Below are 114,167 nucleotides of genomic sequence, written 5' to 3'. Positions count from 1 at the left end.
AAGGTATTTGAAATTCCATCGCTTGAATATGGCAGCCATCTTTGTCAATACAGAACATTGCTGATGCACATGACGTCAGAAGTCTTCTGGACGGTTAATTAAAATATGAGTACAGGTACAGTATTCAGATTAACAGAGTTAGGAAGGAATGCCTGTATCTTTGTAGTGTGTGGGTGTATTGATACACCATCCAAAGTGTAGTTAATAACTTCACCATGCTCGAAGGGATATTAAATGTCTGCTTTTTCACCCATCTCCAATACAAGTCATTCTTTGCGAGGCATTGGAAAACCTCCCTGGTCTGTGGTTAAATCTGTGTTTGAGCGGGCCTCCCGGGTGGTTCAGTGGCCTAAGGCATCACAGTGCCACCAGAGATTCTGGGTTCGAGACTAGGCTCCGTCGCAACCGGGAGGCCCATGGGGCGGCGCACAAGTGGCCCAGCGTCGCCCCATGGGCATTCAAAAATCAGCGTCACCCCATAGTCATTCAAAAATCATGTTAAACCCGATTATTGCACACAGAGAGTCAATGCAATTTATTACGTGACTTGTTAAGTAAAGTTTTGCTCCTGAACTTATTTAGGCTTGCCATAAGAAAGGGGTTGAATAATAAAAATGTTTGTAGGGCAGTAATCCATTTTAAACTCAGGCTGTAAAACAAAAGAATGTGGAAAAAGTCGAGGGGTGTGAATACTTTCTGGAGGCACTTCATCCACTTTATTCAACATCCAAATTAACGTGAAAACATGCCTGTCATTTTTTCAATCAACGATAGAACCTACTCTTTATATCGCCGTTTGAACTTCTAACATGGAAGGGATAATAAGAAAGGGAGTGGTTGGTGACACAAGAGTAGCCACTCCTGTGTGTCAGTTACACCTCCAACACCGGCAAAACAACCACTATGCGGATGTCGGCCAGCGCATGTTAACGCTCGATCTGATTGAATCAGATGCACTAGGGTGCCATGTGGGACGGAGCCTCAGAGGGACAAGACACAGGGAGAGACATTCATTAATCTTCTCTGTCGTATATGTTTACTATGCATGTCACTATAGGGACAAGCTAAGGTCTTGTTAGTCAGCGAAACATCCACTACGCATGCAGTCGCTAGCACAAAAAAATCTATGCGTTGTCTACTACCAGTGGCAGAGGTTGCTTCCAATTATGATGTTGTGTCCTGTTGTGCTGATGCATTCTAAGAGCTTGCCCCAGTAGACATGGAGCATATGGAGTGGACACAGTTCTTGATTCTATGATAGTTGGCGAGAATTATTTTAGCTTCTCTATCTAATCTGATTCATCAAAAATGTTCATTTGAATCTTAAACTATCAATCAATTCACCTCAATGGTCAATTCTATGATGTATACGTATTATCACAGACCCATAACAATGTGAACAGAAGGAATTACGGTAAAAACCATAGAAACGTAATTCCTAGAATGGACAAAACCCCTTCAGACCACAGCAATTTGACTGGATCACTCATGGGTATACACTCAACGTTTTAGTAATTATATTTCTATGGTGAAAACACCCAAAGGAAAAACCAAGGTGCTCTGACCCAAGGCATCTGTCTGAATTAAACTGGAGTAACAGGCAGACATACTCTGTGTACAGTATCCGTTCTGGATTGCACTCTGCATTCACATTAACTCAATAGTGGGCTTTTTCAGTAGTTGTCCCACGTTTTCCATTCAGGTTCTCTGTTACCGCTCTAGTATTTGTGTGTCCTGCATTTCAGCGAATGTCCCTTTATCTGCAGCTCCACAGCCTACAATAATAGGATCAGGGAGTTTAACTTGTCAGACATGCTAAACCCCAGGCCTATGTGCCTTCTAATGCCATTGGGATTTAACTGGTCGTCATATTGGCAAGTGGAAAACTAAAAGTAGCCCACTCATCTCAATGTCTTCTGACATAGTGACCCCTGACCCTTGATACCGTCTTACATAAGATGTGCTCGATAAGGCCATTAACTACTGTAGCTAGCCAATTTTACCTCAGAAGAACAGTTAGCTAACTTAACCTCAGAAGAACAGAAAGTTGAGTGAACGTCTTTCGTCAGTACCTGAGAATTGAGGAGTCCAAACGACCTTCGTGCAAATGAGGATCATCAGTGACAAAATCTATGAATCATGAGAATAGAATCCATGTGTAATAACAACGTAAAAAATTCATGAACGTGTTAAATTATTATGTATAGTCATATTAAGGTCCTGATTGGGCAACAAGATGATTTGACATGTCAAATAGTGTTATTTGATGGGTATCTTTATGGACACGCAAAGACCCAAACGGCGTTCTATACAAAGGCTGACGCGAATACCAGATTAGTGACCAGAAAGAACTTGTTTCATTTCCTCCAGTTTTGCCTGACAAAAACAGATTATCATTGTCAACTACGTTTATCGTCCATATAAAATACAATTTAGCGATCTACTACTGACTCAATAGGCTACCTGACGATTTCATTGATAATTTTTGTATTTCAGGTAGGCCTAGTTTGGGTGGCTACCTGCTATATGTTTAAAGATAAGTAGCTGTAACATTGCACTGTCTTCAATATTATGGGATGAATAATTTATTAAGATATTTGTGAGGAAGTAAAGGGCTACCAGGCTGGCAACGAGCACTCGGTAGGCAGGCTGCCCTCCAACGTGATGGCACGTTTCAGACATGACATGCTTTCCATCCGATCCTGCAAGTAGGTCATATGGTTGTATGATTCATCTTTCTCTGGACTCCAGATATCGGCTGCTAACATGGATGACTTTTAGCTCCAAATGCAGCTGTAAAACGCAGTTTATTTCTGTAGCCAAACTTGAGTTTTGAAAATGCATCACCTTTATGGCTGTAATGACAGGCAACATTTGTAAATTGGGTTGGATATAGTAATGGTAGGTATTTCATACAATCTTACATTTTTACTGGAATTGCGTTGGTTATTGCTAATAAGTGCAGAATTTATTCCATTTCAAAATAGCTTTGCAAAATACTTTACTCATCAGATTGTAAGAGAGTTTCTCAGCGTCTGTGACCACAGTTTTCGGGGTGGCATTTTTTTGGGGAAAACATGCACCCCAAAAGATCTGTGCATGGCCATGAATCTTCTCATCATGCTTCTAAACTGAAAAATCTGGAACAATCGTGCATTTTGTGATAAAAGCACCAAATTTGGCACAGATATAGATTCATGTATATCTTTACATTTTAGTCATTTAGCACATGGTCTTCCAAACTCAGTCCTGGGGCCCCCCATTGGTTCAGGTTTTGGCTTTTGCACTAGCACTACACGGCTGATTCAAATAATCAAAGCTTGATAATGAGTTGGTTATTTGATGTAAAATGTTATTTGAATCAGCTGTGTAGTGCTAGGGGAAAAACCAAAACCTGCACCTGGTTTTCAGTTACTGGCCCAACACTCTTAACCACAAGGCTACCTACCCACCAACAGTTGGCCTACCATCATTTTACAGTTCAGAAGAGAGGTACAATTTGAAACAGAAGTAATGGGTTGATTAGTAGCCTAAATTGACTATCCAATGAGCTCGTAGTGGCATAGGCCTATAGGATATCAGAGACGTTTCTTTTCTTTACACGGGAAAAAAATATGGCCTTTTGACAAACATTTTATTCAATTCTACTACACTTTATATGTGTGGAGACATTAGCATACTTTTTATATGATGGTAACCTAGGCCTTCTCTGCTGACAATGACAATAGATCAATAAAAACAAACTTGTCTTGAATGCAACCATGTAACAAAGACCTATGTAAAGGGTTCATGGCTATAAGGAATCCAGCTTTTGTCCAATTAACCTCAAAAGTTATTTTTTGAATTTCAGCTAACCCTAACCCTTTTCCTAACCTTAACCTAATTATCCTAACCGGCTACTTTAATTATGCTAATCTGCTATGACAAAACCTTCTAGACATGACCATGAAAAAAGGGGAGAACCAAATTGTACAATATGAAGTCCATATAGCCTGGAGGAGGACATTATTGTCCAAAAAAAGTTCAGTGGCACTGACCCAATGATAATTTGTTGAGAACTTTATTTATAAGAGGGAAAAGGTATGGACATTACAGCAAAGGCCTCAATGGGATAAGACAACCGGCTGTTTTGAATATTGGTTGTTCCAGCCCAACAATATATTTACTCTTTATTTGACACCAAAACAGCTGAATGAATTAAACACAACCAAACAATTAAGAGCCCTGATGGTATAGGTGACCTGAATAAGTGATAATCTAACATCAGATGGCTTTTAATTTGTTATGTACTGTAGGTTCACCAGCAGACCTCTATCAAGACACCCATGTCGACTGGATTCCCCCTGTGAAAATGAGCAATGGTGCAGCAGCATCAGTTTCTACAACTTCTACAAGATGGTTGTCATGTGCTGTGGCCAATCTGAATGATTCTGTTGTGCCATTTGAGTCGAGAGCACCTTCACCTTGTCGACATGACACATGTGCCCCCTTAAACCGTATGAATATATAACATGTAAAATACTATTGTTTATGTAAACATAGTGTACTTTAATAATAGGCTATATTGTTGTATGGGCGACATTCAAAATATTTTGTGTCTGCTTTTCCTTGCGCCATTGAATAAAATGTATTTCTTATAGCCTAACTTTTCTTTATTTTACAATTCAGACACATTTAACATAGACTATCACAACAGTGACATGTTCTAAGGCAAACCATCTTCATTATCACAGTGGCACTCAGACCTTCTGGGAGAAAAGTGTCGAGCATTGAACTTGGTAGTAGTTGTGTGTATGTTTTAAGATAAAGATTCCATCATCTCCTGCTTCCAGACATCTCACCACCTAGATTGCAAAGGTTGGATTTGCACTAAAAAATGTCAGCACAAGGCATGTACAAACTCTACTATAATGATTAGCCTCATACTTTGTCTTGTGGTATCATTTTTAAATTGAGAACATCTAGCTCAACAATATGTAAACCATGTGGGAGTTAATCTATTCTCAGGTCAGATGCAGAATGTCAATTGGGTGCTTTGCAAACACCCATAAGACTAATGCCATCCTACTGTAGGGCAATGGTTCCTAACTCCGGTCCTCCGGTCAGTCTTATTGAAGCCCCGGGCAAACAAACCTGATTCAACTTGTGAACTAATCATCAGGCCCTGAATGAGTTGAAGTATTGTGTGTACTGTTTTTTTTACCCCTTTTTCTCCCCAATTTCGTGGTATCCAATTGTTGTAGTAGCTACTATCTTGTCTCATCGCTACAACTCCCGTACGGGCTCGGGAGAGACGAAGGTTGAAAGTCATGCGTCCTCCGATACACAACCCAACCAGCCGCATTGCTTCTTAACACAGCGCACATCCAACCCAGAAGCCAGCCGCACCAATGTGCCGGAGGAAACACTGTACCTGGCAACCTTGGTTAGCGCGCACTGCGCCCGTCCCAGGAGTCGCTGGTGCGCGATGAGACAAGGACATCCCTACCGACCAAGCCCTTCCTAACCCGGACGACGCTAGGCCAATTGTGCGTCGCCCCACGGACCTCCCCGTCCCGGCCGGTTACGACTGAACAAAGAGGTACCGTTAGTTCATTTGAGAATACACCACAGAAACAGACAAATTAGAGACATTCTCTTCCCCTCTTTCTAACACAATTGTGATCTGTGATTAATTAACATTGACAGTACTTCATCACAAAAAACGAGTTCAAGCACTTCACTTCAAAGAATGATCACTTTCATATTTCAAAGTATAAAAGTAAGCTAACTCATATGTAAAAGGTTGGACATCTTAGTAACAAGTAGGCTATTATTACTAAAGCATAATTTCAGGTGAACAAAAGAAAGTCAATACCAGAGGTGGCGAACCTCCTTCCACTGATCCCTGATCTACTGGGTGAGCAGACTTCTGTTCCAGGCAAGCGATAGCACACTTGATTATCAACTACTTAGTTCTGATAAATTGAATTAGGTGTGTTAGTGCTGGGCTGGAACAGAAGCCTGCACACCCAGCAAGGTTGGCCTGCTCCAGTTGTAATAGCTTTATACATATTGATTTTTAAACTGTATTTTTGTTTTAAATTCGCTAACATACAGTAGGTCCAAATAATCCTCTTCATCCGCAGACAGTGTTTCACAAGTCTCTGTATCTGAGGACAGATAACATTACAAAGAATCAGGCTGCATTATAATCAAATTAGACTATGTTGTAATACACAGTGCACTCGGAAAGTATTCAGACCCCTTTTTCCAATTTGTTTGCATTAGAGCCATATTCTAAAATTGATTAAATTATTTTTTCCCCTCAATCTACACACAATACTCCATAATGACTAAACGAAAACAGGTTTAGAAATGTTTGCAAATTGTTTCCATTGATCATCCTTGAGATGTTTCTTCAACTTGATTCGAGTCCACCTGTGGTAAATTCAATTGATTGGATATTACTTTGAAAAGGCACACACCTGTCTATATAAGGTCCCACAGTTGACAGTGCATGTCAGAGCAACAACCAAGCCATGAGGTCGAAGGAATTGTCCGCAGAGCTCAGAGACAGGATTCTGTTGAGGCATAGATCTGGGGAATTGTACCAAAACATTTCTTTAGCATTGAAGGTCCCCAAGAACACAGTGGCCTCCATCATTCTTAAAATGATGGAGGTCAAGACTCTTCCTAGAGCTGTCCGCCCCGCCAAACTGAGCAATAGGGGGAGAAAGGCCTTGGTCAGATAGGTGACTTGGTCACTGACAGAGCTCTGTGGAGATGGCAGAACATTCCAGTACGACAACCATCTTGGCAGCACTCCACCAATCAGGCCTTTATGGCACTGGCCGCTCCTTAGTAAAATGCACATGACAGCCCGCTTGAAGCTTGCCAAAAGGAACCTCTCACAGCAGAAACAAGACACTGGTCTGAAACCAAGATTGAACTCTCTGGCTGGAGGAAACCTGGCACCATCCATACAGTGAAAGATGGTAGAGGCAACATCATACTGTGGGGATGTTATTCAGTGGCAGTGACTGGGAGACTAGTCAGGATCGAGGGAAATATGAACGGAGCAAAGAGAGATCCTTGATCTCAGACTGGGACAAAGGTTCACCTTCCAACAGGACAACGACCCTAAGCACACAGCCAAGACAGGAATGGCTTCGGGACTAGTCTCTGAATGTCCTTGAGTGGCCCAGCCAGAGCCCAGACTTGAACCATATCTAACATCTCTGGAGAGACCTGAAAATAGCTGTGGAGCGAGGCTCCCCATCCAACCAGACAGAGCTTGAGAGGATTTGCAGAGAAGAAATGGGAGAAACCCCCAAAATACAGGTGTGCCAAACTTGTAGCGTCCAACACAAGAAGACTTAAGGCTGTAATCGCTGCCAAAGGTACTTCAACAAAGTACGGAGTAAAAAGATTGAATACGTGATATTTCAGCTTTTTTATTTATTGCAAAAATTTTATATTTTTGCTTTGTGAATATGGGGTATTGTGAATACATTGATGAGTGAAAAGAAAAAAGGCTTTAACGTAACATAATGTGGAAAAGGTCACAAGGGGTCTGAAAACTTTCCGAATGCACTACATACAGTTGAAGTCGGAAGTTTACATACACCTTAGCCAAATACATTTAAACTCAGTTTCACAATTCCTGACATTTAATCCAAGTAAAAATTCCCTGTCTTAGGTCAGTTAGGACCACCAATTTATTTTAAGAATGTGAAATGTCAGAATGGCAGTAGAGCGAATGATTTCAGCTTTTATATTTTTCATCACATTCCCAGTGGGACAGAAGTTTACATACACTCAATTAGTATGGGGTAGAATTGCCTTTAAATTGTTTAATTTAGGTCAAACATTTTGGGTAGCCTTCCACAAGCTTCCCACAATAAGTTGGGTGAATTTTGGCCCATTCCTCCTGACAGAGCTGGTGTAACCGAGTCAGGTTTGTATGCCTCCTTGCTCGAACACTCTTTTTCAGTTCTGCCCACATATTTTCTGTAGGATTGAGGTCAGGGCTTTGTGATGGCCACTCCAATACCTTGACTTTGTTGTCCTTAAGCCATTTTGCCACAACTTTGGAAGTATGCTTGGGGTCATTGTCCATTTGGAAGACCCATTTGCGACCAAGTGTTAACTTTCTGACTGATGTCTTGAGATGTTGCTTCAATATATAAAAAATATAAAAATCCTCTCTCATGAAGCCATCTATTTTGTGAAATGCACCAGTTCCTCCTGCAGCAAAGCACCCCCACAACATGATGCTGCTACCCCGTGCACGGGTAGCGGTTGGGATGGTGTTCTTCGGCTTGCAAGCCTCCCCTTTTTTCCTCCAAACATAACGATGGTCATTATGGACAAACAGTTCTATTTTTGTCTCATCAGACAAGAGGACATTTCTACAAAAAGTACAATCGTTGTCCACATGTGCAGTTCTAAACCGTAGTCTGGCATTTTTTATGGCGGTTTTGGAGCAGTGGCTTCTTCCTTGTTGAGCGGCCTTTCAGGATATGTTGATATAGGACTCTTTTTTCATTGGAAATAAACAATTTTGTACCGGTTTCCTAAAGCATCTTCACAGGGTCCTTTGCTGTTGTTCTGGGATTAATTTGCACTTTTCGCACCAAGATGCGTTCATCTCTAGGAGACAGAGACTATTGTTTGTACAGATGAACGTGGTACCTTCAGGCGTTTGGATATTGCTCCCAAGGATGAACCAGGCTTGTGGAGGTCTACAAAAATGTTTTATGAGGTCTTGGCTGATTTCTTTTGATTTTCCCATGATGTCAAGCAAGGCTCTGAGTTTGAAGGTAGGCCTTGAAATATATCCACAGGTACACATCCAATTGATTAAAACGATGTCAATTAGCCTATCAGAAGCCTCTAAAGCCATGACATTTTCTACACTGTTTAAAAGGCACAGTCAACTTAGTGCATGTAAACTTCTGACCCACTGGAATTGTAATACAGTGAATTTTAAGTGAAATAATCTGTCTGTAAACAATTACTTGTGTCATGCAAAGTAGATGTCCTAACCGACTTGCATAAACTACAGTTTGTTAACAAGAAATTTGTGGAGTGGAAAAAAAGTGTAATGACTCCAACCTAAGTGTATGTAAACTTCCGACTTCAACTGCACACACACACACACACACGCATGTTCAAAAGTTTGGGGTCACTTAGAAATGTCCTTGTTTTTGAAAGAAAAGCACATTTCTTGTCCTTAAATTAACATAAAATTGATCATAAATACAGGGTCGACATTGTTAATGTTCTAAATGACTATTGTAGCTGAAAATGGCAGATTTTTATGTAATATCTACATAGGCATACAGAGGGCCATTATCAGCAACTATCACTCCGGTGTTCCAATGCCACCTTGTGTTAGCTAGTCCAAGTTTAGACTGACGCGTTTCAGAAAGTTCTTTGTTTCTGTCCATTTTCAGCTGTGCTAATATAATTGCAAAAGGGTTTTCTATTGATCAATTGATCAATAGAGAACCCTTTTGCAATTATATTAGCACAGCTGAAAACTATTTTGCTGATTAAAGAAGCAATAAAACTGGTCTTCTTTAGACTAGTTGAGTATCTGGAGCATCAGCATTTGTGGGTACGATTATAGGCTCAAAATGGACAGAAACAAAGAACTTTCTTCTGAAACGCGTCAGTCTATTCTTTTTCTGAAAAATGAAGGCTATTCCATGCGAAAAGTTGCCAAGAAACTGAAGATCTCGTACAACGCTGTGTACTACTCCCTTCACAGAACAGCGCAAACTGGCTCTAACCAGAATAGAAAGAGGAGTGGGAGGCCCCGGTGCACAACTGAGCAAGAGGACAAGTACACTAGAGTGTCAAGTTTGAGAAACAGACGCTTCACAAGTCCTCAACTGTCAGCTTTATTAAATAGTACCCGCAAAACACCAGTCTCAACGTCAACAGCAAAGAGGCGACTCCGGGATGCTGGCCTTCTAGGCAGGATTTTGGCAGGATTTTGCCCATCTTGATCTTTTATTTTTATTGGCCAGTCTGAGATATGGCTTTTTCTTTGAAACTCTGCCTAGGAGGCCAGCATCCCGGAGTGACCTCTTCACTGTATCTAGAGTTAGACATTTCTAAGCGGAAATTACTCCGACTTGATTTGCCCTAACAAAAAATGGATATACCCCTATAAAAATATCCTTAAATTATAATCCACATAATGCACGTGTCCTGCTGCTGCAGAATTATTTTCCTGCTGTAGCAAACTGACTCAAATTAAGATCCTACATCTGTAATGGTATTCATGATGTAAGCAGATATGAATGCTCTTTGGCTGGACCCAAACATAAGATGAGCAATTCCTAATTCTACTACACTAAGGGCTAGATTGTAACAGATCCGTGCTAGCAACATCTGCATAGCGGTTATTTTGGCAGTGTCGGAGGTGGAACTGCATTAGAGCTGTCAAAATCACATGTGGCTCCTTGTGTTACCTTGCCACGGACACTGCTATTGGATTAAATGAAACCACACCAAACTTTATATCTGACAAATACCATGCAGCCCCATTAGAAGTTCATGCAACTGTGTTACAAGTTCAAACACTCGAATTCGTGATGTTCTATTGTCTACACCTCAGAAAGTAATCACACCCCTTGGCTACATTCCATTTCATTTTTATGTTTAAAAACTGCCAAGTCACTAACGATTAGAATCATACCCATAATATGACGCAGCCACCACTATCCTTGAAAATATGGAGAGTGGTACTAGGTAATGTGTTGTATTGGGTTTGCCTCAAACATAACACTTATAATTTTCAGGACAAAAGGCCACATTTTTTGCAGTATTACTTTAGTGCCTTGTTGCAAACAGAATGCATGTTTTGAAATATTTGAATTATGTGCAGCCTTCATTCTTTTCACTCTAAAATTAGGTTAGTGTTGTGGAATAACTACAATGTTGTTAATCCATCCTCAGATTTCTCCTTTCACAGCCATTAAACTATGTAACTGTTTTAAAGTCACCATTGGCCTCATGGTAAAATCCCTGAGCGTTTTTCCTCCTCTCAGGCAACGGAGTTAGGAAGGACGCCTGTATCTTTGTAGTGCCTGGGTGTATTGATACACCATCCATAGTGTAGTCAATAACTTAATTTGTAAAAATGTGTGTAGGCCAGTGACAAAAACAAAAATAATTTGGAATTTCATACATATTTAATTCAGGCTGGTAAACAACAATGTGGAAAAAGTCAAGGGGATGTGAATACTTTCCCCCACACACACAAAGATTAACGTGAATACATGGCTGTCATTATTTCTATCAAGGATAAAACCTACACTTTATAACGCCATTTGAACTTCTAACATGGAAGCGATAATAAGAAAGGGAGTGGTTGGTGACACACAGGAGTAGCCACTCACCGATTTGTCAGCTCATAGCACAGTTACACCTCCAACACCGGCAAGACAACCACTATGCAGATGTCGGCCAGCGCATGTTAACGCTCGATCTGATTGAATCAGATGCACTAGGGTGCCATGTGGGACGGAGCCTCAGAGGGACAAGACACAGGGAGAGACATTCATTAATCTTCTCTGTCGTATATGTTTACTATGCATGTCACTATAGGGACAAGCTAAGGTCTTGTTAGTCAGCTAAACATCCACTGCGCATGCAGTCGCTAGCACAAAAAAATCTATGCGGTCTACTACCAGTGGCAGAGGTTGTTTCCAATTATGATGTTGTGTCCTGTTGTGCTGATGCATTCTAAGAGCTTGCCCCAGTAGAAATGGAGCATATGGAGTGGACACAGTTCTTGATTCTATGATAGTTGGCGAGAATAGTTAGCTTCTCTATCTAATTCATAAAAAAATTTCATTTGAATCTAAATCTATCAATCAATTCACCTCAATGGTCAATTCTAGGGTTTATGTGTATTATCACAGACCCATAGCAATGTGAACAGAAGGAATTACAGTAAAAACCATAGAAATATAATTCCTAGAATGGACAAAACCCCTTTAGACCACAGCAATTTGACTGGATCACTCATGGGTATACACTCAACGTTTTAGTAATTATATTTCTATGGTGAAAACACCCAAAGGAAAACCTAGGGGATCTGACCCAAGGCATCTGTCTGAATTAAACTGGAGTAACAGGCAGACATACTCTGTGTACAGTATCCGTTCTGGATTGCACTCTGCATTCACATTAACTCAATAGTGGGCTTTTTCAGTAGTTGTCCCACGTTTTCCAATCAGGTTCTCTGTTACCGCTCTAGTATTTGTGTGTCCTGCATTTCAGCGAATGTCCCTTTATCTGCAGCTCCACAGCCTACAATAATAGGATCAGGGAGTTTAACTTGTCAGACATGCTAAACCCCAGGCCTATGTGCCTTCTAATGCCATTAGGATTTAACTGGTCATCATATTGGCAAGTGGAAAACTAAAAGTAGCCTATACCTGCCCACTCATCTCACTGTCTTCTGACATAGTGACCCCTGAACCTTGATACCGTCTTACATGAGATGTGCTCAATAAATTAATTAAAGGAATAGACCAGCCCTAAGTTGGGGTCGGTCAATTCCATTTCAAAATCAGTCAATGGAATTGACCCAAACCCCGAACTAGCCAGATGGTCACCATGGAAAATATGCACAAAATTTCCAAAGCGGCTCTCTACCAAAGTATGATGGCATGCATAATGGCACTGCAGCTACATTGAAAAATCAAGATATTCAAAAAGGATACAAGAAGTATTCAATACACTGTAGAAAAACCTACCCGTGTTCCACTGCCTTTATCAATCAGATAACCAATTCTATCACAGGACAGTCTTATTTAAATACACAGATGGTTCTGAATGTTTATATGATGCTGATAAGCAACAAAAACAGAGTCAACCACAGAGGAAAAATAAAGGACACAGGAGACGTAGAGTTGAGAGAGAAGAAACAAAAGTTTGTCACGTTGAAATTATTCTTAAATTGTTATGAGGCATTGGATTTTGAGTTATTGGATTTTGACATTATCTCACAAAATACATATGCAGTTTCAACAGCGTCCTTTTTGTTACTCTTGTACACATGCACTCGACTTTATCAAAATGTTGTTGCATTACAGGCTTATTCTAAAATTAATTAAATAAATACAAACTCTTCATCAACTTACACAAAATACCCCATAATGACAAAGCGAAAACAGGTTTTGGCAAATGTATAAAGAATAAAAAACAGAAATACCTTATTTACATAAATATTCAGACCCTTTGCTATTACACTCGTAATTGAGCTCAGGTGCATCCGGTTTCCATTGTTCATCCTTCATTCTTAAATGGAAGAAGTTTGGAACCACCAATACTTTTCCAAGAGCTGACTGCCTGGCCACACTGAGCAATCGGGGCAAAAGGCCCTTGGTCAGGGAGGTGACCAAGAACCCAATGGTCACTCTGACAGCGCTCCAGAGTTCCTCTGGAGATGAGAGAACCTTCCAGAAGGACAACCATCTCTGCAGCACTCCACCAATCAGGCCTTTATGGTAGAGTGGCCAGACGTAAGCCACTCCTCAGTAAAGGCACACGACAGCCTGCTTGGAGTTTGCCAAATGTCAACTAAAGCACTTTGACTCTGCATTGTGTCCCCCCACCCACCACCCCCTCTTTTACACTACTACTACTCTCCATGTATCATATCACTTTAACTATACCTACATGTACATACTACCTCAATTAGCCTGACTAAGCAGTGCCTGTATATAGCCTCGCTACTGTATATAGCCTCGCTGATTTTAAAAAAGAAAACATGAGAGCAAGAGCCCGAGAGAGAGAGAGGAATTCACACCTACACTTCCATTATTAACTTTAGATGACTGTTTTACCAAATGACTCTGATGTCTTTATAAAGATAAAGGCTATATTTGTCCAAACCACTGGGATGACTGTGCGGACATGCTCCCTTTAACACATTCTGATGTAAAAGTTGTTTCTAGTTTTCCAAATTTGCTATATATATATTTCTACATCATGAAATAAAATCATCGGTTTTCTTAAGTTAATCAAAAACCTGTCCAAAAGCCTCTAATGCAAATCTAAACATTTCACTTGCTTGGATTTTTGTTTGTTTGTGCTGCTGTATATTCTTACCAAGATCACGTTATAATAAAAATCCAATACATTAAGTGGTTCCAGTTAGTTGCTACATATTTACCTTGGCTAATTGGCTCACAGGAGCTTGGTATGTTTACAGTGACTACGTTTAAGGCATATTGTATCCTTACATGATAATAATGTCCCGTGTGGCTCAGTTGGTAGAGCATGGCACTTGCAATGCCAGGGTTGTGGGTTCGATTCCCACGGGGAACAAATACGAAAATGTCTGCACTCACTACTGTAAGTCACTCTGGATAAGAGTGTCTCCTAATGACTAAAATGTAATGTAAATAACATTTGTAGGCCTATACGTTTTGTTCATTAATGATATGATATCCAGACATACTGTATATTAAAGAGTCCGATGTTAAGGTAGCCTATCCTGCAACTTGCATGTCAAGTTAGCCTATCCTATTCATTCCTCAAGGGTGCCCATTGTGCTTTTCATAGCCTATCTATTTCAGTCTCTGACTTGATCCTACATCTAACAATACATGATGTGCATTTCCAAATGTGCTCTTACATAGTCTTAACCACAGTCGGCTTACCTTGCTGGCTTCACTTTTTTACAAAGCCCGTTAAGTAATGATTACAACCCTTGAAATAGGACTGTGGATAGAAACGTGCTCATATTGTGCTACTCCTGTTGGGTGCCACTGTGTACCTGTGTTCCATCTGTAGGGCTAGTGGCTAGAGCTGTGTTGCCAGTGTGACTAAGTTCACATTCAAACAGAGATTCTTCCCCCTCGCCCAACTGTCTCATCCGGAGGTGAATCGACCCGTATGTTTTCCTGGGTTGGAAAAATGTCCTCCGGTGGTACAGCTCACCTTTGCATATGGACACCATTAGCAAGATGGACAAGAGCATTCCCCCTAGAGTCAACAGTCCCAGGCCTGCTATGATACACTTGTCGAGGTGCGAGCCCAGTTGTGTGTAGTACATCTCCAGTTTCTCCATCTGACGAGCTGACACCAGGTCTGGGTTGACCTTAGCCTCTCGGGGAATGGTGTAGGCAATGACCACCAGTACAATTCCACTCACCAAGAACACCATGGCAAATAGGAACCCATAGTCGAGTGAATGGTTTTTAAAGTCAGTCTCATGTCCCGCCTCAGAGCGGTGTGACAGCTCATCTCGCTGGAAAGGCCTGGGTTGTGACTGATAGCCCCTGTCATTAGACGTGGACAGATGAACACTCGAGCTGTCTGCTCCCTGGGGACTGAACCTCGTCTCGTGCTCCTCGTCCTGATATGACGTGTTCTCGATTCCAGTGCTAGCTACTATCCGAGGTCTTGACTGGGTAGCTTTTCGCGGAGTTGTAGTGACCTCGCAGGCAGCGGGCTTGTCGCCATCCCCCAATTCACAGAGCTCTACGGCATTCAAAGACTCCATCGAAATTCAGTCGATCTGCTCAGGTCATGATTTGGCCACCCTTCCTTATTTTGCCAAATACCTGCAGGAATATTTTAAATTATGAAATAGCATTAACAGGCTGCATAGGTATCATGCATGTGGTGTCTGCCGCTCAAATTTGAATAGTCCGCAATATTTTGTGAAGTATAAATACAATTTAAATCTAATTTTAAGCCATATATATCTTTATTCAAAAGAGATAAAATAACATGTAGCCATAACAAAACAACAAAGCGTTGAAGTGTGTCAACCTTGGTCATGGAGTGAGACATCCCAACTAGTACATGACCTCCTGAGAACCTTAAGTGTGAATTTCAGCACAATGTTTCCACATGTTTAAAGTAATGATCTCAAAATGTTTAGAGAAAATTTAGAAACAACGTTCTTCTGTGGGAATTTCAGTACTTCGGCATAACATTTTCAGCAGGGTTCCTCGTGGTTCAATTTAAAGTCATGTTCTCAGAAAATTAAGAAAAGTTTCCATAAAAACCACAAGAAATAGCATTTATAAGAATGTTATTTAAAAACATATACATTCCATTCTCAGTGTCAACAAAACTCTCCATCCTCTACCCTGTTAAGTGTGTTCAGGTGTGCTGGCCACGCCCATTAATTAGCCACACCTGATTTTAATGAGCACTTTTTTTCCTTTGAAATGGAGTCTGTTTTAATAGACTAAAATTAACAGCTTATGTATGAGTTACAAAAATTTGGCATGCTAGCTCCAGCCTGGTGTCTCAGTGGATTAATTCCATGGATAGAGGACATAAAATAGCTTTGAATCTCACTGACTGTGCCACAAAGTGTTTGCACTTTTTGCACACAATTTGTAAGTCGCTCTGGATAAGAGCGTCTGCTAAATGACTTAAATGTAAATGTAAATGCATGATTAATTCTAAGCAAAATAATTTCTGTGCTTGGAGTTAAACTAGCAGTGTTATTAAAAGTCTTACCAAAATATGTTCTCAGATTCATATAGAGGCTATCCTTATACTGACATTATATAAAAACACTTCACTCAAGTCACTGATTGTAGGCTAACCTAGAAGGAAGATCATGTAGTGCGACTGGTAACACAGCTGCTCTGATTATCATTAAACTTGGTGGAGAGAGTCAAGGCTTAAAAAAACGTTTATGTTAACAAGAACAGACTTTTCATTATCAGTTTAGCCTACAATTAGCAGATTATCTAACAGTTTGATAAGGGTCTGTGACAATATATGCTACATATACCAAGAACAGTGGGTTACTGACACATTTTTATATGATTTACATTTCATGAAATACCTTCTATTTCTGCCCATGATAGGGGTTTAATCGTCTTTAAAAAAAAAAATCAACCCTGGCATGACCTTGATTCCCATCACAAAAACGTAGCCTATGTATTGGATTAAATTAGGTATGTTGACCGGTAGTATATCGCCTATCTATACGTATCAATCAATTAAAGAGGACTATTCAACAAGAACCGCAAACACTACAATAATATTATAAACATCCTATCCAAAAAAATACATCCTACTCTATTGATATATCAATATTAAACACAAAAATGGACCTACCCCCAAGCGTTGACGCTCCAGTGATAAAATGTTGTAGTGCAAAGATTCCGGTTGTTTCGAGGGGGACGGAAAGACCTAGAGAGCAACTGGCCATGCGCAAACAAACGGTGCCATGAAATTGGTGGTTGAAAGGGAGCGCATCGCTTCAGCTGGTTGTGGAGCTGACAGTAATGACATTAAAAACGTTTACCTGCACTATGGGGTGTGATATGTGCCAGAATTAAGCCTAGTCAACCATACTACCACGTGGCTGTCTGACTGACTTGACATGTGCAATGAGCATGCATAGTTTATATTAATAAAATCTCAACCATATATGTTAGAAACGTACCATTTTTCCAGTGCAAGCAGACAAAGATGAGAGAGGCCTGTAATTTTCATCATAGGTACACTTCAACTATGACAGACAAAATTAGAAAAAAAAATCCAGAAAATCACATTGTAGGATTTTTAATGAATTATTTGCAAATTATGGTGGAAAATAAGTATTTGGTCAATAACAAAAATGTATCTCAATACTTTGTTATATACCCTTTGTTGGCAATGAAAGAGGTCAAACGTTTTCTGTAAATCTTCACAAGGTTTTCACACACTGTTCTGGATTTTTTCCCTCATTTTGTCTGTCATAGTTGAAGTGTACCTATGATGAAAATTACAGGCCTCTCTCATCTTTTTAAGTGGGAGAACTTGCACAATTGGTGGCTGACTAAATACTTTTTTGCCCCACTGTATATGCATATCCTGGCTTCTGGGCCTGAGTAACAGGCAGTTTACTTTGGGCATGTGAGTCAGACAGGAAGTGGAGAAAAATAGGCCCTAGCTTGAAAAATATTAAAGAGATGGGTTGGGCTAAAGCTTAAACCTCTATGATCGGTGTCCCTATACAGGGACAGTTGTTGCTGACTAGAATGACGTTGTAAGTAACAGCCTATTTTCCAGGACAAAATCTCAGGACAGACATGTCTTAAATGTACAGAACGCTTAAATTCTTGTTGATCTAACTGCACTGTCCAATTTGCAGTAGCTGTTACAGTGAAAAAAGACTATGCTATTGTTTGAGGAGAGTGCACAACAACAAACTTTTATCACGCTAATTGGTTTGATACGTTCACCTCTAAAGGTAAATAATGTACTTACATTCAGTAGTCTTGCCCTGATTTGTCATCCTGAGGGTCTCCGAGATAAAAAGTGGCCTAGTTTTGTTTGATAAAATCCATTTTTGTATTCAAATGTAGGAACTGGGTTCTACAGTTTGAAGCCCCTTCTTTTATGGACCCACACCCTGGGAGTGTGTAAATGTACATTTTTATTACCATAAGATTTTTGTATGTTCTCTGTAGTTATGTTCTTGGAAATGTATCAATTGACCAATTCGGCACATTTGGGCAGACTTGATTCAAAATGTTGTGCAGTAATGTAATGCTTCACTGGATCAGTCTGAAACTTTGCACACACACTGCTGTTCTGGTGGCCAACATCTAAATTGCACATAATCTACTATGTGATGTTATGGCCTTTCTCTTGCATTTCAAAGACGATGGCATTTTTTTTTTTGTATTATCTTTTACCAGATCTAATGTGTTATATTCTCCTACATTGATTTCACATTTACAAACACTGCAAAGTGTTTCCTTTCAAATGGTATCAAGAATATGCATATCCTTGCTTCAGGTCCTAGCTACAGGCAGTTAGATTTGAGTATGTCATTTTAGGCGATTTAAATTTGTTAAAAGGGGTCCGATCCTTATGAGGTGTGAACAATGGATGGGTATAGACAAAGACGCTCTCTCCAGTAGCAGTACCAAAACATTCAAAGGCCATTTTCTCAAAAGTGAGATTAAGTTTATCAACTTTCAAAGCAAAATTATGTTCTCATTGTTCCTCAACTGTTCTGCATGATATACAATTTTATAGCTCTGAGTCTCTACTTTTATCTAATGTAAAAAACACAATTTCAAACTTTGCTACATAAGACATATACAGACGTGGTGCAATAGGATATTTACATATTTTACATTGTAATACACTACCCCTACAAGTCATTGTGTGCTGGAGCTATGGGTTTATTTTTCAATTGTCACTGGGCCTACACATTCACACTCAAACTATATTGAATGGGGGATGCATAACTACTTTTCACTGAAGGTGGGAACTAGGTACGATATACAACTTCAATCGAAGACCTTAAAATCATGCCTGACAAGACCAATGAAATCATAACAGTGTCCTAATATAGTGTGGAAAGAAGAGTAGCCTATTCTACAATAATGTAACTACAGTGCCTTGCGAAAGTATTCGGCCCCCTTGAACTTTGCGACCTTTTGCCACATTTCAGGCTTCAAACATAAAGATATAAAACTGTATTTTTTTGTGAAGAATCAACAAGTGGGACACAATCATGAAGTGGAACGACATTTATTGGATATTTCAAACTTTTTTAACAAATCAAAAACTGAAAAACTTGGGCGTGGCTAAGTGTTGGTTAGCTCTAGGCTAGTTGGTATCAGTGAATGTCAGCGGTTAATAATGTAATGGTTGTAGCATTGTTTTGCATAGGCCTTCAATAATTTAGCGTTTGTTTTTTAAATTGACACTTGAGTACAATATATCATGTGTAGCTGTATGGTGACTCCAAGTTTGGATGTACGGACCAACGGGACTGCCATGGGCAAGTTTGTGGTACCTGGAATGGTGGGAAGACAATCTGAAGGTAATTATCGTTGCACACAACGGTAGCGTCCAGGCCTCCAGAGTTCTCACCCTATCGCCTGATGTACGGACAGGAGCCACAGCTGTTTACTGAGGTAGACAATGCAATTGTATATACAATTATAGCATATACTGTAGTATAAAAATTGTGTGATTGACTTAGCGCTAGTGATTTTTTTCTATTGCTATTTTTGTACAACGTACTTTGAGGTCACTGAAACTCCACCTGATGTGATAGTTGTCAAACCAGATCAGAACACCTTCGAGGACCACCTTTCAGGCACGGGATGAGAAGGATGTGGAGATTTTTGACCAGGTAAAAATTATTGTCCGCAGTTATTTATTTTCTGGCCTTCCAAGAGATGTACTGTAATAATATGAAATATAATTGCATTTATTTCTATTATCAATCAAGGTGAGACTGTACATGGACAAGGCACAGGAGAAACAGATGGAAAGTCACCAGATGAGATTCAAGGGGACCAAGTGCTTCGAAATCCGGGCGAATGACTTGGCTTGGAAGAAGGACAAAAGGAAGGCGAGACCTGGGAAACCTTGCTGCTCTTTCGCTTCTAGCTGGGGTCCCCATCCGTTAAGGTAAATATAAAAATCTCAGATGATAACTATTTGCATTTGCCTTCTCGTATTGGGTGGCATCGCCATACTGTCAGAAGTACCAAAACTGGCCCAGGGGTTTCTCCAAATAGTCAATCTCAAGGCAAACCACTGGGTCACGTTAAGTAACCGCCACTTCCAGGTAGGTACTGTTAAGGTGTATGACTCCAGGGGTCATGACACCACCCTGGAGTTTCTCTCACAACTCATTGCTCTATCTTTTCCAGGGACCATCCCTTACCTCCCACATCAAGCCCACTGACATAAAAAATTACAGACAGGTATCCTTTCTTTTGTCTGCCTTTTAACATTATTGCATATTTAATCAAACATTTAAATTAAATCATTCAATAACTGTATTTTTACATACAGTACCTGATAAACCTGCAACCTGTGTGTTTGCTTGTTAACATCTGTCTCCTACCCTGTTCCCTTCACTCTGCTCCTATTCTCCAGGACCTAGGGGTTCTGCCTAAAACCCAGACATGGATCCACCTGATCCTCCTTTACCAACCACCCTCCAACTTTTCATTGCATCAGCTACTCTTATTGTCATGTTGTCATTATCTGCTAAGAAAGAGCAAGAAAATTATCTTACTGGGCACATAATGTGAGATGCACAGATAAGCTAAAAACACTAGCACTGCAACGCCTGGACTTTGCAGTTTCCCTCTTCGAGTCCCCCTTCCGAGACTGACTGCCTGTTGAAAACAAGTGACAGGCTGAATCTCCCATCCACACAGCACCCACCTCCTCTCCATTCCACACGCCAGAATTCAGTATTTCAGTCTGATTGCCATGTGAGTGTACAAAAAAATCTGTGAAAGTAAACGGACACACGTACAAAAAAATCTAAATCTTTTTTATTTAAATTTAAAATAAAAATATTGCCAGATTGGTATTCACAGGTGTTTCATGAGGTGTTTATTATTGTAAATTGTAATGTATCATTTGTTATTTGTTAGCTCAATATTATTCATTGTTGTAGCTATGATTTGTAAAAAAAGTAAAATAACAATTATTTGATTATTTATGTGTAGATAAGGGAAGGCCTGTTTAAAGTGAAAACATCCCAGACAGACAAGCCAGTATATGAATCAAATGTATTTGCATATGAATGGAGTGGAAATTGGATGACTTTGTGATCAGCAAGGTAAGTAACAATGTGTGGAGGGGGGTCATCAAAATATACATATTTTTTTACCCCAATGTCGATTTATTCATAAAAAGCAGAAGATGGCAAGTAACATTAATAGGAATACATTAGCCTGATCGGTAACAAATATGATGTGGGGAAAAGTCAGGGCCCTCGTTTATCAACGAATAGAAATGTTCGTAAACCATGTGTGCGATCATTTCTAAGCAAAGTGGGATATATCCATTTGTACTTATACTTGAGAATGTGTAAAATTTCAGCGCACCTCTGACCACGTTTACGCACAGCACCTTGTGGTAGAAAAGTCAAACTGCTAATGAAATACCATCCACCAAATGGAGAAAGGATTGACATACTGGACCCAAATCATAAACTATGATGAAAAAAGTTAATACATTAATAGTTTATTTTTCTTTTATAGACACTTAAGCTACTAATAGTTTTCTTAGGGTGCTATCGAATACATAAACATGAAACCATTTAAGCCTAATTGAGTAAAGTTAATTAGAAAGAGTGGAATGTAAGGTTGGAGGCAATTTAGTTAAACCAGTTAAATAATATAAAAGGCAACACTGAGGCATTGTGACTTGTCCAAAATGGAAAATCTTGCATTGCTGGAGGATCTGGCACAAGCGGCATTATACAGGGAGTGTATTTTGCTGAGTGCGACGCTTGACCTATTAGATTTAGTTTTCAATGCATATTTTATTGTGTCTCTGTAACCAACTCTAACCAGTATTATAAAGGGAGACGAAACGCCCCAGTGCATACCAACGTCTTCTCCACCCTGGGAGTTTTAGCCACTGGAACATTCTAACGGGAGAATGCGGATCGGTCTGGCATTTTAAAACCAACCATGAGCCGAATATTGCTTGCAGTCCTCATGGCATTGTTTAATTGACCCCACAATACATACAGTTTCCGTGCAACAGGCCAGAGTGAAAAGGGATTTCCCAATGTCATTGGAGAAATTGACTGCAACCACATCACAATAAAAGCACCATTGAAAAAATTCAACTTCGTCAAAACAAAAGGTTTCCATTCTGTCAATGTGCAGGTCATCTGTGATTCACATTTGGCTTTGTTGAATGTAGTGGCCAAACGGCCAGGTGGGGGACAATTAATTCACTGTGCAGAACAGTTCATTTGGACTTCACCTCCAGGAAGGAGCTGTTGAGGATGGATGGCTTATTGGTAAGCAACATATTTCATTTGCATGGTTTCATTTGCCATGTTAGAACTCTACTGGGAAACTAAATGTTGTGTTCATAACTGCAGGAGACCGGGGCTACCCATTAAAAACATGGCTGAAGACTCCCCTCACAAACCCCTCAAACCAACAAGAGACAACGTACAACCAAGCCCACGCACGCATAACTACAGTGGAGCACACCATAGGCCTGCTGAAATGGCGTTGGCTGTGCTTGTCTGGGACAGCAATACCAGCCTAGCAAGGCTTTCCTCAAATGACATTCTTTCAAATGCCATTATATGAATGTAATACAATGAACATTCCGTTTGCTACATTGTCAAGGCTTGCAGTGTGCTCCACAAGAGTCAATATCATACGTTTTTAGGTATCTGTTCTTCCAAATATAATCAAATCGACAAGGAAAAAGTGTACATTGCACCAGAATTTGTCTCACGTTTGACACAAACAAGTTCTTTCAATTATTGTTTCTCTCTCCAGCTGTTGCGAACATCCACCAGTTGCTGTTTGAATCTGAGAATTGATGTGTTGATCTCTTGTTGTTTCAGGACTGCGTCAGCCAAAGCAGCTGAAGCGCCCACCAACGAGGACACCCTTGTAGGCCTGGAGATGGCTGAGGGGTCAGGCAAATCAGCCACCTCTGTGAAGACTTCATGTTTTGTTATATTTATTTTGTTACATATAACAAATATGTAGATGTGGCCCATGTCTGAATATGGTTGCAAAAATAAAGCTTGACTTACCATCACTTGTTGTCTGGTATTCCTTCAGGGTCTGGGAGAGGGTCCTCAGTATCACCATCACAAATGATGCCAGACACTGAAGTCTCTCCAGTTATGCTGGTCCATAGCAGACAGAGAAGAGTCACTCTGCAATCTTCCTGTTGCACTTACGTCCCTTTTGTGGATCATATATATTTTTTTGCATATGTTTTCAAATCAAATCATTTCTTTTTAATTTCATTAACTGTTAAATTACCACAGCTCTAACCTGCTCCCAAGCAATATTTTTTTTAACTTATTTGTAAAGCCATTGCTGAGGACTGCAGAAAGTATGGCTTGTGTTTGCTTCCACTTCAGTGATCAAAAGTTCTATTTTTGCGTCCAATTTTTTTTTCTTTGATTTCTCCATGTTGGCGGATATAAATTAGTGACATTTCTTGCAGATTTAAAGGTAAGGTTTGTAAACATAAATAGTCATTTAGGGCAGTTCTTTATGTAAATGAGACTTCACGTGCACTAGCACAGTGTTTCAGAACGTGTCTGATTTATCAAGGCAAAATACTTACAGGTGTGTGTAAATCAAGCGTATGAGCAATTGATAAATACTAACTTTTTTGTACAAAATTTTCTTCGTAAGAGTTCATTTAGAAGCTTTTCTAAGCAACATTGATAAATGAGGGACCTGGATCGAAGTCAGGCTGTTGTTTGTCAAATCCAGATTAAATATAGGTCTTCATGTGTATCAAATCTGTAGGCGATTGTAGGTTAAATCGATGACAAACAGCTGAAGTGTTCAAGCTTCATCCTGACCTGTGATCAAAACAGGCTGGGGTGTTTTTGGTTCTGTTTAGGCTAAAGTTATGCGTAAGAATGCAACTGCACTGAAATTAATAGCCCGATTCAATGCAAAAAAAAGTATTTATCTGTTAAACTGTTTGGTCTATGCATAGACCCATACGATTCTATCTTTTTGGTATTTTGTGGTAGCCTACCACTAATATTCCTCAATTGCGGAGCATTTAATACACAAACCACATTTTCCTGTGATGTTGAGGCTGAGCAAGGTCAAATCATGACGAGGTCAAATCATGATATCAGTGATTTTCAGGTCAGAGAAAGATGCCAGAGTTTCTGGATTGTGATTCCTAGTTGGATGACCGTTCCAAAAAATGAAACCCCAGTCTGAGTTCGTTTTTTTCCGAGTTCCCTGTTGTCTTGAACGCACAGAAGTCGGAAGTCAGAGATTGGCGATTTCCGAGTTGTTTTGAATGTGCCACTAGAGACCTTGACTATCCCTTATTTCTGAATAGGGCTACCTCCAACAAAGAAGACCTTGTGTCTGTATTGATGTGAGAAATAGGCATATCTACAAAGTAATGGTGGCTGGCTGAAATATCAACTAGCCTAATAATTTTTGTATTGAGGTGATATGCCTATTTTAGCTAAATTGACAAATGAAATTGATTAGATTACTCTGGCAATTAAAAAAATGTTGTACATGTAGACGTTTTTAAGGTGTTCATGGTAAAGATCTTTCATAATAAACTTACAAGCAAACTGACACGTGACATTACACGACGTGAACACTACGTCGACATGACGTGTGCACTACGTATACATGACGCGTACGTCATGTTGACATCTAATGGAAGCCATAGGAACTGCAATCTGGGAGGAATTCCTTTGAATATCCCATAGACAAGCATTTAAATGGGTGGTGACCTCAAAAAAATAATTCTGGATGGATTCTCCTCGGGTTTTCGCCTGCCATATCAGTTCTGTTATACTCACATACATTATTGTAACAGTTTTAGAAACATCAGAGTGTTTTCTATCCAATGGTGCCAATTATATGCATCTCCTATCTTCTGGGCCTGAGTAACAGGCAGTTTTTACTTTGGGCACGTCAGTCATCCGAACTTCCAAATACCCTAACCCCCTAGCCTTAAGAAGTTTTAAAGAGAGGCTCCGTTGAATGTCCAGTTATTACACGTAAATACATACATTTCACATATGCACAACTGGAATACACTACAATACCTTTCCACTTAACCTGGGTACCAGTCTGTTTTTGCCATCATGCCACTCCTTGCCACTTTTTGTCATGCCAAAGATGACAAGGAGTTGACATGATAGCACAAACAGATCTGGGACCAGGTTACTTCTCACTCAAGGTTCATGAATGAAAGTAAATCAAAAGGTGAATGTGGGTGGCATCACAATAATGCTCACAGGATCATATTACGGTTAATGCAATATTGATATTTTGATGTTTGACAATTGAATGATCGTTAACATGATGTCAGCTTCACATTTTACACACAAAGACCACAAAAGAAGTCATGTTATCACAATCGCATCATCTTCAAGGTAATCGCCACACTGTATATTCCAAACATTCCTGTTTGTTTTGACTTGAAAGTGTCTATATGCCCTTAATCGAGGACACAAAACATTTATGAAGTTGATTCATCCTGATACCTTTGAAAACCGACCTGTGATAACTCAATCGTTTGTAAACCGATGACAATGATACAAATGATCAGCACAGCAAAATGAACTAGCATGATTGAGGCTTCTATGCATACCATTGACTGTTAGCCATTGTGTGCCTTGTTTTTAAGGAGCACAGTCATACAGTTACTTAGTGATGGAGTCTCACAGTGCGTGGCGGTACAAGAGTAACAGAGAGGAAGCTGTTGAAGATGCATGTCTGTTTTGAGAGATATTGTGAAAATCCAATTCCTAATTTTTGTTGCATTTATGATATATCTAAGAGCTGTATATGTGACCATTTTGAAGAATAATTTCAATGTGACAAACTGTTGTTGTTGTTTCTACTATCTTGACTACGTCTGTATTATGACCTCTAATTTTTGCTCTCAGTGGTTGACTCTGTTGTTTTTGATGCTTATCAGCCCAATATCAACGTTCCGAGCCATCTGTGGATTTAGAATTATGCGATGTCTGTACGAAGAACCATTTTTTCTAGCTAGTTTGTATTTGTAGCTAGTTAAAACTGCATCGCCTGTCAATGCATAATTGTCATCATAGGTCAAGGTCTCTGCAAGTTGGCACAGTTCAGACAAGAATGCACTTTAAGGGGTTGTTAGCTACATAAAAATAAAATGTCACTGGGCCAATCGGGTCTGCGCTCTATCAGGCTAGAGACCATGTTGCGGAGCCTTCGGTGGGCAAGCGGTAGCTTGATTGATGAAGAGATGGCCAGCAATCTAATTGCTGTTGCAGAGGAGTTCCTGCAAGAGGCAAAAGACATCAACAACAGGAACCTTACCAAGATGGCAAGTTGTTACATTTGTATCATTTTTTGTTTGTAAGGCATGCGTGGCAAAGGCTGAGATTGTATCATTGTACCCTTCCTGTGTTGTCTCCTGTGTCAAGTCTGGGATTTTGTGTGCACTTCTATCTTGCGAAGTCAGTCAATAAAAAAAAACATTCTAATGCTGTTCCTAAATTCTATATGGTGCTCTTGTAGTCTTTTAACCTAAAAAAGTTTGTAGGAGTGTATGTTTTAACAATTTATTGTATTTTATTTTTGTAGCCTATCAAGACCCTTTGGAGGGAAGGCGGTATCAGATCACCAAGGAGCAGTTTGAGTTCCTCATAGATTGCCTGAATATGCAGGCCATGGAAGATCTGGGACATTTTCAACTTACTACATGGAGCCGTGCATTATCATGCTGAAACATGAGGTAAGCTGAATTTTGTGCACAACATTTGAGAGAAATAAGCTTTTTGTGCGTATGGAACATTTCGGTGATCATTTATTTCAGCTCATGAAACATGGGACCAACACTTTACATGTTGCATTTATGTTTGTTCGGTGTATATTTGTAAGTACGGTGTCTAGTAGAGGTCGGTGTTTGAAGGCAGCTTGGAATCAAAGAAAGCTTCGGAACTGCGGCGAAATCAGTGGGAGCTCGCATTTTGTAACACGGTTTGAAAAAGCACATGATCAAACTAAGCTTTGGATGTCATTGATGACATACAATCGATATACTGATATAATCCATCCACCTGACAGGTGTGGCATATCAAGAAGCAGATTAAACAGCATGATCACTAAACAGGAACACCTGGGGACAATAAAAGGCCACTTTAAAATGTGCAGTTTTGTCACACAACACAATGCCACAGTTGTCTCAAGTTTTGAGGAAGCGTGCAATTGGCATGCTGACTGCAGGAATGTCCACCAGAACTGTTTCCAGAGAATCTAATGTTAATTTCTCTACCATATGCCGCCTCCGTCATTTTAGAGAATTTGGCAGTATGTCCAACCGGCCCCGACAACCGCAGACCACGTGTAAGCTTAACATCCTTATCATTTATCGCCCTCCAGGTTCCCTCGGAGAGTTCATCAATGAGCTTGATGCCTTGATAAGCTCCTTTCCTGAGGACGGCTCACCTCTCACAGTTCTGGGCGACTTTAACCTCCCCACGCCTACCTTTGACTCATTCCTCTCTGCCTCCTTCTTTCCACTCCTCTCCTCTTTTGACCTCACCCTCTCACCTTCCCCCCCTACTCACAAGGCAGGAAATACGCTCGACCTCATCTTTACTAGATGCTGTTCTTCCACTAACCTCGTTGCAACTCCCCTCCAAGTCTCCGACCACTACCTTGTATCCTTTTCCCTCTCGCTCTCATCCAACACTTCCCACACTGCCCCTACTCGGATGGTATCGCGCCGTCCCAACCTTCGCTCTCTCCCCCGCTACTCTCTCCTCTTCCATCCTATCATCTCTTCCCTCTGCTCAAACCTTCTCCAACCTATCTCCTGATTCTGCCTCCTCAACCCTCCTCTCCTCCCTTTCTGCATCCTTTGACTCTCTATGTCCCCTATCCTCCAGGCCGGCTCGGTCCTCCCCTCCCGCTCCGTGGCTCGACGACTCATTGCGAGCTCACAGAACAGGGCTCCGGGCAGCCGAGCGGAAATGGAGGAAAACTCGCCTCCCTGCGGACCTGACATCCTTTCACTCCCTCCTCTCTACATTTTCCTCTTCTCTCTCTGCTGCTAAAGCCACTTTCTACCACTCTAAATTCCAAGCATCTGCCTCTAACCCTAGGAAGCTCTTTGCAACCTTCTCCTCCCTCCTGAATCCTCCTCCCCCTCCCCCTCCTCCCTCTCTGCAGATGACTTCGTCAACCATTTTGAAAAGAAGGTCGACGACATCCGATCCTCGTTTGCTAAGTCAAACGACACCGCTGGTTCTGCTCACACTGCCCTACCCTGTGCTCTGACCTCTTTCTCCCCTCTCTCTCCAGATGAAATCTCGCGTCTTGTGACGGCCGGCCGCCCAACAACCTGCCCGCTTGACCCTATCCCCTCCTCTCTTCTCCAGACCATTTCCGGAGACCTTCTCCCTTACCTCACCTCGCTCATCAACTCATCCCTGACCGCTGGCTACGTCCCTTCCGTCTTCAAGAGAGCGAGAGTTGCACCCCTTCTGAAAAAACCTACACTCGATCCCTCCGATGTCAACAACTACAGACCAGTATCCCTTCTTTCTTTTCTCTCCAAAACTCTTGAACGTGCCGTCCTTGGCCAGCTCTCCCGCTATCTCTCTCAGAATGACCTTCTTGATCCAAATCAGTCAGGTTTCAAGACTAGTCATTCAACTGAGACTGCTCTTCTCTGTATCACGGAGGCGCTCCGCACTGCTAAAGCTAACTCTCTCTCCTCTGCTCTCATCCTTCTAGACCTATCGGCTGCCTTCGATACTGTGAACCATCAGATCCTCCTCTCCACCCTCTCCGAGTTGGGCATCTCCGGCGCGGCCCACGCTTGGATTGCGTCCTACCTGACAGGTCGCTCCTACCAGGTGGCGTGGCGAGAATCCGTCTCCACACCACGTGCTCTCACCACTGGTGTCCCCCAGGGCTCTGTTCTAGGCCCTCTCCTATTCTCGCTATACACCAAGTCACTTGGCTCTGTCATAACCTCACATGGTCTCTTCTATCATTGCTATGCAGACGACACACAATTAATCTTCTCCTTTCCCCCTTCTGATGACCAGGTGGCGAATCGCATCTCTGCATGTCTGGCAGACATATCCGTGTGGATGACGGATCACCACCTCAAGCTGAACCTCGGCAAGACGGAGCTGCTCTTCCTCCCGGGGAAGGACTGCCCGTTCCATGATCTCGCCATCACGGTTGACAACTCCATTGTGTCCTCCTCCCAGAGCGCTAAGAACCTTGGCGTGATCCTGGACAACACCCTGTCGTTCTCAACTAACATCAAGGCGGTGGCCCGTTCCTGTAGGTTCATGCTCTACAACATCCGCAGAGTACGACCCTGCCTCACACAGGAAGCGGCGCAGGTCCTAATCCAGGCACTTGTCATCTCCCGTCTGGATTACTGCAACTCGCTGTTGGCTGGGCTCCCTGCCTGTGCCATTAAACCCCTACAACTCATCCAGAACGCCGCAGCCCGTCTGGTGTTCAACCTTCCCAAGTTCTCTCACGTCACCCGCTCCTCCGCTCCCTCCACTGGCTTCCAGTTGAAGCTCGCATCCGCTACAAGACCATGGTGCTTGCCTACGGAGCTGTGAGGGGAACGGCACCTCAGTACCTCCAGGCTCTGATCAGGCCCTACACCCAAACAAGGGCACTGCGTTCATCCACCTCTGGCCTGCTCGCCTCCCTACCACTGAGGAAGTACAGTTCCCGCTCAGCCCAGTCAAAACTGTTCGCTGCTCTGGCCCCCCAATGGTGGAACAAACTCCCTCACGACGCCAGGACAGCGGAGTCAATCACCACCTTCCGGAGACACCTGAAACCCCACCTCTTTAAGGAATACCTAGGATAGGATAAAGTAATCCCTCTCACTCCCCCTCCCCCTGAAAAGATTTAGATGCACTACTGTTCCACTGGAGGTCATAAGGTGAATGCACCAATTTGTAAGTCGCTCTGGATAAGAGCGTCTGCTAAATGACTTAAATGTAAATGTTAAATGTGTAACTACACCAGCCCAGAACCTCCACATCAGGCTTCTTCAATTGTGGGATTGTCTGAGACCAGCCATACTGAAGCTACGCCAGCCAGACTGGGTCATCACTAGTCAACACAGCCACAAAGTCAGATTCCACAAGTACAAAGTCAAAATTGGCTTTACATTTTTTAAATTTTCGGTCTTAATTTAGGGTCAGGTTTAAAATCAAAATGTAAGAAGATAAATTGCAGAAATGTGCGGTGCTTCGCCATAATTATTCATTTGTGACTGTGTTATCTAGTGACAACCGCTGGTGGCTACGCAGTCGTCTAGGGGTCAGTGCTATCTGGTATCCTTGGGACGTCCCTATGTCCTAATGCTTCGAAAACACCGACAGTGTTTGGCATTTTGGTACACCAGAATTACATGAATTTCCACTGAAACGTTGCAGATGCATTGTGTTCGGTGTGAATGTTGAACTTTTGTTGCATACATATCCAGATGATGCCGCCTACTATTATGCGTAAAACACGTTCGGTGTGTTCGAAGCGTAACCATTTTAAACTGCAATGGGGGTGTGTATGGAAGTCCCAAGTATCCATCATAGTACGGACCGTCGTCTACTCTTAAGGCAGCAGCAATGGAGTCGAGTAGTGTGCTCGAGCAAGAATGAACCTGGAAATTGGCAGGTCTAGTTTTGTTCTTTAAAGCGTTTATGCAAATACTTAGCTAGCTATTAACACTAACTTGCATGTATGATTCAATGTGACATATTATTGACTCTTGCTATGCAAGCAAGTAGCTAGTGTCTCACTAGCCAGCCAGCTAATTATTAACAAGCAAACGTAACGTTGACTACATGTTTTATTGTTTTAGCCAACGTTAGCGTTACTGACTGTAGCTAGCTAGTCAACCAAATCAATCCCACCATAGTTAACCGGCCTTGAATGCAAAACAAATGACAATTTGTTGTCCTGAATCTTAGCTAACCAAATCCGCTTTAGCTAACTGCTAGTAGTAGCTATGTTAAGTCACTTCGACCCTACGTATTAGCAGACTAGCGTAGCTATTTTTGAATTTGCAGGGACATTTTACTAGCTAGCTATTTAAGACAATTGTGTGCATGTGATCCTTTGTTTATATTAACTAACAAGCAAATAGACTGATTCAGAGCTTGATTAGCCATGTTGCAACAAACTTGCTAAAGCAGCTGGGTGAAGGGGACCAAGTGAATATATGGTTTTGGTAGGCTGGACATTAACGATTTTTTTTTTCAGATTTAAAAACTCGTTAATTGCATCCGCCGTGGAGTCCAGTTAAATAATATTACTATGTCTCAGCTGCCTTATTTTAGGGCATTTTTCACCCTGCCAGCTCCTATTGGTTATATATCACCGTGGCACCAATCTTCCGAGTGTTCTATTCCTAGCCTATTGTTCTGCGTCACAAAGCCTGTTTTGCTATTGCTGGCAATGAGCCCACGTTAACTTCGTAGATTTACCTCAAGTAATCTCTTACTGCTACTTGGTGTGGTAACGTCAGCTCACTTTTCGCCTGGGTGAATTTTGTGGTGACAAACAGTGTAATGTATGATAACGTTTGGCTGGCGCACAGCTTTCTGGTCATGGTTAACGATATTTTTTTCCATAAAAGGGTGTAAACCTAAACAAAACATGTCGTGTCCTATTTTTCAAGATGTGGCCGATTTTAAACAGCTAGAAGACTAATTTTTAAATTATTTTTTTCTTTTCGATTTAATGTTATGGCAGGTAGCCTAGTGGTTAGAGCATTGGACTTGTAACTAACTATTCGATAATCGAATACCCGCGCTGACAAGGTAAAAAAAGTCGTTCTGCCCCTGAATAAGGCAGTTAACCCACTTCCTAGGCCGTCATTGAAAATAAGAATTTGTTCTTAACTGACTTGCCTAGTTAAAGGTCAAATAAAAAAATTAAAAATGGCTGCTGGGTAATTTGGTATGTGTCAATCTGTTCCTTCTAATTGAGCCAATGCTGCACAGCTTCAATGAGTTCAACCCCCCTTAAAAAGATTTAGATGCACTATTGTAAAGTGGCTGTTCCACTGGATGTCTTAAGGTGAACGCACCAATTTGTAAGTCGCTCTGGATAAGAGCGTCTGCTAAATGACTTAAATGTAATGTAATGAGTTGCAAACCAAATGGATAGGTTTATTTTATTAACAAATATCAACAAACGAGTCAACAAAATAGTCACATGCAAACAAGCATACATACAAACTATTTACATTGCCATTAATCCTAAACAAACTAATCATATTCATTAATAATACAAGTTTTAATTGCCTTTTTGTGTTTCATTTTAGATAAAGTAGTGCCATATTGTTTTAAATTCATTTATAAAGTGAAAAAGTTAGGTTTTGAATTAGACCATTTGCATTTGTGAATAGGACATTTACTTAGTATTATTAGTGGTTGAATTAAATATACTACATCTTTATCTGTCAGAATTTAAATAAATCATTTCAAAACCATTCAATAGTACAGTGGGCCCTATTTTTTTGTTACAATATTCTGTGTCAATCCCAAAAATTCTACTATAAATACAGGCAAAAAACAAATACAAAATGGTCTCCTTCTCCATTCCACAGAAATCACGTTTATAGTCTATATTCAGCTTGAATCTTTCCAAAACATGTTTCTCAGGATAAATTCTATGTAACTTTATAAATTAAACTTCCTTTACCCTGTTACTGATACAATATTTGTTAGCAATTTTCCATGCCCTCCCTCATTTGTATATCACCATAGATATTTGACCAAAATAATCTTACTGAGGGAATTGTAGTATCACAAATAATATTCCTTATCTGTTTATTACTACATTTATCTTCGATGTTAATATTGCCAATTAATATATTTTCATGTAAGTCTGTTACTTACATCAACCACAGAGGAATTTAAAAGATACAACCAAGCTATATTTTCATAGATAGTGAGGCTTGTTCCTCCAAATAAAATTATAAAGAATCTTATCTAAGTCCTTTACAATTTTAGGGGATAATTCAAGTGATAACGAGACATAAACTGATCTGGATAACCCTTCAGCTTTGGACAATAAAACCTGACCGTATAACAAAATATCTCTCAGCAAGTTGACATAGTTTAAATTCATTGCCAAGTGCTGAAACACCTTAAATTCCCTTTCTTGATATGAAGAGCCATAATTTGAGTAACCAATAAAAATGGACCAATTGGGCAGCCCTGCCTAATGCCACGGCCTATATCAAATCTTTGGGATGTCCTGTGAGCTAATTTTACAGAGCTAGTACAACCACTATATAAAGTTTGGACTGCTTTAAAAAAGAAAGTCACCAAACCCCAAAAAACGTATTGCTTTGAACATAAACTCAAGTTCTACAGTGTCAAAAGCGTTATAAAAATCAACAAACATAAGAAAACTATCATCAAGGATGAGCTCATTATAGTCAATCATATCTAAGATCAACCTGATGTCATTACTTATGTGTCGACCATGCATAAAACCAGATTGTTCTTCATCAATTATATGATGCAAGCCTTGTTTCAACCTCTTAGCAAATACAGGGGCAAATCATTTCCCATCATTATTAAACAGGCTAATGGGTCTCCAGTTGTCTACATAAAGAGTATCCTTAGGTTTGGGAATCAAAGTAATTACACCTTGCTTTAAGGAAGCCGGTAACTCCCCTTTTTCTATTGGTTCTTGGAACATAGCAAGAATGAAAGGAATCAATTGATCATTAAATGATTTATAAAACTCGCTTATTAAACCATCATTTCCAGGGGACCTATTGTCCTTAAGGCTTTTAATACAGTCATTTATCTCAATTTCAGATAACTCATCACAAAAATCCCTGAAAATATGATCTATCTACCTTAGCAATGTTTGCTACGTTGTCTAAAAAAAGATCCATAATTGGAAGTTGACTGGGCTGATGTATACATATTCTGATAAAACTGGGCAACATGCTGAGAGATTTCTTTTGGATTTTCATTGGAAATATTATTAATCATTACTTTAAATATTGGAAGTCTTTTCGCCTGCCCTTTTTTTTCTAAATAAATATTTTTCTCTCCCTCTTCCTTCCGTCTTCCTCTTGATCTTACAAACGCTCCCCGGGCCTTTTCCTCGTAGATACAGTACAGTCTAACTGCATTTGCAATGATGATAGCTCCAGTAATTCCTGATTAGTTAGTTCAGTTTTTTTAGTACAATCCATTATTCCCTTTATTATGTCATTTTCTTTCTCTCTCTTGGCACGAGCAATTTCTTTCCCCATTGAAATAGCCAAAAGCCTTATCAAATTTCATTAGCTCCCAAATGTATTCACGACACAGGCACAATTCCAGTGTTTAGCAATAATTCCTGCTATTTCCTTCTTAAATACTTAATTCTCGAGTAAAGTCTTGTTCATTTTCCAGTAACCATTAATAACTTTTTTTTTGTAGACAAACCATGCGTATTTATCTTTAAGATCCCTTTGTGGTCTGTTAAAATGGATTGTTCTATAGAGACTGTATCAACCTTGTCAGCCATATCTTCAGTTATCAGCCAGAAATAAATAAGGGATTGTATAGATAAATCTTTGGTACTCCGTGTAAACATAATGTTATCTGGGTTCTTATTATGTCTCCAAATATATACAACACCTAACCGTAGACATATATTCCTTATATCACAAAAATAATTGCTATCTTTAGGAGGCCATCTATCTAGATTATCATGTAATACTGTATTAATCTCCACCCCATATTATTTTGGCCAATGGAAATGTAGACATAATTTCACTTTATTTTCCTCTCAATGTCTCTAAATAAAATAGTTACTTGACTTTTTATTGGAAGCATAAGTATTTACAACAATGAATTGAATGTGGTTGACATCTATACCAATAGTATAACCCCTGTATTACCTGCTTCATGACTCAATATATGACCCTTACAGTTGCCTTTTAAAATAGCGACCCCTGCTGACCGATTAGTACCAAATATCATTCCGGCATTGACACTTCCAAAACGCATGTGGAACAGACATGATTCAAACTGTTTTAGAAACTTCAGTGTTTTCTATCCAAATCTACGAATAATATTGCATATCTTATATTCTTGGCATGAGAAGCAGGAAGTTGAAATTGGACATGCTATTTATCCAAAAGTGAAAATGCTGCCCCCTATTCCAAAGAGGTTTTAAGGATCAGACCCTTTTTTTCTTCAATTTTTGCCCAAAATTACATAACCGAATCTGTCTAGCTCAGGACCTGAAGCAAGGATATGCATATTCTTGATACCATTTGAAAGGCAACTCTGATGTTGAAGTTTTTGGAAATGTGAAATTGCTGTAGTAGAAGATAACACATTAGATCTGGTAAAATATAATACAAAGAAAAAAACGAAACACACAATGTGTATATTTAGAGTTTAAGTCAGACACCATTTTAGTCTACAAAATGGCTTCCAACACTCTACTCAGCAAACTGGATGCAGTCTATCATAGTGCCATCCGTTTTGTCACCAAAGCACCTTATACCACCCACCACTGCGACTTGTATGCTCTAGTCGGCTGGCCCTCGCTACATATTCGTCGCCAGACCCACTGGCTCCAGGTCATCTACAAGTCCATGCTAGGTAAAGCTCCGCCTTATCTCAGTTCACTGGTCACGATGGCAACACCCATCCGTAGCACACGCTCCAGCAGGTGTATCTCACTGATCATCCCTAAAGCCAACACCTCATTTGGCCGCCTTTCGTTCCAGTACTCTGCTGCCTGTGACTGGAACGAACTGCAAAAATCGCTGAAGTTGGAGACTTTTATCTCCCTCACCAACTTCAAACATCAGCTATCCGAGCAGCTAACCGATCGCTGCAGCTGTACATAGTCTATTGGTAAATAGCCCACCCATTTTCACCTACCTCATTCCCATACTGTTTTTATACTGTTTTTTTATTTATTTATTTACTTTTCTGCTCTTTTGCACACCAATATCTCTACCTGTACATGACCATCTGATCATTTATCACCCCAGTGTTAATCTGCAAAATTGTATTATTCGCCTACCTCCTCATGCCTTTTGCACACATTGTATATAGACTGCCCATTTTTTTTTTCTACTGTGTTATTGACTTGTTAATTGTTTACTCCATGTGTAACTCTGTGTTGTCTGTTCACACTGCTATGCTTTATCTTGGCCAGGTCGCAGTTGCAAATGAGAACTTGTTCTCAACTAGCCTACCTGGTTAAATAAAGGTGAAATAAAAAAAAATAGTCAGGACAATCTCCTCTTTGTAATAAAGTAAGTCTGGGCAGCGAGCTCGGTGCTCGTTCATCACTAGACCAGAAAGAGTCCCGCGTTTTCATTTTTTCCCTACTTCCTCATTACGCAGACAAGCTCAGTTGACACCATCAAGGTGCGGTTTGTTTACTTTCTACACAAGTTATTTTTTTCAGTTTCATCCTAAGAACAGATTGTAGTGGTAAAATAGAAAGGGATAAAAAAAATCTGCCATTTAGGGGAAATGTACTTCAGTCAGAGGCTCTGCGACGGTTTGTTTCAATTCAATTTCTATGGCCTCGCGCTAGTGTTCCATGCTCAGCCAACGTTCTTTGGCCATTTTTCAAGCCTTTGGTGAGTTTTGACTCGTTCTATTGTCCAGCCTAGTTCTGGTGTTGTAACGTTACTTCGTTGTAGAGAATCTTCTCAGGAACACAACACTTCATTTCGTGAGGGTAGGACTTTGCTTAGATCTTATTTTCAAGTTATCGGAAAATGTCGCAGACAGATCAATGTTAATCATGAGTCAATAATGGCATCAAATCACGTGTCTGGTTTCTTAAATTAAACACGTTTTGAGCAAGGCAAAGAGTTGCTACTTTGAAGCATCTCAAATATAAAATATATTTCAAGTTTTGTTACTAAATGATTGCATACGTGTTATTTCATAGTTTTGATGTCCAAACTTTTCACTTGTACAGTATATATCTAGCTATGGCTCTACAAAAAAAATACCGGTCTACAAGCAGCCTATCACTGACGAATTGGGGTCAGCCCTACTTCAAAGGTATGCCTACACATTAGCTGGGTTACATTGTAATGTTATTTTTGGTGTTGATGAGTTTGAAGGAAGGATAAACTGCAATGTTTCCAGCAAATAATTAGCCTAGGCTCAGAAGAAACAGTGCTAACCTGCTAGCCAGCTGCACAGAAAGAGAGATTTGACCTATTTTCAATTCATTATTTTCAAGCCACTGAATTCTGGTAGTTTTTACTTGAATGAATAAAACCTATCTAAAAATTTGCAGATGGCACAAAACAGTCAATGCTGTGCAGCACTGCCTCTCACCTGGCTCATTGCCTCAGTGAACGGCATGGACCAAAGTTCTACTTTGTACCTGCTATTTGTTTTGTGTCTGAAAACATGTGAAGCCGAAGGAAAAAACATTTCACCTTATATTTCAGTCAAAAGACGTCCGATGACCATGCAACACCCTGAGGACTTTCCCATACTTCAAATGTCACATCGATCTTAAGTTGAGGAATACCCATCACAAAGAGCAAATATGATGACACCGGTTTTGCAAAAAGGGCTGTCCCACAGATTTGAACGCTCCTTAGCACAGCACATGCTTTACATTTGGACTCATATCGCGTAAATATCGTAACGAACAGTATTGGAATTTTTAGACATGGGTGATAACTGCCACATTGTTTTCAAATGATCTATGTATTTTGACAACCACATTATTGACAATAAGTGAAAACAGATTTTACTGCATTTTTTTTGTAGAGTTGTGTCAATTTTTTGTAGCGTTTTAAGACTCTACCAATAGCTACACTAAGCTAAACGTTTCTCATTGTCATGTCAAAGAGAAACTGATGGCTTGTGTTGTTTCTGCACCTTTTTAATGAATTGTATGCTCTCCTTTTAGGCCCGACCTGAAGGTAACAGATTACAACCTGCTCCGACGTCACAACTGCGATGGTTAGGAAACCCCACTGTGTCATTCCACCCAGCCCTGTGGCCACCTGATTGAGCTTGGTGTGTGTTTGCCTTCCCCTCAAAGACAATGTACTGCCTTCAGTGGTTGCTCCCGGTTCTCCTCATCCCGAAACCTCTGAACCCGGCTTTATGGTTCAACCACTCAATGTTCATGGGCTTCTACCTGCTCAGCTTCCTGCTGGAGAGGAAGCCATGTACCATTTGTGCCTTAGTGTTCCTGGCAGCCCTGTTTTTCATCTGCTACAGCTGCTGGGGGAACTGTTTTCTGTACCACTGCCATGACTCCGCACTACCAGATTGTGCACACGATCCCAGCATTGTGGGCACCTAAGAGGATTCCCCCTGACATGATGCGCAGATGGATCCTGGACAATATGTATCTAGGCTGTGAATGAAATCTCCCACCTGACACTGTCCATGTGGATAAACATAGACTTCATCCTGATTCTCATCCCCTCTGCCCTTAGTGTGCACTTGTTCACGTCTCTTAATGGATTTAAAAGGAATTGACTGGTGTATAAAATATGGTTACTCCCCCATGCATACACCAGTCCAATGCTTTTAAATGTGTGGGCATGTGTACACTTCCCAGAGAATAGCCTACCCTACCCTCCTCACTACTGCCCTCCACCCCTGCCTTTTTTTTCACCCCTGACATTTTAGTGAATGTCGCCTACCCTGGCCTCATTGGATCTAAACGTTTGCATGGGTTGCCTTTTTTAGAGTTTTCAAAAGTCGTGTTAATACATATGTTTTAATTACAGAAATCTGAAAGTTTCCAAAGGGTAGAAATCAAATGTGTTGTTGGTGTGAAAATGCTCACTATCACTATCAGTATAAGTTACAGTTGCAGGAAGGTGAACATGAAAATTCTGCTTCCCTGTTGAGCTTTGGACGTCAAGAGGCGAGTGATGTGAATCTGTTATCTAGAGTGCCTTCAGAAAATATTCATACCGCTTCACTTACTCCACATTTTGTTGTATTACAGCCTGAATTCAAAATGGATTAAATAAATAAAACCTCACCCATCTATACACAATACCCCATAATGACAAAGTTAGAACATGTTTTTAGAAATTTTAGCTAATTAAATACAGAAATATCTAATTTACGTAAGTATTCACAGCCCTGAGTCAATACTTTGTAGAAGTGCGGTTGGCAGCAATTACAGCTGTGAGTCTTTCTGTGTCAGTCTAAGATCTTTCCACACCTGGATATTGTGCAATATTTGCCCATAATTATTTTCAAAATTCTTCAAGTGCTTTCAAGTTAGTAGTTGATCATTGCTAGACAACCATTTCCAAGTTTTGCCATAGATTTTCAAGTAGATTCAAGTCCGAACTGTAACTCTGCCACTCGGAAGCATTCACTGTCTTCTTGGTAGGCTATTCAAGTGTAGATTTGGCCTTGTGTTTTAGGTTATTGAATTAATCTCCCAGTGTGGTGGAAAGCAGACTGAACCAGGTCTTCCTCTAGAATTTTGCCTGTGCTTAGCTCCATTCCATTCATTTTTTTATCGGGAAAAACTCCCCAGTCCTTAACGATTACAAGCATACCCATAACATGATGCAGCCACCACTATGCTTGAAAATATAGAGAATGTTACTCATTAATGTGTTGTATTGGATTTGCCCCAAACGTTACACTTTGTATTCAGGACAAACAGTTAATTGCTTTTCCCACATTTTTTGCAGGCAAACTTTTAGTGCCTTGTTGCAAACATGACAGATGTTTTGGAATATTTGTATTCTGTACAGGCTTCCTTCCTTCAATTAGGTTAGTATTGTGGAGTAAACACAATTTTCTATCACAGCCATTAAACTCTTAACTCTTCAAGTCAATGGCTCATGGAGACATACCTGAGCGGTTTCCTTCCTCTCTGTTAACCTGACTTAGGAAGGCTGCCCCTATCTCTGTAGTGATTGGGCGTATTGATACACCATTCGACGTGTAATTAATAACGTCGCCATGCTGAAAGGGATCTACCAATAGGTGCCCTTTGCGAGGCATTGGAAAACCTCCCTGGTCTTTGTGGTTGATTTATGTTTTGAAATTCACTGCTCGACTGAAAGACCATACGCATACAGAATGCTCTGTATGTGTGGGGTACAGAGATGAGGTAGTCATTAAAAAATCATGTTAAACTATATTATTGCATACAGTCCATGCAACGTATATGACTTGTTAAGCACATTTTTACTATTGTGTGTAGGCCAGTGACACACTTAAAAAAATAAATTTTTAAAGTATTTTTTAAAATTTGTGCTGTAACAACAAAATGTGTAAAAAGTCAAGGGGTATGAATACTTTCTGAAGGTGCTGTATGTCACTTCTGCAGAGTTCAAATGCTACTACTGCTTTTCATTTAATAAAGTTCACCCTCTGAAGGTGTTATCACACTGAGCATGATGCTATGGCCTTGTTTTCTCAGTTCTTCTAGGCTTCATATCGACTTCCAAGTGTTATCAGTTGCCCACTATCTGCATTTTGAGAAGGCGAGAACCCCATGCCCAAGACCGAAAAATGAAAATACAAATTTGCTGAAAAGAACAATGATTTGATTTTTGAGATTTCACAGAATCATAATATTTGAAAAGACAAAAGTTTGCTTTTATAAAGTTTTGTAACTCTAGTCATTGAAACGTGAAGTACAGTATACTAATGCTGTCTGCTGCTGGAGGGATATTAACATTGATTATTTTCGGTTGGGCCATAAAGAAACTGCTGGACAAGATAATGAGTTCTTAATCAAAATGTTTTGGGATTATTTTTAACTCCAGCACGGTGTGATACCTATCAGGGAAAGTTCACCATTTTGCAGCTGGTTATCCAGTGAACCACAGACCACACGAAATGTTTATATTTTGCCCGGGTCTGGTTTTGAGATCTTTTGACAATGAAACTTAATTAATTATATTCGTTAATTATATTATGTTCTGTTGCTGTAGCAAATGACATTGTTTGCCATTAAGAGGTTAGGTCATCAGTCTCGATTTGCTCTTTCATGAAAATATTGCTGCCAATTTTATTTATAGGATATATTCAATATGTGGGAGGTTTGTAATGCAAATAGTTATTTTGGCTTTGTTAGTCATTCTGTTCTAATCTTTTTTGGCTTGTAATTAGCTCATTGTGCTTTTTAATACCTTTACACGCCTGTCAGTGTGGTATATCTAGAAATGACATCCAATGTCATTTCTACATATAGATGTAAATAAACAAAGATGGAGCTTTTCACTGTAATGCACAGGGAGTGAGTATTTTGTTCAAAAGGAGATTTTACAGCTAATTTTTCAATAAATCTTTGCTGGTCTTGTCTTGGCAAGGCGTTATTTGTAGAGTTACCTGTCCAATTAATGCTTCCCAACATGTTCCCGCCGGTTGAAACTTTGGTCACACCCCAGAAACATTTATCAACACAAAGATGCTTGGTACGAAACAAATATGTACATGTATCCACTTTATTTGTATTGTGTACATTTCATATTGATACTGCTAAAATATAGAATAAATATCTGAAGTGTTTTATATCATACAGAGCACCAAGTGGTTATACAGGTTTTGCCTGTACATGAAGCAGGGCGACTGTTTAAGGCCCCATAACCTGTCAGGACAACTGCTTTGTACAACATCTGTACAGTTTGAGTATGTACAGGGATTATGGCCCATTATGTTTTGCTGCTGGTCTATTCTAAATGTTCCTCTGGCTCAGATCCAGTCACTGCAGTTTGGCAGCCCAACCGGGAGAGGGGGGTACATTCATATGACTTTTCTCTCAACTTTAAAGGATTGTGATTTCAGTATCCAAGTTCTGATATGCTTCATCTTGCAACTCACAATAAATCTTGTCCATTCGCTGGAATGCAAGGTGACCTTTTTTACCTAAAAGAAGAAAAAAATGCATCAGGTCTACAAAAAAAAATCAAGGCTCACATTTGTAAAGCGTCTCAAGAGTACGATTGTTGACCTCAGATCAGTTTAGCCTTTTAAATCATAATGGAAAACTGTGGGGACCTGATCCTAGGTTGGCACTCTTACTTAGAGGATTTGTGATGTAGGCCCAGGTTTCTTATCCTTCACTCAAGAACACAATATAAGAATTCAGAAAATGATGCATCATAGGTAGAAATCTAGCCCAATTGAACTCAGGACAGTTATTAAAATGATTTATGTAATCAAGTAATTGCATGCAAATGAACATGTTAATGAAAACACCATCTGACTGATTACCAAATGATAGCACAGTCTCTCTAGCAGCGCTGCGTAGGTCCTCGTCAGCCGACCGCCACAACTCAGCCACCTGCTCCACGCTCTCAGTCGCCTGCCAAACACAGGAGTTCAAAGCGTGTTATATAAACCAAACCACTAGGGTGCCATCTCCTCAAAACATAACCACAACACATCTCAAGATGTGTCTTTATTTTCAAGCAGGGCCAAACGTCTACCACTTGAGTGGCTCCCTCAAATATGCCACCAAAAAATCCCAATGAAATTGGGTGATAGAGAGAACTGCCAGGCCAAAACAAACAGGATTATAGCATTGGCAGCCAACGGGCTGTTAATCTACAGCATTCATGTCCAGGATAAGATGGAGTGTGTTGACGCAGAGTGGCGGATGGCAACATGTGGGCAGACAGAGGAGAGATCATCTGTGTATTCTGGGATTTGGGTTTGGTCTCCTTGTGAAACCCTGTGGCTTCGGCACAAAAACATCACACACCAAGAGGACTCACTTTGAGACACTTGAGGGCCAGACAGGCAGCCTGCTGGAGCTGGACATTGCTGTCCCTCAGGGTTTCCGTGTAGTAGACGATAGCCTAGGAGGATAATACAATTACAAGGACATAAACTACTTTGTGACGTAAGATGTGACATTTGAAACCACTTGAAGCTGGGATGTCCCTCCCTTCGCTCTTCCGACTGTCCACCAACTCCTGGCTGAACCCTATGTCACGGCCACTGACAAAGCACATGCCTGCAATCCTTACATCGTAGCGCAGCAGGAGAGAGGGGTTTCATCACTATAGCACTTTCAGAGATCGATTTATAGCTATTAATCTAAAATGATTAATAGATTCTAAACAAAAAACACTTTGTCATAGATGGACAAGATTAATATGAGATGGAAGGCTAGTTCCTAATGAGTTCAGGAAGCCAATCTAGAAGTAAGGAAGAGAGAGCTCTGTGTGATATTCACAGCGGTGGGAGCAGACATTTTGATCAAAACAGACCTTTAGAAAATATGCACATTTTCTCTTTACATTAAACATACAAATATGTATTTTACAGTTATAAGGAAGGTGAAATATTATAGTTAGTGGTTTTATAATTTGATTATACTACATTTAGAAAGCATATAAGTTATTTCAGTGTTATTCATAGACTTTTGTTGAATAGTTTCATATTTTCATATTTTTATAATATTTGTTCTGTATACATGCAGCTTGTGTCCTCAAAAGTGACTACACCTCAGCAATTTATAACTATGTTTTACCAGAAAGGTGACAATTGAACCTTTCTTGGAATATTTAAATTTTACCTTTTTTTAAATTGAACCTTTATTTAACTAGGCAAGTCAGTTAAGAACTCATTGTTATTACAATGACGGCCTACCCCGGCCAAACCTGGACGAAGCTGGGCCAATTGCGCGCCTCCCTATGGGATTCCCAATCATGGCCGGATGTGATGCAGCCAGGATTCGAACCAGGGACGGTAGTGACGCCTCTTGCACTGAGATGCAGTGCCTTAGACCGCAGTACCACTCAGGAGCCCATTACTAGTTATTGTTTATGGTCCTCTCATGATAAATAATTACTTTTGGGGATGATGTAGATTACATTTTAGATTATATGCAGTTACATTTCAGAGGTTTTAAACAAAGAAGGATTTATAAACATTTATAAGCTTTTTGTAACTTGTACTTGACACCCAGGGCCATAAGACGTTATGACACGGTCATAATCCTGTCATAATTTGTCATAACAACTGATATAACTTGTCATAACCTGTCATAATTGGTCATAACACTGTCATGACCCATATATTTACAACTGTTGTGACATATATTGCTTTATGTTTTGGCTGGTTATGACATGGACATAAGAGTGTCAAAACCCACATTTATTCAACTTATTTTTTTCCCTGCCAAGAAGTTTCCTTCCATTTGAAAGTTTGTTTCTTAAATCCTTTGTTGTTGTAATGAATTATATACAGTTATGTTTTTTTGTCATCGTATTTGAAATAACTTGTAGAAAATACACTTTATGACTCTGTCATGAAGCATTATGACCATCCTGTGTCACTTTACTTGGACTAAGAAATTACACTTTTGACAATGACAAGAAGCATTATGACCATCATAATCATATAAGCCAGAAAGGCCTGTCACATACATGCCATTATATCAGTCATCAGTCGAAAGAACAATGTCTCGTCCTGCTCCTAAAATATGCTCCTCCATTCATCCCAGTCATCAGCAGCAAAGCATTGGGGTAGGTGCATGTCTGACATCAACGTGTGCGCAATTACAAAGATAATTTAATATGGTCAATCAATTATTTAAAAAAAAATCTAAAATAAACATACTGTTGACACGTAGGCTATGGTGTAATGGAATGTTTGCTGGTTTTGTGGGTTTTGACACTATTATGTAGGTGTCATAACCAGCCTTAAAATGACGCAATATATGTCACAGGTCTAAATATATGTGTCGTGACAGTGTTATAACCGTGTTATGATACTGGGTGTCATATAAAGTGTTACCAAGCAGGTAATGACTTAAAAGTTTCACCGAACTATCAAAACTATTGGCCTCATCCGTACCTTTGTCCTAAAGGCCTTGTAGCCCACGGCTCTGCAGAGACAGTTGCTGGCAGCCTGGGACACCTTGTGGTTGGCATCTGTCTGGAGGCTGGCTAGGCGCTGGAGGGTATAGCCCAGGGGCAGCAGTTCGACGATGCGCCTCCCTTTCAGCTTCCTCAAGGCCTTTCTCCTCTTAGGACTCTCCAGAGCAGACACCAGGTGCACTGACACATACACACACCAAAAGATTGTAAGTTATTTTCACCTTTCTATATAAAACATTAGGAACCACCTGCTCTTTCCATGACATAGACTGGCCAGGTGAATCCAGGTGAAAGCTATCCCTTACCTATGTCACCTGTTAAATCCACTTCAATCAATGTAGATGAAGGGGAGGAGACAGGTTCAAGAACGATTTTTAAGCCTTGAGACTTAAATGGGCAAGAAAATTGAGTGTGTCAAGAACTGCAACGGCTGGGTTTTTCACACAACAGTTTCTTGTTTGCATCAATAATAGCCCACCACCCAAAGGACATCCAGCCAACTTGACACAACTGTAGGAAGCATTGGAGTTAACATGGGCCAGCATCCCTGTGGAACACGTGCAACACCTTGTAGAGTCCGTGCCCCAACGAATTTAGGCTTTTCTGAGGGCAAAAGGGGGTGCAACACAATATTAGGAAGCCGTTCCTAATGTTTTGCACACTCAGTGTATAATTAAAAATCTGGGTGCCAGTTTGCTTTTGTCTGCTTAAAGACAACTTGTCATTAATTTGCAGAACAACTCGGTAGGTATTGTTGAATGCAGAAACAGTAAGGAAGGTATAGACAGGCTAAATATTTGTACAACAACAGTTGGAAAGGAAATAGATAGAGAGATAAAGGACACACGTGCTGAGGAGATGTTGAGCAGAAACCCAAAAGGGCTTATCAATAAAAACCACAAGACTGAACCATCCCCTATCAGTACAATAATAAAACAAATTATGCATGGCTTCCATCCAATACAGTACTCTAGGCTGTTCCCCAACTGCTGCTGTGGCAGCTCAGACTAGACCTGGGTTCAAATACTATTTGAAATACTTTGATCACTTTATTGAGCATGGCTGAAGTGCCAGGTGGATGGTTTTGCACTTTTGGGATTTTTCTGTTGGTTCCACATTGCAACGGGCACACTAAACCAAGCACATCTAATGCATTTCAAACAGTAGTTGACCCCAGGTCTGGCTAGACCATACATGCCCAATTATCTACGCTTTTCTGCAGCATTCTTCACAGGGTAACTCATCACGTTCTGCACATGCAGATTTACAGTAGTATGGATCTTTCAGTGTGTGGTGTGAGTTGTCCCCTGGGCTTTCTGAAGACACAGCTGTAGGGGCCACTAACAAAACCTGTCCTTTGTTTCACACGATGGGTCTTTTCATGTCCTAGAGCACCCACATGCTTCAGTTTATGACTTAATTTAGTTCTGGTGTACATGGAATACTATAGAATAGTGTGTCTTGGGAATGTTTTTGGGACTCTCACATTCTCCTGGATCTAAAATACAGTTGAAGTCGGAAGTTTACATACACTTAGGTTGGAGTCAGTAAACTTTTTTTCCACTCCACAAATTTCTTGTTAACAAACTATAGTTTATGCAAATCGGTTAGGACATCTATGTGCATGACACCAGTAATTTTTCCAACAATTGTTTACAAACAGATTATTTCACTTAAAATTCACTGTATCACAATTCCAGTGGGTCAGAAGTTTACATACACTAAGTTGACTGTGCCTTTAAACAGCTTGGAAAATTCCAGAAAAGTATGTCATGGCTTTAGAAGCTTCTGATAGGCTAATTGACATCATTTGAGTCAATTGGAGGTGTACCTGTGAATGTATTTCAAGGCCTACCTTTCAAACTCAGTGCCTCTTTGCTTGACATCATGGGAAAATCAAAAGAAATAAGCCAAGACCTCAGAAAATAAATTGTAGACCACAAGTCTGGTTCATCCTTGGGAGCAATTTCCAAACGCCTGGATATACCGCGTTCATCTGTACAAACAATAGTACGCAAGTATAAACACCATGGGACCACGCAGCTGTCATACCACTCAGGAAGGAGACCTTTTCTGTCTCCTAGAGATGAACGTACCTTGGTGCGAAAAGTGCAAATCATTCCCAGAACAACAGCAAAGGACCTTGTGAAGATGCTGGAGGAAACGGGTACAAAAGTATCTATATCCACAGTAAAACGAGTCCTATATCGACATAACCTGAAAGGCCGCTCAGCAAGGAAGAAGCCACTGCTCCAAAACCGCCATAAAAAAGTGAGACTAAGGTTTGCAACGGCACATGGGGACAAAGATTGAGAAATGTCCTCTGGTCTGATGAAACAAAAATAGAACTGCTTGGCCATAATGACCATCATTATATTTGGAGGAAAAAGGGAGTAGCTTGCAAGCCGAAGAACACCATCCCAACCGTGAAGCACGGGGGTGGCAGCATCATGTTGTGGGGGTGCTTTGCTGCAGGAGGGACTGGTGCATTTCACAAAATAGATGGCATTATGAAGGAGGAAAATCATGTGGATATACTGAAGCAACATCTCAAGACATCAGATGTTAAAGCTTGGTCGCAAATGGGTCTTCCAAATGGACAATGACCCCAAGCATACTTCCAAAGTTGTGGCAAAATGGCTTAAGGACAACAAAGTCAAGGTATTGGAGTGGCCATCACAAAGCCCTGACCTCAATCCTATAGAAAATTTGTGGGCAGAATTGAAAAAGTGTGTGCGAGCAAGGAGGCCTACAAACCTGACTCAGTTACACCAGCTCTGTCAGGAGGAATGGGCCAAAATTCACCCAACTTTATTGTGGAACGCTTGTGGAAGGCTACCCGACACTTTTGACCCAAGTTAAACCATTTAAAGGCAATGCTACCAAATACTAATTGAGTGTATGTAAACTTCTGACCCACTGGGAATGTGATGAAAGAAATAAAAGTTGAAATAAGTAATTCTCTCTACTATTATTTTGACATTTCACATTCTTAAAATAAAGTGGTGATCCTAACCTACCTAAGACAGGGAATTTTTACTGGGATTAAATGTCAGGAATTGTGAAAAAACAGAGTTTGAATGTATTCAGCTAAGGTGTATGTAAACTTCCGACTTCAACTGTATTTATGCTGTGGTCTACTACATTGTCTTTGCCTCTGCTTCCTGTACCTCTTCCATTATGGTCCTAAGATTAACATACTGTAGCTAACTTTTCTCAAATGCATGGAACTGAATGAGGTGAAACACTTCAATGTTGAAGGTTGTCGTCGGTTGTGTCTATGTCCCTCCTTTTTCTTTTTATCTTTGCTACTTTTTTGTACAGCCCCGGAGCTTTGCCTGGATTGCATGTAAAATGATCCTCTTGCCATGTAAACCAAGCCAGCACAGTTTGGTTCAGGTCAGGTCAGCCTGATAGTGTGAATGAGTCCTGTGACAGGATACCTTCTCTGGAGAGGCGGGAGATGTGTTCTCCCAGGTCTGTGAAGCTCCAGCGGCTCAGGTAGGTGGAGAGCTGGAAAACTGTGACCCTCTGTGGACTGTAGCGGGCCATAGGCACCATCCGACAGCTAGCTTGGATCTGCTGCAACAGCTGCGCAAACACTGCAGACGACACAATGTATCAGTGACCCACTACAGTCAAATACCAGCTAGCCTCTGGGTCATTCCACCAATTTAGAGAGAATTGTGTTGAATTTAATTTTAAAAAATCTGAATTCATGTAAACATTACAGTTTTGAAAACATAGCTTGTCCATAAAAAAAAGTGGTTAAGCTGCCTACAAATGTCTGTACTGATTGAAATATTACCACTACTTTTGTAAAAACCATGTCTATCTTTATTTCCAAAACACAATTCAACACAATCACAATCGCTTGTTTGTCTTTTAATAATGTTAAGCATCTTTTAACACAGGCTTAACACCTACTGTAACAAACACTTTGTACGTTTTCTTTTTACACGTTTAACATAGGCCAGGCCCTGTTGTTACCTCATATCCCAGTGATAATGCCTTGCTTCAATTGGCTCAGCTTACCCAATTTTGACTATATTAGTCCACACAGCTACAAGGATGCACATTCATGCTAGGGTTATGACCTCATATTGAAGCTTATAGAGAACCCAACGGATATAGAACAATTTAAAAATTATCTACTTTGGTTTAGATACAAGCACCATGAAACCTCTAACACAACACATTCATTTGACAGGCTCTGTTGGCACTCTTTTCATGGAACGACCCCTCTATCTACCTTAGCTGTTTATAGCTGTTTTAACGAAACCGAAAGGAGCAGTTGGAGGTAAAGGATGACAGCTGCCATTTGGGCCATTTTGCGTCAGTCAACAGATTTGATATTGTGACTAATACTGGAACATATCACTTTTAGCCTGATTACCTGCTTCTGCATTCAATGACACTATATACGCCTTGGCCTGCCAAGACAACAATTAGGTGGCCAAAGCAGTAAAAGACTAGCAACCAGGCTAGCAACTATACTGAAGCCATGCCCTTTTATTGTTTCCATTGAGTTAGCTGTTGTGCTACTGTGCTGACCTGCGTCTGGCTGGCCGGGCTGCTTGGCTTTGACCTTGTGGATGTAGCGTTTCCTTAGGGTCTGGACAAACATGTCAGTGGGGCAGCAGAGGGGCGACTCGGTGCTTGTACACTCCTCCCAAAACACCAGCAACTCCCTCTGTCTCTGGGCCTTTGGGAGAACTAGGGGAAGATCAGAGGAAGAGTTATACAGATGTACTATGTTAATTTGACCAGTTTCTCACAGCAAGAAAATAATCCTGCAGCAACAAGAAATGTGAATTATTATATGGATAATAATTAAATTGACCTTTTTTTAGGGGTTGGTCTATTTTTTGGGGTGGGCAAATCAAACTTTAGAAGCCTTTTTAAACCTTGCATTCACTACAAGTTTGCATTTCCTGTCTGCGACTACAGTCATCAAATTAAGAGCGTACACCTGTACATTTATTGATATGTTAAATCAGATCAGAGGCCTCACACTGACCACTATTGACAGAGTTGTGTAATTCTGTCTATGCAACCATGATAATTTATATCCAGTATCTAGGATAATAAGTTAATTAGTCATATGCAAAGCTTCTTTTTTAAAGGGAAATGGAGCTTCTCTTCCCTGTCATACATTTGATTTAAAACAATTACAGCGGGACAGGAGACAGAGAGACAGAAATCAAATCAAATCAAGCTTTATTTATACAGCACATTTCAGAGCCAGGAAAAAAATAATAAAAACAATGAAAATAAAAACGGAAATATTTACTACACAACAAACATAAGAGGATAAAAAAAAAAAAAAAAGCAACGCTAAAAAGTTGTGTTTTAAGAAAGAAGGGGATAGACAAATTCTTATTTACAATGACGGCCTACCGGGAAACAGTGGGGATAGGGATCCTTCTTTGGGATAGGGGGCAGCATTTTCACTTTTGGATGAAAAGCATGCCTAGAGTAAACAGCTTCCTACTCAGTCCCAGATGCTAATATATGCATACTATTATTAGCATTGGATATAAAACACTTTCTAAAACTGTTTGAATGATGCCTGTGAGTAAAACAGAACTCATATGGCAGGCAAAAACCTGAGAACAAATCCAAACCGGAAGTGGGAAATCTGAGGTTTGTAGTTTTTGAACTCAGCCCCTATCGATTACACAGTGGGATATGGGTCATTTTGCACTTCCTAAAGCTTCCACTAGATGTCAACCGTCTTTAGAATGTTGTTTCAGGCTTCTACTGCGAAGGGGGGCCGAATGAGAGCTGATTGAGTCAGTCATTCGCATTCACATGAGAGGTAGCTCTCGTTCCATTGCTTTTCTACAGACATTGCTTTTCTCCGGTTGGAACATTATTGAACATTTATGATAAAAACATCCTAAAGATTGATTCTATTCTAAGTTTCTACGACCTGTAATTTAACTTTTTGAACTTTTCGTCCAATGTTCGGCTTTACCTGAACGCGCGTTTGTATTTGTTTACCAAACGCCCTAACAAAAGAAGCTATTTGGACATAAATGATTAACGTTATCGAACAAATCAAACATTTATTGTGGAACTGGGATTCCTGGGAGTGCATTCTGATGAAGATGATCAAAGCTAAGTGAATATTTATAATGCTATTTCTGACTAATGTTGACAACACAATATGGCGGATATCGTTTTGGCTGCTTTGTTGTCTGAACGCTGTACTCAGATTATTGCATGGTTTGCTTTTTCAGTAAAGTTAGCAGAACCCCAGTCCTAGACAGGTTTTAACTGCCTTGTTCAGGGGCAGAATGACAGATTTTTACCTTGTCAGCTCAGGAATTCGATCCAGTAACCTTTTGGTATGGTCCTGAAGCAGCCCTGTTGGCTACGAACCCAAACTCTGACACATACATTTTTGTCATTTTCCTCCATTTTTTTAAATAGTTGAACCAGTCTCTAAAACAAAGCATTAAAGAGAGAAAAGATGGCTACTTACTGTTACTGACAGAGAGCATGTCTGCCGTCTCCAGCATCAACCTGCTCACTTTTTCAAGTACCTCTGCTTGGAGTGACATCTCTTCCAAAATGTCCCTGTGAACTACCGCTGACTCTGAACTCCTCATTGCCTGTAAATCAGGGCCACTGGTTACACACTTTCAATTTCAAGCTGCATAGTTACACAGTTATAACGACTTCTATTACGATTTACTTTGTTATTTTAATTAAAACTATTCACTGTGTCCCAATTCTCTGTCCTTTCCCCTGAAGAGTGCACTTGTTCACTTACCCATTGGATTTAAAAGAAAATGACTGCTGGACCATGCTTACACCAATCCAATGCTTGTACATTTGCGGTGAAAAGTACATGATCTCACACTTAAGGAGAAAGGATAAATACAGACTACTAAACACAGACTAACAACCAAAATGGCCGTCTTGTGTTTGACAGTATTGGACAGGCTCCATACCTCCAGCAGTAGAGTGCAGATGCCCAGGTGTGTTTCCAGAGCATGGTCCAGACTATAGTTCCCAGTGGTCAGCGTGGCAACATCTAGCTTGTCTCGTGATTGGCTTTCCTGATAGAAAAGCCCCAGGCTCCTCAGCGTGCTTTCCTGGAATGAGCTGATTCTATTGGATGAAAGAGACATGAAAATATTGGATGAAAGAGACATAGTGGAATACAGTAGGGACTACAGTAGGGACTACAGTAAGTCCAAATACTACAGTGTGGGCCTGCTGTACTTAATTATCTCAGGTTGGGTGGTCCACAGACTACACATTAATCCACGTTATTATAATGTGATAGTATTAAAATCACATTTCACAAATGTGTATGATTGAAATGGGAATTATGGATTTATGCTACTCTATGTCATGATATATTTCCGATATTTGCTTAGGTCTATCATATATTCAATAGCGCTACATATCCACAAGGGGGCGGGTTGGAGATTTCTCCATGTAGCTACTCTGCTGGTCTCATCTACAGTCAGTGCTGTGGTGGTGCCTAGAGAAGTGGGTATATTCTAATTTGCCAAAAATGCACCAAATGTCCCTCCCAGCGAAGGAAAGGCACCCTGTGTGAATAACCTACAAATATAAATCCCATATTGGTCGTTCACTGTCAGACCATCCCAATATGTACTGTAAAAGGATAAATGAGGCTGTCAACTGAGACAGAATTAACAGGTTTCAGAATTTTCCCTTTTTTTCAGGATTTTGTTCTTATACTCACACTTAAAAAAAAAATATATATATATATATATATATATATATATATATAAAGCATAACAATGCTTAAACCAAACCAGGAGACCACTTTTGAGGTCTGGGAACAATCTAAGATTTATTTTATTTTATTGTGTAGTTACCCTTTCATTCAAGTGCACCTAGCACGGTTGTTTGGTTAGCAGTGTTTCTGTAGCACATGAGATGGAGTTTGTGAAACAAATGGCCACTGGGTTTATGCAAAAATACAAAAAAGGTTGCTGGATCCAATCCTGAGCTGACAAGGTAAAAATCTGTCGCTCTGCCCCTGAGCAAGGCAATTAACCCGCTGTTCCCCGGGCGCCGAAGACATGGATGTCAATTAAGGCAGCCCCCCACACCTCTCTGATTCTGATTTCAAATGGATACTTCAATCTCTGTCCATGAAACCGTTTGCCTGTGCGTTGCACATTTTAGAACAGTGTTTTTCCCGCACATTGCATTTTGGAACATTTGCACGTATAGGCCAACACCTGTATGCACATTGCTGCACCTAAAATGTGAAGAAAAAGCTAAATATTCTGATCTGTTCCATCAGCCTTATTAATTGATACGTTGTATACCTCCACAACACGACTTTGATACACATCATGGGGATTAAGAAGTGAATATATGCATTGAAAAATAAGTGGGTATATGGTGTATACCTGCATATACCCTCCACTACACCACTGTCTACAGTCTCATCTATGGCTGAATGGGAGTATGTTCATGAAAACTCTTTCACAACCCACCCTGTGTCATTGAGGCGCACGCTGCCCATACAGGAGACGTCTTCATCAGCATTGAAGTCTGTGGAGAGGAAGTCAAAACTCTCCAGCACCTCCTTCTCTTCCACAGCAAGTGTTTTGGCAGAGGAGCTCTTCAGCAAGGAAAGGTCATTCTGAGAGGGTAACACGCACATGTGCAGACACACACACACACAGGCACGCATGAGCACACACACATGCACGCAAGCATGATTGCATGAGCACAGACACAAACACACACACCTTCATGTATTAAACAACTCCATCAGTTGCTGTGAACTCAGATTAGTTCCAACTTTAATTCATTCAGCACTTTGTTTTAGGAGGGGATAGTGTGTTACAGTAAATGGCTTCAACATTCTGTCCATACATTCTGTCCATACATTCTGACCATACATTCTGTCCATACATTCTGTCCATACATTCTGACCATACATTCTGTCCATACAATACATTCTGTCCATACATTCTGTCCATACATTCTGTCCATACATTCTGACCATACATTCTGACCATACATTCTGTCCATACATTCTGACCATACATTCTGACCATACATTCTGACCATACATTCTGTCCATACATTCTGTCCATACATTCTGTTGTAAGTGCTTTTTCACAGGGATTAGAATATCATAAACAATATTTGTTAGGGGAGTGAAAGTCAGGGGAAATGGGTTCCAAGGGTTAAAGGGGTACAAAAGGTTACAGCATGTGTCAATGCATTCCCTAAGCACTCACTTTTAAGATGGTGTTGAGGTGCAGGATCTGGTTGTCTAGTGTCCTCAGCTCTCTCTCTTTGCACTCCTGGCCCTGTAGAGCCGACTCCAGCTCCCCCAACAGAGCACCGATCCTCAGAGCCTGAGCCTTGTGCTGGTTACTGGTCACCACCGGCCTGGCTAGAGCCTCCTTCTCCTGCTCCTGAATGTCCTCGTACCCAAGCCTCACCTCCACCTCCACACCTGGCCCCCCTTTGCTGCTACTTATTGGAACAGTCTCAGTGTCTGTCTCTCTACCAGGACTTGGGCTAGATCTGGGGCTGGGGCCCCCTCCATTCTGCCTGAGGATGTCCGGAGTGCTGTACCGCTGCTGCTGGGCTAGCAGGGACCCCCGCTTCGTCTCCCCGGGTGTTGAGGGAGAGGAGAGGCCCGTGTCCGGGTCGGTCGGGGGCCACTCGTCCCCTGTTTCAGAAGTCCCTGGAAGTCCCCTCGACGTCCTCTCTTCTGGTGGGCTGCTCTCTGAGACTAGGTCCTCCGTCAGGCTGATTTGGGTCTGGCTGCCCCCTTGGCTGTACGTGGGGGTGGGGTTGAGGACCTGGGAGGTGTCAGCAAGGAAGCTGAGTAGAGACACCCCTCGAGACTCCCGTGACACCAGGGAGAAGGAGCCCTCTGGGTCGTGCTGGAGCTGTCGTACCATGGACTAGATAGAAGACCACAGATATTTTAGCCATGTTTCAAAATGGTTCTTTAGAGATCTATTTGAAGATTAGTTCTTGGAAAAACCCATAGAATTATTAGGATCTCTATGGAAAAGAGCACCAGAAAGCAGCCCCCTATATGTGTCGCCAATGTGAAATGGCTAGGTTGTTAGTGGTGCACGCTAGTAACTTTCAGTCGATGACGTCACCCTCTGAAACCTAGAAGCAGTTGTTTTCCTTGCTTTGCTAGAGCTGCGGCTTTTGTGAAATGACAGGTTGCGATGCTTCCTGGGTGACATTTGTCAGTGTGCTCAGAGGGTCCAGGATGGGGCAAGGAGATGGACGGAAGCTAACTGTTACATAAGGATAAGACAAATAACCCTCATGGTGCAAGGTAGCACCCTTTTTCAAGAGTATAAAGAGAGAGGGAGGATAAGGAGAGAGACAGCATGAAAAACATAAGTATTTTGGTGTGAAAAGCATTGCATCCATACGTCCAGGCCTGACATCTGGACTGGAGACACATTCCAGATTCCTGGATTGCACAGGTACATGGGAGACATGCTTGGAAAAACATCAAAGCCCAACAAATACAGAATAAAACACCAACCTACAAAAGCATTACAATACATTTCCTCTAATACAATGGCCTTTACAGCTTGTTGAGCAGAATCCATAATTGAATTAAAATATACAAAATACAGGGTTTTCTTTGGTAAGACTTAACAGATAGGGACCATGAGGTGTGCAGGCATACCATACAGAGTAGTGTGTGTGAGACTGCCTAATAGAGGTAGGTTAGAATAGTCCCATACTCTTGTGCTATAGCCAACATTCCTTTTGGGGTCAAAAATTCATATAGTTAATTTATACAGATGTCAGATCTTAATCCTTACTAGTCGATTGACGCACCCGAATTTACATATAAACGTGTTACAAATGACGGAGTCATCCACGATTCACTAAAATATATTTTGAAAGAGGAAGCAAAATACTTTAAGCATATGTTCTCTTTTCACTCTCCTCCATTTGCACTAACTGAAGTTGCCTGTAAGGAATTATTTCCTAATAATAATAGTGTAAAAAATAGTATATTGACGCAATCTAAGTAACACAATAAAAAAATCCCCATCAAAATCTGTCTGTTTAAGCTAGAGATAGCTGTTTTTTTTGTATCGTCTCAATGCACCACATCTGCCTATGTCCACCTTCCGCACCTACGGTGGGAAGTGGCAGAGCTACAGCGCTGTTTCTCAGATTAGGAGACATCCCCAAAAATCGGTCTTCTCACGAAAACATCTGAAAGGTTTGGCCTACAAACTAATTTGACCACTCCATGGAAAAACAAGACTCTCACTAACACGATGGGGACTCGTCTGAAGTCGGTACAGCCGATGTGTCAACTTCCGCATGAGGCTACAATACTTTACTTTCCTGGGGATGCTGTGAACCAAGCTCTACCCATTGTGTGATTGTGTTTATGAGTCTGCGACTAAAGAATGTGAAACAATGTGTATGTTGACTGCTTTTTATTAAATAAATGTTCATTTATAAATGTTTTATAGCCTATAAGCTTAGGAAAAGGGGAGACTCTCACAAACACGATGGTGTTCTCCGTTTTTCACAGGACTTGTCTGAAAGTAACCCAGTACAGGTTTAAAAACTGAATGGAAGTATGGAAGTAGTTTTGCATCAACAAAAAAAGGGGTTAAATGTGTCCCAAATGTTTTTATATATTACCTGAGCTTTCTTATATCTCATAGAAATAGAACAGACTCTTCAAAACCATATTCCTATTTTATGACGGTTTGTTTTGCTATTTATGAATGTGTTATTCAATGCGTTTCTATGGGCTATAGCAGTAAAGGACAAATTCAATATTTTCTCAAATCATTTTTGTACATATTGTTATACCTACAGGGGTCCTAAAATTCTAAATCAAATAGCTACATTACCACCCCCCTAGGTATCAACATTTTTTATTTTTTATTATTTGATCAAATATTGCTTTCTGAAAAATACCAGTTCCCTTTCTCTCCATGCGGGGGCATTTGAGTCATTGGGATCAGGGCTTGCTATCAAAATTATTTTCTCTCTCTCTCGCTCAAACGCTCGGCCTAGGTCCTATTACTGCAACATTCAAATGCAATTTAAAAAAAACTGAAATGCAGCCATACACATCAACAACCGTCATTTTCTATAGCCTTAATAAAACAAGTTAGATATTGGTCTTCACTAGGCTACGACATACAAGTGTCAAGTGTATAAGAGCGTCTGCTAAATGACTTAAATGTAATGATGTAAATGTAAGTGTATGATAAGGTCAAAATTGAGTTCAATTGTTATGGCTGCTGCCTCCAGAGTGCAATACTGTATAGGCCTACTGTGTCGGTGTTGGTTTGATTCCGGGCCATGCCCTTTCGGCACAAATAACTCGATTGACTTGATTTAGTTACACACATTTAAAATATGAACAGTCCAGGGATATTTTACCCCTTATCTAGATAAGAAATGACCGTGCTAGACACTATTGGATAACATAAGTAGGAAACAAATAAACAAATAAAATAATAACAGTAGACTACACCAACAGTTTCCATTCATACAAAGTGTTGGCTAAAATGCCACAGTACATTTGCCATGGTAAACGATGAAATACTTTATTTATATTTTAGAGAATGCTTGTCAAATAGATACAGTGGGGCAAAAAAGTATTTAGTCAGCCACCAATTGTGCATGTTCTCCCACTTAAAAAGATGAGAGAGGCCTGTAATTTTCATCATAGGTACACTTCAACTATGACAGACATTGTACATTGTAGGATTTTTAATGAATTTATTTGCAAATTATGGTGGAAAATAAGTATTTGGTCACCTACAAACAAGCAAGATTTCTGGCCCTCACAGACCTGTAACTTCTTCTTTAAGAGGCTCCTCTGTCCTCCACTCGTTACCTGTATTAATGGCACCTGTTTGAACTTGTTATCAGTATAAAAGACATCTGTCTACAACCTCAAACAGTCACACTCCAAACTCCACTATGGCCAAGACCAAAGAGCTGTCAAAGGACACCAGAAACAAAATTGTAGACCTGCACCAGGCTGGGAAGACTGAATCTGCAATAGGTAAGCAGCTTGGTTTGAAGAAATCAACTGTGGGAGCAATTATTAGGAAATGGAAGACATACAAGACCACTGATAATCTCCCTCGATCTGGGGCTCCACGCAAGATCTCACCCCGTGGGGTCAAAATGATCACAAGAACGGTGAGCAAAAATCCCAGAACCACACGGGGGGACCTAGTGAATGACTTGCAGAGAGCTGGGACCAAAGTAACAAAGCCTACCATCAGTAACACACTACGCCACCAGGGACTCAAATCCTGAGTTTATTTATTTATTTATTTTTATTTTTTTACAGGGACAGTGCACATTAATCAACGTTTCAGTAAAAGTGCCGGTTGTAGCCAGCCGGCTAATTTTCAACCGCAGTCCCTGGGCAGGTTATTAAAAACAATTACAATATAGACAATAGCAACATAGAACAAGCAAGACATAGCATACAGACAGAGCAACATAGGACAAGCAAGACGTAGCATACAGACAGAACAAAAAGCAGCAATACAAAATTCATAAAAGCAACAAAGTGTTTCCACACCTCACAAGCTACAGACAACAGACAACATGGAAAGCGGCAACACACAGCTAGGGACCATGTTCACAAATCTGATTGACCTTTAGCCATGTCTTCAAGCATTTTGTGAAAGTGTGATATGTGGTGCAGTTATGTGTGTCTGATGGCAGTGTATTCCAGACATGGGAAGCTCTCACAGAGAATGCAGATGTATCCCCCTGCTTAAGCCAGTACATGTCCAGGCCCGTCTGAAGTTTGCTAGAGAGCATTTGGATGATCCAGAAGAAGATTGGGAGAATGTCATATGGTCAGATGAAACCAAAATAGAACTTTTAGGTCAAAACTCAACTTGTCGTGTTTGGAGGACAAAGAATGCTGAGTTGCATCCAAAGAACACCATACCTACTGTGAAGCATGGGGGTGGAAACATCATGCTTTGGGCTGTTTTTCTGCAAAGGGACCAGGACGACTGATCCGTGTAAAGGAAAGAATGAATGGGGCCATGTATCGTGAGATTGTGAGTGATAACCTCCTTCCATCAGCAAGGGCATTGAAGATGAAACGTGGCTGGGTCTTTCAGCATGACAATGATCCCAAACACACCGCCCGGGCAACGAAGGAGTGGCTTCGTAAGAAGCATTTCAAGGTCCTAGAGTGGCCTAGCTAGTCTCCAGAAAATCTTTGGAGGGAGTTGAAAGTCCGTGTTGCCCAGCAACAGCCCCAAAACATCACTGCTCTAGAGGAGATATGCATGGAGGAATGGGCCAAAATACCAGCAACAGTGTGTGAAAACCTTGTGAAGACTTACAGAAAACGTTTGACCTCTGTCATTGCCAACAAAGGGTATATAACAAAGTATTGAGATAAACTTTTGTTATTGACCAAATACTTATTTTCCACCATAATTTGCAAATAAATTAATTAAAAATCCTACAATGTGATTTTCTGGATTTTTTCTCCTCATTTTGTCTGTCATAGTTGAAGTGTACCTAATTACAGGCCTCTCTCATCTTTTTAAGTGGGAGAACTTGCACAATTGGTGGCTGACTAAATACGTTTTTTTGCCCCACTGTATATCACCCATAGTCTGTTATAAAATGACTAAATTATTCAGATTACAATACCAACCAGAAGTCAAACATATCTTGAAAGACTTTGGTTGCAAAGCAGGACTAAGGGTAACACCGACATCGTCTTTCAGGGAGTGGTAATGAGGTGACCAATAATGGTTGCAATTGTGATCAGCTGTGTGAATTTAGCGCATATTGATGGTTTAACAAGACATCAGCTGGCAATAATCTAGTACCATCGTTGGTTGCAACAGCCCCCTTGTTATTTGATTATATTCCAAAGGCTATATTCTGGAGGTTACTCATTACCCTATCCAGTGTCACATAATGAAAGGTGTGAAAACCAATAATAGGCTACTGTGTTTCCCTGGCCGAGTTGATGAGCTGATTTGGGCCATCTGTTGATTGACAGATGTAGGCCTAATGTAGAACAATACACTTTTCTGCAGTAGGGATGCCCGCCCACGTTTTATAATTAGGTCATGTGTAATTTGTCAATATAGTTCTGACCTTTGGTGTGGATTGAAAGCCTACATTGTGTGGCTTTAATGTTTTCTTTCGTAAAGCTGTCAAGATGTTTATGCATTTGAACCTATCCGACGATGATTTCGTTGAGCCGAGACACGTTGTGTCAGTGATCAGACTATTCATTTTACTTCTAGGAAAAATGTAAATAAACTAAATGAACTTGTGGGCCCTCACGTCTGCTCAGGCTGATCACTATGTCGCCCAGCAATTCAGGAGGCTCAGAGATGGAGCACGTAGCTTAGACCATTCTAGCAAGCGTTAACAATACTATGGATACATAGGCAAAACGTTTTTGGGATTCTTTTCTTTAAGCATTCCCCAAACCATAGCCCTAACTTTAAATCATTTGGAATTAACACCTAAACTGATAACCTTTGAGTTGCTTCTATAACCCTGTAACCACACACAATTAACCCGGTAACCACGCAGAGCGAATGCCTAAAAAAAATATCTGGAATATGTGTGCCAGAGTCAGTGACTGTAACCACTGGACCACATAGGCACTGAGAAAAACAATAGTTTATTCTGCCTATTGCTTGCCTTCAACATACAGTATTCTAAAGCAATTGATGAAATCCACATTAGAAATCACACAAGACATGCTGTAGCCTGCACATGGCCTACAGAAGGTACAATGTAGGTACGGTCCTGCATTGTATACAAACACCGCTTCCGGCTGCCCCCTGGTGGCGATTCTAAATATTTGTTCAGCGATTCAAATCCTCCTGCTGGAGTATTATTTTCCTCTTGTGGCGAAAGGGGTCAAATTAAGATCCAACACCTGTACAGTCCCAATCCCAGAGGATATCACACGAAAGCATTAAATACAGTTATTATTTCCAAAGTGATCAACTCTTCTATCATTCATTGTAAAAGCATGCAATAGCATTACAATGAAGGATAGAAGAGTTGGCTATAGCACATACAGTATGGGACGAGGCTATGTCTGGGTCACTCACTATGAAGTATTTCTCTGTGAAGCTGGGTGTGTTGGGAGGGATCCAGCTGTACACTGAGCCCTTCCTGCTGTGGATGGACTGCCTGCTGGATGCAGTGGTGATTGGCCTCATCTCCCCACTGTCAAACGGACTTGGGAGAGAGAGAGAGAGAGAGAGAGAGAGAGAGAGAGAGAGAGAGAGAGAGAGAGAGAGAGAGAGAGAGAGAGGGAGGGAGAAAGAGAAAGAGAAAAAGAAAAAGAAAGAGACAGAATGTATACAACCGTTCAAATGTTTGGGGTCACTTAGAAATGTCCTATTTTTCTGCCAATTAAAATAACATCAAATTAATCAGAAATACAGTGTAGACATTGTTAATGTTGTAAATAACTATTGTATCTGGAAATGGCAGATTTTTTTATGGAATATCTACATAGGCGTACAGAGGCCCATTATCAGCAACCATCACTCCTGTGTTCCAATGGCACGTTGTGTTAGCTAATCCACGTTTATCATTTTAAAAGGTTAATTGATCATTAGAAAGCCCCTTTGGAATTATGTTAGCACAGCTGAAAACTGTTGTTCTGATTAAAGAAGCAATAAAACTGGCCTTCTTTAAACTAGTTGAGTCTGGAGCATCAGCATTTGTGGGTTCAATTACAGGCTCAAATTGGCTAGAAACAAAGAACTTTCTTCTGAAACTCGTCAGTATATTCTTGTTCTGAGAAATGAAGGCTATTCCATGCGAGAAATGGCCAAGAAACTGAAGATCTCGTACAAGACTGTGTACTACTCCCTTCACAGAACAGCGCAAACTGACTAAACAGAAACGAAAGAGGAGCGGGAGGCCGCCGTGCACAACTGAGCAAGTGGACAAGTATATTAGAGTGTCTAGTTTGAGAAACAGACGCCTCACAAGTCCTCAACTGGCAGCTTCATTAAATAGTACCCGCAAAACACCAGTCTCAACGTCAACAGTGAAGAGGCGCAACTGGGATGCTGGCCTTCTAGGCAGAGTTGCAAAGAAAAAGCCATATCTCAGACTGGCCAATAAAAATAAAAGATTAAGATGGGCAAAAGAACACAGACACTGGACAGAGGAACACTGCCTAGAAGGCCAGCATCCCAGAATTGCCTCTTCACTGTTGACGTTGAGACTGGTGTTTTGCGGGTACTCCATTTTTATTTTTATTTTACTGTAACTCATTCTCAGAGTAAACCAAAAGGTAGTTTATATGGCTGGTGGTCTGACTGAGAAAGCAGGTCAGAATAGCATCATGACAGAATGGCGGAGCAATCAGAAGGCACTTATTGATGGCCGAGGTTTAGGATCTGGTTAAACTACCAGCACTGTTAAGAGAAACCATGAAATGTCCTCCACCTGGAGTCTATATACCCACTGTCATGTGATCTGTTGTGGTGCAAGGGCGGAGCGTGTGTGTGTGTGTGTGTGTGTTTCTGTGTATGTTTGTGTGTCCATGGAAGGGGATAGGATCAGCTGTTCTGTCACAGCTGGGTCATGTTAGAGGAGAGGTACAGTAATGGTCTGGTCTGTGTTTCAGTCAGTTTCAGTCCTCCCTCTCTCAGGAATGAATGAAAAACTGGCAGAGAGAAATACTCAAATGATCTAAATCTGTCTAGCACTGTCTGAGTAGCAGCTGCAAATGTCCTTCTATTGATCTAATACATGCTTACGTTCAATTCTCAGAGAGAAAAAACACTTAACTTCTAAACCTATGACCTACAGTATGACCTATAAATAAGAACCAGCAGATTTCCCTGACCATGTGACCTTCGTATAGTTTTATTTATAAGGAAGATATTTTTATGTTTTACTATTTTGAATTCCTACCTGCACACGTCACCACTAACTTCTCAGTATAATCAGGAATAATTCAGCACCCTATAACCATATATAAACAGTGTACTGAAACTGATACAAATGTTAAAATGAAAGTTTATTTCGAATGAAACCAACACCACCACCTCTCTGTCATGGTTTATACCAATGACAGTTGGTTCAGGTTCTTTCAATTGCCTTCTTCTCTCTACTCTGCCTTTCTTGCATCTCTGTCTGTCTTGAGTATTTGCTAGCAAACTGGGCCCTCACACTTTCCTATGCCGATGAGCTCAGGACAGACACAACTGTATTTGTTTCCTGTATTTCAGCCCCTTTTCAGGTGTCCCAACATTTCTTTTTACAAAAACATTTCAATATGTCAGCAAGATGCATCAATTAATTCAGCCTACAAAAGTGGTCGCCTAATGACAATCTGCAAATGTAATGACACGTTTTGGTGTTTTATAAGAGATGTCTATTTCCATTCATCAAATGGCCGGTGCACAGTGCACTGGTTTGGATGCTGGAATCATCACTTTTTGAAGTGATTTGTTTGACACTCAGATGAAAACATCAGGACTGGTTGTGTTAATGCCACATTAAAAGGCCATACATGATGACCGTTATAATACATGTCTTATAATACATGTCGAACCCATACATGCTTTTGTGCATTCACCTGGAGTCCTTTGAAAAACAATAGAGACCCCCCACCAATGTCACGGTATAATTCGTACTCTGCATATAAACCTTGTAAATCATTTTCCAAATGGCTAACTGGTGTACTTACTTCCACACCACCTCTAGTTGGAGCTTGACGGTGCCTAGTTCAGTGATGTCCACTACCATGAGCTGGGGTCGAGACATGAAGAAGTCAGCACTCTTACACATTACCACGCCAACCAGCAGGGAGCCCAGCCCCTTGACCTCTGTTACCTGAGTAGAGACACATGATTGGTCAGTTGAAACGTCACACAAGGTCAGAACTGTCTTACTCCTCATTCTTCAGGTGTCGACTCTTAACAATACAACGTTCTTCTTTCTCTATCCTTTTCATTCACAGCCATTTACTTTTTCCGGTTTTCAAGATGTATTATCATGCACTTGAAGACTACTGTTTCAAGCTTTGAACGTCTGCAACTTCAATTGGACTTAGTTTGACTGGAAATTCTTTGGCCTTTGTAAAGATACCTCACTTAGCCAGAAAATGGGCTTCATATCTCTTTCACAGAAGGGATGTTGTTTTCCCCATCAACAGAGAATGTAACTTCATCCACATTGTGTGCTGTTTGCCACTGTGTTTCCGCACACAAAGGACAGGAATACGCCTGTCATCACCACCCACATGGTCGTCCCTGACAGGATGTGACGTTCACACTGGTGTGTGGGCTTGCACCCGGAGAGCATCTGAATGTATTGTCATGTGTGATCCTGATGTGCCTGGATGTACCTGACAGACACACAAATGATGTTTCCACAGGGGGAAATCAACCGCTTTCAACTGCTTCTCAATCTCATATGTCACCTCATTACCTCTGTAGTAGTGTGCTATGTTGACCACACGTTGCTCCAGTCAAAAGTTTTACACTATGTACGAGTTAGACATTTCAGATGCAGCTCAGTCTAAATCTTTAGGGCCCAGTTTCCCAGGCACTGATTAAAACTAGTACCAGATTAAGAGCCAGTTTCAATACAGATTCTCAATTGAGCAAGGTTTTCAGTCCATGACTAGATTTAATCCATGTCTGGGAAGCCCCCCCCCCCCCCCAAAAAAAGCTCACCTTTATATCAAAGTTCTCGTGGATGTGAGCAAGGAAGATCATCTCCTCCACATCCCATGACTGCCTATCATCCGTCTGGATTTTTCCCCGGATCTTCCACCTCTGCCTCCCCAGACGGATCACAACCTGGATGGAAAAAAGCATACATCTTTGAGACCGTGTCCCATATAGCTCCCTATTCCCTAGAAAGCTCACTACTTTTGACCAAGGTCCTTAGAGCTATGAGGATATGGTGCCATTTTGGCCGCAGCCTGGGTCTTTTTCCTCAGTTGTTGTTCCTCAGAGCGTTTTTCACCGGGATATGTTTTGATAGAGGCACTCACTTCGTATTGGTCGCCTGGGCATAGTCGAGCGAAGCCGATCAATCCTGTTGGAATAGATTTTTCAGACAAAGTTGAAGCTTGCCACTGAGGTGTGCCATTTTTTGTATTCCATTTCACTAGAATGATGAAGGTTGAACATGTGTTTTACCTTTCATTTTGATGTGAAGCTCTCCCAAGAGAATCTCCAACTCCCCCTCCATGACACACATATCCTGAAAATGTGTGTAGGCTATGATCAGCAGTGGATTGCTACTGTACTTCATTTTCACAATTGATTTATTGATCTAACTGGACCTATAGGAGTTGTCTGCATAATCAGAGACTTATAATGTCTTGGTAACACTTTACACAAAGATTAACTTTATAAAGTATTTCTAGGTAGTTTGTACATTGTTTATTATTAGTTTATAATCTATCTATGAATTAATCAAACCTGTTTATAAACTACTTAAAAAATCCTTCAAAGTATACTTGAATATGTCTAATAGATCTTATAGTGAAATTCTGTGTGTGAGAACCCATGACAAGAGAAGACAAATGGGAGATTCAAAGTCCATCTGTGAACCATACCTCCACACTATGTCAGTGGTAAATGGGGTTACGCTAGCTCACGTGTGACCCATACCTTCCCTCTGGCAACGGTACATAGAATTATAGTGTGTATTAGAACCCATGAAATATGAAGAGTAATGGTCCTTCAAGTACCCATCAGTGACCTGTGACTCCAGACTCAGCGGTTGGCTGCTAAGCGTATAACATGCGAATTAACTCATGAAACAGGACGATGAACAAGCTTTTGGTTGTCTGTTCATTGTCCCATATCCACCCGTATGTTCTAAACATGGCAACCGTAGGACACGTTTGACCAGAGGATCTGTGTATACGGTGTGTGAGATAACTCATGAAATTGTTGAGGTAAACAAAGTTGTGTGGCACCCGACCGCGTGTGACTGCAATACCTCCAGGCTGTGGCGATGGTTACGGTTGAGTTCCTGCAGGCTCTCTCTGGAAGCCCGTGAAGAGGGCGATAGAGCGAAGGCTTTCTTCATGTTCACCGCCCCCTGACACAGACGCCACTGAATACAGTAAGTCTCGTACAGCTCTTCCACCTAGAAATGTAAATATAAACAGGCAACCATTTTGCCCCCCCTCTGGTTATTTATTAGGCTGTTGCTCCCATATGTTATTCTTCCTGATGCATCGATGCACATTGGTTGGTGGGAAAACCCCTCAGTGTTTGACTGTGGTGGAGACAGAATTGACACTACATAGACCTACATAGATGTCATAGAAGTGTGGCCTGTGTTATCTAACGGTTTGTGCTGTTGATCCTGGCATGCATGTATACCGGAGACAGAACGTGTTCGAAACTGAACCACTGCCCCTCTGACTCATAGATGTCATACCTTTCCTGTCATCTCTTCACTATCATGTCTGTTAAATAAAAACAACAGCAATATGCATTAGGAAAGTTATGGAAGTTGTTACCTTGCTGATTTGGAACTCCAGTCTTCTTATGTATCTCTCCAATGCTCGGATCTCCTGACATCGCAAAATCAAGTGGTACATTTTATGACAACAATTTTTAAATGTAATTTAAAAAATAAATAAAAACGTTTTTTTTTTTACCCCCTTTTCATGGTATCCAATTGGTAGTTACAGTCTTGTCTCATCGCTGCAACTCCCATACGGACTCGGGAGTGGCGAAGGTCGAGAGCCGTGCATCCTCCGAAACACAACCCAACCAAGCCGCACTGCTTCTTGACACAATGCCCGCTTAACCCGGAAGCCAGCCACACCAATGTGTCGGAAGAAACACTGTACACCTGGCAACCGTGTCAGTGTGCATGCACCCGGCCTGCCACAGGAATCGCTAGAGCGCGATGAGACAAGGACATCCCTGCCAACCAAACCCTCCCCTAACCCGAACGACGCTGGACCAATTGTGCATCACCCCATGGGTCTCCCGGTCACGGCAAGCTGCGACAGAGCCTGGAGTCAAACCAGGATCTTAGAACACTGCGCCACTCGGGAGGTCCCATGACAATTCATTTCGACCATTCGAAAAATAATAAGAGAGCAGGCAAAAAACGGTATCTCACCTTCTCCAAATCATACAGAAAAGCCTGAAAACAGAGGAGTGTCTAGGTTTATTTCTGGGAGATCTATATGTTTGAACTCGATACAAAAGCAATGTCTTAAAAGTTGTTTCTTTATTCCTCACATTCTCTTTCCTCGCCTCTTTCTCAAACCATTTTGGAGGAAGAGATCCTAGATGAGGAACCTCAGATATTCTGCTCCAATGTGTTTTGAGGAGACGAGAAGAGTGGATGTGAGAGATTGAGAAAAGACTGTTGATAAAAGAGCCTAAATTGTTCATTGTGACTGGACTGTGTACTATAGAGGAGGCTTTCTATTCCATGTGTTTACTGCAGTTCCACTCATTACACTCTTCGAAAAGAAGGATATATCTGGAATATCTGGAAACATAAAGGGCTCTTCAATTGTCCCCGTAGGAGAACTCTCTGAAAATAACTATTTTTGGTTATAAGTGGAATCCTTTCATTAATACAAGGTTCTATGTGGAATCGTTTGTCCACTAAAAGGTTTTCACCAGCAAAGGGTTATACCTGGAACCAAAAAGTGTTCACCTATGGTGACAAACAAATAAACTTTTTGTTTATCTAGGAGTGTAATGCAATGAGCCCATACTTCCCATTGTCCCATCCAACAACCTCGACTACTATATACTCACCAGTCTGGAGTTCCTCTTGGTGTCTCTTTGCTGGGAGGACAGGAAGTCCATCTCCGTCTGATGGCCATCTAGATACTCCCTGCCAACAAAGCTCAATATCAGCCACCAAGCACTGTGCGTGATGCTGATTGGTGCAGTACAGTACATGAGACTTCTGAATTAACAGCAAGTTGCCCTGATGCACAGATCGAAGGTCAGCTTATGTTTCCCCAAGCGTACCCCCCCCTACCAATTAAAGGGGCAAACATAAAACCTTAGATCGGCGACTAGGGGCAACTTCACTCTTGTCTACTCCATTGGACATTCATATGATTGGAGCTACTTACTTGAGGCCTTTCCGTAAGGCCTGAAATATCCGGTCCACCTGCTCAGGTTGCTGTCCCCAGATACTGGCTCCAATCCGACTGAGAGAAGGATGCACCCTGGTAGATTTCCCCGACAGGGCCTTGGATCGAAAAGAGTTCTGTAAAGGGGAGACCCTGTATGGAGGAGAGGATGAGGAAGGCAAGCATTTACACACAGTGATGATTGCGTCTCAAATGGAACCCTATTCCCTATATAATGCATTACTTTCGACCAGAGTCCTATGAAACCTGGTTAAAAGTATTGCACCATGTAGGGCACTCCAGTCCTTGAGTACCCCCAACAGCACACCTTTTTGTTGTAGCCCCGGACAAACTCACCTGATTCAACTCATTGAGGGCTTGATGATTAGTTGACACCTTGAATCAGGTATGCTTGGATTTAGGGTGCCGTTTGGGACACTTTTTAAAATATTTTTATTTATTTAACCTTTATTTAACCAGGTAGGCTAGTTGAGAACAAGTTCTCATTTGCAACTGCAACCTGGCCAAGATAAAGCGTAGCAATTCGACACATACAACAACACAGAGTTACACATGGAATAAACAAAATATACAGTCAATAATACAGTAGAACAAAATAAAACAAAGTATATATACAGTGAGTGTAAATGAGGTAAGTTAAGGAAATAAATAGGCCATGGTGGCGAAGTAATTACAAAATAGCAATTAAACACTGGAATGGTAGATCGGCAGAAGATGAATGTGCAGGTAGAGATACTGGGGTGCAAAGGAGAAAAATACAAATAAATAAATACCAGTATGGGGATAAGGTAGGTAGATAGATGGGCTGTTTACAGATGGGCTATGTACAGGTGCAGTGATCTGTAAGCTGTGAAGGATGAGTGAAGGATGCTTTGTTGCGATAAAGGAAGCCGATTCTAGATTTAATTTTGGACTGGAGATGCTTAATGTGAGTCTGGAAGGAGAGTTTACGGTCTAACCAGACACCCAGGTATTTGTAGTTGTCCACGTATTCTAAGTCAGAGCCATCCAGAGTAGTGATGCTGGATGGGTGAGCAGGTGCGGGCAGTGATCGATTGAATAGCATGCATTTAGTTTTACTTGCGTTTAAGAGCAGTTGGAGGCCACGGAAGGAGAGTTGTAATGTCATTGAAGCTCGCCTGGAGGTTAGTTAACACAGTGTCCAAGGAGGGGCCAGAAGTATATAGAATGGTGTCGTCTGCGTAGAGGTGGATCAGAGAATCACCAGCAGCAAGAGCAACATCATTGATGTATACAGAAAAGAGAGTCGGCCCGAGAATTGAACCCTGTGGCACACCCATAGAGACTGTCAGAGGTCCGGACAACAGGCCCTCCGATTTGACACACTGAGATTTGACAAATCAGAGAAGTAGTTGGTAAACCAGGCGAAGCAATCATTTGAGAAACCAAGGCTGTCGAGTCTGCCAATAAGAATGTTGTGATTGACAGAGTCGAAAGCCTTGGCCAGGTCGATGAACACGGCTGCACAGTAATGTCTCTTATTGATGGCGGTTATGATGTCGTTTAGAACCTTGAGCGGGGCTGAGGTGCACCCATGACCAGCTCTGAAACCAGATTGCATAGAGGAGAAGGTATGGTGGGATTCGAAATGGTCAGTAATCTGTTTGTTAACTTGGCTTTCGAAGACCTTAGAAAGACAGGTTAGGATTGATATAGGTCTGTAGCAGTTTGGGTCTAGAGTGTCACCCCCTTTGAAGAGGGGGATGACCGCGGCAGCTTTCCAAACTTTGGGAATCTCAGACGATACGAAAGAGAGGTTGAACAGGCTAGTAATAGGGGTTGCAACAATTTCGGCAGATCATTTTAGAAAGAGGGGGTCCAGATTGTCTAGCCCGGCTGATTTGTAGGGGTCCAGATTTTGCAGCTCTCTCTCTCTCTTCTCAATTATAGAGGATTTATCGGTGGTGACAGTGTTTCCTAGCCTCAGAGCAGTGGGCAGCTGGGAGGTGCTCTTATTCTCCATGGACTTTACAGTGTCCCAGAACTTTTTTGAGTTAGTACTACAGGATGCAAATTTCTGTTTGAAAAAGCTTGCCTTAGCTTTTCTAACTGCCTGTGTATATTTGTTCCTAACTTCCCTGGAAAGTTGCATATCACGGGGGCTATTCGATGCTAATGCAGAACGCCACAGGATGTTTTTGTGCTGGTCAAGGGCAGACAGGTCTGGAGTGAACCAAGAACTATATCTATTCCTAGTTCTACATTTTTTGACAGGGGCATGCTTATTTAAGATGGTGAGGAAGGCACTTTTAAAGAATAGCCAGGCATCATCTACTGACGGGATGAGGTCAATGTCATTCCAGGATACCCCGGCCAGGTCGATTAGAAAGGCCTGCTCGCAGAAGTGTTTCAGGGAGAGTTTGACAGTGATGAGGGGTGGTCGTTTGGTCTCAGACCCATTACGGATGCAGGCAATGAGGCAGTGATCGCTGCGATCTTGATTGAAAACAGCAGAGGTGTATTAGGATGGCGAATTAGTTAGGATGACATCTATGAGGGTGCCCGTGTTTACTGATTTGGGGTTGTACCTGGTAGGTTCATTGATAATTTGTGTGAGATTGAGGGCATCAAGCTTAGATTGTAGGATGGCCGGGGTGTTAAGCATGTCCCAGTTTAGGTCACCTAGTAGCACGAACTCAGAAGATAGATGGGGGGCAATCAATTAACATATGGAGGGCACAGCTGGGGGCAGAGGGAGGTCTATAGCAAGCGGCAACAGTGTGAGGCTTGTTTCTGGAAAGGTGAATTTTTAGAAGTAGAAGCTCAAATTGTTTGGGTACAGACTTAGATTGTAATACAGAACTCTGCAGGCTATCTTTGCAGTAGATTGCAATACCGCCCCCTTTGGCAGTTCTATCTTGGCGGAAAACATTATAGGTAGCGATGGAGATTTCAGGGTTTTTGGTGGTTTTCCTAAGTCAGGATTCAGACATGGCTAAGACATTTGGGTTGGCAGAGTGTGCTAAAGCAGTGAGTAAAACAAATTTAGGGAGTAGGCTTCTAATGTTAACATGCATGAAACCAAGGCTTTTACGTTTACAGAAGTCAACACATGAGAGCACCTGGGGGGTGGGAGTGGAGCTAGGCACTGCAGGACCTGGATTAACCTCCACATCACCAGAGGAACAGAGGAGAAGTAGGATAAGGGTACGGAAATGTGGCCGTCTAGCACGTTCGGAACAGAGAGTAAAAGGAGCAGGTTTCTGGGCACGATAGCATAGATTCAAGGCATAGTGTACAGACAAAGTTAAGGTAGGATGTGAGTACATTGGAGGTAAACCTAGGCATTGAGTAATGATGGGAGAGATATAGTCTCTAGAGATGTTTAAACCAGGTGATGTCATCGCACATGTCGGAGGTGGAACAACACCTCACTAACAAGGACAGTAATGGACGAGGCATATTGATATTAGAGAGAGGCATGCGTAGCCAAGTGAACATATGGGTCCAGTGAGTGGTTGGGCTGGCTGGGGACACGGCGATTCAGACAGTTAGCAGGCCGATGCTAACAAACTAACAGTTAGTAGGCCGGGGCTAAACAAGCTAACATTGACTTCCGGCGCCGACAGAGATGGCCGCCTCGCATTCCTAGGAAACTATGCAGTTTTTTGTTTTTTTACGTGTTATTTCTTACATTAGTACCCCAGGTCATCTTAGGTTTCATTACATACAGTCGAGAAGAACTACTGAATATAAGATCAGCGTCAACTCACCTACAGTACGACCAAGAATATGATTTTCGCAAAGCGGATCCTGTGTTCTGCCTTTCAACCAGGACAACGGAATGGATCCCAGCCGGCGACCCAAAAAAACCACTCCGTAAAAGAGCGAAACGAGGTGGTCTTCTGGTCAGACTCCGGAGACGGGCACATCGTGCACCACTCCCTAGCATTCTTCTCGCCAATGTCCAGTCTCTTGACAACAAGGTTGATGAAATCCGAGCAAGGGTAGCATTCCAGAGGGACATCAGAGACTGTAACGTTCTTTGCTTCACGGAAACATGGCTCACTGGAGAGACGCTATCGGAGGCGGTGCAGCCAGCGGGTTTCTCCACGCATCGCGCCGACAGAAACAAACATCTTTCTGGTAAGAAGAGGGGCGGGGGCGTATGCCTTATGGCTAACAAGACGTGGTGTGATCACAGAAACATACAGGAACTCAAATCCTTCTGTTCACCTGATTTAGAATTCCTCACAATCAAATGTCGACCGCATTATCTACCAAGAGAATTCTCTTCGATTATAATCACAGCCGTATATATTCCCCCCCAAGCAGACACATCGATGGCTCTGAACTAACTTTATTTGACTCTTTGCAAACTGGAATCCATACATCCTGAGGCTGCATTCATTGTAGCTGGGGATTTTAACAAGGCTAATCTGAAAACAAGACTCCCTAAATTGTATCAGCATATCGATTGCGCAACCAGGGCTGGAAAAACCTTGGATCATTGTTATTCTAACTTCCGCGACGCATATAAGGCCCTGCCCCGCCCTCCTTTCGGAAAAGCTGACCACGACTCCATTTTACTGATCCCTGCCTACAGACAGAAACTAAAACAAGAAGCTCCCACGCTGAGGTCTGTCCAACGCTGGTCCGACCAAGCTGATTCCACACTCCAAGACTGCTTCCATCACGTGGACTGGGATATGTTTCGTATTGCGTCAGATAACAACATTGACGAATACGCTGATTCGGTGTGTGAGTTCATTAGAACGTGCGTTGAAGATGTCGTTCCTATAGCAACGATTAAAACATCCCCTAACCAGAAACCGTGGATTGATGGCAGCATTCGTGTGAAACTGAAAGCGCGAACCACTGCTTTTAATCAGGGCAAGGTGACCGGTAACATGACCGAATACAAACAGTGCAGTTATTCCCTCCGCAAGGCTATCAAACAAGCTAAGCGTCAGTATAGAGACAAATTACAGTCAATCACGGACTACAAGAAGAAAACCAGCCCAGTCACGGACCAGGATGTCTTGCTCCCAGGCAGACTAAATAACTTTTTTGCCCGCTTTGAGGACAATACAGTGCCACTGACACGGCCTGCAACGAAAACATGCGGACTCTCCTTCACTGCAGCCGAGGTGAGTAAATGCAGGCCCAGACGGCATCCCCAGCCGCGCCCTCAGAGCATGCGCAGACCAGCTGGCCGGTGTGTTTACGGACATATTCAATCAATCCCTATACCAGTCTGCTGTTCCCACATGCTTCAAGAGGGCCACCATTGTTCCTGTTCCCAAGAAAGCTAAGGTAACTAAGCTAAACGACTACCGCCCCTTAGCACTCACTTCCGTCATCATGAAGTGCTTTGAGAGACTAGTCAAGGTCCATATTACCTCCACCCTACCTGACACCCTAGACCCACTCCAATTTGCTTACCGCCCAAATAGGTCCACAGACGATGCAATCTCAACCACACTGCACACTGCCCTAACCCATCTGGACAAGAGGAATACCTATGTGAGAATGCTGTTCATCGACTACAGCTCGGCATTCAACACCATAGTACCCTCCAAGCTCGTCATCAAGCTCGAGACCCTGGCTCTCGACCCCGCCCTGTGCAACTGGGTACTGGACTTCCTGACGTGCCGCCCCCAGGTGGTGAGGGTAGGCAACAACATCTCCACCCCGCTGATCCTCATCACTGGGGCCCCACAAGGGTGCGTTCTGAGCCCTCTCCTGTACTCCCTGTTCACCCACGACTGCGTGGCCACGCACGCCTCCAACTCAATCATCAAGTTTGCGGACGACACAACAGTGGTAGGCTTGATTACCAACAACGACGAGACGGCCTACAGGGAGGAGGTGAGGGCAGTCGGAGTGTGGTGTCAGGAAAATAACCTCACACTCAATGTCAACAAAACTAAGGAGATGATTGTGGACTTCAGGAAACAGCAGAGGGAACACCCCCCTATCCACATCGATGGAACAGTAGTGGAGAGGGTAGTAAGTTTTAAGTTCCTCGGCATACACATCACAGACAAACTGAATTGGTCCACTCACACAGACAGCATCGCGAAGAAGGCGCAGCAGCGCCTCTTCAACCTCAGGAGGCTGAAGAAATTCGGCTTGTCACCAAAAGCACTCACAAACTTCTACAGATGCACAATCGAGAGCATCCTGGCGGGCTGTATCACCGCCTGGTACGGCAACTGCTCCGCCCACAACCGTAAGGCTCTCCAGAGGGTAGTGAGGTCTGCACAACGCATCACCGGGGGCAAACTACCTGCCCTCCAGGACACCTACACCACCCGATGTTACAGGAAGGCCATAAAGATCATCAAGGACAACAACCACCCGAGCCACTGACTGTTCACCCCGCTATCATCCAGAAGGCGAGGTCAGTACAGGTGCATCAAAGCTGGGACCGAGAGACTGAAAAACAGCTTCTATCTCAAGGCCATCAGACTGTTAAACACCACCACTAACATTGAGTGGCTGCTGCCAACACACTGACTCAACTCCAGCCACTTTAATAATGGGAATTGATTGGAAATTATGTAAAATATATCACTAGCCACTTTAAACAATGATACTTAATATAATGTTTACATACCCTACATTATTCATCTCATATGTATACGTATATACTGTACTCTATATCATCTACTGCATCCTTATGTAATACATGTATCACTAGCCACTTTAACTATGCCACTTTGTTTACATACTCATCTCATATGTATATACTGTACTCGATACCATCTACTGTATCTTGCCTATGCTGCTCTGTACCATCACTCATTCATATACCTTTATGTACATATTCTTTATCCCCTTACACTGTGTATAAGACAGTAGTTTTGGAATTGTTAGTTAGATTACTTGTTGGTTATTACTGCATTGTCGGAACTAGAAGCACAAGCATTTCGCTACACTCGCATTAACATCTGCTAACCATGTGTATGTGACAAATAAAATTTGATTTGATTTGATTAACAGCTAGTAGACCGGGCAAGCTAGCAGTTAGCAGGCTGGGTTAGCAAGCAAGCAGTTAGCAGGGGCTAGCAGATAGCAGACCGGGTGAGCAAGCAAGCAGTTAGCAGCGGCTAGCAGTTAGCAGACCGGGCAGGCAAGCTAGCAGTTAGCAGACCAGGTTAGCAAGCAAGCAGGGGCTAGAAAGTTAGCCTTTGGGGGACGTCGCGATGGGGGTAAGTCTGTTTTTGCCTCTTCTTGCGGTGACGTCGATAGACCTGTCGTGGAATTAGTAGGGTTCCAAGTAGCTCTAGGTAGCTAGCAAGCCTTGCTGGTTGGCATATCGGGCCTTCAGCGGGCGTCGCGCCTGAGGGGCCTGTTGGAGTCCTCGGGCAGATTATGTCGGTATCCCAGTCGTAGGGGATCTGCGGGGTTCCATGCCCCGTACCGACTGTAGAAGGGGTCCGGATATTGTAGCCCAGGAGAATGCTTCGGTGGTAGCACAGGAGCCCTGACCGGGCTAGCTTCAAGCTAATTGGTGCTTGCTTGTGGGATGGAAACGCTAGCCACGAGTAGTCATCCGGGATTACGGTTAGCTAGTTGTGAAGATCCAGATGAAAATGTTCAGTTTGCGGTAGGAATCCGGGGATAAAATAAAAGGTCCGTTATGCTCTGGTTAGAGTCATGTTGTTCGAACTGGCGAGAGCTTTCCGAGCTGAAGGTTAGCTGATGACCGCTGGCAATGGTTTGCTGACTGATAGCTGGTAGTTAGCTGGCTAGCTTCAGTTGAGGGATTCCAGATCCGAAGTAAATATTAATACTTTAGAGAAAAAAAAGCAGATCCACGCTACATTGGGTGAGGCGGGTTGCAGGAGATTATTTAGATGTTGGGATTTAGCAAAATATTTTAAAAGATATGCGAAGAAAAAGATGTAAAACGATATATACAGGGGACACGACAGGACAAAGACATCTGACTGCTACGCCATCTTGGATTGATTCATGCAATTACATTCAATTACTGAGGTATTTATGACATGTCAAATATGTGCTGTATGTCCATGTATGTCATAGCTTAGTTTACACATCCTGGTTGACGCAATCAACATATTTATCGCCAGAGTTGGGGACTAGTGAACTACATGTACAAGTAACTGTCAAAATAAAGGAAACACTTGAGTAAATGACGGATACAAAGTATATTGAAAGCAGTTGCTTCCACACAGGTGTGGTTCCTGAGCAATTCCAAAGAAATTAACATTCCATCATGCTCTGGGTCATGTATAAAAAATCGAATCAAATCAAATTGTATTGGTCACATACACATGGTTAGCAGATGTTAATACGAGTGTAGCGAAATGCTTGTGCTTCGAGTTCCGACAGTACAGTAATATCTAACAAGTCATCTAACAATTCCACAACAACTACCTTATACACACAAATATATGGATGAGCGATAGCCGTGCGGCATGTGCAAGATGCAATAGACGGTATAAAATACGGTATATACAGTTGAAGTCAGAAGGTTACATACACCTTATCCAACTACATTTAAACTCAGTTTTTCACAATTCCTGACATTTAATCCCAGTAAAAAAAATCCCTGTGTTAGGTCAGTTAGGATCACCACTTCATTTGAAGAATGTGAAATGTCAGAATAATAGTGGAGTGATTTTTTAAAGCTTTTATATCTTTCATCACATTCCCAGTGGGTCAGAAGTTTACATAAATCAATTTGTATTTGTTAGCATTGCCTTTAAATTGTTTAACTTGGGTCAAACGTTTCGGGTAGCCTTCCACAAGCTTCCCACAATAAATTGGGTGAATTTTGTCCCATTCCTCCTGACAGAGCTGATGTAACTGAGTCAGGTTTGTAGGTCTCCTTGCTCGCACACGGTTTTCCAGTTATGCCCACAAATTGTATATGGGATTGAGGTCAGGGCCTTGTGATGGCCACTCCAATACTTTGACTTTGTTGTCCTTAAGCCATTTTGCCACAACTTTGGAAGTCTGCTTGGGGTCATTGTCCATTTGGAAGACCCATTTGCGACCAAGCTTTAACTTCCTGACTGATGTCTAAAGATGTTGCTTCAATATATCCACATAATTTCCCTCCCTCATGATGCCATCTATTTTGTGATGTGCACCAGTCCCCCTGCAGCAAAGCACCCCCACAACATGATGCTGCCACCCCCACAACATGATGCTGCCACCCCCGTGCTTCACGGTTGGGATGGTGTTCTTCCGCTTGCAAGCTTCCCCGTTTCCTCCAAACATAACAATGGTCATTATGGCCACAAACAGTTCTATTTTTGTTTCATCAGACCAGAGGATATTTCTCTAAAAAGAATTATCTTTGTCCCCATGTGCAGTTGCAAACCGTAGTCTTGCTTGTTTATGGCGGTTTTGGAGCAGTGGCTTCTTCCTTGCTGAGCAGCCTTTCAGGTTTAGTTGATATAGGACTATTTTACTGTGGATATAGATACTTTTGTTCCTGTTTCCTCCAGCATCTTCACAAGGTCGTTTGCTGTTGTTCTGGGAATGATTTGCACTTTTCACACCAAAGTACGTTCATCTCCAGGAGATAGAACGCATCTCCTTCCTGAGTGGTATGACGGCTGCGTGGACCCATGGTGTTTATTCTTGCGTACTATTGTTTGTACAGATGAAAGTGGTACCTTCAGGCGTTTGGAAATTGCTCTCAATGATGAACCAGACATGTGGAGGTCTACAATCTTTAGTTCTTGGCTGATTTTAAAAAAATCCAATGATGTCAAGCAAAGAGGTACTGAGTTTGAAAGGTAGGGCTTGAAATATATCCACAGGTACACCTCTAATTGACTCAAATGATGTCAATTAGCCTATCAGAAGCTTCTAAAGCCATGACATCATTTTCTGGAATTTTCCAAGCTGTTTAAAGGCACTGTCAACTTAGTGTATGTAAACTTCTGACCCACTGGAATTGTGATACAGTGAACTATAAGTGAAATAATCTGTCTGTAAACAATTGTTGGAAAAATGACTTGTGTCATGCACAAAATAGATTGCCAAAACTATAGTTTGTTAACAAGAAATTTGTGGAGTGGTTGAAAAATGAGTTTTAATGACTCCAACCTAAGTGCATGTAAACTTCTGACTTCAACTGTATACATATTTTTGTTTTAAATCATCCCAAGTGGGTGGGGTTGGTGGGGGGGGGGACATATACCTATACCTCCTTTTTATATATTGTTTTACTATCCTTGAAATATGCATATTGCATAAGATACCTTGGATGGCTGAGTTGGTTCCCTCCATAATCCCTTTCCCTAGGTTTAAATTGTATTATGTTCGCCCTGGATAGAGCTCTACTTAGGTTCAGTTTAACATGGTAGCATTTTGCTCTAGTCTAAGAGAGGTAGATGCTGCCTTCCGACAGGAGGAAGGCCAGCATAGGGGTCCAAGGTTTTCTTCTGGGTATTTTGTTGTTTTTAGCTGTTTTTATTTTCTTTATGTTTTATTACTCTGACCTTTCAGATCGTACTAACATTCATTTCTGATTACTGTGACTATGTCTAATTCACATACTCAGGCTCCACATGCATTATCAGCTGAAACATGAAAGGAATTAACCAGGTGGTCAAGCATAGCCGAGTGTGTGCTCATCTTAAGACCTTAAATCCGGACATTGTTTTTCTCCAAGAGACCCATCTCCGGTCCAGCGACCATGATAAACTAAAGAGAGGATGGGTAGACCCAATATTTCACTCCAACTTTGGTTTTAAGGCCAGAGGGGCAGCCATCCTTATCAGAAAAGGCACCCCGTTTGTCTTCTCCAAAGTAATTTCAGATACTAATGGCAGATATATTATAGTGATGGGGAAATGGTTTAGCACACAGGTTATTCTGGCTAACCTCTATGCTCCTAATTGGGATGACGCTCATTTTTCTCTGACCTCATCTCAACACTTCCCGACCTTAACTCTCATCATTTGATATTGGGCGGAGATTTCAATTGTGTAGTGCATCCAATCTAGACAGGTTCAGACCGAAGCCCAATGATGTAATTTCAAAATCAGATGCAGTAATAAACTAATTTGTAGAATCCTAAAATGTATCTGATCCATGGAGGAGGAGCAATATCACTGCTAAACAGTACACTTTTCTTTCTCCAGTCCACCGCTCATACTCTATGATTGACTTGTTCCTGCTGGACAATAGAATTCTTCCTTTTGTAACTAATAGCCAATAACACAGCATCTTTATCTCAGACCGTAGCCCTGTCCAACTAGATATCTGCTTTCCGGACAGTACTGTGTCACTACGCGCATGGCAACTTGATCCACTACTACTATCCTGTAGTGCCTTTAAAAAATACATATCAACTCACATTGATCTCTTTTTACACTGCACCCCTGACGTTTCTCACTCTACCATGTGGGAGTCGTCGGAGGGGTCAAATGATTTCATACGTATGACAACAAAGAGTGCACCAAACGCTTATTGGAGCTATCTCAACTCATTCTAGATGTGCCTCTTCTCCGACTTTTGAACTCTACAAATAGAGACTGCTATCTGAATTTTTCAATCCTTCCACCAAACAAACGGAGCAGCTGTTTAAGTCGAGGCAAAAATTATATGAACACGGATAGAAAGCTGGCAAGTTGTTATCTCTGTATATATCAATGATGTTGCTCTTGCTGCGGGCGATTCCCTGATCCACCTCTACGCAGACTGACACCATTCTATATACTTTCGGCCCGTCATTGGACACTGTGCTATCTAACCTCCAAACGAGCTTCAATGCCATACAACACTCCTTCCGTGGCCTCCAACTGCTCTTAAACGCTAGTAAAACCAAATGCATGCTTTTCAACCGATCGCTGCCTGCACCCGCATGCCCGACTAGCATCACCACCCTGGATGGTTCCGACCTTGAATATGTGGACATCTATAAGTACCTAGGTGTCTGGCTAGACTGCAAACTCTCCTTCCAGACTCATATCAAACATCTCCAATCGAAAATCAAATCAAGAGTCGGCTTTCTATTCCACAACAAAGCCTCCTTCACTCACGCCGCCAAGCTTACCCTAGTAAAACTGACTATCCTACCGATCCTCGACTTCGGCGATGTCATCTACAAAATGGCTTCCAACACTCTACTCAGCAAACTGGATGCAGTCTATCACAGTGCCATCCGTTTTGTCACTAAAGCACCTTATACCACCCACCACTGCGACTTGTATGCTCTAGTCGGCTGGCCCTCGCTACATATTCGTCGCCAGACCCACTGGCTCAGGTCATCTACAAGTCCATGCTAGGTAAAGCTCCGCCTTATCTCAGTTCACTGGTCACGATGACAACACCCATCCGTAGCACGCGCTCCAGCAGGTGTATCTCATTGATCATCCCTAAAGCCAACACCTCATTCGGCCGCCTTTCGTTCCAGTACTCTGCTGCCTGTGACTGGAGCAATTGCAAAATCGCTGAAGTTGGAGACTTTTATCTCCCTCACCAACTTCAAACATCAGCTATCTGAGCAGCTAACCGATCGCTGCAGCTGTACATAGTCTATTGGTAAATAGCCCACCCATTTTCACCTACCTCATCCCCATACTGTTTTATTTATTTACTTTTCTGCTCTTTTGCACACCAATATCTCTACCTGTACATGACCATCTGATCATTTATCACTCCAGTGTTAATCTGAAAAATTGTAATTATTCGCCTACCTCATGCCTTTTGCACACATTGTATATAGACTCCTCCTTTTTTTCTACTGTGTTATTGACTTGTTAAGTGTTTACTCCATGTGTAACTCTGTGTTGTCTGTTCACACTGCTATGCTTTATCTTGGCCAGGTCGCAGTTGCAAATGAGAACTTGTTCTCAACTAGCCTACCTGGTTAAATAAAGGTGAAATAAAAAAAATAAAAAAATCTCACCAGCTTTGACAATCCACTGCTAGCAGCACTATACCTGCGTTACATCTGCCCCTGCCCCGCCCTCTACTTCTCATCATGTGTCTCCCTAACTTGCCGCCACTCCCCCAGTGCTCTCTCCCTCTCTCTCGCTGTGTGGGTGTGATTGTGTGAGTGGAGACAGGTGTGCTGGAGTCAGAGCAGATCCCCACCAGCTGCAACCTGTTCCATAATCAAGACCTCATACTCAGCCCTGCCACTCCCACGCTGCCAGATCGTAGCCTCTGCTCAGTCAGTCTGCATTTCAAGCCGTTTGTTCCTGCATAGATAGTGTTATCATGTGGTGCCTGTTTTCCCTAGCCTTACACTGCTTTTCTCTCCGCTGCAGTTCCGTCCGTCCTGACTCTGGTCCCTGTCTCCAGCCCCTTGTCTCGTCAGTCCTGCTTCCCAGCCCTGGACCCCGCTCTACTGCTTCCTTGGATTCCGCTTCGGACCTGCTTACCATGCCCTACTCCCCTTTCCCCGGCTGCAGCCACAGCCTCAGTTCCTGGTTCCCTGCTACCCACCCAAGCTATCCCTGGCATGCACCCCCCCCGCTTTTCAATAAATAGCTTGGTTACCTTATCCCTGTCTCCTCATCTGTGTCTGCACTTGGGTTCACCTGCTCCACCCCACGTAACTGTACAATCTGGCCCAAGATATGAACCCAGCAGACTTAGATCCTCTCCACCAAACCTTCGCCTGCCAAGGCACCCTGCTCGAGCAACATGACCAAGCCCTAAAACCCATTCTGTAGCACGTCAATTAGTTTTTACTGAGCCTTTCTGACCTGCAGGGCCGGACCTTCCCCCAGAGCTCGCAACCAGCCCCTAGTCCTTCTCCTCCGCCCTGTGAGCCGTTTGTTCGGGCTCCTGAGCGTTATGATGGCAACCTCAGAACTTGTAGAGCCTTTTTGGTACAATGTTCAGTAGTATTCGAGCAACAGCCCTACTCTTATGCTAGCGAATGGGCCAAGATTTCCTTCCTGATTGGCTGCCTCCGTGGAGCAGAACTCTCCTGGGCCATGGCGGTGTGGGAGAGACAGTCTCCCATCTGCTTCACCTACTCCAGCTTCACGGAGGAGATGAATAGAGTCTTTGACCACCCTGTCAATGCTAAGGATGCCACTAAATGACTCCTGTCCCTCCGTCAAGGCTCCCATAGTGTCGCTGAAGTGGCGATCGAGTTTCGCACTCCTGCCGCTGAGAGAGGCTGGAATGAGGAGGCCCTTCAGGGAGCATTCCAGAATGCTCTCACTGAGACCATCAAGGACGAGTTGGTGTCCAGGAATAAGCCTGATGGACTCGCTGAACTCATCTTTCTCGCCATCCGAATCGACAACCATCTCTGTGAGCGTCAGAGGGAGAGGGCAGGTAAGGTTGCATGCCCCATAACATCTGCTTCCTTGCCTTGTTCTCCTTCCCCGAATGCCTCCCTCCCCAAGTCTCTTCCAGAACCTGAACCCATGCAGCTCGACCGGGCCTGTCTCTCTCCAGAGGAGAGGCAGCGGCGAATCGGCACTAGGAGCTGCCTATACTGTGACCAGGTTGGTCACTTTGTTTCCACTTGTTCCCTGCGTCTGTTGAGCCAAATTGCCTGCCCATCTCCCCCCAGACCCTTGCTTGACGGTGTCCTCATGCAGTAGAGCCAGGATTTTCCTCTGCCAGCTCTCATCGACTGGGGCGCCGACAAGAGTTTCCTGGACCGTGGTGTCGTTAGTCAGTTGGGCCTGGACACTGTTCCACTCGATCCACCCCTCGATGTCAACGCTCTCAATGGACAGCTGTCTGGGAGTGTCTGGGAGAGTCTGGGACAGTGTCTGGTAGAGGACCGTCCCTGTCATCCTGCATCTCTCTGGAAACCACCAGGAAAGGATCAGTTTCCACATAATCGACTGCCCTCACTCTCCCCTGGTTCTTGGCCATCCATGGTTAAAGCTGCACAACCCTCAGATCGACTGGACAGACGGAAGGGTAACCACTTGGAGTTAATTTTGTCACTCTAATTGTTTACATTCTGCCCTTGCTCCTGCCTTGTCTGTGTCCCAGTCCATTCCATAACCTCCGGACCTGTCAACAGTTGCTCCCGAGTATCACAATCTAGCTCCTGTGTTCAGCAAGCACCACGCCCTGCCGCTGCCGCCTCAACGGCCGTATGACTGCCTCATTGACCTCCTGCCTGGAGCTAATCTCCCCAGTAGCCGGTCGTATAACCTCTCTTGCCCCGAGCACAAGGCTATGGAGAGGTACATCCAGGATTTCCTGGCTGCAGGACTTATCAGGCCTTCATACTCTCCGGTGGATACTGTTTTTTTCTTTGTAAATAAGAAGGATGCGTCACTGAGGCCGTGCGTAGACTTCCATGGGCTGAAAAATATCACAGTGAAAAACAAGTGTCCCTTGCCACTCATCAGTTCTGCTTTTGTCCCCCTCCATGGTGCCATGGTGTTCACCAAACTCGACCGCCAGAATGCCTACCACCTTGTCCCCATCAGAGAGGGGTCGAGTGGAAAACTGCGTTTAACACACCACTTGGCCAGTTTGAGTATTTGGTCACGCCTTTTGGTCTTACTCTCCTGCTGTTTTCCAGAACCTAGTCAATGATGTGCTGAGGGATGTGATTGGACGCTTCATTTTTGTCTATTCGGATGACATTCATATTTTTTCTAAGGACCCTGGGGCTTAACAGCAACACGTTCACCAAGTTCTCCAGCGGCTGTGGGAGAATAAGCTTTTTGTCAAAGCTGAGAAATGTGAGTTTCCTGCTTCCTCTGTGTCCTTCCTGGGTTATATATTATTGCACAGGGGGAGTTACGTATGGACCCCGCCAAGGTCATGGCAGTCACAGAGTGGCCTGTGCCCTCTAACCTGAAGCAGCTACAGCGTTTTCTGATGGTTTGCCCATTTTTACAGACGTTTCATCTGCAACTATAGCCGTCTGACAGCACCTCTCACCCCTCTCACCTCCACCTCCACTCCGTTTCACTGGATCCCTGAGGCAGAGGCAGCGTTCCTGGAACTCAAGCGCCACTTCACTTCCGCTCCGGTCCTCACTCAGCCGAACCCAGAACTCCGGTTCAACGTGGAGGTGGACGCCTCCGACATCGGGATAGATGCTGTTCTGTCTCAACATTCCCCCTCTGATCAGAAGCTCCAACCATGTGCATTATTTTCCTGTAAACTCTCAGCTGCAGAGAACAATTTTGACATCGGTAACTGGGAACACCTGGCAGTTAGGCTGGCTCTTGAGGAGTAATGTCACTGGCTGGAGGGCTCTGTACTCCCCTTCATTGTGTGGACAGACCACAAAAACCTGTCCTACATCCAGACCGCCAAACATCTGAACTCCCGACAAGCCAGGTGGGCCTTGTTCTTCGGTAGATTAAATTTCACACTCATCGCCCCGGTTCTAGGAATACCAAGCCTGACGCCCTCTCCCGTCAGTTCACCACCGACAACACTGGTTCTCAGCCAGATTCCATTGTGCCATCCACCTGCATTGTTGCCACCAGCCTGACCGGTCCTAGAAATGCTCTGTTTGTTCCTAATTCTGTTCGCTCCGATGTTCTTCAGTGGGCCCATTCTACCTGCCTCACCTGTCACCCTGGTATAAACCGAACCCTCACCTTCCTGCATCAGCACTTTTGGTTGCCCACTATGGAGAGAGATGCCTGGGGGTTTGTTTCAGCCTGCTCGGTCTGTGCCCGGAACAAAACCTCCACTAAACCCACTTCCGGTCTGCTTCGCCCTCTTCCCATACCCAGTTGCCACTGGTTACACATAGCTCTAGACTTCGTCACTGGCCTTCCCCCATCTGATGGTAACTCCTCACCATTATTGACAGATTTTCCAAAGCGGCTCACTTCATTCCCCTCTCCAAGCTCCCAGACAGGGAAACTGAGGACCTGCTGGTATCCCATGTGTTTCGTCTGCAAGGCATTCCCTCTGACAGATATGGAGATCCTTCTGGTCAGCTCTTGGTATCAATGTCAGTTTTTCTTCTGGATATCACCCCCAGACCAACGGCCATACCGAACGTGGCAACCAGGAGATGGAGACTACCCTACGCTGCGTGACTTCTACTAACCCTTTCCTCAGCTACCCTGGGTTGAATATGCCCACAACACCCTCACCAATGCCTCGTCAGGTATATCACCTTTCAAGTGTGCTCTGGGTTACCAACCCACCTTGTTCCCCGCCCAAGAGGTTGAGGTTGCGGTCCCCTCTGTCCTTGATCAAATGCGCCGTTGTCATCGCCGTTGTCTTCCTCCATCTGGAGGAAGGCCCGGGCCGCTCTTCTCCGTGCCGCCGCAAGGACCCAGTACCAAGCAAACTGTCACAGTACTTATTAATGAAGCTAGTGACCGATGTGGTGTACTCCTCAATACCATCGAAAGAATCCCTGAACATATTCCAGTCTATGCTAGCAAAACAGTCCTGTAGCTTAGGATCTGCTTCATCTGACCACTTTTTTATTGACTGAGTCACTGGTGCTTCCTGCTTTAATTTGTGCTTGTAAGCAGGAATCAGGAGGATAGAATTCTGGTCAGATTTGCCAAATGGACGGTGAGGGAGAGCTTTGTACGAGTCTCTGTGTGTGAAGTAAAGGTGGTCTAGAGTTTTTTTTCCTGCTGGTTGCACATTTAACTTGTTGAATCTTCCACTGGATGTCATAAGGTGAATGCACCAATTTGTAAGTCGCTCTGGATAAGAGCGTCTGCTAAATGACTTAAATGTAAATGTAAATGAATCTAAGGGTCATTTGTTTTATTTTGGGAAAAATAACGTTCCCAAAGTAAACAGGCTATTTTTCAGGACCAGAAAATAGAATATGCATATAATTGACAGCTCAGGATATAAAACACTCTAAAGTTTCCAAAACTGTAAAGATATTGTCTGTGAGTATAACATAACTGATATTGCAGGCAAAAGAATGAGAAAAATCCAATCAGGAACGCAGCGGTTTCTAAATAAGAGTCCCTTCCTATGCTTCCCTATTGAGCAGTGAATGGGATATCAACGAGATTCCTTTTTCTATGGCTTCCTTAATGTGTCTAGTATCACAAGACATCGTTTCAGGCTTTTATTTTGAAAAATGAGCCGGAGCGATAACATTGCATCAGTGTCCACCTGATGGCTCTTTGTGTATTTCTCGCGCAAAAGACAGAGGTAGCCATTTTTCCACCCGGTCTTACTGAAAAAAGCTCTGTCCCGGTTGATATATTATCGAATAGCTATTTGAAAATCACCTTGAGGATTGATTATAAACAACGCTTGCCATGTTTCTGTCGATATTATGGAGCATTGTCGTGACCGCAATTTCCGGTCGTTTTCTCAGCCAAACGTGAAGAACTATTTTTGGCTACAAAAATATTTTTTCTGGAAAAAAGGAACATCTAACTGGGAGTCTCGTGAGTGAAAACATCCGAAGCTCATCAAAGGTAAACGATTTCATTTGATTGCTTTTCTGATTTTCGTGACCAGATTGCCTGCTGCTAGCTAGGCATAATGCTATGCTAGGCTATCGATAAACTTACACAAATGCTTTTCTTGCTTTGGCTGTAAAGCATATTTTCAAAATCTGAGATGACAGGGTGATTAACAAAAGGCTAAGCTGTGTTTAGTTTGTTTAGCTTGTATTTCACTTGTGATTTCATGAATATGAACATTTTCTAGTAAGATTTTTTGTCCGTTGCGTTATGCTACTTAGTGTCAGTTGATGACAATTCTCCCGGATCCGGGATGGTTAGTTACAAGAGGTTTTAACATGCTGGTAGAAATGAGGTAAAACGTATTTAAGTTTCTCTGCATTAAAGTCCCCGGCCACTAGGAGCACCGCCCTTGGATGAGCGTTTTCCTGTTTGCTTATGATGGTATACAGCTAATTGAGTGCGTTCCTAGTGCCAGCATCGGTCTGTGGTGGTATGTAGACTGCTACGGAAATAGAGATAAACTCTCTAGGTAGAGAATCGGTATACAGCTTATCATGAGATACTCTACCTCAGGCAAGTAAACCTTGAGACGTCCTTAGATATCGTCCACCAGCTATTGTTTACAAATCTACATAGACCGCCACCCCTTCTCTTGCCAGAGGCTGCTCTTCTATCCTGCCGATACAGTGTATAACCCACCAGCTGTATGTTATTCATGTTGTTGTTCAGCCACGGCCAGGTGAAACATAAGATTTAACACTTTTCAATGTCCCGTTGGTAGGATATATGTGCTTTTAGTTCGTTCAATTCATTATCCAGCGATTGAACGTTGGCCAATAGGAACAATGACAAAGGCAAATTAGTCACTCATTGGCGGATGCTCACCAGGCACCACAATCTCCTTCCGTGATAACTCTTCCATCTCTTTCTCCTGCAAATGACGGGGATGAGGGCCTGTTCGGGTGTCTGGAGTAAATCCTTCTTGTCCAACTCTCCTCCCGGCGCCATTACAATTGTATGCTGTAGTGTTAAGATTTCCCTCCACTGGAATGAAGGGGCCTAGCTCCAACCACGAAAAACAACCCCAGACCATTATTCGTCCTCCTCCAAACTTTACAGTTGGTATTATGCATTCCGGCGGGTACCATTCTCCTAACATCCGCCAAACCCAGATTTGTCCGTCAGACAGATGGTGAAGCGTGATTCATCACTCCAGAGAACACGTTTCCACTGCTCTAGAGTCCAGAGCTTTACACCACTCCAGCTGACACTTGGCATTGATCTTAGGCTTGTGTGCGGCTGCTCGGCCATTGAAACCCCTTTCATGAAGCTCCCAATGAACAGTACTTGTGCTGACGTTGCTCCCAGGGGCAGTTTGGAACTCGGTTGTGAGTGTTGCAACCGGGGACAACCAAGGACGATTTTTATGCTCTATGCACTTCAGCGGTCCCGTTCTGTGATCTTGTGTGGCTTACCACTTTGCGGCTGAGCAATTGTTGCTCTTAGACGTTTCCACTTCCCAATAACAGCACTAACAGTTGACCGGGGCAGCTCTAGCAGGGCAGAAATTTGATGAACTGACTTGTTGGAAAGGTGGAATATTATGACAGTGCCAGTTGCGGTCAGTAGTTGTGGTCAATAGTTGTGGTAAGTAATTGTGTTGTTGTGTGGTTGTGTTTAAGGTTTTTTGTTCCCTACAGTATGGACCTGGTCAGTAAAGGGCACATCCTCAGTAAAGGGCACATCACAGTCAACTTGGAGTTTGCCAAAAGGCACTTAAAGACTCTCAGACCGTGAGAAACAAGATTCCCTGGTCTGAAGAAACCAAGATTGAACTCGTTGGCCTGAATGTCAAGGGTTACATCTGGAGGAAAAACCTGGCACCATCCCTACGGTGAAGCATGGAGGTGGCAGCATCATGCTGTGGGGATGTTTTTCAGCGGGAGGGACTGAGAGACTAGTCAGGATCGAGGGAAAGACGAATGGAGCAAGTACAGAAAACCTGCCCCAGAGCGCTCAGGACCTCAGAGTGGGGCGAAGGTTTTACCTTCCAACAGGACAACAACCCTAAGCACACAGCCAAGACAACGTAGGAGTGAAATCGGGACAAGTCTCTGAATGTCCATGAGTTGCCCAGCCAGAGCCCGGACTTGAACCTGATCGAACATCTCTGGAGAGACCTGAAAATAGCTGTGCAGCGACGCTCCCCATGCATACAGTGGGGCAAAAAAGTATTTAGTCAACCACCAATTGTGCAAGTTCTCCCCCACTTAAAAAGATGAGAGAGGCCTGTATAAGTTGAATAGTTACACATGCTCAAGTTTTCTTGTCTTATTTCTTGTTTGTTTCACAATAAAACATATTTTGCATCTTCAAAGTGGTAGGCTTGTTGTGTAAATCAAATGATACAAACCTAAAAAAATATATATTTCAATTCCAGGTTGTAAGGCAATAAAATAGGAAAAATGCCAAGGGGGTGAATACTTTCACAGGCCACTGTATGCCACCATGAAAGCTTTATAATAACAATGTATGAGGACCACCGCCAAGTGATGTTCATGCTTAGCACAATAAACTTAGTAACTTTGATAAATTGTTTATCATAACGCACTACGCATTATTACAGGCGACAGGTTCTGTACACATCATTGCTTTCTGTATCAGAAAGTAGGCCTGGCCCTCTTTGAAGTCTCGTAGATTGATGCATTGCACTCTTTTTGTTTATAAGGCCCTCTTGACTTGCATAAACTTCTGCTGTACCTTACTTAATTGTTACAGACGTACGAGCTGCCAGACTCGATCTCAAGGATGGCTAACTCTGAAGAGCCCTTCGATATCCGCTGAGTTAGGTTAATCTGATTTTAGTTTCTTTGCAATTGGAAGCGTTGGTGTCTCTGGGGCTATTCAGGTGGCTGAATGAGGGCCTTTATACTGAAGAACGTGTTTGTTTTATATGATCGTGTTTTGCATTTTGTGTATTTCTATATGTATATTGATGTGTATTGAGTGTATTGATGTGTATGTTTGATTCAGGGCTCATCTGTAAAAGAGAACTTGGTCTCAGCATGACTCCCTGTCGAAATAAAGGTTAAATAAATCAAATAAATAGCCTCAGTTTTCCTCTGTCCCTCTCTGCTTTGAGGCAGGAAATGCATTCCAGTGTGTTGCTCCTGGGTTCTTAAGATGACATCATGTCCCCCTTTGCTAACCCATCAGAATTCCAGAAGCGTTTTTGTGCAAAAAAAAAAGTGTGATAGAGCATGGTGCTTTCAATGCCAGGATGGGAGGTCTGATTCCTACTGGGGCCACCAACACAAAAATGTATGCACTCACTACTGTAAGTCACTTGAGCGTGCCGGATCCAGAATTTCAAAAACAGCCGCTCTCCTGGGCTTTTCACTCATGACAGTGTCTAGGGTTTTACCAAGAATGGCAGTCCTGTGGGCAAAAACAGCTCGTTCATGAGAGGTCGAAGGAGAATGGCAAAAGGCCTGCAAGCTAAAAGGCGGGCGACCGATAGACAAATAATGGTGCAGTACAAAAGTGGTGTACAAAACGTAATCTCAGAACGCACTTTGTAGCAGGCGATCACACTCCACTCATATCAAATAAAACAAGAAGAAGTGTATCCAGTGGGCACTTGCTCACCAACACTGGACAATTGAGGTGTTGAAAAACTTTGCATGAAACATGACACCAAGTTCAGTTTACTTGAGTGGTCTGCGCAATCCCCAGACCTCTTTGGGATGAGATGGAACGGGTTGCTGTCCCATGTGCTATGTTTGTATTAGTGTTCAGTAAATAGGACACTAAAATTGTTGAAAATCCCCCCTCTCCAACTGGCAGCTGTGTCTTACACTCATGATATGATATACACAGCGCACAGCAAACTAAGGGCTTTGGGTTGGAATTAATAGTCATTAAGGGTGTGTTCGTACATTCAATCTTGATTGCCAGAGTGTGCTCAGAGTGAGCTCTGGGTGTTCAAAAATTCAGAGCGTTGTCGGATTGTCCATTTGTAAATTCAGAGCGTGTCGCTCCTGGAGTGTTCAGAGCGCACACTGGACACACTGGCCGAAGAGTAGGGTTGATCCGAACGTTCTGACCTCACAAAAGCAGTCAAGCACCCAAGCTAACTGGCTAACGTTGGCTAGCTTGCTAGGTACTTCCAGACATAAAAGAGAGAACACCTCACTCTGACCATTTTATTCGCCCTAGCAGAGCTGGTTAGGCTGTTTTCATGTTATCCAGAGTGCTGGTGACTGTAACTGTTCTGCTGGCACATTTGAATGACCTTTTTTTGCAGACGTTTACTGACACCGGCCATATACATTTGTAAACTCATCAGTTAATCTGCGTTCAGGCACACTCAGAGCAAATTTACATGCTTCCTATGACTGAATTTTCTTCTGCTGGCTCACCTCTTGAGTTCTACTTGTCTCACTATTCGTTATTGATATTCGTTATTGATAACGTACTGTAAGTAAGTCAAGCATAAGTTAAGCATTGGAGGGATTCAGTCATGAGATTCTTTATTTTATTTAACCTTTATTTGCCTGTTGATTGTTTAACTGTTGTTGATTGTTGTCCTTGTGACTGAGTTGCTTAATGAAGTATTTATATCTGTCTATCTAGAATACAAGGTGGTTGATTGGCAGCCAAGACTGAGGTTGTGGGTGGAGGCTGACTGTCTCTTGTACTACATAGTGATTGACTATCTCTTAACACTGGTCAAGTGAAGTGATTGGCTCTCTTGCAGAGCAGTATTTGTGCCTGGGGCACTCTTTTCACGCCACTTCGATACCGAAGTGACCTTTTCGTTACAGGTTAGATTAAGGTTAGGAAACGGGTTAGGGAAAATGCTCTCCTAACCTGCTACGAAAATCACTTTGTAAAGACGTGGCATGAAAAGTGTGTGTCCCTGTCAGCAAAGACATCCATACACACTAATAAAGAGTGAATGTGTGGGTGTTGATAGGGTGCTTATAAGTACTATGTATTTTAGACTGCAGGGAACAAGCTCCTGTTGAGCTGGTCAGGATTATCCTGGTTCCATAGCCATGGGTCTGTCTGATAGTTCAGTTGATTGGACCATGGTGTGTGACCATGTTATACGTGACCATATTATATGATAGTTGTTTATCGCCTTAGTGGTCGACTAAAGATGTCACTCACCGGCGGCGTCCACTCACGGGGCTGAACCTCGTGAAGGAGCAGCTCCTCTGGACCACGCACCCATCCGCGGGACACTCAAACCGCAGCTTCACCGACATTGTTCACTGCCTGCCTGACACACACACACACACACACACACACACACAAACACAATGTTGATTTAGTTACTGTACATTCAGCCTACAGTGAACAGACTGAGGGCCTTAATCACTCAGGTTATTTTACAATTCCAGGTTTTCTAGGATCCCTCTTACACTGTGGGCATTTTAAAATGTAAACAAAGTTGAATTGTTTTGTTTCACAGTAAACATTGCTACATTGATAATGAAATCAAACCCCCATACTCACAGCACCAGAATACTTTCTCTCTCTCTTTTATCTCAAGGACACTAACCTTAAATGGTTTTGGCCAGAAAATCTGGTTATTTGAATTGATGGCACTGGGCCCTGTATATTAGAAAGGACTTTTCTCCAATCCAGATAAACAGGATAGGAAGGATCTGTTCTACAACAACATAAAAAGAGTATCACTCCTTCATCCCCTCATCTATCCTCCCCCCTCACACACCCTCTTGTGAAACCAGAAAGACACATCATCAATACTTTCCTCCCTTTCCTCTGTCCCATCCCTCACTCCAAACTAGGAGCGCAGTGACATTCTGTGTGGTGAAGGACGTCTTACATTTTGTTTTGGACTGTCAGTGTTAATAAGTTAACTTGAGTTAACTTTTTGTCATTTTAATGCAAAACAATGGTTTTATCACAATTAATCGCATTATCTGAAAGCATTCAAAACACACTGAAAACATCTAGAATACATAATCTATACAGTTAAAACAACAAGGTGATGTCAAAACAAGTTGACATTGAGGTTAAAAGAAAGTGTATCAATTTACCTAATTTTGCTAAATCAAGACGTCCATATTCTTCTAAGGCTTTTGTATAATACTTCTTAAATTACGGCTCAATTTCAGCAAATTCAGAAAAAGCAATTAACCTTGATTTATCACAGTAAATTGTGCTATTAACTGACTACATTTAAAAAATAATTTGACAGCCCTAGTTTTGTACTGTCTCCCCTCACATGTCTCAGTTTGTTGTCATCCACTTCATTTGTACATTCTTTAGTGTCAGATGGCTTTTTACTCTCTTCCACAGCCCGCCAGCATCACACACACACACACACACACACACACACACACACACACACACACACGCACACACATACACACATACACACATACACACACACATCAGCCTTGTCTCTGTGTAAGTTAGGCTCAGATCTAGGCGAGGGCCATGGAGAGATACTGAGATTGAGAACCCAGAACTTCTCATCCTCCCTCGGGTTGTAACTCATGCAATTTCCTGCCGGAGATAGAAATTTGCACAGAACTAAGCAATAGTTTGGACAGTTAAAACATTTTTGCTGTTACTCACTAATAAAGGCAACTTAGTGAAACCACACATAAAATGTCAACACTTTAAACAACAGTATACAACTACTAAAATATATTGTAATTGTCCTTGAAAACAGCATATTTTATATAACCCTGGAAAATAATTAATTTAGACTTTGAAGAAGTAAACATGTAAACATGTCTTGTTCCCTGTCTCCAGTGTGGGTGAGAGCCTTGTACATGTTTATATCTACAACTAAAAAGGATTTGCTTGAGAGGCCATAATGACCAATGCAGCCATTTGTATGTCAACATCAAATAATTTCTGGATAACAATTAAGTACCTTACTTGGATTGTTTTCAATTAAAATGGGCATAATGAAACCAAAATAGCTTCTTAGCAAAGAGCAATTTCACAAGCAAGAATTTTGCTAGGCCTGTCTGGGTGTGGTCTGAGTGGGGAGGGTAAAACTGAAAACTAGCTGTTATTGGCAGAAAAGTTAGGGTCTCTCATTCTTATTGGTCTATTAATTACCGCCTGGTAATGTCAGAAGGCAGGCCAAAACTCCATCCCACCAAAACAGGCAGAAATTTCAGGTGGTCTTTTAAACAGCTCTTACACTAAAAGGGCATTATCATTTTCATAGTATTATTCCAACCTCATAGTGTGGAAATATATAGAAAATCATGTTGAAGGTACTGGGCCTTCAATGTTTCTACTCAATGACGCAATGCAGGGTTATCCAGTTTAAGATAGTCCTTTCTGTTTAGCTACATAATACTTTATGAATGGAGGTAGCACAAGATCAAAGAGACTCCAGTCAAGGCAAAGAGGCAAATCAGCCTATTAGAATACTTTATGTCAGTTTGTGTCTAACGTGTCACTGGACATACTCTAGCCTAGCACATCTCTGCTGCAGTCCTGATTCATTGTAATTGTGAAAGAGTCTAAGGGAAACAATGGTCAGAGTAACCAAGGGAAGTAATGGTCAGGGCACCGCGAGTGGCGCAGCGGTCTAAGGCATTGCATCGCAGTGCTTGAGGTGTCACTACAGACCCAGGTTTGATCCCAGGCTGTGTCACAGCTGGCCGTGACCAGGAGACCCATGAGGCGGGCGCATCCTTGGCCGGCCAAGATGTCCTTATCCCATTGTGCTCTAGCAACTGCTTGCGGTGGGTCGGGCGCCTGCAAGCTGACTTCAGTCGCCAGGCTGGCTGGCTTCCGGGTTAAGCGAGCAGTGCGGCTTGGCAGGGTTGTATTTTGGAGGCTGCATGGCTCTCGACCTTCGCCTCTCCTGTGTCCATACAGGAGTTGCAGCGATGGGACAAGAGTGTAACTACCAATAATAATAAAACATTTAAAAAATGATCTAATATGCGGAACAACCATGCCAAGAGGTGAAATAAAATTGTAGGCTAGGATAGAGATCAAGACAGAGACTGACAAGAGGCAAATGTTACGTTCACACACTCTTCGAGAAAGACCTTTGGATCTCCTGTGGTAACTTCAGCGTCTGTGTACGTTTGGATCCTTCAGCTTTCAGTGTCAGATCTACACAACCACCAGAGAAAAAATGTACACAACAGGGGAGGGACTCAGCGAGATTAACTTTGAAAAAAAAAACATTTTTGGCTCATCTGAAAACGGTTACATTCTCCCTGTGAGAGATTTGTCCCCAACAGTGGAAAAATAAACAGGGATGATCTGAGTGGGAAGGAGTTGACTTTATGAGAGCCATCATCGCACATGTTCCAACACACGGCTTTAATAAACACATCTCCTCTGCTCTCTGAGAGTGTATGGCTCAGATGGTGTTCGGGGCAGCGTGTACCATTTCCATAATAATATTAGCGCTGGTATATTTGTAGGAAGTGAAAAAGGATTCATATTCAGCAACTTCATGGCCGATGAAGTTACTGAAAGTCTTTTAATCTTGACACCGGTGTTCACTTTGACTCGGATAGCCGTGTCTCTCCACATGACAACGCTGCAGTTACCAAGCCCGGGCCAACTGAAATATTAGCACAAAGAAAGGATCCAGTAAGAAAAATGTCCTTGTGGAAACTCAAGAGACAATCTGGAGACTCACAACTCACAGTTTTTGTTTGCTTGTTTCTTTGCTATTTTCCATGCAGTGGCCCAGATTCACTAGAATTATTCTCATATTTGACACAAAGTCGAAACATTATGTCAAGGCAGTGTTTAAACCTGTATTTCATGAGTCCACTTAGTCGGTGTTGACTTTTACAAACCTGCGTTTTTATTTCGTCGCCTGAATTACCTCCCCTCAGGACACAAAAAGGTGACATAGTCTAGCAATTTAGTCCACATTCTAAAGTCATGTTCCAAATTATTGGCACCCTTGATAAAGATGAGCAAAAAAAGACGGCATAAAATAAATGCTACAAATACTGAGCTATATTGTACAACCTTATATACAGTGACTTGCGAAAGTATTCGGCCCCCTTGAACTTTGCGACCTTTTGCCACATTTCAGGCTTCAAACATAAAGATATAAAACTGTATTTTTTTGTGAAGAATCAACAACAAGTGGGACACAATCATGAAGTGGAACGACATTTATTGGATATTTCAAACTTTTTTAACAAATCAAAAACTGAAAAACTTGGGCGTGCAAAATTATTCAGCCCCCTTAAGTTAATACTTTGTAGCGCCACCTTTTTCTGCGATTACAGCTGTAAGTCGCTTGGGGTATGTCTCTATCAGTTTTGCACATCGAGAGACTGAAATTTTTTCCCATTCCTCCTTGCAAAACAGCTCGAGCTCAGTGAGGTTGGATGGAGAGCATTTGTGAACAGCAGTTTTCAGTTCTTTCCACAGATTCTCGATTGGATTCAGGTCTAGACTTTGACTTGGCCATTCTAAGACCTGGATATGTTTATTTTTGAACCATTCCATTGTAGATTTTGCTTTATGTTTTGGATCATTGTCTTGTTGGAAGACAAATCTCCGTCCCAGTCTCAGGTCTTTTGCAGACTCCATCAGGTTTTCTTACAGAATGGTCCTGTATTTGGCTCCATCCATCTTCCCATCAATTTTAACCATCTTTCCTGTCCCTGCTGAAGAAAAGCAGGCCCAAACCATGATGCTGCCACCACCATGTTTGACAGTGGGGATGGTGTGTTCAGGGTGATGAGCTGTGTTGCTTTTACGCCAAACATAACGTTTTGCATTGTTGCCAAAAAGTTCAATTTTGGTTTCATCTGACCAGAGCACCACATGTTTGGTGTGTCTCCCAGGTGGCTTGTGGCAAACTTTAAACGACACTTTTTATGGATATCTTTAAGAAATGGCTTTCTTCTTGCCACTCTTCCATAAAGGCCAGATTTGTGCAATATATGACTGATTGTTGTCCTATGGACAGAGTCTCCCACCTCAGCTGTAGATCTCTGCAGTTCATCCAGAGTGATCATGGGCCTCTTGGCTGCATCTCTGATCAGTCTTCTCCTTGTATGAGCTGAAAGTTTAGAGGGACGGCCAGGTCTTGGTAGATTTGCAGTGGTCTGATACTCCTTCCATTTCAATATTATCGCTTGCACAGTGCTCCTTGGGATGTTTAAAGCTTGGGAAATCTTTTTGTATCCAAATCCGGCTTTAAACTTCTTCACAACAGTATCTCGGACCTGCCTGGTGTGTTCCTTGTTCTTCATGATGCTCTCTGCGCTTTTAACGGACCTCTGAGACTATCACAGTGCAGGTGCATTTATACGGAGACTTGATTACACACAGGTGGATTGTATTTATCATCATTAGTCATTTAGGTCAACATTGGATCATTCAGAGATCCTCACTGAACTTCTGGAGAGAGTTTGCTGCACTGAAAGTAAAGGGTCTGAATAATTTTGCACGCCCAATTTTTCAGTTTTTGATTTGTTAAAAAAAGTTTGAAATATCCAATAAATGTCGTTCCACTTCATGATTGTGTCCCACTTGTTGTTGATTCTTCACAAAAAAATACAGTTTTATATCTTTATGTTTGAAGCCTGAAATGTGGCAAAAGGTCGCAAAGTTCAAGGGGGCCGAATACTTTCGCAAGGCACTGTATATTATTGTATACTAATACAATTACTCAGCGAAAGAGATTTTGTTTAACAAGTCATTCGATTTTTTATTTTATTATTGGCACCCCTGTTCTTCAATTCCTTTCAATACCTCACCTTGTGAGCATAAAGGCACTGAGTCTTTTTCTAAAATGTTTCCAAAGATTGGAGAACACATTGGGAAGGATATAAGACCATTCCTCCATACAGAATCTTTCGTGATCCTTGATATCCTTCGCTCTGCACTTATGGCCTGCCATCTTCACTTCAAACCACAGGTTTTCAATGGGCTTCAATTCCGGATGGCCATTGCAAAATGTTGGTTTTGTGGCCAATAAACTATTTCTTTCAAACCAGGTTTTTTGGTTGTGTACACAGTTTAGCAGATGTTATGCTGTAGTAGGTGCAGTGAAATGCTTACATTACTAGCTCTTAACAATGCAGTAAAATGTCAAACAAGAACGCAAATCATTCAAATGTTATTATATATATATATATTTTTACTATAAATCAAGAATGTTTGGACGAATCCAATTAACAACCCAAATAGCACTGTAACAGTAATCTATACGTATATACAGCAGAGAAATGTACACAAGATATACTAAGAATTATATGTACAGTAGTAAATATATTAGAATGAACTATGTCAAGAATCTAGTATATGTCAAAAATCTTTGTGGATTTTAATGTGTGCTTGGGGTTATTGTCTTGCTAGAAATCCACTTGCTGGCAAGTTTCAGCCTCCTGGCCGAGACAACCTGGTTTTTGGCGGAAATGTCCTGGTACTGGGTAAAGTTGATGATGTCATTGACCTTAACAAGGGCCCCAGGACCAGTGGAAGCACCCTCCTTTTGAAGCTTCAAGTCTGTTATTTGAACTCAATCAGCATGACAAAGTGATCTCCAGCCTTGTCCTCGTCAACACTCACACCTGTCTTAACGCGAGAATTACTGACATGATGTCAGCTGGTCCTTTTGTGGCAGGGCTGAAATGCAGTGGAAATGTTTTTGGGGGGATTCAGTTCATTTGCATGGCAAAGAGGGACTTTGCAATTCATTGCAATTCATCTGATCACTCTTCATAACATTCTGGAGTATATACAAATTGCCATTATACAAACTGAGGCAGCAGACTGTGAAAATGCATATTTGTGTCATTCTCAAAACTTTTGACCATGACTGTATATATAAAAAACATTCTTAAAAAGTTGACATCACTATAGAAAGAATTGGCGTTGTGTAAACCTTTTTAGTTTTCTTTGACTGATTGAGGATGTTGTCTATTGTAATGATGAGCATTCTTTTCAGTTAGCCGGATCTTTTGGCTCTGTTCACCTAAAAGAGACGTTCATTTTTCTGCCAAACAGCTCTACGTTGAGTGGTGTGTGGACTAGAATGAGGATCTCTCCTCACTACCTAATGAATGGCTATTTTACAGATGCGATCCGGTTCCTGACGTTAACCAAAAAGAGTAATTCAAAAAGAGCAGTTCATTCGCAAACGACCCTTCACTAGTTTATTGCAGTGAGTGTTTCTCGTTGTTACTAAGTCACTGTTTTGGGAAGTGATGTTTCTCCTCTCTTCTCTGCATGTTGAGCATAGCTGTTCACTCAGGGGACTGTTACTCATCAATGCACTTTAACTCCAGCATGACCGTTCCCCAAGAGCCAGTCAGCTTCCTTTGGCTCTGAGCCACAGATGACGGGGCCTCGCAATGCATAATCTGATAATCATAATAGTATGTCTGTTTCTTTGCTCTCCTCGCAAAAAAAAAACGAACAACGAGCCTCTCCTAAGGAGGCATTTGTAAAGTATAAACACTCTGGAATATTTGGACCTATATGGAAATAGAGCGTATGAAAGTTGTTGAGCCCAATTAAGTCCATTGTGCAACGTATATTTAAGCAGTGAGTGAGTGAGTAGGTGAGTGAGTGAGTGAGTGAGTGAGTGAGTGAGTGAGTGAGTGAGTGAGTGAGTGAGTGAGTAAGTGTGTGAATGAGTGAGTGAGTGAGTGAGTGAGTGAGTGAGTGAGTGAGTGAGTGAGTGAGTGAGTGAGTGAGTGAGTGAGTGAGTGAGTGAGTGAGTGAGTGAGTGAGTGAGTGAGTGAGTGAGTGAGTGAGAGTGTAAGAGAGAGAGAGTGTAAGAGAGAGCGAGATACATGTTTTCACTGACACTGAAAAGCTGTTTCACAGAGATGGAGGAATGGGGAGGTGAAGGGGTAGGGGCTACAGAGGGAAAACCAGAATCCCCAGAAAGCAGCATTTATTGAGCAGGGTGGAGGGGGGAGCGCACAAAATGTTCCACCTTTTTGTTTTGAGTTTTACTGACTGGACAAGAGGTAAGGAGACTATAAGCGTTTCTCCATATGCTGTGGTTGAGTAAAGAGACGTGAATTGTTGTTTCCTAGGAGATAACATCCTGCAATTGTGTACGTAATTCATCCTCCAACCACAAGGGAGAGGAAAGCAACGGAGCGCATCGTTCAATTCTATCGGTGTATGGGTATGTATGCATGTGCATTCACTTAGACTTAGAGAGTAAGGCTAAAAGAGAAACAATATCAAAAACAATCAGAACTCTACCTCAACTACTCTTCATCCAAATGTACAGAACCATAAGTCATAAGTTTGGACACACCTACTCATTCAAGGGTTTTTCTTAATTTTTCCTACTTTCTATATTGTAGAATAATAGTGAAGACATCAAAACTATGAAATAACACATATGGAATCATGTAGTAACCAAAAAAGTGTTAAACAAATCTAAATATATTTTATATTTAAGATTTTTCAAAGTAGCCACCCTTTGCCTTAATGACAGCTTTGCACATTCTTGGAATTCTCTCAACCAGCTTCATGAGGTAGTCACCTGGAATGGATTTCAATTAACATGTGCACCTTGTTAATGAAAAGTTAATTTGTGGAATTTTTTCAACAGCTCAAGTAAGCAAAGAGAAACGACAGTCCATCATTACTTTAAGACATGAATATCAAATTTCAAGAACTTTGAAAGTTCCTTCAAGTGCAGTCGCAAAAACCATCAAGAGCTATGATAAAACTGGCTCTCATGAAATCTGCCACAGGAAAGGAAGACCCAGAGTAAACTCTGCTGCAGAGGATAAATTCATTAGAGTTAACTGCACCTCAGATTGTAGCCAAAATAAATGCTTCACAGAGTTCAAGTAACAGACACATCTCAACATCAACTGTTCAATGGAGACTGTGTGAATCAGGCCTTCATTGCTGCAAAGAAACCACTACTAAAGGACACCAATAATAAGAAGAGACTTGCTTGGGCCAAAAAACATAAGCAATGGACATTAGACTGGTGGAAATCTGTCCTTTGGTCTTGATGAGTCCAAATTTGAGATTTTTGGTTCCATCCACCGTGTCTTTGTGAGACACAGAGTAGGTGAATGAATGATCTACGCATGTGTGGTTCCCACCGTAAAGCATGGAGGAGGAGGTGTGATGGTGTGGGGGTGCTTTGCTGGTGACACTGTGGTGATTTATTTCGAATTCAAGGCACACTTAACCAGCAAGGCTACCACACCATTCTGCAGTGATTTGCCATCCCATCTGGTTTGCGCTTAATGGGACTATCATTTGTTTTTCAACAGGACAATGACCCAAAACACACCTCTAGGCTGTGTAAGGGTTATTTAACCAATAAGGAGAGTGATGTAGTGCTGCATCAGATGACCTGGCCTCCACAATCACCCGACCTCAACCCAATTGAGATGGTTTGGGATGAGTTGGACCGCAGCGTGAAGGAAAAGCAGCCAACAAGTGCTCAGCATATGTGGGAACTCCTTCAAGACTGTTGGAAAAGCATTCCTCATGAAGCTGGTTGAGAGAATGCCAATAGTGTGCAAAGCTGTCATCAAGGCAAAGGGTGGCTACTTTGAAGAATCTCAAATATAAAATAAATTTTGATTTGTTTAACACTTTTTTGGTTACTACATGATTCCATGTGTTATTTCATAGTTTTGATGTCTTCATTATTATTCTACAATATAGAAAATATGAAAAATAAAGAAAAACCCCTGAATGAGTAGGTGTGTCCAAACTTTTGACTGGTGCTGTACATGCAAACATACTGTATGAATACTCCTCGCATCCCACCCAAGAGAGAGGGAAAAAGAGACACGCCCCAAATCAGTTCCTTGTGTTTCCAGCTTCACATGTGCTTGTGTACATTGGAGAAGGGGGCCTATGTTTACATGTGAGAGGTATGACGTATGCTGGGCTCTCATAAGGGGGCTACTCAAACGTCCAGAGCCAGCCCCACCCAGAGACTGTGTAAATCACTCACAGGTCAGCAGGAATTGTTAAGAAACAGCCTCCCCAATGGGCAGAAAGGTCCACAATAGGGCCCAGAGGAGGGGACCCTGACACAAACACACACAGACAGACCTAGGCTATACACTTCCCCCAATATACCTACACAATACTCACGTACACTACATGACCAAAAGTATGTGGACACCTGCTCGTTGAACATCTCATTCCAAAATCATGGGCATCTTTGCTGTTATAACAGCCTCCACTCTCCAGGGAAGGCTTTCCACTAGATGTTGGAACATTGCTATTGGGACTTGCTTCCATTCAGCCACAAGAGCATTAGTGAGGTCGGGCACTGATGTTGGGCAATTAGGCCTGGCTCGCAGTCGGCATTCCAATTCATCCCAAAGGTGTTCGATGGGGTAGAGGTCAGGGCTCTGTGCAGGTCAGTCAAGTTCTTCCACACCAATCTCGCAGGTAGCGTTCTTCTGTATGAACCTCACTTTGTGCACGGGGTATTGTCATGCAGAAACAGGAAAGGGCCTTCCCCAAACTATTGACACAAATTTGGAAGCATAGAATCATCTAGAATGTCATTGTATGCTGTAAAGTTAAGATTTCCCTTCACTGGAACTAAGGGGGCCAGTCCCAACCATGAAAAACAGCACAGGCCATTATTCCTCCTCCACCAAACATTATAGTTGGCACTATGCATTCAGGCAGGTAGCGTTCTCTTGGCATCCGCCAAAACCAGATTTGTCCGTCAGACTGTCAGATGGTGAAGCGTGATTCATCCCTCCAGTGAACACATTTCCGCTGCTCCAGAGTTAAATGGCGGCAAGCTTTACACCACTCCAGCCAACGCTTGGCATTGCGCATGGTGATCTTAGGCTGACATTGCTTCCAGAGGCAGTTTGGAACTCTGTAGTGTTGCAACCGAGGACAGACGCTTCAGCACTCGGTGGTCCCATTCTGTGAGCTTGCTGAGCTGTTGTTCTTCCTAGATGTTTCCACTTCACAATAACAGCACTTACAGTTGAACAGGTCAGCTCTAGCAGGGCAGAAATTTGATGAACTGACTTGTTGTAAAGGTGGCATCCTATGATGGTGCCACGTTGAAAGTCACTGAGCTCTTCAGTAAAGGCCATTCTACTGCCAATATTTGTCTATGGAGATTGCATGGCTGTTTGCTCGATTGAATACACCTGTCAGAATCGGGTATGCCTGAAATAGCCAAATGCACTAATTTGAAGGGATGTCCACATACTCTTGTTTATATAGTGTTTGTACACCCCCATACTCAGACATTCAAAGAAATAACAAACACATAAATAAGCACACACACACACACACAACCTGGACCACAGGCTAACCACTGGAACCCTCACCAGAGAGACCCTCTTGTAAAGAAAAGGCCCATAACGTGAATACCCATTAAACCTTGATACTAATTCTGTAACCCGAAACGATGAGACGCTTTAGCGCCATACAAGCCAGCACAAACTTGTTTTAAACACATCGTTCACATACAGGGAACGTTTACATTTTTGTTGTTGTTGAGATATTCGGGTATATAATGGTTAGTCAAAATGTTTTCTCCAGATGCTGCATGCCTCTCTCCATGCTTGCTCTCTGTTCTCTTTCGGTGATGAGCTTGGCCCCTGCATGATTTATCATGGCATCTTAATCATTCCCTTATTGTTGTCATATCTTCATCATGGCATAATTAACAGCATTATTTATTTGCTGAAAGTGAATCAAATATAAATCAAATGACATTTCTGCCTCTAAAGTTCAAGTCAAACCCTGTTTTGTAGTGCCAAATGTGAGACATTATATCTGAACGATTGTTGCCCTTTCCCCATATTAGTATTGTGCTCATCAGTTATAACCTTTTTCTTGACAATAGGAAGGCCATTCATATCTATCTTCCAGGTAATGTCCCAAATGGCACTCTATTCCCTATAGAGTGCACTACTTTTGACCAGGGCCAATAGAGTACATTGTGTATAGGGAATAGGGTGTAACTTCAGACATTCAAATCAAATCAAACTTTATTTGTGCGCCGAATACAACAAGTGTAGACTTTACTGTGAAATGCTTCTTACAAGCCCTTAACCAACAGCGCAGTTCAAGAAGAGTTAAGAAAATATTTACCAAGTAGACTAAAATAAAAAGTAATAATAAAAAGTAACACAATAAGAATAACAATAATGAAGCTATATAGAGGGGGCACTTGTACCGAGTCAGTGTGCGGGGGTACAAGTTAGTTGAGGTAATTTGTACATGTGGGTGGGGGTGAAGTGACTATGCATAGATAATAGACAGTGAGTAGCAGCAGTGTACAAAATGGGGGGGTCAATGTAAATTGTCCGGTGGCGATTTTATTAATTGTTCAGCATTTTATGGCTTGGGGGTAGACGCTGTTGAGGAGCCTTTTAGTTCTAGACTTGGAGTTCCAGCACCACTTGCTGTGCGGTAGCAGAGAAAACAGTCTATAACTTGGGTGACTGGAGTCTCTGACAATTTTATGGGCTTTCCTCTGACACCGCCTATTGTATAGGTCCTGGATGGCAGGAAGCTTGGCCCCAGTGATGTACTGGGCCATACGCACTACCCTCTGTAGCTCCTTATGGTCAGATGCCGAGCAGTTGCCTTGCCAGGCGGTGATGCAACCCGTCAGGATGCTCTCGATGGTGCAGCTGTAGAACTTTTGAGGATCTGGGGACCCATACCAAATCTTTTCAGTCTCCTGAGGGGGAAAAGGTTTTGTCGTGCCCTCTTCACGACTGTCTTGGTAGTAATCGCAGTTCTGATGTCCAGAAGTTATTTTCGGTCATAAGATACGGTAGCAGCAACATTATGTACACAATAAGTTCAAAAATAAGTTACACAAAACAAAACAAAAATAACAAAATACCACAATTGGTTGGGAGAATGTAAAATGCCAGCCATGTTCTTCAGCGCCATCTTGATTCAAAGCTGTTACGAAAATCTTATCCGTAAGAATAAAATAGGAAAGACTCCACTTCCTGACTTACATAAAAGACGGATCTTGGGGTATTCATGTAGGTCTATACCGTGGGAGCATCAAAGGATGTCCCGCACCTCTCCAAGACCTGTATATGTGTATGTATACTGTATGTGTACTTCGATGGGGTGGGTTCAAAGCAGAATTAAACTTTTGGTTGGACCTTAAGTGCAGTTGACAAATACATTTACCTTAATCTAAATGTGTGTCGTCGGCCTAGACAGACAATGACAATTATTTAAGGTGTGTGTGTGTGTGTGTGTGTGCTTGTGTGCACATGCGTGTGCAGAGTGAGGAGGGAATACATTCTAATGTACTCTCCTGCTGACTCTGTGAATTGAAGGCAAACCTGGAAAAGATGTCAGATTCTGTTATGCGTTACTTGAATGCAGTGCTTGGCATAGGGAGGGAAAAGGGAGGACTATGTGTCTGGCTAATCGCTAGCCAGCAGGTAAAATTGCATCGAAACAGATGATAGTTTTCAATATTTTATATGAAAAAAGTTTTATGTGCATTTTGACTTTATGTGAATATAATGTCTTTCCCATGCAACATTCTGCATCATTATGATCACCATATTGTTCAAAAACAACTGTTGTTTTCCCCCCAAAAACATGCTAATAAAATGTGATGAGCAGGGCCAGTTCCAAGCCTAAGCAACGTAAGTGGTCGCTAGGGGGCCCCCAATCCGAGTCACCCCCCCACCCCCAAATCAAAAAATATTATTATTTATTTTTTGATTTGGGGGTGGAGGGTGACTCGGGGGGGGGGGGACTCAGTCGGAGTCTCAACTTACTATTGAGAGTATAAGAGTAGTAGAAAATACCAGGTACAATTTCGAAATTTGGTAGTGCATTAGCAGTTTTTCTCGTTATGTCAGTCACAGACAGTCACTCAATTAGCCATGTCAGCTCACAATTTTGAGAGTGGAGGTTAGTCTAGCCAGCTATCTATACTTAGTAGTAGTAGTAGTAATCATGTCTGAATACCGACCTGGCACAAAGGGCACGTGCCCAGGGGCCCGGACCTCCAGGGTGCCCCCATTGATTTTGTTAATCATTCTCACTCAGATACCATATTAACATGGCATACTGTAAGTCATTACAAAATGTGTAGAATTGCAGGAAATTAGCTGTAAAACTGAAGAAATTATCTGAAAATGATCTGTTATTGCCAGAGAGGTTTGGAACTGTCTTTATTTTTGGTCTATTAACTACTTTACTGCATGGTGATGTCACCTTGGAAGGCCAACACACCATCCCACCAAAACAGCCTGAAATTTCAGGCAGCTCTTACCAATAGCTCTTACACCAGAAGGGCATTATCATCATGTTCACAATTTCACAGTATTATTACAAACTCATAGTGCGGAAATATATATGAAATAAGGAAAATGTTTTTGACTGCACTGGGCCTTTAAAACTGGTGATGAGGAGACTGGTTAAACAGTCAATGTTTCAGGGAAACAAACAAATGTTTTTAACAATTCCCTTTAGAAGCAAAGAGCACACGATTTCCACAGTGTCAACAAAAATAAAGGCTGGGTTTTTTGGTTTAAACCCGAGCCCAAACTCTCTCCCCTTTGGTATTTGTAGAGAGCCACTTTGAAAGCCTGAGAGATGACAGGGCAGACAGAGACATATCCACGAGGAGTTCAATCAAGGCTTCTTTCAAGTTGATATTTTTGTTCTGTTTTGTTTTAATGGATCCCAGAGCTACTGGTGCCCTGCATCCTGTTTGTGTGGAATGCCAGATGGGCTGTATTAGTGCTGCATCCCAAATGGCACCCTATTCCCTATGGACCCTGGTCAAAAGTAGTGCATTACATGTTCATAGGGAATAGCATAACAAGCTTCCCCCATATCTCCACATGACTAGACTCCTGGGATCATGGCTCCTGTACAGTGGCCCTGAAGGGACATTCACGACTCACACTGGACCTTATTTACTTTAGGCTGTAATGGATACAATAAAGGGCACAGAGGACAGTACAAACTGTTCAGTAAGTGTTCTTTTTTAAAATCTCTCTCTCTCTCTCCCTATATATATATATATATATATATATACATACATACATACACACACACACCTCAGTTGGGGGCAATGGGATGTTGGCTCTTGTTTGAAATGCAAAACACTCACAGGCCTGCATCCCATTCCCATCCTTCCTCTATTACTTCTCTCCTCATTCTTATTTTCGAAACGACTTATGTTCCAGGCAGAGGCAAAATCCCATTGCGGGAAGAAAAATAAGAATTCACAGGGGAAGAATCAGTATTAAATGCTCTGGTACACCAGTGGGAAGTATAGCCATTGAAGTCACTGCAAAACGTTTGCCCCCACAACAACTAACGTTCAGCAGAACTCCGAGCTCAATAACTTCATGATAAAGTCTTGTTTCCTATCAGCACTGTACCTTTTTAGCGGCATATGCCAATGCCTCCATACATTACTAATGTAAATGGTCATCTGGAAAAGTAAAACCGGATATGTGACTCCAGAGGATGGGGGTGCAGAGAATGTTCCTATGTGTGCCATGGCATAGTTCCACAAATACCTTCCTGTAGTAGATGCCATTGTTCTCCAAAGCCACAGAAAGTGACACCATTTTTCTCCAAAGCCACAGAAAGTGACACAATCCTATTAATTGTCATAAATTAACAGCTACTGCCGACCTGTTTTGGTCAATCTTATTCCATATCTTTATTGGGTATGGACAGGCTAACTCTATCATAATGTCTAGTTAATCATTGCAACTCAGTAGGCCTACTGTTACAAGAGAGCCTTCTGAGGATGTTTCCATAACACATTTCCGTACACATTTTTTCCTCTCAGAGTGATCAATGTTTTGGGTGTTAGGCACCATTCTGGGTATTATTTCGAAGCCAGGGGGGATGTGTGTGGGTGTGTCCCAAATGAACCCTATTCCCTATGTAGTGCACTACAAGCTAGGAGGCTTCATCCCGGGGGTTGAGGAGGGAACATGGGGCACACAGAGGCCATGTGTCAGTCTTAAAAATAAATAGTTTGCAAACTTTTGCTAACGCTAGCTAACACATTCCATTTGTTTTCTGTTAGCCAAACATTCTATACTAACTGTACTAATCAATCTTCACATGCCGTTCTTATATGGCCTATTATCTAATATGTAATTCATTTGAAAGCTTTATTTTTCTCAGTGAAACGATACAGTTCTTATATGATCATTTACAATTTTTCCCATTTACTGTCTACAGTATTTGGACAGTCATTTGTTGTCGTTTCCTTTCCGGAAGGCTAATTTGTTTACTTAAGATATTCGATTTTGGGGGGATTGAAATGAAGATCTTGGAATATGGCTAGCTGCCATGGAGTTTATTATGTGCATGACGGAGTTGACATAAATCCACCTGATTTGGACAGTCCGGATAGTCCATCTGTAGATGCTCTACAGATGGTCATACTATCAACAAACCAAGGTTATTATAGTCAACTAACATTTCGTAAACTGAAATAGAATAACTAATAAACCCGTTTGAAAAACTAAAACAATACTGAAATTATTATCTTTGACTCCAAAAGGAATTACAAATAAAATAAAACCATCATGAATTATGTTCAGTTAAAAAATAAATTGTCTACATTTTGGGTAAAAATCGAATGGGGGTTTTAAGCAATTTTTTTAATGTGGTTTTCAAGCTTCTGAATCTTACAGTCCCATTGAGAGGACGTTGCCACGAGCAGCACCACATATATTGGTTACGTTCCCCTGCTCAGACGTCGCATGCATCAAACAGCAGTGGACTGCGCAATATGTTGATAAAATTAATCTTGTCCGAGAGAGATTCACATGGTTATCAAAGCATCACGTAGGCTAAGCCTATACGAAAACACAGCCCTTATTTGAAGTGTTTCTAAAAATCCCCTATGGGAAAAATTAATGGTGAAAAAACAATAAAGATCCATTTCTCTGTCTGTCCACTAGGTTTTATCGGTATTATGACACCTCCACGGTGGGGCTTTATTGACAGAGTGAAAAAAAAGGAACCCTGTACAGATTATTTTTAAACACACAAAAAACATGCATCCTGTTTGCAATAAGGCACAAAAATGAAACTGCAAAAATGTTGCAAAGAAATTAACTTTATGTCCTGAATACAATGTCTGGGCCAAATCCACTCTTCATATTTTCAAGTATGATGCAGCCATATTTTCAATGGCTGCATCATTTTATGGGCATGCTTGTCATCGGCAAGGACTAGGGAGTTGTTTAGGATAAAAAGAAACAGAATAGAGCTAAGCACATGCAAAATCCTAGAGGAACACATAGTTCAGGCTGCTTTCCAACAGACTGGGAGACAAACTCACCTTTCAGCAGGACAATAACCTAAAACACAAGGCCAAATATGCACTGTATTAGGTTGTTGTCATGCTGAAACGTGAGTTTGTCTCCCAGTCTGTTGGAAAGCAACCTGAACCAAGTTTTCCTCTAGGATTTTGCTTGACTGGCCTAGTTACCGTTTTGGCTTGAAAATCTATGGCAAGACCTGAAAATGGCTGTCTAGAAAAGATCAACGACCAACTGGACAGAGCTTTAAGATTTTTAAAAATAATCCCATATGGGCCTCTCGAGTGGCGTAGTGGTCTGTGAGGCACTGCATCACAGTGCTAGCTGTGCCACTAGAGATCCTGGTTCAAGTCGAGGCTCTGTCGCAGCCGACCGTGACCGAGAGACCCAGCACACAATTGGCCCAGCTTTGTCCGGGTTAGGGGAGGGCTTGGCCAGCAGGGATGTTCTTTTCCCATCATGCACTGACAACTCATTTGACGGGCCGGGCGCAGTGTACACCTGGCATGTGTACAGTGTTTCCTCCAACACGTTGGGGCAGCTGGCTTCCGGGTTAAGTGGGCATTGTGTCAAGAATCAGTGCGGCTTGGCTGGGTTGTGATTCGGAGGACGCATGGCTCTAGACCATTGCCTCTCCCAAGTCTGTACCAATTGGGTAAAAAAATCCAGGTGTGAAAAGCTTTTAGACTTACCCAGAAAGACTCACAGCTGTAATTGCTGCCATAGGTGGTTGAATATCTAATAAAGATAAATTACATTATATTTTTTAAATGTTAGAATTTTTCCTCCACTTTGACAGAGTTTATTTTGTGTAGGTCATTGACAAACAAATGACAACTAAATCCATTTTAATCCCACTTTGTAACACAACAAAGTGTGTAAAATTTCAAGGGGTGGTAATTATTTCTAAAAGCACTGTACATGGTGTGATAGCTGATACTGTGGTCTATACAAATATACAACAAATGTTGTTAAAATGAAGAAAAAAAGATGGGATTGTCCCGATTTACAAGAATAAACTATCATCACAGAGACAGACCTACAGAGACCTAAGAGAAAAAGGTTATTGGCACAGTGAATTCCATGTTAATGGCTTGTCTAGGCAAGGTAATGGATCCTGAGAGCTGCTCAACCGACGCCTTTATTTTTCACTTTGATTTAAAAACATTTACCTCTTCCACTGAATTCCATCGCCATACGGTATGGGGGAAAAACAGTTCTCACAACTGGAACTGAAACATTCATTCCTGGCTTGGATTTTCTCTCCCTTTCAGAGTTTCATATTTCTCAAGTGAGTAGTTTAATCTGGAATTCAGTTTCAGGTTCTCACAAAATGGCATCAATGCGAGTTGCAGGGTGGTGGTGGAGGAAGGGTGGGATGGGGATTGGTGGGTGGGATCGAGTGGACGAGGGTGGAGGGTTATGATGACAGTACACTACTAAGTGGGATAGCACCATTGAAAGCATGTCCTGGGTCTAAGGCATTGTTCAGTCATTTTTAAGAGGCATAGTTTAGCCATTTTTCACAATTTTGCCCTATTTATCTTTAAATTAAGGATTGCAGCAACCCTCCCTGTCACCCTGCTAATAAGCCTACATGGGACCTGTCCGACTCTTCCTTGGAGGCTGCTTTTGATTGGCGTGTGTCAAAGCTCTGTTAGCCCTCATTACTCACACCAAAGCGGGTATCACTTCAAAATAGACATCATCTGCTTTGAAATCTCTGGGAGAAACCCAAAGATAAAGTAGCCCAAAGAGAGCCCTAGTGTACAGTAAACAAAAACACCACTTCTACACAACCATGCAACGTTATACAGTATTTAACTCGAAGCTAGAGGTTCCCCCACCTGTGGAAAGCACAGCTTGAAAGCGTTCAGTCCCCTCAAGTTTTCCCATCAGATAGATTGGGGCTCACCATTTTCCGTGAGCACGTGCCAGAGTTTGAAAAATAAACACGGAGGCTGCAGACTTGTGAGAAGACATGAGGCTTACTTGTTTTGAAATATTGCCCTGCAGAAGTCAAACCTCTGCTCCAGCCTTGTTGTTTATGTTTGATCTGGCAAGCAACAGTCCAAGGGGTTCATGAGAAACTATGGCCGACATGCACTGTAAACAACTTTATCATCTGCATAGGCTCTCTGGGTAAATGCAAACATGTTTTTGGGCTAAAAGTCTCATTTTCATCCCCTGGAAATCTAAAAGGTGGACACTGAATGAACACAGCCAAAGCATGCGATACCTTTGACAGATCAAGAGGCAAAGTAAATAATGGAAGTACAGTATTAGCACTGAAAGCAAATGCTTGACCTTACCTGATAGAAAACACACTCCTATCCTAGAGTGAATGTGTATCCGACAGCCTCTTGAAGTGCCTCTGTGTTGCTCATCTCCAGAGCTATTGGTGTGTGTGTGTGTGTGTGTGTGTGTGTAGGCTGGGCAGCTGCCTGCTGACTCCTGATTGCAGAGAGACGGCTAAGCTGAGAGGCTCCAGGAGGTAGAAGTGACACTGGATTCCGAGAAGCTGCTTGGAAGAGAGGCTCGACACATCAAATACTACTCGGCAAACTCTCTCTCCCTCTCTCTGCTCCCACTCTCTCCTCTGCATCCTCTCTCTCTCTCCTGCTCCGTGTCATTCCCCCTCTCACGTCCAAGTTAAGGGTCTCTACTCCACTCCTCTCCTGCACTCTTTTCCCCAACCCCATAAGCTTTGTCATTTCTCTCTCCTTCTCTTCCCCCCGCCCATTGTTTTCAGTGTCATTTCTCTTATTTTGTCTTGCTGGCCCAGAGTTACTTTAAAGCTGTAAATTAAAATGCCTCAGAGCCCTCTCCCCCTCCCCTTGGTCAGTTTCACATTTGGCAGCTTGACTGAAACAGGAAACTTGGCAATCACACCGTCCATACAACTCTATTACACAGAGTTATTGCAACTCTACTACACAAAGGAATAACCCAAGAGGTGTCATGTGGGGAAACCAGCAACACTGAGAAATTGAATTAAATGAACCCACAATACCTGTCACAAAATGTCTCTAGAGGTCCCAAATATAACATTTTGAGAGAAGGGTGACATAGTAACTCTTTCTCCCTTTCCCTTTGAACACGTGCAAAAAGAGATAAGGAGTGCAAGAGACTTATTTAGCGGCTCCACTTCACTCCCCATGTCATGTGACGGAGTAGACGGAGCTGAAGCATCTGTGTGTGGAGAGAATCTTTCGGCACCTGTGATTGGCTCTTCAACATGTGTCCAAGAGCCACATAAAGCATAATTTTTATATACTGTAACTCTCACCCGGTTCCATTGTGAAAAAGAATAGCTTTAACAAACAGAATCCTACTACTGGATTTGATCAATCTTTACGCTACGCTTAATATTTTACTTGCTGTATGTTTACAGACTATGCTACTGGTCTAATCACTCTGTTGATGGTTCATGCTGACATATCAGTGTATATACACATATATTGGTGTATACACACCAAATATTCACAGACTTAGTTTAGACCATGGAACGTTTACACTTTCATGATCCACCTTTATCTGATTCCAGCTGCACATATTTTAGCATTCTAGATGTACTGTTTTGGAGTAACACAAACACTGCTCCCATCACAGCAAGAGACCATGCATTCAGCTGTACTGATATCTTGTTCTGCATGTAGCCAGTGATCTGTACTGTATATGACCTGTCTGGTCATATGGCTAATGTGACATAATAGCGCCCTCTGTTGTTGAATGTGTAACTCGCAAAATAAATGAGACTCATCTCTCCATTGAAGTGCAGATTATTCACCCCACTTACCCATCACTTAGTTTCCATGGATGAGGCAAGATAGAAATTACTGCATGTCAATCATACTAACACACCAGCCCACCCAGAAAACCCAGACAGGCCAACTGGACGAAAGATGGACCAGACCATCTGACATTTGACCGCCCTGCCCTATGGCCAGTCCATTTCTGCATTCATATAATATCATATGGAGAATGAACATAAGCGGTTAGGTTATGGAGTGGAGCTGACTAACCAGACAGTCAACTCATTGGCTTCGTCTTAATGAATTTGAGAGGAAAATCCTAATGGAGCCAGACAGTGAGTACCAGCTATCCCAACTTGCTTGAAACAATGACGAGAAGATAGAAACAACTTCACTGAGAAAAGCAGAGAAGTGTAAGGTCGAAATCATTAAAAAAAAGATTGGACTTTCTAGCTTTCTCTGGGCTGAGTTCCAAGCGAATTAGGAGAGGAGTGAGAAGGGGGAGCGCAGGGAAACAAGGCAAATGTCGGGGATTGCAGGGGAGCACGGAACAGATGCTTAACTTCTTTAACCCTTACAGAACCAAATATGTTTCTCATAAAATGCTCAAGTCGCATATGGATTGGGGATTTCTAAGCGTGGAGCTCTAATTGTGATTTTTACACAAGAACTCCCAATGATCGTTTATTAACCAGTATTACTGAACTACAATAAAGCTTGAATTTGAAACTTTTTGAAACTGAGAAGCCCAGGCAGTTCCTCCTGGTTTTAGTCTGTTTTCCTCTGTTTGGTGCATAAAGAACATGACCCAGTGCTTTGTTTTACTGCAGTAACTGGTAGAGCAGATGGGTGGAGAATCAGCTAAGCTCTTGAGACTCAATCAAAGCATTGGCAAGATAAGCAGAATTGCAGGTGTAGCCTCCTGTACAGACATTGGGCAGGGTCAGGGTACTTTCAACACATCAACACCTCGCTCAAAGACCAATAGTGATGCAGTCAATCTCTCCTCTACTTTGAACCATGTCATTGACATTTGGCCGCCGTGTACCGACTTGCATTAAAAGTTTTAGTCCCACTTTGAACGAACTACGTGTGACAGGTTAAAGGACATATTCATAGCCTGTTATACATTGAAAAGTATTAGTAAGTTCATAGTATGTGAGGATCTTAAAACATCTAAGGTTAAAAATATGCATTCAGTATTAGTTGATAGAGATTGATAACATTCATATAATTGTGTTAAAGTTCAAATCTGTCAAAGGGTACGAATTGTGAGAGTAATGTGTAAACGTTATATTGATTACTTTATTTTGTGGTGCCTAAAAGTGTTAATCTGTGATCTACGAAATGCTTTTAATCT

General features: G+C 42.0%; 3 protein-coding genes, 1 long non-coding RNA gene and 1 other non-coding gene across 10 annotated transcripts in view; 3 read left to right on the top strand and 2 right to left on the bottom strand.

Annotated features, from left to right (window-relative positions):
- The window catches only part of tmem74b (transmembrane protein 74B), a 27,849-nt gene extending 10,508 nt beyond the window's left edge, over nucleotides 1-17,341 (bottom strand). Inside the window, exons 1-2 of one of the 3 annotated variants that reach the window (XR_003865558.2) lie at nucleotides 17,101-17,341; nucleotides 14,789-15,578 (exon numbers count right to left, since the gene is read on the bottom strand). Coding sequence is in view for 2 of the 3 variants with exons in the window: in XM_065001679.1 (XP_064857751.1) it covers nucleotides 14,762-15,517 (756 nt within the window). In the remaining variant the exon portion in view is untranslated. Of the gene's footprint in view, nucleotides 1-12,081; nucleotides 15,579-17,100 lie in introns of those variants that run through there. The other 2 variants (XM_029682500.2, XM_065001679.1) reach the window with 2 other exon arrangements.
- trnaa-ugc (transfer RNA alanine (anticodon UGC)) lies at nucleotides 14,269-14,337 on the top strand. The gene has a single exon. It is a non-coding gene; the product is annotated as a tRNA-Ala (tRNA).
- A 13,677-nt stretch (nucleotides 17,342-31,018) lies between the features above and the next one.
- blcap (bladder cancer associated protein) lies at nucleotides 31,019-40,883 on the top strand. Of its 2 annotated transcripts, none has more exons than XM_065001678.1 (2): nucleotides 31,019-31,150; nucleotides 38,409-40,883. In XM_065001678.1, exon 2 carries the CDS (start codon nucleotides 38,547-38,549, stop codon nucleotides 38,808-38,810), a length of 264 nt encoding a protein of 87 aa, XP_064857750.1. In that variant the 5' UTR covers nucleotides 31,019-31,150; nucleotides 38,409-38,546; the 3' UTR covers nucleotides 38,811-40,883. The 2 variants fall into 2 exon arrangements, with proteins under 2 accessions (XP_064857750.1, XP_029538361.1); XM_029682501.2 differs by having other exon boundaries at nucleotides 31,019-31,154.
- Nucleotides 40,884-41,922: 1,039 nt separating this feature from the next.
- Nucleotides 41,923-111,535, bottom strand: ripor3 (RIPOR family member 3). Of its 3 annotated transcripts, none has more exons than XM_029682497.2 (22): nucleotides 111,365-111,535; nucleotides 91,948-92,059; nucleotides 68,441-68,593; nucleotides 68,115-68,193; nucleotides 67,462-67,485; nucleotides 66,848-66,901; nucleotides 66,319-66,468; nucleotides 65,508-65,571; nucleotides 65,360-65,403; nucleotides 65,037-65,162; nucleotides 64,046-64,191; nucleotides 61,440-61,569; nucleotides 54,576-55,253; nucleotides 53,820-53,968; nucleotides 52,287-52,446; nucleotides 51,815-51,944; nucleotides 49,879-50,040; nucleotides 48,768-48,926; nucleotides 45,302-45,504; nucleotides 43,213-43,296; nucleotides 42,710-42,800; nucleotides 41,923-42,361 (listed from the first exon to the last, which is right to left on the bottom strand). In XM_029682497.2, the coding sequence occupies exons 2-22, from the start codon at nucleotides 92,043-92,045 to the stop codon at nucleotides 42,261-42,263; spliced, it is 2,985 nt and encodes a 994-aa protein (XP_029538357.1). In that variant the 5' UTR covers nucleotides 92,046-92,059; nucleotides 111,365-111,535; the 3' UTR covers nucleotides 41,923-42,260. The 3 variants fall into 3 exon arrangements, with proteins under 3 accessions (XP_029538357.1, XP_029538358.1, XP_064857749.1); XM_029682498.2 differs by having other exon boundaries at nucleotides 91,948-92,055; XM_065001677.1 differs by lacking the exon at nucleotides 67,462-67,485.
- LOC115142778 (uncharacterized) lies at nucleotides 99,610-112,820 on the top strand. The gene is made up of 3 exons (XR_003865560.2): nucleotides 99,610-99,749; nucleotides 99,819-99,913; nucleotides 111,484-112,820. It is a non-coding gene; the product is annotated as an uncharacterized LOC115142778 (long non-coding RNA).
- Nucleotides 112,821-114,167: the final 1,347 nt, after the last annotated feature.

This window comes from Oncorhynchus nerka, linkage group LG15, assembly GCF_034236695.1.
Source record: "Oncorhynchus nerka isolate Pitt River linkage group LG15, Oner_Uvic_2.0, whole genome shotgun sequence".
NCBI lineage: Eukaryota > Metazoa > Chordata > Actinopteri > Salmoniformes > Salmonidae > Oncorhynchus > Oncorhynchus nerka.
This window is presented reverse-complemented; position numbering and strand designations above follow the sequence as displayed.

What these genes read in the sequence shown, in the direction of transcription:
- blcap (XM_065001678.1), top strand. Translation starts at nt 38,547, where the DNA reads ATGTACTGCCTTCAGTGGTTGCTCCCGGTTCTCCTCATCCCGAAACCT.
- ripor3 (XM_029682497.2), bottom strand. Translation starts at nt 92,045, where the DNA reads ATGTCGGTGAAGCTGCGGTTTGAGTGTCCCGCGGATGGGTGCGTGGTC. An exon ending in CCCGTGAGTGGACGCCGCCG is followed by an intron (nt 68,594 to 91,947) that starts GTGAGTGACATC and finishes TCCTCCATACAG; the next exon opens with GGTCTCCCCTTTACAGAACT. An exon ending in TTCTGTATGATTTGGAGAAG is followed by an intron (nt 66,902 to 67,461) that starts GTGAGATACCGT and finishes TTGCGATGTCAG; the next exon opens with GAGATCCGAGCATTGGAGAG.